The following is a 144,179-nucleotide window of genomic DNA, read 5'->3' on the forward strand; positions in this document are numbered from 1 at the left end:
ACGTATTCTGACTGGTACCAAAAAATATCAACACATCACACCTGTTCTTAAATCTTTGCACTGGTTACCTGTTAGAACAAGAATCAATTTCAAAATACTGCTCCTGGTTTATAAAGCACTACATGGTCTTGCACCTCAGTACATCACAGATATGCTCATCACGTACACCACAGCAAGAACACTTCGGTCAACAGGCAGAGGCAATTTACTCATCCCTCGCACCAGATCCAAAGAAGGGGAGGCAGCTTTTAGTGTATATGCCCCACAAAAATGGAACACCTTACCTGACACAGTTAGACATCCACATCAGTAGCCATCTTTAAAAACAGATTAAAAAACTATCTTTTTTCAACAGCATTCTGCTGAGCTGTGTGTGTCAAGTGTGGTTGTGTGGTTGTGTGAGTTTAGGTGTGTATGTGGTGAAAATGGCATACATATGATTGTTTACTTGCACCTATACCATTCAATTGATTCCAAACGAATTTTTATGTAAATGTTGGTATTGTAACTATGTATACATCTTGTAAAGCACATTGAGTCTGCCTTGTGCATGAAATGTGCTTTATGAATTAAATTGAATTGAATTGAATTGAATTGAATTGGTTGACTCGTCGCTCAATCTCATCTAACACAGTAAACACAACATGTGACTGGACTGGATCCAGCAAAGAGGAACTAACAGATTCAAGAGGAGACCACTGACTCCAGGAGCTGAGGGCTACAAAGTCACCTGACTCCAAGGTCCACGACTGTGAGGTCAAATCAGTCAAGGTTTAGTTTCCAGGTTTCACAACATTATTCAAGCAAATTGTGGGAGCTCAGGTTGGCCACCATGCTACCTGTGCACTGTTGTGTCAGCCTCTTTTTGTAATTACACCACTAAAACACTAGAAGGCAGTCAAAGAATGACGACAACATTAGTGCTGGAGTTGGAGGTGATAAATGCTGAACAACAGTCACTGTCACTGAAACCACAGACATTTTAAATATGTTTTAAAATAAAAATGCAAGAATGCACAAAAGACTTGACAGAATATTTGGGAATGTTGAACTTTGTGTGAAGATTTTGTGTCTATTTGTGTCAAATGACTATAATTGTGTCAATTTTTATTTATTGCTACTTTACATCCTATAGGGACAAGACAGTTGTTGTGGTCTGCGTTGTTGTAACATGTAGTTACATCTCTGGGGAGGTACACGTCAGGACAGGGTGTAGATCTGTTGTATAACTATAAATGTGGTTTAACTACTCGTCACGGTGCAGCCACTGTGAAAGGTCAACAGCATAGGTCACCAGTAATGACTCTATGTTGATTCTTTGCAGGTTATGAACCAAACTGAAGAGCTTGTGTTGCAGTGGAGAATCAAACTTTAATTCTATCACCATAGACTGTCATGAAACTGGAGGTTTGAAGAGTTTGATTTTGTTATAATCATTTTTCTACACACGTACTTCACATAATATCTTTATATTCCACAGTCGTATTCTCCATTCTACTCAGATATAGATTTTTATTCATATTTATCTGAACACTCTTTCGACTGTTTATACTATCTCAAAGATCTGAACTAAGGTTTCATTGCACTCTACAACTTATGATTACTCTCCTTCTTCTCACATGAAGCCAAACTATGATCCAGAGCCAGACTAAAGAATAACACACATTATACCCAAATGTTGAAGCAGGATTTGCAGATTCAGTCCAGATCTTTGTTATTTAGGTTCCTTTCATCAGGTGGCAGTGAGCTTGTAGTGTACAGTGGTACATCAGGAAGAGAACAATGCACTATAGCACCACCCACCTAAACAACTACTTTACCCAGCAGAGATGAGACGTCAATAATCAGTAGAACTGCAACAAGGATGAACTTAAATTCAGTCATGAAATACAATGTCATCATTTCCATCTTCTACATAGCTTTTAATATCATTCTGGTTTCAGGTAATGTTTTTATTTATACATCTGGTAAAATACATTTTTCATCCGTTACTATTTTATTCTGCTCTTGTCGACTATTCTTTGATGTCTTTTTGTTCCCAACAGGTTCCTCTCGCAGTGATAACGTCCACCAGACTCCAGCTCATATGTACAAAAATCCTGGAGAAGAAGCTAAAATCTACTGTTCACACAGTATAGATGGCTATGATAGAATCCTCTGGTACAAACAGTCAAAAGGACAAATTCAATTTTTGGGATATATGTACAAGACCAATGATAATCCAGAGAAAGGACTTGATGTGAAGATGGAAGGAAACGCAGATAAAAACCAGAACTGCACATTAACAATTAAAGACCTGGATGTGAACAGCAGTGCAGTGTACTTCTGTGCTGCTAGTTACCACAGTGCTACATCTCACTGCTCCTCAATACAAAAACCTCCATCTCTAACACAGCCTCCTGTTTTCCTTCCTCTCATTAGGTGGCAGTAGCACATCTCCAACCAGGATCAACGGTGACTCCGCCCATCTAATGAACTCATGATGCTTTGCTGATAGGAGGCTTGACTCAGAGAGGAGGTTGGAAATAATCAGTACAAGTGCAGAAGCACTGAAGGAAACAATCACAACAATATATTCAGTTTAACATTTACAGGACACAACATGTTGGTCTGGTTCTTAAGTGTCACTTTGAACACCATTCTGGTTTCAGGTAATGTCTTTTTAGCTTAGCAAATGCAGTTCCTGGGATACATGGTAGGAGGCATTGGAAACACAGAGAATGGAACGGGTGTGAAGATAGAAGGGAGGGCAAATAAAGACCAAGGCTCACAATTAAAAACTATGCAGAATGACAGGAGGTTTAAGAAGATTCAGAAGAACTGAATTGCCTCAACCTCAACCTCAGCTTCATATCGTTCAACTCTGCCAAAGTTAAAAATAAATAAATAAATGAAGAAACAAATACCTACAGACATATGCCATGAATGAACCAAAACCTAAATATATATTCTATAAGAAATTAAATGAATAAATAATTATGTATGAGCCATGAATGCTATTTATTTATTTTCAATTCAAACTACCTGGCTGGCTGTGAAAAGCAAGGCATGTGCAGTCGATCCGTGCACTCAGCAAACAACCAATAGGCAAAAAGTTTCTGAATGGTGAAGTTCGTGCAAAAATAAATAACTAACTAAATAAATAGCATTTATGGCTTATATTTAGGTATTTACTTATATTATCTGTGCGTATTTATTTATTTATTCTTTTACTTTTTCATTTTTAATTATGGCAGAGTTGGTCCTCCATAGTGATGACGAATCCAACCAACGCCAATGCTCACATTTCAACTTAGAGAGACACTCCCATCTGCAACTCCTCATGTCTGTGTAATAATCTGAGACTCAGTCAGTTTACGTCTAACATGGATATTATGGTTAGGAACCAAGACCTCCTCGTACTGTCAGTCTTCTTACTTTGGAGCTCAGGTAATGTCATATGAGATTAATCGCTTACATTAAATCATTTCAAATTTTTGTTGGAATAAATCTTGGGTACATGAAATAAATATGTAATGCAGATTAAATATTTCAAGATGTTTTATTGTTGTATGCGCAAGTTACATTAAACAACATATAAAACCTGCAAGGAACAATATATATACATAAAAAAAGGAGGAAGAGAAATCCTTTAAATCAAATGTTAAAAAGTGTTTAACTGTTTTTTATACAGGTCTAACTGATGAGAGTGATGTCACCCAGACCCCCATACTGTGGAAATATAAGGGTGATAATGCAACCATAGACTGCAGACACACCAAAGGTGCTACCTACTTCCAGATGTACTGGTACAGACAGCTGCCAGGAGAACTCATGAAACAAGTAGTATTCACTACAGCAAGCAGCCAACCTGACTTTGAAGCAGAATTCAAGGGTCACAAATTCTCAGTCACCAAACCCGACGCTCACAGTGGAACATTCACCGTGATGGATCTGGTCCCAGGAGATAAAGGCTTGTATTTCTGTGCAGTCAGTCAACACAGTGATACAGACGCATGTGAGAGCTGAACAAAAACCTCAGCTCTGCTCTTCTGTCTCATGTACTGTAGGGGGATGTCAAGCACCACAAATACTCAAAGAACGTCACACAAAGAGGTGACACTCCCACCCTGCAACTCTTTATATTTACTCTGCAAACACACTCTCACTTACATATGAGCCTCTGACGTCCACAACATGGACATTAACCAACACGGTCGCCTCAGCTTTGTTATATTTCTGCTCTGGATTAAAGGTGAAAGTGTAGTAATTGTTAAGTTTTCTATGAAAAAATCTGAATTATATTAACCTAACTGTTACACACACAGAGGTAACACTTTCTATGAAGGTTGTATTTATAATGCCCTATGAATGCACTCATAATATTTTATAAGGTGTCTATAAAGCATCATTACCATCTATACATATTCACAAGTCGTCATAACCAACTTCATGATGCATTATGACAACTGGTTATGAATGATTATAATTTTAATCTGAATAGTGCATTATAAATATGTCAATATCTGCCTAGTCACTTGTTAGTTTTATGATGCATCATAACTACTTTGCTTTGCTGAATGTGTATAGTGATGCATAATGAGTTTTGACTTCTACTATAGTCCTTTATATCTGTAGCTATAAGTATATGTAATAAAGTTATAATAATGTATACATCTCCCTACAGCACACACTTATAAACAGCTATGCCATATCATAAGTGCTATTTGTCAGCTCTAAGTAAAGTGACAAGAATATGACACTATGATTAACAGATATAAGTTACTATGAGTAATTAAAAGGTGCAATGAACTAAGGACTGAGTCTGGCATCTTTACCCCATATGGACAATATTATAAATGACTTTGTTAATATCATAGGTGGTATTTGTCACGTGACCCACCCACCTCCGTCCCCAGCTCCTCCCACTGTCGTAAAGCATTGACTGTATGTACTAGTCATAAAGCGGCTTTTCTGCCCTTTCTCTGCTGAGCCTGCTCTAGGACAGGTAGGATGTGTCTCTGTGCTGCTAGTGTTTTGTGAGCTAACCTCTGACCCTGAATCACCTCACCAACCCAAAGGCACTTTTAAGAGCCACATCTCTAGGACCACGCCGTGCCACTTTTGTGGCCTGTTTCACGTGTTTCATGTGTTTGTGTAATGTGCTCAGAGCATTGATAATCATTCTGATTATGTGTGTTGGTTTAAATGAAAATAAAGTGAACTAAATACATTCCTTTTGTCTTTACTGTCCAGGCTCTCATTTCATTGTGCCTCATATTTGTCTATAATCTTATATCTACAACACCTCATTTGCTCTACTTTACTTAAAGCTGACAAATAACACCTATGATATTAACATAGACATTTATAATATTGTGCATATGGGGTAAAGATGCCAGACTCGGTCCTTTGTTCATTGCACCTTTTAATTACTCATAGTAACTTATATCTGTTAATAATAGTGTCATATTCTTGTCACTTTACTTAGAGCTGACAGATAGCACTTATGATATGGCATAGCTGTTTATAAGTGTGTGCTGTAGGGAGATGTATACATTATTATAACTTTATTACATATACTTATAGCCACAGATATAAAGGACAATAGTAGAAGTCAAAACTCATTATGCATCACTATACACATTCAGCAAAGCAAAGTAGTTATGATGCATCATAAAACTAACAAGTGACTAGGCAGATATTGACATATTTATAATGCACTATTCAGATTAAAATTATAATCATTCATAACCAGTTGTCATAATGCATCATGACGTTGGTTATGACGACTTGTGAATATGTATAGATGGTATTAATGCTTTATAGACACCTTATAAAACATTATGAGTGCATTCATAGGGCATTATAAATACAACCTTCATAGAAAGTGTTACCCACACAGGTTTAACCCACGGCAGTGATGTGACACAGACCTCCATACTGTGGAAAAACCACAGTGACAGTGCAACAATAGACTGTAGCCACACCAAGGGCATCTCCTATTTCCATATTATACATATTATATATCTATTACTCTGTGCCTATTAGTGCACTTTCCAGGTTTATTATTTTTTAATAATTTGTTGTATTTATTTTATTACCTATGTACCTGTACTGTAAAGTACCTGTGCAAATTGCAAAACAAAACAAAAAAAAAAAAAAAAAAACGGCTCAAGCTCATGCATAATCAGTTCCAAACAAAGCACTTACAAGCTTTTTTTTTTTTAGAGCTAGACTAAAAAACAATACACATTATATCATTCTGTTGGAGCAGGATTTGTAGATTCAGTCCAGATCTTTGTTATTTAGGTTCCTTTCATCAGGTGGCAGTGAGCTTGTAGTGTACAGTGGTACATCAGGAAGAGAACAATGCACTATAGCACCACCCACCTAAACAACTACTTTACCCAGCAGAGATGAGACGTCAATAATGAGTAGAACTGCAACAAGGATCAACTTAAATTCAGTCATGAAATACAACGTCATCATTTCCATCTTCTACATAGCTTTTAATATCATTCTGGTTTCAGGTAATGTTTTTATTTATACATCTGGTAAAATACATGTTTTATTTTATTCTGCTCTTGTCGACTTTTCTTTGATGTCTTTTTGTTCCCAACAGGTTCCTCTCACAGTGATAACGTCCACCAGACTCCAGCTCATATGTACAAAAATCCTGGAGAAGAAGCTAAAATCTACTGTTCACACAGTATAGTCGACTACAACGTAATACTCTGGTACAAACAGTCAAAAGAACAAATGCAGTTCCTGGGATACATAGTAGCAACCACTGGAAACCCAGAGAGCGGAACGGGTGTGAAGATAGAAGGGGATGCAAATAAAGACAAAAATTGTACATTAAAAATTGAGAAAGTCGACCTGAACAGCAGTGCAGTGTACTTCTGTGCTGCTAGATACCACAGTGCTACATCTCACTGCTCCTCAATACAAAAACCTCCTCATCAGTTTTTTTTTTTTTCATCCACCTCAAAGCCTCCTGCACCTGTTTGTCTTCTCCAGTCTCTCATTATCTGGATCTTTATACTGAACCATTGTTGTACATGGGGTATTTCAAATGATATTATATCAAAAAGTCTCCAGGTCAGTCAGTGGTTGAGTCGTCTCTCAGTCTCATCTAACACAGTAGACACAACATGTGACTGGACTGGATCCAGCAAAGAGGAACTAACAGATTCAAGAGGAGACCACTGACTCCAGGAGCTGAGGGCTACAAAGTCACCAAACTCCAAGGTCCACGACTGTGAGGTCAAATCAGTCAAGGTTTAGTTTCCAGGTTTCACAACGTTATTCAAGCAAATTGTGGGAGCTCAGGTTGGCCACCATGCTACCAGTGCACTGTTGTGTCAGCCTCTTTTTGTAATTACACCACTAAAACACTAGAAGGCAGTCAAAGAATGACGACAACATTAGTGCTGGAGTTGGAGGTGATAAATGCTGAACAACAGTCACTGTCACTGAAACCACAGACATTTTAAATATGTTTTAAAATAAAAATGCAAGAATGCACAAAAGACTTGATAGAATATTTGGGAATGTTGAACTTTGTGTGATGATTTTGTGTTTATTTGTGTCACATGACTTTAATTGTGTCCATTTTTATTTATTGCTACTTTACACCCGATAGGGACAAGACAGTTGTTGTGGTCTGCGTTGTTGTAACATGTAGTTACATCTCTGGGGAGGTACACGTTAGGACAGGGTGTAGATCTGTTGTATAACTATAAATGTGGTTTAACTACTCGTCACGGTGCAGCCACTGTGAAAGGTCAACAGCATAGGTCACCAGTAATGACTCTATGTTGATTCTTTGCAGGTTATGAACCAAACTGAAGAGCTTGTATTGCAGTTGAGAATCAAACTTTAATTCTATCACCATAGACTGTCCTGAAACTGAAGGTTTGAAGAGTTTGATTTTGTTATAATCATTTTTCTACACACGTACTTCACATAATATCTTTATATTCCACAGTCGTATTCTCCATTCTACTCAGATATAGATTTTTATTCATATTTATCTGAACACTCTTTCGACTGTTTATACTATCTCACAGATCTGAACTAAGGTTTCATTGCACTCTACAACTTGTGATTATTCTCCTTCTTCTCACATGAAGCCAAACTATGATCCAGAGCCAGACTAAAGAATAACACACATTATACCCAAATGTTGAAGCAGGATTTGCAGATTCAGTCCAGATCTTTGTTATTCAGGTTCCTTTCATCAGGTGGCAGTGAGCTTGTAGTGTACAGTGGTACATCAGGAAGAGAACAATGCACTATAGCACCACCCACCTAAACAACTACTTTACCCAGCAGAGATGAGACGTCAATAATCAGTAGAACTGCAACAAGGATCAACTTAAATTCAGTCATGAAATACAACGTCATCATTTCCATCTTCTACATAGCTTTTAATATCATTCTGGTTTCAGGTAATGTTTTTATTTATACATCTGGTAAAATACATTTTTCATCCGTTACTATTTTATTCTGCTCTTGTCGACTATTCTTTGATGTCTTTTTGTTCCCAACAGGTTCCTCTCGCAGTGATAACGTCCACCAGACTCCAGCTCATATGTACAAAAATCCTGGAGAAGAAGCTAAAATCTACTGTTCACACAGTATAGACGGCTATGATAGAATCCTCTGGTACAAACAGTCAAAAGGACAAATTCAATTTTTGGGATATATGTACAAGACCAATGATAATCCAGAGAAAGGACTTGATGTGAAGATGGAAGGAAACGCAGATAAAAACCAGAACTGCACATTAACAATTAAAGACCTGGATGTGAACAGCAGTGCAGTGTACTTCTGTGCTGCTAGTTACCACAGTGCTACATCTCACTGCTCCTCAATACAAAAACCTCCATCTCTAACACAGCCTCCTGTTTTCCTTCCTCTCATTAGGTGGCAGTAGCACATCTCCAACCAGGCCTTAAGTCTCAACTAGTGGTGTGTGGAGCTAATGGAGAAGATGATTGACACGTTGAGAGGAGGAGGATCAACGGTGACTCCGCCCATCTAATGAACTCATGATGCTTTGCTGATAGGAGGCTTGACTCAGAGAGGAGGTTGGAAATAATCAGTACAAGTGCAGAAGCACTGAAGGAAACAATCAATCACAACAATATATTCAGTTTAACATTTACAGGACACAACATGTTGGTCTGGTTCTTAAGTGTCACTTTCAACACCATTCTGGTTTCAGGTAATGTCTTTTTAGCTTAGCAAATGCAGTTCCTGGGATACATGGTAGGAGGCATTGGAAACACAGAGAATGGAACGGGTGTGAAGATAGAAGGGAGGACAAATAAAGACCAAGGCTCACAATTAAAAACTATGCAGAATGACAGGAGGTTGAAGAAGATTTAGAAGAACTGAATTGCCTCAGCCTCAACCTCAGCTTCATATCGTTCAACTCTGCCAAAGTTAATATATAAATAAATGAAGAAACAAATACCCACAGACATACGCCATAAATAAATCCATTAATACCTGAATATATATTCTATAAGAAATTAAATGAATAAATAATTATGTATGAGCCATGAATGCTATTTATTTATTTTCAATCCAAACTACCTGGCTGGCTGTGAAAAGCAAGGCATGTGCAGTCGATCCGTGTACTCACCAAACAACCAATAGGCAAAAAGTTTCTGAATGGTGAAGTGTGTGTAAATAAATATATAGCATTTATGGCTTATGTTTAGGTAGTTATTTATTCATCACATTATCTGTGCGTATTTATTCATTTATTCTTTTACTTTTTCATTTTTAATTGTGGCAGAGTTGGTCCTCCATAGTGATGACGAATCCAACCAACGCCAACGCTCACATTTCAACTTAGAGAGACACTCCCACCTGCAACTCCTCATGTCTGTGTAATAATCTGAGACTCAGTCAGTTTACATCTAACATGGATATTATGGTTAGAAACCAAGACCTCCTCGTACTGTCAGTCTTCTTACTTTGGAGCTCAGGTAATGTCATATGAGATTAATCGCTTACATTAAATCATTTCAAATTTTTGTTGGAATAAATCTTGGGTATATGAAATAAATATGAAACGCAGACTAAGTAATTCAAGATGTTTTATTGTATTGTTGTATGCGCAAGTTACATTAAACAACATCTAAAACCTGCAAGGAACAAAATATATACATAAAAACAAGTAGCAGGAGAAATCCTTTAAATCAAATGTTAAAAAGTGTTTTACTGTTTTTTATACAGGTCTAACTGATGGGAGTGATGTCACCCAGACCCCCATACTGTGGAAATATAAGGGTGATAATGCAACCATAGACTGCAGACACACCAAAGGTGCTGGCTACTACCAGATGTACTGGTACAGACAGCTGCCAGGAGAACTCATGAAACAAGTAGTATTCACTACAGCAAGCAGCCAACCTGACTTTGAAGCAGAATTCAAGGGTCACAAATTCTCAGTCACCAAACCCGACGCTCACAGTGGAACATTCACCGTGATGGATCTGGTCCCAGGAGATAAAGGCTTGTATTTCTGTGCAGTCGGTGAACACAGTGATACAGACGCATGTGAGAGCTGAACAAAAACCTCAGCTCTGCTCTTCTGTCTCATGTACTGTAGGGGGATGTCAAGCACCACAAATACTCAAAGAACGTCACACAAAGAGGCGACACTCCCACCCTGCAACTCTTTATATTTACTCTGCAAACACACTCTCATTTACATATGAGCCTCTGACGTCCACAACATGGACATTAACCAACACGGTCGCCTCAGCTTTGTTATATTTCTGCTCTGGATTAAAGGTGAAATTGTAGTAATTGTTAAGTTTTCTATTTAAAAATCAGAAATCAGGTTTAACCCACGGCAGTGATGTGACACAGACCTCCATACTGTGGAAAAACCACGGTGACAGTGCAACAATAGACTGTAGCCACACCAAGGGCATCTCCTGTTTCCATATTATACATATTATATATCTATTACTCTGTGTGTATGAGTGCACTTTCCAGATTTATTATTTTTTAATAATTTGTTGTATTTATTTTATTATCTATGTACCTGTTCTGTAAAGTACTTGTCCAAATGACAAAAAAAAGAAGAAAAAACGTCACAGCTGATGCATAATCAGTTCCAAACAAAGCGTCTTCAAGCTTTTTTTTTTTTAGAGCTGGACTAAAAACCAATACACATTGTATTATTCTGTTGAAGCAGGATTTGTAGATTCAGTCCAGATCTTTGTTATTTAGGTTCCTTTCATCAGGTGGCAGTGAGCTTGTAGAGTACAGTGGTACATCAGGAAGAGAACAATGCACTATAGCACCACCCACCTAAACGACTACTTTACCCAGCAGAGATGAGACGTCAATAATCAGTAGAACTGCAACAAGGATCAACTTAAATTCAGTCATGAAATACAACGTCATCATTTCCATCTTCTACATAGCTTTTAATATCATTCTGGTTTCAGGTAATGTTTTCATTTATACATCTGGTAAAATACATTTTTCATCTGTTACTATTTTATTCTGCTCTTGTCGACTTTTCTTTGATGTCTTTTTGTTCCCAACAGGTTCCTCTCTCAGTGATAACGTCCACCAGACTCCAGCTCATATGAACAAAAATCCTGGAGAAGAAGCTAAAATCTACTGTTCACACAGTATAGACACCTACAACGTAATACTTTGGTACAAACAGTCAAAAGGACAAATTCAATTTCTGGGATATATGTACAAGAACAATGATAATCCAGAGAAAGGACTTGATGTGAAGATGGAAGGAAACGCAGATAAAAACCAGAACTGCACATTAACAATTAAAGACCTGGATGTGAACAGCAGTACAGTGTACTTCTGTGCTGCTAGTTACCACAGTGCTACATCTCACTGCTCCTCAATACAAAAACCTCCTCATCACAGCTCTTGGCCTCCTGCACCTGTTTGTCTTCTCCAGTCTATCAATATCTGGATCTTTATACTGAACCATTGTTGTCATGTCAGAAGAGGAGGACGCACAATGACACCACCCACATAAAGACTGGGGAGGGTTTAGTTCAGAAAGAAGCTTGGAAACATTACAACTGCTTCATTCTTCGTATTTTCTTCACAACAAACACAAAATGATCGTGTTATTCCTTTACATTACTTTTAACTCTGTTCTGGTTTCAGGTAAAGTCAACAACATTTTTTATTCAACCTTTTAAACTGGATCTGTTTGTAGATTTGTTATTTTTAGCTGCAGTTTTGAATCATTTTACATTCTTAATATTAATCTTTTAATTTCAGAAACCTTCATGTTGTACTGTTTCTGACTTTTTATTCATCATTTTCCAACAGGTTCCTCTCTCAGTGATAAAGTCCACCAGACTCCAGCTCATATGAACAAAAATCCTGGAGAAGAAGCTAAAATCTACTGTTCACACAGTATAGACACCTACAACGAAATACTTTGGTATAAACAGTCAAAAGGAGAAATGCAGCTGATGGGATATCTTTATTTTAAAAGTGTTACTCCAGAGAAAGGATTTAATGTGATGATAGAAGGGGATGCAAATAAAGACCAGAACTGCACATTATCAATTAAAGACCTGGATGTGAACAGCAGTGCAGTGTACTTCTGTGCTGCTAGTTACCACAGTGCTACATCTCACTGCTCCTCAATACAAAAACCTCCATCTCTAACACAGCCTCCTGTTTTCCTTCCTCTCATTAGGTGGCAGTAGCACATCTCCAACCAGGCCTTTAGTCTCAACTAGTGGTGTGTGGAGCTAATGGAGAAGATGATTGACACGTTGAGAGGGGGAGGATCAACGGTGACTCCGCCCATCTAATGAACTCATGATGCTTTGCTGATAGAAGGCTTGACTCAGAGAGGAGGTTGGAAATAATCAGTACAAGTGCAGAAGCACTGAAGGAAACAATCAATCACAACAATATATTCAGTTTAACATTTACAGGACACAACATGTTGGTCTGGTTCTTAAGTGTCACTTTCAACACCATTCTGGTTTCAGGTAATGTCTTTTTAAGCTTCAACACATATTTTAAAACAATTTGTGGATTTAAAATTAACACTGAAACTGTTTGACCCTGCTCATATTTTTCTTTTTAACAGGTTCCTCTCAAAGTGATAAAGTCCACCAAACTCCAGCTGACATGTACAAAACTACTGGAGAAGAAGCTAAAATCTACTGTTCACACAGTATAGACAACTGATAAAATACTCTGGTACAAACAGTCAAAAGGACAAATGCAGTTCCTGGGATACATATTCGCAACCACTGGAACCCCAGAGAGTGGAAAGGGTGTGAAGATAGAAGGGGATGCAAATAAAGACAAAAATTGTACATTAAAAACTGAGAAGGTTGACCTGAACAGCAGTGCAGTGTACTTCTGTGCTGCTAGATACCACAGTGCTACATCTCACTGCTCCTCAATACAAAAACCTCCTCATCACAGTTTTTTTTTCATCCACCTCAAAGCCTCCTGCACCTGTTTGTCTTCTCCAGTCTCTCATTATCTGGATCTTAATACTGAACCATTCTCGTCATTTTATCAATCAGAGTACTTTAATTACTTCATTAATCCTTGTTGCTCCCATAAAGTGACAGTTTCATGGTGACAGAGTCAAATACAAATAGAAAAAAAAAAGTCCTATGAAAAATAAGATGTAAGATGCATGAAGAAATATTACACAAGAATTCAGTCACTCTGACCAACATCCTCCTCTCTGACATTGTGTTCAAAGAGTCCAGCTCCACCCCTACAACATCACTGGACTTGTGAATCAGTTTGTTGAGTCCATAGACATATATACATAGACGCCGCATTGAACGGGTTGGTCCATTGCTGCGATACGTTAACGCGTCTGCCATATTGGATGTGGCAAATCTGCCCCGTAAACTAATAAAAGGCAATGGACTGAACTTCATAAAGCGCCTTTCTACAAAGTGCTTTAAGTTAATGCCTCTTATTCACCCATTCACACACACTAATATATTCAGGAAACAAATAGTTATGTAATTATTTAGATTTTATTCATTTTTTAATTATTATTAAAAAAATATATATTTAAAATGTCAACTAGTCCTGCATACATATCATTGTATTCAATGGTAGAGAATAGTGATCCACGTAAGACAAGCTTTTAGAAATAAGTATTAGTCCATTTTTACCCAAAATACCCTGTGCCATAGTATGTCAGGGACACGGTCTCATCCTCCCACATTTCCTGATGTGCTTGGAGACACACCACACCGCACCATCAAATGGCGGTAGATGGCCTGGAAGTGTCTGGCTGAAGGAGCGTTATTCCAGCCCCCTAAAACACATACAAACATCACATCTACATATACACTTACCCAGACAATATTCATACGTGTTACCAACAAGTGACAGCCAACGTTAACAGCCATTAGCTAGATTTGTGCAACCGTCCAAACAACAACCCATAAAATCACAAACTGGAATATTTAAACAAATCAAATACAACTACCAACAGTTCCACCCATTAAACTGCCTTTTCATTCTTATCTGTGAAAGGTAATGCCGTGAGATCTGGTTTGTACTGTAAACCAGTTGGTAAACTTCCACATGAAAATGAATGAGGAATCTTCTCCGATGGCTCCACTTTGCCACATCCAAGATGGCGGCGACGTTGACGTACAATTGAGCGCTCAATGTGGCGTCTACGTATATATGTCTATGGCTGAGTCGGTTAGAGACTCATTCCCAGACTGCCGCCCCAGAATGCAACAGTGTAAAGGAGCACACTGACCACCACAGACTCAAACAACATCCTCAACAATATCCAGGAGATGTTGAAGGACCTCAGTCTCCTCAGAAAATAGAGTGGACTCTGGTCCTTCCTGTAGAGAACCTCAGTGTTCTTACACCAGTCCAGTTTATTGTCAATGTGCACTCCATTCAAGAAGAGGAGGACGCACAATGACACCACCCACATAAAGACTGGGGAGGGTTTAGTTCAGAAAGAAGCTTGGAAACATTACAACTGCTTCATTCTTCGTATTTTCTTCACAACAAACACAAAATGATCGTATTATTCCTTTACATTACTTTTAACTCTGTTCTGGTTTCAGGTAAAGTCAACAACATTTTTTATTCAACCTTTTAAACTGGATCTGTTTGTAGATTTGTTATTTTTAGCTGCAGTTTTGAATCATTTTACATTCTTAATATTCATTTTTTAACTTCAGAAACCTTCATGTTGTACTGTTTCTGACTTTTTATTCATCATTTTCCAACAGGTTCCTCTCTCAGTGATAAAGTCCACCAGACTCCAGCTCATATGAACAAAAATCCTGGAGAAGAAGCTAAAATCTACTGTTCACACAGTATAGACACCTACAACGTAATACTTTGGTACAAACAGTCAAAAGGACAAATGCAGCTGATGGGATATCTTTATTTTAAAAGTGTTACTCCAGAGAAAGGATTTAATGTGATGATAGAAGGGATGCAAGTAAAGACCAGAACTGCACATTAACAATTAAAGACCTGGATGTGAACAGCAGTGCAGTGTACTTCTGTGCTGCTAGTTACCACAGTGCTACATCTCACTGCTCCTCAATACAAAAACCTCCTCATCACAGCTCTTGGCCTCCTGCACCTGTTTGTCTTCTCCAGTCTATCAATATCTGGATCTTTATACTCAACCATTGTTGTCATGTCAGAAGAGGAGGACGCACAATGACACCACCCACATAAAGACTGGGGAGGGTTTAGTTCAGAAAGAAGCTTGGAAACATTACAACTGCTTCATTCGTCGTATTTTCTTCACAACAATCAAACACAAAATGATCGTCTTATTCCTTTACATTACTTTTAACTCTGTTCTGGTTTCAGGTAAAGTCATCAACATTTTAATTCAACTTTTTTTTTAAACTGGATCTGTTTGCAGATTTGTTATTTCAGCTGCAGTGTTGAATCATTTTACAGTCTTAATATTCATCTTTTAACTTCAGAAACCTTCATGTTGTACTGTTTCTGTCTTTTTATTCATCATTTTCTAACAGGTTCCTCTCACAGTGATAACGTCCATCAGACTCCAGCTCATATGAACAAAAATCCTGGAGAAGAAGCTAAAATCTACTGTTCACACAGTATAGATGACTACAACAGAATCTTCTGGTACAAACAGTCAAAAGGACAAATGCAGTTCCTGGGATACATATTCGCAGGCACTGGAAACACAGAGAGTGGAACAGGTGTGAAGATAGACGGGAGTGCAGAGAAAGACCAAAATTGTACATTCAAAATTGAGAAAGTCGACCTGAACAGCAGTGCAGTGTACTTCTGTGCTGCTAGTTTCCACAGTGCTACATCTCACTGCTCCTCAATACAAAAACCTCCTCATCGCAGATTTTTTTTCATCCACCTCAAAGCCTCCTGCACCTGTTTGTCTTCTCCAGTCTCTCATTATCTGGATCTTTATACTGAACCATTGTTGTACATGGGGTATTTCAAATGATATTATAACAAAAAGTCTCCAGGTCTGTCATTGGTTGAGTCGTCTCTCAATCTCATCTAACACAGTAAACACAACATGTGACTGGACTGGATCCAGCAAAGAGGAACTAACAGATTCAAGAGGAGACCACTGACTCCAGGAGCTGAGGGCTACAAAGTCACCTGACTCCAAGGTCCACGACTGTGAGGTCAAATCAGTCAAGGTTTAGTTTCCGGGTTTCACAACATTATTCAAGCAAATTGTGGGAGCTCAGGTTGGCCACCATGCTACCAGTGCACTGTTGTGTCAGCCTTTTTTTGTAATTACACCACTAAAACACTAGAAGGCAGTCAAAGAGTGACGACAACATTAGTGCTGGAGTTGGAGGTGATAAATGCTGAACAACAGTCACTGTCACTGAAACCACAGACATTTTAAATATGTTTTAAAATAAAAATGCAAGAATGCACAAAAGACTTGACAGAATATTTGGGAATGTTGAACTTTGTGTGATGATTTTGTGTCTATTTGTGTCAAATGACTATAATTGTGTCCATTTTTATTTATTGCTACTTTACACCATAGGGACAAGACAGTTGTTGTGGTCTGCGTTGTTGTAACATGTAGTTACATCTCTGGGGAGGTACACGTCAGGACAGGGTGTAGATCTGTTGTATAACTATAAATGTGGTTTAACTACTCGTCGCGGTGCAGCCACTGTGAAAGGTCAACAGCATAGGTCACCAGTAATGACTCTATGTTGATTCTTTGCAGGTTATGAACCAAACTGAAGAGCTTGTGTTGCAGTTGAGAATCAAACTTTATTTCTATCACCATAGACTGTCCTGAAACTGAAGGTGTGAAGAGTTTGATTTTGTTATAATAATTTTTCTACACACGTACTTCACATAATATCTTTATATTCCACCATCGTATTCTCCATTCTACTCAGATATAGATTTTTATTCATATTTATCTGAACACTCTTTCGACTGTTTATACTATCTCACAGATCTGAACTAAGGTTTCATTGCACTCTACAACTTGTGATTATTCTCCTTCTTCTCACACGAAGCCAAACTATGATCCAGAGCCAGACTAAAGAATAACACAAATTATACCCAAATGTTGAAGCAGGATTTGTAGATTCAGTCCAGATCTTTGTTATTCAGGTTCCTTTCATCAGGTGGCAGTGAGCTTGTAGTGTACAGTGGTACATCAGGAAGAGAACAATGCACTATAGCACCACCCACCTAAACAACTACTTTACCCAGCAGAGATGAGACGTCAATAATCAGTAGAACTGCAACAAGGATCAACTTAAATTCAGTCATGAAATACAACGTCATCATTTCCATCTTCTACATAGCTTTTAATATCATTCTGGTTTCAGGTAATGTTTTTATTTATACATCTGGTAAAATACATTTTTCATCTGTTACTATTTTATTTTGCTCTTGTCGACTATTCTTTGATATCTTTTTGTTCCCAACAGGTTCCTCTCTTAGTGATAAAGTTCACCAGACTCCAGCTCATATGTACAAAAATCCTGGAGAAGAAGCTAAAATCTACTGTTCACACAGTATAGACAGCTACGACCAAATACTCTGGTACAAACAGTCAAAAGGACAAATTCAGTTGTTGGGATATATGTACGGTTCCAGTCCCAACCCTGAGAAAGGACTTGAGGTGAAGATAGAAGGAAGTGCATCCAAAAACAAGAACTGCACATTATCAATTAAAGACCTGGATGTGAACAGCAGTGCAGTGTACTTCTGTGCTGCTAGTTACCACAGTGCTACATCTCACTGCTCCTCAATACAAAAACCTCCTCATCACAGCTCTTGGCCTCCTGCACCTGTTTGTCTTCTCCAGTCTATCAATATCTGGATCTTTATACTCAACCATTGTTGTCATGTCAGAAGAGGAGGACGCACAATGACACCACCCACATAAAGACTGGGGAGGGTTTAGTTCAGAAAGAAGCTTGGAAACATTACAACTGCTTCATTCTTCATATTTTCTTCACAACAATCAAACACAAAATGATCGTATTATTCCTTTACATTACTTTTAACTCTGTTCTGGTTTCAGGTAAAGTCATCAACATTTTTAATTTAACTTTTTTAAACTGGATCTGTTTGTAGATTTGTTATTTCAGCTGCAGTTTTGAATAATTTTACATTCTTAATATTAATCTTTTAATTTCAGAAACCTTCATGTTGTACTGTTTCTGACTTTTTATTCATCATTTTCCAACAGGTTCCTCTCAAAGTGATAAAGTCCACCAGACTCCAGCTCATATGAACAAAAATCCTGGAGAAGAAGCTAAAATCTACTGTTCACACAGTATAGACACCTACAACATAATACTCTGGTACAAACAGTCAAAAGGACAAATGCAGTTCCTGGGATACATGTTTCTCGGCAAAGGAAACCCAGAGAATGAAACCGTTGTGAAGATAGACGGGGGTGCAGATAAAGACCAGAACTGCACATTAACAATTAAAGACCTGGATGTGAACAGCAGTGCAGTGTACTTCTGTGCTGCTAGTTACCACAGTGCTACATCTCACTGCTCCTCAATACAAAAACCTCCTCATCACACACTCACATGCACCTGCACTCTAACCAGTCTGAAGCTTTTTACTGACTACAATCAGGGATCAAAATGGGAGGTCCTAATGTTTGTTACCCCACACCTTCTCAGTTATAGGTAGCAGTGTCAGCATCTCATTGCAGGCTGTCATCATGACGGCTCAAATACGTATCGCATTTGTAGTTTGGTGTCAATTTTTTCAAGGTATAGAACATTTAACCATGTATGATAGTATGGTGAATATTTCAGAATGTATTTTCAAACTCAAATGCAAATGCAAATTACATGTAATTCTGCATATTTTCCTCACAGGTCTCTGCCAAGATGTGACTCAGAACCCTGAAATCCGCTGGAGTTATGTATCCCAGCAGGCAGAGATGAACTGCAGCCACACTAAAGATAAAGGCCATAACCAGATGTACTGGTACAGGCAGCGTCCGGGGGAGACCATGAGCCTTGTCGTCTACACAGTTTTTGGGGGGCAGCCAGACTACGGTAGCAAGAATCAGACCAAATACTCAGCCAGTAAAGCAACCATTGAGAACGGGGCTCTTACTATCAAAGACCTGCAGCCTGGAGACAGCGGCGTGTACTTCTGCGCTGTAAGCAAACACAGTGATTTGAGAAGTATGAGCAGCTGAACAAAAACTCCTGGCTTGAGAAGAAACCACTTCAGTGTGTTTCCACTAGGTGGTGCTGGAGCTTCAGAAATACTCCTCAGCTGCACACATAACAGGGGAGGTGGGTGTCAATAAAAAGTGGAATGTTAAGAGTCACTCATCGTTCATTCAGAGAAGACACCATCATGCTGACATTAATCCTGTTGCTCATCGGTAATCGCTTTCATCATCCAGAAATCCCCACTCCATCTATAGCTTCTGCACAGTTTACTCATGTTCTACTTCTTCTTCTAGGAGCCTGTTTAGGGGTGGAGATCTTACAAACTCCTCAGGAAGTTTTTAGAAAATCTGGAGAGAAGGTGCAGCTGGTGTGCAGCCATGGAAAGACAGAACACACTCTCATGTACTGGTACCAGAGGTGGCCCGGAGACACAGCCATGAAACTCATTGGATTTGGGTATTACAGCACCATAACCCACGAGACATCTTTGACACAACATTTCAAGGTGTCTGGAGATATGAGTGGAGAGACAGCGAAGAATGGCTCTCTGTTTATAGAGGACCTCAAGGCACCTGATCTCAGTGCAGTTTACTACTGTGCAGCTAGCTATGCACACTGACAGCAAACCCTATCTCCTTAATACAAAAACTCAGAGCCAACCAACATTCATCACATTTACATCAGAGCTAGAACTCGCCCCTCCCACCTCCTTATCTGATGTACCAGCCTGTACTGTTGACTTCACCTTTCTAAACTTCACTCAGCTCATTAGCAACTGACTCTCCATCACTCAGTGTCAGTCAGATCTCAAAAAGTCTAATCCCCCAAATTTGGCTCGTTTTCTATGGACTTTTGAGTTTATTTAGAAACCGACGAAATGGTTTATTTTCTCTTTTTCTGTTTCCTGTCAGGTAATAACACGTATTAATATTATTTGCTCCCGAGAACATAGAAATCGTTTGATGTTAAATCACATTTTTATTATTCTTTCTCCAGGTGTGTGTCTGGGTGTTGAGGTCCATCAGTCTCCCTCCGAGTTCATCGTAGAACCTGGCGATAACGTGCAGATTTACTGCACCCATGATAAAACAGACTACAGGCTGATGCTCTGGTACCAGCAGTCGCCTGGAGACACAGCTATGAAGCTCATTGGATATTTGAGCTACGACACTCCACAAAAAGAAGACCAGTTCACAGATAATTTCAACATCATTGGAAACTTGGGTGGAGATGCAAAGAAGAACGGCTCTCTAAGTATCAGAGCTGCAGGAGCTGATCTCAATGCAGTTTACTACTGTGCAGCTAGCTATGCACACTGATGGGAAACCCTGTCTCCTTAATACAAAAACTCAGAGCCAACCAACATTCATTACATTTACATCAGAGCTAGAACTCGCCCCTCCCACCTCCTTATCTGATGTCTCTACCAGCCTGTACTGTTGACTTCACCTCTGCAAACTTTACTCATTAGCAGCTGACTCTCCATCACTCAGTGTCAATCAGATGTCAAAAAATCTAATCCAACAAATCAGCTTGTTATTTATGGACTTTTGAGTTTATTTAGAAACAGATGAAATGATCTATTTTCTGTTTTTCCTTTTTTTCTGTTTCCTGTCAGGTAATAACACAAATTAATATGATTTGCTCCTGAGAACATAGAAATCGTTTGATTTTAAATCACATTTTTAATATTCTTTCTCCAGGTGTGTGTCTGGGTGTTGAGGTCCATCAGTCTCCCTCCGAGTTCATCGTAAAACCTGGTGATAACGTGCAGATTTACTGCACCCATGATAAAACAGACTACACACTGATGCTCTGGTACCAGCGGTCGCCTGGAGACACAGCTATGAAGCTCATTGGATATTTGAGCTACGACACTCCACAAAAAGAAGACCAGTTCACAGATAATTTCAACATCATTGGAGACTTGAGGGGAGATTCAAAGAAGAACGGCTCTCTAAGTATCAGAGCTGCAGGATCCCAGCAGAGTGCAGTTTACTACTGTGCAGCTAGCAAAGCACATTGACATAAAGTCCCTGTGGAACGTGACAAAAACTCACAACACACATTTTTATCATCTGTGGGTTTATTCAGACAGGCCCCCAGGCACCTGCTCCTGTGGCTTGATGTAGTCATAGCAGAATTCACAAATCTAACTTTGTTTTTTATCATGTTGTTTCAGTCCACTTCCACCCTACTTTATTATTATTATGATTAGTAGTAGTAGTAGTAGTAGTAATGTTATTGTTTAACCCCTGAGTGAATTAAACTGATGAATAAGGACAAAAATGTCTTCTGCATAAATCTCTGAAACCACTTTACAAAACTACCAAACATGGAAGTATTTACAGATTAGTAAAAGTCACTGATGGTTTTTTAGTGATTTTCTAAAAATACTGTCTTGATTACATTAAAATCTTCTACCCTTTTGTGATCTTAGCAGACTTAAATGTTCCATTGACTCCTATTTAACTACATTTCATAATCTCTCAGCCATGAAACAATACAATCATTCATTCTGCCACGTTAAGTTTTCTTGCCTGTCATTCTAAAGTGGTTTGAGAGGATGGGGTGAGGTCCTGTATATTTTGTGTGACGCGCTGATGCTGGTTCCTGTAAGCACGCTGAGTCCAGGTGAGTTTTGTTATGTTATGCCTGATCGGTGTATATGCTGCAGGGGATTAAAGCTGGGCTTTTCTTGTTATGTTGATGTTCTACTATAGTAAATTTTAGAGCGCTCATTCAAAACCTGTTGCATTTTCCTAATTTTCTCACAAAACGTTGCAAACCTTATATGGATACTACTTCATATGTCAGTATAGATATCAGAAGCCACTCCTCCTCCTATCTATACCACTTCAGTTTCCTCCTGAAACTATTCAGTTGGGTGGGAAACCACTAAGAGAACAGACCGTCATGACTTACTCCATTCCCAGTTCTGTACTTTTCTCGGATCTCTGTGCAATAATTAGACTTTTTGTTTGCTGTTTCCTCACAGGTAACACCTGCTTCACCGTGTGTTTATTTTATCACATTTTAAATCATTAATCTGCCCGACTCTGCTCTCAGCAGGTATCGCTCTGGGGATTCAGATCCATCAGTCGCCTTCTTCTCTCATCAGCGAGAAAGGCGCTGAAGTTCAGCTAATCTGTACCCACGACCAAAGTGACTACAGAGTGATGCTCTGGTACCAGCGATCACCCGGAGACACGGCTCTGAAACTCATCGGCTTCGGCTACACGCAGTTCAAAGACGACAGCGTGGAAGAGCCTTTCAGAAAACATTTCAAACTGGCTGGAGATCTGAGCGGAAACAGAAAAAATGGTTCACTTTTCATAAAAGACCTGAACGTCCTTGAACACACGGCAACGTATCTCTGTGCTGCTAGTAAGCCACAGTACGACAAACACCCATCTGCTCCTGACAAAAACCTCCTCCCCTCTCCACTCTGAACGTGCATCATCCCCCAGTGAGATCTGTGGTCTGACTGACTGGCTCCCATTACACCCAGAAATCCTTTACAGTCAGCAGCATGACACTCAGCATAAGCTGAGCATGCAATTGTGATCCTACTCTGGAAGAATCTGGAAAAAAAAAAGATCAAAAATAAAGTTTAAAAGTCATTTGTTGAGGTGGTTAGAATTTTATCTCCAAAGATAAGACTTTATTTATTCCTGCAGGAGACCAACCGAGGAAAATATTAAAAAAAAAAAAATAAATAAAATAAGGTACAACAAGAGAAACTATGTATATGTTAAAGGCACATAAGCTAGTATTAATCAAAGGTAAGAAAGAAATAAAACATCTGTTTAAACATGTTATTCTTTTAATACTTAATGTGCAAACTGTAACTTAAATAAATAAAATAAAATGAGGGGAGATAATTTTTTTTTTAGGTAATGATTTTATGAATAAATGTTTAGTGTGTTCTCTGCAGTCAGTGTGTTGAATTATCCTTATATCTCTTTTTTTGCAGTATTGAAAGTGGTACATTTATAAGTATTTTCCTTTCTGTCTTTTATTATCGTCTTCGTGTGTGACTGCGTAAAATGTGCATACACAGTCATGTAAGTGACATGATATGGAAATTAACACAACAACAACAATAATAATAATAATAAAGAAAAGTGTTTCATTTTTGATAACCTTTCTGCTGTGTTGGAGTATGACGTTGGGGACTGGTTGAAATACTTCCTTCATATTGTTAGAAATATGCTGAAAATATTTCTGTAAATCAACCAATAAATAAAAGTTTTAACACTTGGATTAAAAACTACAAATGAGTTCATTCTAAACAAAGCTCTGCTTTTTCTACATCACTTCCTGTCTCTCCTCCTGATTCACAAAGTACTGCAGCGACTCCAGTTGGTTCCCGACATTCACCATGAAGCCGTCTCATCTCATCATCTGTACCATCACTGTGTTCTGGATCAAAGGTATCGATAAACTCTTCCTCTTTTAAGATGAATAAACATTTCCTCAAGTCTTTGCTTATACTCACTTTTTATTTTCTACATCTCTTTACAGGTGTTTACCTCAATAAACAAGATCAAGTGTTTCAGTCTCCACGTGAACTCGTGACCAAACCGAACAGTGAAGTTAAACTCACATTGAAACATACCATCCAGTCCTATGACACCATTCTCTGGTACCAGCGCTCACCAGGAGACACTGCACTGAAGCTCATCGGCTACATGAATTATAAAACTCCTAAGGTTGAGCCGTCGTTTCAAGGCCACTTCAACGTGAGTGGAGACGGAGAGAAGGAGGCTTATCTTCACATCCTGAAGCCGAATCACTCTAAAGACACGGGAGAATATTTTGGAGCAGCTAGTATGCACAGTGTTGAAGACAGCGACTCTTCCTTACAAAAACCTTCAGAATGATCCAGCAGATAACAGCAACCAGACAGGAAACCACCAGCATCATGCAGCACAGTCTGAGAAGTCTGAAAATAATGAATACATTTGATACAATACACCAAAACAATATATATGCAAATACTAACATACACTAACCGAAAAGTAGAAATACCAATTATCCACTTGAACCCTCATCCTCATCCTTTTTTGATAGATTCTGATGATTTTTTTCCTTCCTAAGTAACTTTATGTTTGTTGTTTCGCTGTCTTTCGGAATCATATGTAATATGTATTTGGTATGACTAGTTGTGGAACTCTGTACAAGCCTGTAAAAGCTTCATTCCCGCCTTGCACAGATTTGTCACATAATTTGTGCTAAACCAATAAACTAAACTAAACTTTATAGGCTGGAGCCTTCGCTTGTTGTGCCCATCCTTCTTACAAAAACACAACTACGTTTCATAAGAAAGGAACAAAAACTGACATAACCAAACACACATGCTCACAATATTTTCAAAAGGTTCATGAATATTATTTTTAAATATATTTTTAAATCTGTGAAGTTTACTACACAATTTCATTTCTGTTTCTAAGTTGTTCCATAAATGTACACCTTTTACTTTTATAAATATCTGTTTTGCATTGGTTCTTGTTTTTGTTTTTGTCTTCTCGACATTCTCTATTGAAGTACATTATCGTTTACTTTGTGCATAAATTGCAGTTTTAAAGTCGACCAGATTGATCAATTTAAGGAGCTGTGAATTTATGAATGATAATTTTGTATGTGCGTGATAATCTGCTCTTTTAATTATTCTTATTTCTGTCTTTTGTCATGTAGAAACTGAATTGTATTGTATTGATTATATGTATGTAGGAGTTGCTTCAGGAATAAACTTTTATCTTCTTGGTTATATGCTGCTATAAGCGCTATGGGACAAAACATCAAAGAAATGATCTGATTGTTAACAGGTGTATAGTGGAAAGACATTCAAGCTTTACAGAAACATAAACATCCAGCCCCCAAATTAATGTGTTTCATTTTCATGCAAGAATAAATAAAGTACATTTGGAAAATGAAGAAGAAGTTCAGAACTAAATTACACATTTTAGAGGCTTGAGAGAGGAGGTGAAAGAGATAATAATTTTAAATTTACGTCTTTCATTCTCCACAGCAGCAGATAAACTCTACGTGTTTTACAGTCAGAAATGAAAGTGTCTGCTCTGTGTGAACAGCAGAGAGCAGTGATAACACACCGACAAGACGATAGTTGTGGAAGCTCCTCCCAGCTCAATATAAATGGGAACATTTCATACCAATGTGTTTCTATTAGCAGCCATAGAGCTCTACTGCTATACAAGAATTTTATACACTGGGTAAATGTGTGTTAAAATGTTTGTAATTTGGACTTTTTCTCTGGCTTTGCTTGCAGGTAAGAGCTGTAAGATGTATGTTCATTCTCATGAGCTTTCTGTCTACTCATTCAGTTTTTCTTTTTGTCATCTAGACACCGTTTTATCACTTGTGATCCAGCAATCACCCGAAAACCTTCTGATAGAGCCTAAACAGGAGGCCCGTCTTGACTGTTACCACGGAGATAACAACTACCCCTACATGCTTTGGTACCGGTACAAGTCCACAGCAAGAGACCAGCGCGCCATGGACCTGATAGGACTGTTTCACTACGAAAAGCCAAATCTTGAGAAGGACTTTGAAAATCTTGTCAACATAACTGGCCACTCAAAGGGCAAAGCTCAGCTCATAATCTACAACATAGAACCAACAGACACTGCAGAGTATTTCTGTGCAGCTAGTTAACACGGTGCTTCAACACCCCTGGCTCCTTTACAAAAAGCCGGGTGGCCCATCACATCAAACGTGCACCTGCACCAAACCAAAGCTGCCTGATAAAGAAGTTGTGACTATAAAGTCTGTAGTCACACAATCTCCCCTTCTAGGAAGAGCTAATGTTATCTGGGAGGTAGGAAACCAGGAAGTTAGGGAGAGCTGCTGTTGGCTGGGAAGGTAGGAAGCAAGGAAGAGCTACTATTAACTGGGAGGCAATGACCGTAGGAATAAATACTATTAGTTGACAAGGTAGGCAGCTAGGATGAGCTAACTGCTAATATAAATAGCTGGGAGGCTAAGAAGCTAGGAAGAGATACTATTAGTTGGGAAGGGAGAAAGTAGGAAAAGCTGTTAGCTGCAAGGGTAGGAAGCTAGGAGGTGCTACTATCAAGTGTGGGAGGATGGGGGGCTAGAAAGCTAGGAAGAGCTACTTCTAGCTATGAGGCTAGGGATCTAGGTTGATCTACTGTTAGATGTGAGAGTAGGAAGGTAGGAGGAGCTACTGTTAGTCGGGGGGAGCAAAATTTGCATGTGGGAAAGAATTAAGAAGCATGTAAGGATCCGAATACTGTAAGGAGTCATAAAAGGAAAATATTAGACTGTCGAATCACCGTCTCCTTTCAGTGCGTCTTTACTTTGGCCTGTTTACAGCAGCAGAGACACTAACGTCATTTCCTCCCTACAGATATCGAGTGTCGTCTGACTGTACATCCTTTCATTTAGTCTCAAATCAAAATGACTTCAGGCGTCATCACCTCGACTTTCTTTATTCTCTGGGCTGCAGGTAAAGTTAATATCCATCAACATATTCTGGCTTTTCAATCAAAATATGTCTGTTTAACATTTTCTTCATTTCATCCAGACTGATAAAACAATTTAACAAATACATTTATCATGTTTTCTCCTCTCTGTGTTCCAGGTGTTTCTGAGTCTGTACTGATCGACCAGTGGCCTCGCTACATCTCCGCCGCTGCCAACAGTGGTGTAGAAATGCACTGTTACCAGAACGAAACAGATCATCAAAACATGTACTGGTACAAACAACAGAAAGGAAAAGCTCTGGAGCTCGTTGTGTATCTGGTAGTTGGCAGTCCTACCTATGAAGAAGGATTCAAATCAGGATATAAGGCAGAGACAGAAGGACTGAAGAAGTCGTCCCTGACAATCTCTAGCGTTCAGAGGAAAGACGAGGCTGTTTATCTGTGTGCTGCTAGTTTACACGGTGCTGTGGCAGACCCCACCACTGTGACAAAAACATCCTTTATTGTTCTGACACCTGACTGACACATAATAATATTCAAAGGAAGAAACAAAACCACAGTGAGGAGAAGATATCGATGCTAGGAAGCACCATTTATTTATAGAGGCTAGAAATTTAGGAAGAGCTACTATTAACTACGAGATTTGGAAGCTAGGAAGAGCCACTATTAACTAAGAGGCTATGAAACTAAGAAGATTCATTAGCTGGGAAGTTAGGATGCTAGGTAAGGCTACTATTAACTGGGGGGCTATAAAGCTAGTGAGAGTTACTAGAAGTAGCTACTTTTAGCTGTAACTGAAAATATTATTAGCTGGGAGGCTAGGTCAATAAGAGTAGCTACCGCTATGTTGGAGACTAGGAAGCCTAATCTCATTATCTAAATAGCTTATCTACATAGCTGGGAGGCTAGGAAGCTAGGAAGAGCCACTATTAGCTAGGGTGAGCAGACGTCCTCTTTTTGAGACTTAAGAATGTGTCAAACTCAAAACTTTGAAACGATTTCAAACTTGTCCAAGATTTTGTTGTACTAGTGTCTGAAGATTGTTTACGTCGAATTTGCATTTCTCTGTAGGTTCCTCTTATTTACAAACTCAAATATGGTCACCTTATATTAGATCGGTACAAAATAAGCTAGGAAGAGCTACTATTAGCTGGGAGGTTAGAAATAGTGAAACAGCTGTGAGGGTAGGAAGGTAGGAGGTGCTACTGTTACCTGGGAGGAGTTGAATTTACATGTGGGAAAGAATTAAGCAGCATGTAAGGATCCGAATACTGTAAGGAGTCATAAAAAGAAAATATTAGACTGTCGAATCACCGTCTCCTTTCAGGACGTCTTTACTTTGGCCTGTTTACAGCAACAGAGACACTAACGTCATTTCCTCCCTACAGATATCGAGTGTCGTCTGACTGTACATCCTTTCATTTAGTCTCAATCAAAATGACTTCAGGCGTCATCACCTCGACTTTCTTTATTCTCTGGGTTGCAGGTAAAGTTAATATCCATCAACATATTCTGGCTTTTCAATCAAAATATGTCTGTTTAACATTTTCTTCATTTCATCCAGACTGATAAAACAAGTTAACAAATACATTTATCATGTTTTCTCCTCTCTGTGTTCCAGGTGTTTCTGAGTCTGTACTGATCGACCAGTGGCCTCGCTACATCTCCGCCGCTGCCAACAGTGGTGTAGAAATGTACTGTTACCAGAACGAAACAGATCATCAAAACATGTACTGGTACAAACAACAGAAAGGAAAAGCTCTGGAGCTCGTTGTGTATCTGGTAGTTGGCAGTCCTACCTATGAAGAAGGATTCAAATCAGGATATAAGGCAGAGACGGTACAAGTGAAGAAGTCGTCCCTGACAATCTCTAGCGTTCAGAGGAAAGACGAGGCTGTTTATCTGTGTGCTGCTAGTTTACACGGTGCTGTGGCAGATCCCACCACTGTGACAAAAACATCCTTTATTGTTCTGACACCTGACTGACACATAATAATATTCAAAGGAAGAAACAAAACCACACTGAGGAGGAGATATCGACGGATTAAACTATACACGTTGTTTAACTTCTGTTGAGAGAAGGAAATGATTTGAAAAGGTAATAAACGGCTTAAATGAAATAAATAAATTAAATAATAAATAAGTAGTAAATGAATGAATTTACCAAAACATGCTGCGTTTGTGATTTCCCAACAATCAAACATTTGCATATGACTGTCCTAAACAGATCAAACCAATAGGTGGAGACAAAACACAGTGCAGCGCAGCAACTCCCTCCCTCTACACCTTGAACTTCATTTTTCTTCCGACAACATTTTTGGCATCAGTGCTCGACAATGTCTTCACGAGTGCAGACCTGCGTTTTTCTCTTCGCCTTGTTCTCATGTAAGATCTTTATTTTCATACTGTACTTGCTCAACGATCATTTTTTAACACAAATCCTGCACTAATTGACTGCTGCTGTTTTTTTCTCCACAGGTCAGGTGGGCGCTGTGACATTTCAACAATCTCCTCCTCAGATAGTGAAGGAGAACAGCGAGGTCCACATTAACTGCAGCCACGATGACACTAACCTCGTTTTAATGCTCTGGTATCAGCAAACAAGGGGCAGCACGTCCATGACCCTCATTGGCTACGGGTACCAGGGCTCCCCGAACTACGAGGGCACATTTAAGGAGCAGTTTGAGATGACGAGAGAAAGCGCAGTAAAAGGAGCTCTGGTTATAGGCAGAGCGAACCCGTCACACTCAGCTGTGTATTTCTGCGCGGCGAGCACACAGTGGCGTGGTTTAATGCCACTCCCACACGAAAACCTCTCCTCATGCTCCTCTCAATGACATGAATACATTTACACTTTTCTTCTTTTTGCAGGTTCTCACTGGAGCAGCAGCACGGACCTGGAAGATGTCTCCAACTCTGATCGGATGTCTCCTCATCTTGTTTCCATGTATTGTTATTAAGTCCGATACAATAGATTCAAATTTATGATTACAAAATGTACTGAACTCCAAAAACTGATTTTTACATGTGTTTCTTACCCACAGATCAAGTTAAGAGTACGACCTTTCAACAGTCTCATCCAACGATAGTCAACCCCAAGGACAGGGTGGAATTTAGTTGCAGCCACGACAACAGTGATCTGAGCGTTATGCTCTGGTACCAGCAGAAAGGGGGCGGTCAGATCAACCTGATCGGATACAGCTACTTTCCCAGCGATCCAGTTTATGAGAATGAGTTCCAGGCTCGGTTTCAGATGACGAGGAACGACATCCAAACGGGAGGTCTGATTATTCAAAGCGCGTCTCAGTCAGACTCAGCTGTGTATTTCTGTGCTGGCAGTACACAGTGATGTGGTCTAATGAGACCCCGTCACCAAAAACCTCACGCACATCGGGTAAACTGCCTCAGTGTGAGAAAAACACTTTCAACATTCATCTCAGTTAAGACACAGGCAGAAGGGGTTAAATAGTTTTCTTAATCTGATGCACACGTGCTTTCAGGGTTCTTGGTCCATTAATCTGTTTTTGTTTTTTTGTTTTTTTTTTAATTGTGGGTCAAATGTTTTGTCATATTATTGTTATATATTATATATAATGATGGCAAACCCCATCTCCTTAATACAAAAACTCAGAGCCAACCAACATTCATCACATTTACATCAGAGCTAGAACTCGCCCCTCCCACCTCCTTATCTGATGTCTCTACCAGCCTGTACTGTTGACTTCACCTCTGCAAACTTTACTCATTAGCAGCTGATTCTCCATCACTCAGTGTCAGTCAGATCTCAAAAAATCTAATCCAACAAATCAGCTTTTTATTTATGGACTTTTGAGTTTATTTAGAAACAGACAAAATGATCTATTTTCTGTTTTTCCTTTTTTTCTGTTTCCTGTCAGGTAATAACACGAATTAATATGATTTGCTTCTTAGAACAAAGAAATCGTTTGATTTTAAATCACATTTTTATTATTCTTTCTCCAGGTGTGTGTCTGGGTGTTGAGGTCCATCAGTCTCCCTCCGAGTTCATCGTAAAACCTGGCGATAACGTGCAGATTTACTGCACCCATGATAAAACAGACTACACACTGATGCTCTGGTACCAGCGGTCGCCTGGAGACACAGCTATGAAGCTCATTGGATATTTGAATTACAACACTGCACAAAAGGAAGACCAGTTCACAGATAATTTCAACATCATTGGAGACTTGAGGGGAGATGCAAAGAAGAACGGCTCTCTAAGTATCAGAGCTGCAGGATCTGATCTCAGTGCAGTTTATTACTGTGCAGCTAGCTATGCACACTGATGGGAAACCCTATCTCCTTAATACAAAAACTCAGAGCCAACCAACATTCATTACATTTACATCAGAGCTAGAACTCGCCCCTCCCACCTCCTTATCTGATGTCTCTACCAGCCTGTACTGTTGACTTCACCGTTCCAAACTTTACTCATTAGCAGCTGATTCTCCATCACTCAGTGTCAGTCAGATCTCAAAATAATCCCCCAAATTCTATGGACTTTTGAGTTTATTTAGAAACAGACAAAATGGTTTATTTTCTCTTTTTCTGTTTCCTGTCAGGTAATAACACAAATTAATATGATTTGCTCCTGAGAACATAGAAATCGTTTGATTTTAAATCAAATTTTTATTATTCTTTCTCCAGGTGTGTGTCTGGGTGTTGAGGTCCATCAGTCTCCCTCCGAGTTCATCGTAAAACCTGGCGATAACGTGCAGATTTACTGCACCCATGATAAAACAGACTACAGGGTGATTCTCTGGTACCAGCGGTCGCCTGGAGACACAGCTATGAAGCTCATTGGATATTTGAGCTACGACACTCCACAAAAAGAAGACCAGTTCAAAGATAATTTCAACATCACTGGAAACTTGGGTGGAAATGCAAAGAAGAATGGCTCTCTAAGTATCAGAGCTGCAGGATCCCAGCAGAGTGCAGTTTACTACTGTGCAGCTAGCAAAGCACATTGACATAAAGTCCCTGTGGAACGTGACAAAAACTCACAACACACATTTTTATCATCTGTGGGTTTATTCAGACAGGCCCCCAGGCACCTGCTCCTGTGGCTTGATGTAGTCATAGCAGAATTCACAAATCTAACTTCGTTTTTTATCATGTTGTTTCAGTCCACTTCCACCCTACTTTAATATTATTATTATTACTATTATTAATGTTATTGTTTAACCCCTGAGTGACTCAGGAGGACAAAAATGTCTTCTGCATAAATCTCTGAAACCACTTTACAAAACTACCAAACATGGAAGTATTTACAGATTAGTAAAAGTCACAGATGGTTTTTTAGTGATTTTCTAAAAATACTGTCTTGATTACATTAAAATCTTCTACCCTTTTGTGATCTAAGCCGACTTAAATGTTCCATTGACTCCCATTTAACTACATTTCATAATCTCTCAGCCATGAAACAATACAATCATTCATTCTGCCACGTTAAGTTTTCTTGCCTGTCATTCTAAAGTGGTTTGAGAGGATGGGGTGAGGTCCTGTATATTTTGTGTGACGTGCTGATGCTGGTTCCTGTAAGCACGCTGAGTCCAGGTGAGTTTTGTTATGTTATGCCTGATCGGTGTATACGCTGCAGGGGATTAAAGCTGGGCTTTTCTTGTTATGTTGATGTTCTACTACAGTAAATTTTAGAGCACTCATTCAAAACCTGCTGCATTTTCCTCATTTTCTCACAAAACGTTGCAAACCTTCTATGGCTACTACTTCATATGTCAGTATAGATATCAGAAGCCACTCCTCCTCCTATCTATACCACTTCAGTTTCCTCCTGAAACCATTCAGTTGGGTGGGAAACCACTAAGAGAACAGACCGTCATGACTTACTCCATTCCCAGTTCTGTACTTTTCTCGGATCTCTTTGCAATAATTAGACTTTTTGTTTGCTGTTTCCTCACAGGTAACACCTGCTTCACTGTGTGTTTATTTTCACATTTTAAATCATTAATCTGCCCGACTCTGCTCTCAGCAGGTATCGCTCTGGGGGTTCAGATCCATCAGTCGCCTTCTTCTCTCATAAAGAAGGAAGGCGATGAAGTTCAGCTAATCTGTACCCACGACCAAAGTGACTACAGAGTGATGCTCTGGTACCAGCGATCACCCGGAGACACGGCTCTGAAGCTCATCGGCTTCGGCTACACGCAGTTCAAAGACGACAGCGTGGAGGAGCCTTTCAGAAAACATTTCAAACTGGCTGGAGATCTGAGCGGAAACAGAAAAAATGGTTCACTTTACATAAAAGACCTGAACGTCCTTGAACACACGGCAACGTATCTCTGTGCTGCTAGTGAGCCACAGTACGACAAACACCCATCTGCTCCTGACAAAAACCTCCTCCCCTCTCCACTCTGAAAGTGCATCATCCCCCAGTGAGCTCTGTGGTCTGACTGACTGGCTCCCAACTCATAACTCGTTTGTTCTTAATAAACCCTTTACAATCAGCAGCATGACACTCAGCGTAAGCCGAGCATGCAATTGTGATCCTACTCTGGAAGAATCTGGAAAAAAAAAAGATCAAAAATAAAGTTTAAAAGTCATTTGTTGAGGTGGTTAGAATTTTATTCTCCAAAGATAAGACTTTATTTATCAACCGAGGAAAATATTAAAAAATAATAATAATAATAATAATAATAATAAAATAAGGTACAACAAGAGAAACTATGTATATGTTAAAGGCACATAAGCTAGTATTAATCAAAGGTAAGAAAGAAATAAAACATCTGTTTAAACATGTTATTCTTTCAATACTTTATGTGCAAACTGTAACTTAAATAAATAAAATAAAATGAGGGGAGATAATTTTTTTTTTAGGTAATGATTTTATGAATAAATGTTTAGTGTGTTCTCTGCAGTCAGTGTGTTGAATTATCCTTATATCTCTTTTTTTGCAGTATTGAAAGTGGTACATTTATAAGTATTTTCCTTTCTGTCTTTTATTATCGTCTTCGTGTGTGACTGCGTAAAATGTGCATACACAGTCATGTAAGTGACATGATATGGAAATTAACAACAACAACAATAATAATAATAATAAAGAAAAGTGTTTCATTTTTGATAACCTTTCTGCTGTGTTGGAGTATGACGTTGGCACTGGTTGAAATACTTCCTTCATATTGTTAGAAATACGCTGAAAATATTTCTGTAAATCAACCAATCAATAAAAGTTTTAACACTTGGATTAAAAACTACAAATGAGTTCATTCTAAACAAAGCTCTGCTTTTTCTACCTCACTTCCTGTCTCTCCTCCTGATTCACAAAGTACTGCAGCGACTCCAGTTGGTTCGCGACATTCACCATGAAGCCGTCTCATCTCATCATCTGTACCATCACCGTGTCCTGGATCAAAGGTATCGATAAACTCTTCCTCTTTTAAGATGAATAAACATTCTTTACTTATACTCACTTTTTATTTTCTACATCTCTTTACAGGCGTTTACCTCAATAAACAAGATCAAGTGTTTCAGTCTCCACGTGAACTCGTGACCAAACCGAACAGCGAAGTTAAACTCACATTGAAACATACCATCCAGTCCTATGACACCATTTTCTGGTACCAGCGCTCACCAGGAGACACTGCACTGAAGCTCATCGGCTACGTGAATTATAAAAATCCTAAGGTTGAGCCGTCGTTTCAAGGCCACTTCAACGTGAGTGGAGACGGACAGAAGGAGGCTTATCTTCACATCCTGAAGCCGAATCACTCTAAAGACACGGGAGAATATTTTGGAGCAGCTAGTATGCACAGTGATGAAGACAGCGACTCTTCCTTACAAAAACCTTCAGAATGATCCAGCAGATAACAGCAACCAGACAGGAAACCACCAGCATCATGCAGCATAATCTGAGAAGTCTGAAAATAATGAATACATTTGATACAATACACCAAAACAATATATATGCAAATACTAACATACACTAACCGAAAAGTAGAAATACCAATTATCCACCTGAACCCTCATCCTCATCCTTTTTTGATAGATTCTGATGATTTTTTTCCTTCCTAAGTAACTTTATGTTTGTTGTTTCGCTGTCTTTCGGAATCATATGTAATATGTATTTGGTACGACTAGTTTTGGAACTCTGTACAAGCCTGTAAAAGCTTCATTCCCACCTTGCACAGATTTGTCACATAATTTGTGCTAAACCAATAAACTAAACTAAACTTTAAAGGCTGGAGCCTTCGCTTGTTGTGCCCATCCTTCTTACAAAAACACAGTTTTGTCAACTACGTTTCATAAGAAAGGAACAAAGATTGACATAACCAGACAAACATGCTCACAATATTTTCAAAAGGTTCATGAATATTATTTTTAAATATATTTTTAAATCTGTGAAGTTTATTACACAATTTCATTTCTGTTTCTAAGTTGTTACATAAATGTACACCTTTTACTTTTATAAATATCTGTTTTGCATTGGTTCTTCTTTTTGTTTTTGTCTTCTCGACATTCTCTATTGAAGTACATTATCGTTTACTTTGTGCATAAATTGCAGTTTTAAAGTCGACCAGATCGATCGATCTAAGGACCTGTGAATTTATGAATGATAATTTTGTATGTGCGTGATAATCTGCTCTTTTAATTATTCTTATTTCTGTCTTTTGTCATGTAGAAACTGAATTGTATTGTATTGATTATAAGTATGTAGGAGTTGCTTCAGGAATAAACTTTTATCTTCTTGGTCATATGCTGCTATAAGCGCTATGGGACAAAACATCAAAGAAATGATCTGATTGTTAACAGGTGTATAGTGGAAAGACATTCAAGCTTTACATAAACATAAACATCCAGCCCCCAAATTAATGTGTTTCATTTTCATGCAAGAATAAATAAAGTACATTTGGAAAATGAGGAAGAAGTTCAGAACTAAATTACATATTTTAGAGGCTTGAGAGAGGAGGTGAAAGAGATAATAATTTTAAATTTACAACGTCTTTCATTCTCCACAGCAGCAGATAAACTCTACGTGTTTTACAGTCAGAAATGAAAGTGTCTGCTCTGTGTGAACAGCAGAGAGCAGTGATAACACACCGACAAGACGATAGTTGTGTAAGCTCCTCCCAGATCAGTATAAATGGGAACATTTCATACCAATGTGTTTCTATTAGCAGCCATAGAGCTCTACTGCTATACAAGAATTTCATACACTGGGTAAATGTGTGTTAAAATGTTTGTAATTTGGTCGTTTTCTCTGGCTTTGCTTGCAGGTAAGAGCTGTAAGATGTATGTTCATTCTTATGAGCTTTCTGTCTACTCATTCAGTTTTTCTTTTTGTCATCTAGACACCGTTTTATCACTTGTGATCCAGCAATCACCCGAAAACCTTCTGATAGAGCCTAAACAGGAGGCCCGTCTTGACTGTTACCACGGAGATAACAACTACCCCTACATGCTTTGGTACCGGTACAAGTCCACAGCAAGAGACCAGCGCGCCATGGACCTGATAGGACTGCTTCACTACGAAAAGCAAAATCTTGAGAAGGACTTTGAAAATCTTGTCAACATAACTGGCCACTCAAAGGGCAAAGCTCAGCTCATAATCTACAACATAGAACCAACAGACACTGCAGAGTATTTCTGTGCAGCTAGTTAACACGGTGCTTCAACACCCCCGGCTCCTTTACAAAAAGCCGGTGGCCCATCACATCAAACGTGCACCTGCACCAAACCAAAGCTGCCTGATAAAGAAGTTGTGACTATAAAGTCTGTAGTCACACAATCTCCCCTTCTAGGAAGAGCTAATGTTATCTGGGAGGCTAGGAAACCAGGAAGTTAGGGAGAGCTGCTGTTGGCTGGGAAGGTAGGAAGCAAGGAAGAGCTACTATTAACTGGGAGGCAATGACCGTAGGAATAAATACTATTAGTTGACAAGGTAGGCAGCTAGGATGAGCTAACTGCTAATATAAATAGCTGGGAGGCTAAGAAGCTAGGAAGAGATACTATTAGTTGGGAAGGGAGAAAGCTAGGAAAAGCTGTTAGCTGCAAGGGTAGGAAGCTAGGAGGTGCTACTATCAAGTGTGGGAGGATGGGGGGCTAGAAAGCTAGGAAGAGCTACTTCTAGCTATGAGGCTAGGGATCTAGGTTGATCTACTGTTAGATGTGAGAGTAGGAAGGTAGGAGGAGCTACTGTTAGTCGGGGGGAGCAAAATTTGCATGTGGGAAAGAATTAAGAAGCATGTAAGGATCTGATACTGTAAGGAGTCATAAAAAGAAAATATTAGACTGTCGAATCACCGTCTCCTTTCAGTACGTCTTTACTTTGGCCTGTTTACAGCAGCAGAGACACTAACGTCATTTCCTCCCTACAGATATCGAGTGTCGTCTGACTGTACATCCTTTCATTTAGTCTCAAATCAAAATGACTTCAGGCGTCATCACCTCAACTTTCTTTATTCTCTGGGTTGCAGGTAAAGTTAATATCCATCAACACATTCTGGCTTTTCAATCAAATTATGTCTGTTTAACATTTTCTTCATTTCATCCAGACTGATAAAACAATTTAACAAATATATTTATCATGTTTTCTCCTCTCTGTGTTCCAGGTGTTTCTGAGTCTGTACTGATCGACCAGTGGCCTCGCTACATCTCCGTCGCTCCCAACACTGGTGTAGAAATGCACTGTTACCAGAACGAAACAGATCATCAATACATGTACTGGTACAAACAACAGAAAGGAAAAGCTCTGGAGCTCATTGTGTATCTGGTAGCTGGTGGTCCTACCTACGAAGAAGGATTCAAATCAGGATATAAGGCAGAGACGGTAGAAGTGAAGAAGTCGTCCCTGACAATCTCTAGCGTTCAGAGGAAAGACGAGGCTGTTTATCTGTGTGCTGCTAGTTTACACGGTGCTGTGGCAGATCCCACCACTGTGACAAAAACATCCTTTATTGTTCTGACACCTGACTGACACATAATAATATTCAAAGGAAGAAACAAAACCACACTGAGGAGGAGATATCGATGCTAGGAAGCACCATTTATTCATAGAGGCTAGAAAGGTAGGAAGAGCCACTATTAACTAAGAGGCTATGAAACTAAGAAGATCCATTAGCTGGGAAGTTAGGATGCTAGGTGAGACTACTATTAACTGGGGGGCTATAAAGCTAGTGAGAGTTACTAGAAATAGCTACTTTTAGCTGTAACTGAAAATATCATTAGCTGGGAGGCTAGGCCAATAAGAGTAGCTACCGCTATGTTGGAGACTAGGAAGCCTAATCTAATTATCTAAAGAGCTAATCTACATAACTGGGAGACTAGGAAGCCTAATCTACATAACTGGGAGGCTAGGAAGTTAGGAAGAGCGACTATTAGCTAGGGTGAGCAGACGTCCTCTTTTTGAGACTTAAGAATGTGTCAAACTCAAAACTTTGAAACGATTTTAAACTTGTCCAAGATTTTGTTGTACTAGTGTCTCAAGCTTGTTTACGTCGAATTTGCATTTCTCTGTAGGGTCCTTTTATTTACAAACTCAAATACGGTCACATTATATTAGATCGGTACAAAATAAGCTAGGATGAGCTACTATTAGCTGGGAGGGGAGGAAACCAAGAGAAGCCAATAGCTTGGAGGCAATGAAATGTGGATGAGCTACTATTAGCTTGAAGGTTAGAAATAGTGAAATAGATGTGAGGGTAGGAAGCTAGGAGGTGCTACTGTTACCTGGGAGGAGTTGAATTTACATGTGGGAAAGAATTAAGCAGCATGTAAGGATCCGAATACTGTAAGGAGTCATAAAAAGAAAATATTAGACTGTCGAATCCCCGTCTCCTTTCAGGACGTCTTTACTTTGGCCTGTTTACAGCAGCAGAGACACTAACGTCATTTCCTCCCTACAGATATCGAGTGTCGTCTGACTGTACATCCTTTCATTTAGTCTCAAATCAAAATGACTTCAGGCGTCATCACCTCGACTTTCTTTATTCTCTGGGTTGCAGGTAAAGTTAATATCCATCAACACATTCTGGCTTTTCAATCAAATTATATCTGTTTAACATTTTCTTCATTTCATCCAGACTGATAAAACAATTTAACAAATACATTTATCATGTTTTCTCCTCTCTGTGTTCCAGGTGTTTCTGAGTCTGTACTGATCGACCAGTGGCCTCGCTACATCTCCGCCGCTCCCAACACTGGTGTAGAAATGTACTGTTACCAGAACGAAACAGATCATCAATACATGTACTGGTACAAACAACAGAAAGGAAAAGCTCTGGAGCTCGTTGTGTCTCTGGTAGCTGGCGGTCCAACCTACGAAGACGGATTCAAATCAGGATATAAGGCAGAGACGGTACAAGTGAAGAAGTCGTCCCTGACAATCTCTAGCGTTCAGAGGAAAGACGAGGCTGTTTATCTGTGTGCTGCTAGTTTACACGGTGCTGTGGCAGATCCCACCACTGTGACAAAAACATCCTTTATTGTTCTGACACCTGACTCGCATGTAATGATATTCAAAGGAAGAAATAAAACCACAGTGAGGAGAAGATATCGATGCTAGGAAGCACCATTTATTTATAGAGGCTAGAAAGGTAGGAAGAGCTACAATTAACTACGAGATTTGGAAGCTAGGAAGATCCATTAGCTGGGAAGTTAGGATGCTAGGTGAGGCTACTATTAACTGGGGGGCTATAAAGCTAGTGAGAGTTACTAGAAGTAGCTACTTTTAGCTGTAACTGAAAATATCATTAGCTGGAAGGCTAGGCCAATAAGAGTAGCTACCGCTATGTTGGAGACTAGGAAGCCTAATCTAATTATCTAAATAGCTAATCTACATAACTGGGAGGCTAGGAAGCCTAATCTACATAACTGGGAGGCTAGGAAGTTAGGAAGAGCGACTATTAGCTAGGTTGAGCAGACGTCCTCTTTTTGAGACCTAAGAATGTGTCAACTTTAAAACTTTGAAAAAATTTCACCTTATATTAGATCGGTACAAAATAAGCTAGGATGAGCTATTAGCTTAGAGGTTAGAAAGAGTGAAGTAGCTGTGAGGGTAGGAAGGTAGGAGGAGCTACTGTTAGTCGGGAGGAGCAATATTTGCATGTGGGAAAGAATTAAGCTGTGTGTAAGGATCCAAATACTGTAAGGAGTCATAAAAAGAAAATATTAGACTGTCGAATCACCGTCTCCTTTCAGGACGTCTTTACTTTGGCCTGTTTACAGCAACAGAGACACTAACGTCATTTCCTCCCTACAGATATCGAGTGTCGTCTGACTGTACATCCTTTCATTTAGTCTCAAATCAAAATGACTTCAGGCGTCATCACCTCGACTTTCTTTATTCTCTGGGTTGCAGGTAAAGTTAATATCCATCAACACATTCTGGCTTTTCAATCAAAATATGTCTGTTTAACATTTTCTTCATTTCATCCAGACTGATAAAACAATTTAACAAATATATTTATCATGTTTTCTCCTCTCTGTGTTCCAGGTGTTTCTGAGTCTGTACTGATCGACCAGTGGCCTCGCTACATCTCCGTCGCTCCCAACACTGGTGTAGAAATGTACTGTTACCAGAACGAAACAAATCATCAATACATGTACTGGTACAAACAACAGAAAGGAAAAGCTCTGGAGCTTGTTGTGTCTCTGGCAGTTGGCAGTCCAACCTATGAAGAAGGATTCAAATCAGGATATAAGGCAGAGACGGTACAAGTGAAGAAGTCGTCCCTGACAATCTCTAGCGTTCAGAGGAAAGACGAGGCTGTTTATCTGTGTGCTGCTAGTTTACACGGTGCTGTGGCAGACCCCACCACTGTGACAAAAACATCCTTTATTGTTCTGACACCTGACTCGCATGTAATGATATTCAAAGGAAGAAATAAAACCACAGTGAGGAGAAGATATCGATGCTAGGAAGCACCATTTATTTATAGAGGCTAGAAAGGTAGGAAGAGCTACTATTAACTAAGAGGCTATGAAACTAAGAAGATCCATTAGCTGGGAAGTTAGGATGCTAGGTGAGGCTACTATTAACTGGGGGGCTATAAAGCTAGTGAGAGTTACTAGAAATAGCTACTTTTAGCTGTAACTGAAAATATCATTAGCTGGAAGGCTAGGCCAATAAGAGTAGCTACCGCTATGTTGGAGACTAGGAAGCCTAATCTAATTATCTAAATAGCTAATCTACATAACTGGGAGGCTAGGAAGCTAGGAAGAGCGACTATTAGCTAGGATGAGCAGACGTCCTCTTTTTGAGACTTAAGAATGTGTCAAACTCAAAACTTTGAAACGATTTCAAACTTGTCCAAGATTTTGTTGTATTAGTGTCTCAAGCTTGATTACGTCGAATTTGCATTTCTCTGTAGGGTCCTTTTATTTACAAACTCAAATATGGTCACCTTATATTAGATCGGTACAAAATAAGCTAGGAAGAGCTACTATTAGCTGGGAGGGGAGGAAACCAAGAGAAGCCAATAGCTTGGAGGCAATGAAATGTGGATGAGCTATTAGCTTGGAGGTTAGAAATAGTGAAGTAGCTGTGAGGGTAGGAAGGTAGGAGGAGCTACTGTTACCTGGGAGGAGTTGAATTTACATGTGGGAAAGAATTAAGAAGCATGTAAGGATCCGAATACTGTAAGGAGTCATAAAAAGAAAATATTAGACTGTAGAATCACCGTCTCCTTTCAGGACGTCTTTACTTTGGCCTGTTTACAGCAGCAGAGACACTAACGTCATTTCCTCCCTACAGATATCGAGTGTTGTCTGACTGTACATCCTTTCATTTAGTCTCAAATCAAAATGACTTCAGGCGTCATCACCTCGACTTTCTTTATTCTCTGGGTTGCAGGTAAAGTTAATATCCATCAACACATTCTGACTTTCCAATCAAATTATGTCTGTTTAATATTTTCTTCATTTCATCCAGACTGATAAAACAATTTAACAAATACATTTATCATGTTTTCTCCTCTCTGTGTTCCAGGTGTTTCTGAGTCTGTACTGATCGACCAGTGGCCTCGCTACATCTCCGCCGCTCCCAACACTGGTGTAGAAATGCACTGTTACCAGAACGAAACAGATCATCAATACATGTACTGGTACAAACAACAGAAAGGAAAAGCTCTGGAGCTCGTTGTGTATCTGGTAGCTGGTGGTCCTACCTACGAAGACAGATTCAAATCAGGATATAAGGCAGAGACGGTACAAGTGAAGAAGTCGTCCCTGACAATCTCTAGCGTTCAGAGGAAAGACGAGGCTGTTTATCTGTGTGCTGCTAGTTTACACAGTGCTGTGGCAGACCCCACCACTGTGACAAAAACATCCTTTATTGTTCTGACACCTGACTGACACATAATAATATTCAAAGGAAGAAACAAAACCACACTGAGGAGGAGATATCGACGGATTAAACTATACACGTTGTTTAACTTCTGTTGAGAGAAGGAAATTATTTGAAAAGGTAATGAACAGCTTAAATGAAATAAATAAATTAAATAATAAATAAAGTAGTAAATGAATGAATTTACCAAAACATGCTGCGTTTGTGATTTCCCAACAATCAAACATTTGCATATGACTGTCCTAAACAGATCAAACCAATAGGTGGAGACAAAACACAGTGCAGCGCAGCAACGCCCTCCCTCTACACCTTGAACTTCTTTTTTCTTCCGACAACATTTTTGGCATCAGTGCTCGACAATGTCTTCACGAGTGCAGACCTGTGTTTTTCTCTTCGCCTTGTTCTCATGTAAGATCTTTATTTTCATACTGTACTTGCTCAACGATCATTTTTTAACACAAATCCTGCACTAATTGACTGCTGCTGTTTTTTTCTCCACAGGTCAGGTGGGCGCTGTGACATTTCAACAATCTCCTCCTCAGATAGTGAAGGAGAACAGCGAGGTCCACATTAACTGCAGCCACGATGACACTAACCTCATTGTAATGCTCTGGTATCAGCAAACAAGGGGCAGCACGTCCATGACCCTCATTGGGTACGGGTACCAGGGCTCCCCGAACTACGAGGGCACATTTAAGGAGCAGTTTGAGATGACGAGAGAAAGCGCAATAAAAGGAGCTCTGGTTATAGGCAGAGCGAACCCGTCACACTCAGCTGTGTATTTCTGCGCAGCGAGCACACAGTGGCGTGGTTTAATGCCACTCCCACACGAAAACCTCTCCTCATGCTCCTCTCAATGACATGGATACATCTACACTTTTCTTCTTTTTGCAGGTTCTCACTGGAGCGGCAGCACAGACCTGGAAGATGTCTCCAACTCTGATCGGATGTCTCCTCATCTTGTTTCCATGTATTGTTATTAAGTCCAATACAACAGATTCAAATTTATGATTACAAAATGTACTGAACTCCATTAACTGACTTTAACATTAACTTTAAATGTGTTTCTTACCCACAGATCAAGTTAAGAGTACGACGTTTCAAAAGTCTCATCCAAAGATAGTCAACCCCAAGGACAAGGTGGAATTTAGTTGCAGCCATGACAACAGTGATCTGAGCGTTATGCTCTGGTACCGGCAGAAAGGGGGCGGTCAGATCAACCTGATCGGATACAGCTACTTTCCCAGCGATCCAGTTTATGAGAATGAGTTCCAGGCTCGGTTTCAGATGACGAGGAACAACATCCAAACGGGAGGTCTGATTATTCAAAGCGCGTCTCAGTCAGACTCAGCTGTGTATTTCTGTGCTGGCAGTACACAGTGATGTGGTCTAATGAGACCCCGTCACCAAAAACCTCACGCACATCGGGTAAACTGCCTCATTGTGAGAAAAACACTTTCAACATTCATCTCAGTTAAGACACAGGCAGAAGGGGTTAAATCGTTTTCTTAATCTGATGCGTACGTGCTTTCAGGGTTCTTGGTCCATTAATCTGTTTTGTTTTTTTTTGTTTTTAATTGTGGGTCAAATGTTTTGTCATATTATTGTTATATATTATTTATAATTTTGTTGTTTTAAAGTCTTCTCTGTCTGCCTTGGGACTACGGCTGAAAATGAGCATTTGTGCTAAGTCTGCCGCATTTACACTGATGACTGATGCATCAATGTTGATTAATGTGCATTGTCCCAATTCAGTGAACTGATAATAATCACATAGTGTGCCATCATTGTGCTCTTATTATGAGCTAAACAGTTTTTAATCATTTCATAATTTCAATTATTTAATTTACTTTTATGTTGTTATTAGTTAATTTATTTATTTATCCTTTAATATTCCGCTGGGTCGTAGCAGCAGTAGTTTTTTTGAACCAATCAGAGCTCTGTACACATGCTTGAGTAAATGCTGCATGTCATGTTATTAGAAAGCTAATTTTCTCCTGATTTCATTGATAAAAGTCATTATAGGATTCAATCAACCCAAAAACTTCGTATTTGTTTTTAACCGTGTGCCAACTTTGATTTCTCAGGAACAACACCACTTAGAGTGATTCTGACTTCTTGTCCTAAAGAGGAGTTTCCTCACAAAAAGGCTGGAATGATAAGAGGTCTTACACCTATTTTTCTTTTTACTACAGGATTCAAGAGTTATGTTTTTTTTTTTATGTGTACCTGAGCTACTGTGACCAAGTAATCTCCCTTGTGGATCGATAAAGTCTAAAGTGTCTTATTTCCTTTCATGCTAATCAAAAAATTAAGCAAACGCTCAAGTGCTGCACCTTCCAGCACTCGAAAACTGTTTTGGTTCCTATAGATAGTCTCCTGTTGTTCATATAACATGAGCCGGGTTTACATGGAGACTTTTTTCTCATTTCGATTGAAGGTTTCAGATCAACTGTTTACATGTGAGCCGTTCTATTCAGATCTGATGTTAACATGTACCACTACATTTAGCCATTTTACAGACGTGTGACAAACACAGATCTAGAAGATGAAGGTCTCTCTTCTAATCCCCATGAAGTTTGTTTCTAAGGTGCTTCCTGCTGGACTGAAGGGGAGGAGAAGGCAAACAGAAGCCTGAGATGTTTGCCCCCTTCAAAGACCAGAAACTTCTATGTGCTCTGTTTAGATGCCGTCATATTTAGGAAACGTCACAGACCGAACGGAGCCTGACTTAGTTCAGATTTTCATGACTTTGGATCAGTTTGAGAAAAGGAATATTCTACATCTGTTTGGGCCTGTTAATTTAGACTGAGCTGTTTATATGGAGCATATTTATTCTTATAAACCAAGTCTAATCGGAATATGGCTGCCTTCTGAGAGGGGAGGACCCGCCCCAAATGTTTTATATAAAACATTTTATTTTATATAAATGTGTCTACTGGCCACTAATCCTGCAAAGAAGAATATAATATAAAGTATTATAGTATAGTATATAGTATAGTATTAAACGTGTAATGGGGGTAATGGGAAGATAACAGAGGATAAGAAAGCAACATAAGAACAAAATGAACTGATTAAATAACAGAAATGCATTAAATCTTCACATTAAAGCTGCAGAAATCAGAATATTTGCTTCATATACGACTTAAACTTTAAAATATTGCTTCTGCTGATTGAGTCATTACTTTAGAGTTAATCATGAATCATGTCAAATGCAGTTTTATTTATTTTTCAATTGAATGTCAGAAGGATTCATTTGTAGTTGTATTAAATTTACATTAATATTAATATATTAAACATATTTGTGTCACAACAGCTTCTTCCTATAAATTCATTATCTTTTATTCTTATGATTAATTATCAGAGTTATAAGTCTACGTTTAAGGTAATCATCCTAATCACAGTGTAAATGCTGCTTTGAGTGTTTTCACTCTGACTAAAATACAATTTAAAAGGGAAATTATTAAAGTAGTGGAAGTTTACAACTAAGACAGAAACCTTCATATTTCATAGTCTTGTTTATAATTAGCACCTCATGTTTCTCTGAGGTCATCAGGTGATCATGTGACCTCATGTTTCTCTGAGGTCATCAGGTGATCATGTGACCTCATGTTTCCTTGACTTTGTGAACAGACTGCGTTCCCCATCATTCTCCTGAACGCAGCTCATCATGCTTGTCCTCTATCTGTCGCTCCTCCTACACACAGGTCGGTGCTGTGCTGTGTATTAACTGAATGAATGAGTGAGTTTCCATCATATACACGCTCTGGTTTTTCCATTTTTGCATTTTAAACCTTCATATCCCACAGGTCTCTGCATTGTAGTTCTTCAGACTGGAGATAAAATATCTCACGCTGGTGACCCCCTGACGCTGGAGTGCAGTCTGGGTGCAGGGTTCAGCATGAGCAGCCAAACCATGTACTGGTACCGTCAGAAACGCTCCGGAGCGCCGATAGAGTTTCTCATCAAAGAGTACGAGAAGACCGAGGGACACTTCCAGTCAACCATCAGAACGGGCGACAACTACTTCTCTCTTGAAGTTGCTAAGCTGACGGTGAATGACAGCAGCACCTACTACTGCGCTGCCAGTCACAGTGATACACACGGACCAGGCTGTCATACAAATATCAAGACAGATGGAAAGACAGGCGGGCAGGAAGGAGCTGTGGCTTCTTTCTTTCTTATATGACAGAGAACAAGCTGTTCCCAGACAGCAGGTAGTTAAGTAATAACAGTTTTAATGCTCTGATCTCACACCTTCTCCAGACGACCTTTAACCTCAGCTGAGCCAAATGCAGTCACATGTCTTCTCACCAATAGGAAACATTCATCCATTCACTTAACTCCGTCCGGATTTAACTTTAGCACCTAAAATTCTAGAAAATGAAACAGAACTCGTACAAATGCTGCATCTCAACATCAACTAGTGATGTGAAATATCGATACCTCCGATACCAGGTCTGTATGCTCTAAAACAGATTCTCAAATCAAAATATCGATACTTTAGATACTTCTTACTACTACTTAACAAACCTTGTGAAACACCTCAGGTTGAACCACAACACAGAACACGAGGCGTTTATGATGAGAAGGACAGAAGAGGAGAGAACAGGGTCAGAAATAAGATGCAAGTTTTCATCTTATAGTAGTTCTTAATAGTTAAACAATTTATTTTAACGGTTTTATCATTTTACTTACGTATGATTGTTTCTCAGTTTGGTTTTTCTGTTGTTGTATTATCTCGGCTATATAGTAAATGAGGCCACTACCTCAATATACTTCAGAGTTTAAGATAAATAAATAAATTACTCTGACGTCTTGTATTCTTTGTGACGCAATGATTTGAAATGCACTACTTATTTTTAAGATTAATTGATTCATTGATTCATTCATTCAATTTAGAATCACCAGTTAACCTAACAAGCACAGTGTGAGGAAGCTGATGTGAGAGAAACAAAACAGAACAAGTCCACTTGAGGTTTTGTCTTTGTGATTGAAAAGCTTCCCAAACTATGCCCACAATTAGGATAAAAATGCAGCGACTGTTATATCAATGTTTGCAGAAAGTCCTTTTTTACTACAGAAACCAGACGGAACTAATGGGAAACTGAGCTGAACAAAAGTAAAGTGCTGCGGTGGTTTACAGTTTATCAACCTCCTTTCAGCCAGAGGCCGTTTGAATGATGGTGAAAAGTCTTGAAGAAAACTGGTCCTAGGCATTAAAATAAGTACTGAAAAAGAAAACATGCATGATGAGAGCTCATTAAAGATCCCAGAGCTGCCTCTGCGCAGCTCCATGACGCTTCTGCGCCACAGAGCTGATGTGTTGAGATAAACGAGCAGGTGGTAACACGGTTAGTGTTCATACTCTCATACGACTTGATTAGCCTGTAACAGAGTCTCATCTGAGTCACTCTGGGCTCAGGTCCACATCTTCTCCTATCATTTAATTCTGTGTAGCCAGATTTGATTGAAACTATGTCAACTTCATGAGGTTAGCATACACTGACCTCTACAGGGTTCATGTGGGATTACACTTTGATTAAAAGTAAGGTCAATATAAGTGTTGCTATTGCCAAGCTTTATCTTTTTCCATTTCCTCACGCTGTCAACATCAGTCCGTCCTCAGTTACTGCGTTACTACTTTCATCTAATGATGAATGCTCCACCTCTCCATGGTCAAAGTCTTCATCAGAGGTCTCCTTCCACCACCTTCCAAATTACTCTACTTCCCTGCAGGGGCCCTATTCCACACAATGACCCTGCATGTTTGAGTTTCCTCAATAAATGCACTAACGTTATCTCTCCGTGTTGAAACCTAGTTTACTGACAATATCAATTAAAGGACAGAGACATAAATGACACATACAATGTCAATGCATGTCAATTACTAAAGCTGAGCCTTTAATTAGCTATTATTTAATAAACCAAAAAAAAAAAGTGTCTGTTCGTAGAAATATAGAATCAATAAACTGGACAGATAAACAAAATCAAAGCAGATATTTAAAGGATGTTTCAGGAGCAGGTTGAAACACGTTTTGGTTTGTCCACTTGGGGGCAGAACGAGCTGTGAACTTAAAGTGACATATAGCATCTACCCTGCATACACACAACATTAGCATGCATTTAGGCGCTGCCTTTAGAGTTTTATGAAGAGCGTGATGACTTTAAAGCTGGAGCCATAAAACTAAAACAGTGACGATAAAGAGGTAAAAATGTTTCTTGTGCCCCCATCACTATGACTGACTCCCTTCACTTTATACCAAGTCAGGTCTAAGTTGAATATTTAACCAGTGTAGCTTTAGCTTTCTCCAGACTTAAGATACATTTCAACTTTCAATGGTGAAATTCTTTAATAGTTAAATAAAATAAATTAGTTTGAAACATTTAAAGGATCAACTATGTGTCTGTTTCGGGTGTCAGTCTCCATCTGGTGCTCTGCAAATGTTTCGTCTCCTCCCTGACGTCTGATTGGATGAAGAGGTGTGTGACCAGCAGACGTGTCACATCCTCTTGAGTCTCTCCAGCCAAACACAAAACAAACCCCATCTTCCTCTTCCTCTCATCTTCTTTTCTTAGCTGCCACAGAAATAGCAGCAGTCAGGTCGGAGGCCGTTCCTCCATCACCCAGCCCGACCTGAACAGCTGCTCCCACAGACAGAGAGACAGAGATGGAGGCCGAGATACGGGGGAGCCGGGTGGGGGAGGGAAGGAGCGCGCAACGAAACAGGCACGAGGTTTTTGTGTGATGCTTTTTCATCGTGGGGACAGGGGGCCACGGTGATACAATCCAATAGAGCCGCCGTACAAAAACCTCCTCCCGTTCACTTCCATTGTGTAGAAGGCCGCATGCAGCTCGGGACGCTTTTTACAGCAGAAAATGAATGATGTGAAGGTGTGTAGGACGGTGGGACACTTTGACGGACAAAAGTGGATCAAGACAAAGGTTTTTATCTGGAAAAAAAGCTTTTAAAAAACTTCTACTTGACATGAGGAGCGTTTGGATTCTTCTTCAAGTCGCACTGACACAAACTAAAGTAGCTGAGACATGAAGTTCACCCTGTGAGTTTAAACGTTCTTCATTCTCTGGATTCATTCACCTCATCTGAACAGAACAATGATGGAGAGTTTTGGGACTTTTTGGTAGAGGAGGCTTTCAGCGTGACACTGGAAGTGAAGCTCACTTTGGAAAAGGAACAAAACTCACTGTTCTGGGTAAGTAGGAGCTCTCACAACTTCACTTCACTGTGTTAGACTGGAAACGATGGAAACGTTGGTAGAAAAGTGAGAGAAAAATCTTTAGTGGTGTGAAAATACAAGTATTGAGCTGAAGTCAGAGCACTGTGAACTACTACGATCCAGCTTACTTCGGCCAAGGAACCAGACTGACAGTTTTAGGTAAATATTACACTTTAATGCTGTGTTTGTATTAATGCTACACTGGTTTAAGTCTCAGTAGTGACAGTAAAGAGTTTCTAGAGATAATTGTGATAATTGTTCATGATCAGTATGTTTCCACTGTGACCAACAACTATCCTGCTTACTGTGGAAAAGGAACCAAACTGACTGTTCTAGGTAAATATTATTATATAATTACTACATTTTGACTTTGGTTAAAAGCTCACAAATCAGTTCGCTGCCTTAGACTTGAAGTGATGGAGATGTTGGTGTGAAAGTGAAGGGCAAACCTTCGGATCCTAATTAGCTGAAATATTGAGCTGAAGTCAAAGCACTGTGACCTACGGCGAGCCGGCTTACTTCGGCCCAGGAACCAAACTGACGGTTTTAGGTAAATATTTTACGTTAATGCAGCGTTTTCTTTCAGTAACAATATAAATTCAGTCAGAGAAGGAGTTTCATGCTCAGTATCTTTTCACTGTGAGCTTCACTGATCCTGCTTATTTTGGTCAAGGCACCAAACTGACAGTTTTAGGTAAGTTTTCTCTTTGATTGTGTTAATTTGGATCATTTAGAGCGTTACAGCAGTAGACTTTAACAGGTGTAATGTTGGTAACGCAGAAGTTTCATGCTTGGTATTTTTTCACTGTGACAATGTTAACGAAGCTTAATTTGGAAAAGGAACCAAACTGACTGTTTTGGGTAAGTGTATTTTAAGTATTAAAAAAAAAAGTGGAATGACGTTTGTAACTGCAGTAAAGCCTCAGGTATCAGAACATATCTTGGTGTTCAGTTTAAGTTCAGGTCGGTACTTTTTGACATGACGCTGAAGCACTGTGCCAATTATGAAGCTTATTTCGGTCAGGGGACAAAACTGACTGTTCTTGGTGAGTATGAGCTCAAAATGTATTCCGTTTAATTCACACGTTAAAAAATAAGTTAGGAGAAAGGTTCGGGGTGGAATTCGGTAACCGCTCTAGGTAAGATAAGAAAAAAGAAGCTGGAATAATTTCCAGGTGGTACAGATAAAGAGGCAGCAGGAAGAGGTTTTGTCACAGTTGAAAGTCTCTGTGCTCCTATAACGAAGCTTACTTCGGAGCTGGAACTAAACTCACCGTTTTAGGTAAGAAAACCTGCAATAATCTAATCTCGTTGTCTCTCAGCATCTCATTTGTATTATGAGATTAAAAGTGACACTTGGAAAAGAAAATAAATAATATATATTCCATGAGACAGCGAGGCATAAATAAAAACTCCATGAAAAGCTGGAACTAAACTCACCGTTTTAGGTAAGACAGTGAAAACTATTCAGTCCTTTATACATGAAATGATCCGCAGGAGGATTCAGTGGAAAGTTATTCATTTTATAACTGCTCTGTAATTTTAAACGGACACGAATCCACAGTTTAATATCTTAAAGAACAGATTTAATGTGCATGATGTACTAAAAAGAGAGCACACGGGCGGCATGCAGCAGTCAGGGCTGGAAGCTTGAGTAGATTTTTCTGCAGCCGTGTATCAGTGTGACCAGCTATGAACCTGCTTACTTTGGCAGCGGCACCAAACTGACTGTGTTAGGTAAGAAAAAAAAAATTACATGCAATAAATGTTTGATGTATGAGCAACAATTTGGCTAAATTTGCATAGTTATTGTTTATAATGTTTTTATGCAGAGATTACTGTAGAAGAAAACTCTGTAAAATCTGTTTCAATTGGTTGAATGTATCTATTAATGCCTTGTCTTGGGGCTGTGAATACTGTGCAGAAGGTAAAAAGCAGTAAATAAGTCGTGGATGAAGTAGCAGGTTGTCAAAGTATAGTGAGTTTTTTACATGCGAGTCTGCAGTGTGCTGACACTTATCCTGCTTATTTTGGAGAAGGAACGAGGCTAACGGTTCTTGGTAAGAGACGAAAGAAAAAAAAACTGTGTGTACAGCTGTAATGATCATGAAGCTTTAATGTTGTGTCTTAATCCTCACACTGAGATGTGTATTATCTAGTTTCATCATGGCTTTCTTGTGTGTTTTTGTCCTTGCAGAACCAGGCCGTAATATCACCCGTCCAGAAGTAAAAATACTCGGCCCGTCACCAAAGGAATGCAAAAATAAGACCCTGGTTTGTGTCGCCTCTGGCTTCTACCCGGACCACGTCACTGTGTCTTGGGAGATGAATGGGGACACCAGCAACCTAAGTGTGGCAACGGACAACAATGCTCAGAGGGACAAAGACAGAGGGACCTACAGAATCACCAGCAGACTGACGCTCAAAAACACAGACTGGGGAAACCCAGACAATATATTCAACTGCACTGTCAGCTTCTTCGATGGAAAAGCAACCAGCATTTATTATAAATCAATTGAGGGTGTTAAAGGTGCATCTTTTTAAAAATAAATAGTGGATCTATTATTATATAAAAAAAATAATAACTTCTTCATCTAATCTGTTTTATTCTTTTATCAGGTAAACAACAAGGGCCCATAACAAGAAGTAAATACACGATTTATACAATTCAAGTCTTAACTGCACCAAATAGCCAGCTCCATATATCACACTGAACGTCTCCTCTTTCTCCAGAGAGGTTCCTGAGGGTCTCTCAGTCCGGCAAACTCTGCTACGGGGTCCTCATCTTCAAGAGCTTCGTCTACGGAGCCTTCGTCGCGTTCTTCGTGTGGAAGCTCCAGGTTTGTGATGAGATCTCGTACATTTACCCAACATAAGCAGGTGTAAGTGTGTTTACACGGCGCTAAGTCTCTTTTCTCTTGTGTTGCAGAAATCTGCAGGAAAACAGGACTGAGAGCTGAGCTGAGGTCTTAGAACGAATCTTCAGGGAGATGGAGGATTCTGTAAATAATGTGTTTTGCAGCAGCTTTGCATTCAATCATATATAAATGAGCCAACAAAATCCTGCTAAGGTCAGAGGAGCAGTTCAGTTCTAGGTATAATATTAAACTTTCTAATGAAATGTAGTTTCATTTTTCTTGCATCTGTTTTTTTCTTTTAACCATTTCCAGTTACTGTTACGCTTAATTTTCTTCTCAATAAACGTTAGTCAGAGGATCAGTGTCTCATCGTGTCTTCCTACACCCAACATCACTTCTTCCAGAGCCTATTTTTAGAAGCTCATTTATCTGCCTCTTTTCTGAGAAGTCAGTTTCTTTTCTCTCCCACTTTGTGTTGAAATATCTCAGCAAGGGGAAACTTCCCATGCTGCTTCATTTAAGTTGTAACATTTTCCAGTAAACACACTTGAAGGTGACATATCCTTTCTCGATTAACTAAAACTGATAAACTATATGGATGAACTGGATCCTCACGCTAATAAAGGGTGCTAATCAGCACTGGGTCACGTTTTCTCACTTTAGCACAAATAAGAAAATCTGCATTTGTTCGTATTTATTGTGTGTATGAAACAATAGCAGCAGGAAAGTAAATGTGAGAGCGAGAATCTATCAGAGTGTGACAGGAAATGAGCGTTGTCATCTGTGAACAGAAGAAGGTCAAAGCTGTCGTTGCTGAGGAAGATGAAGCCGCTCGGAGGCAGAGGATGTGGTCGCAGAGCAGCCTGCAGAATCGCTCTCTGCGCAGAGAAAAACGACCGAGGTGAAACCTTCCGCTTCACCGCAACCTCCGGCTCAGAGAGTCGCACCTGCACGTCTGCACAGCTCTGAGCAAACAGCTGGAGACGCTTCCTGCTCTGTGTCAACTGAAGCTGAACAATGTTTTATATAAACGCAAATATACCAGCTGTTCACTGGGATCTGGTGAATGTTTTTACGTTGCAGGTAACGTCAAAGCAAAGATCTGGACATTTTATTAATTAAAAATATATTCTCGTATAACAGCCCTGCATTAAATCCCACTTAAGGACTCTTATAACGTTTAGTTTGTGATGAAACAGTGTCAGAAAAGTGGCGAAGTGTTTCTGTTATTTAGCCGAGCCCCCTGACTTAAGTGTCAAAATAATAGGAACATGTGTAGATGCTGAATATCATAACCTCCATGAAGCTTAAGATTTAGTGCAGACAACAATATATAAAATGTTTGTGTCTAATCCGTCCCGCTTGTATTTTTATCCTACTGAAACATAGGATGAAGACTTTTTTTTTTTTACCATTTGTTTCCTTGAAAAACATGTTTGCTGTGACTCTGGTCAGATAAACAGGAAGCAACAGAAATGTGACATCTGCTTTGTTCTAATATTTCTAAGTTGTTCCATGTTTCTATTGATTAAGTCAGAAAGGCAGCGAATAAATTGCTCTATTGCTTAGAAACATACACAAACTTCATTTTAAGATGTAAACTATGTGAGAAACAGTCAAGTGTTAAAGTGTTATTTAACACAATGAGATTATGTTTTTAACTTTAAGGATAAAATCTGCTGACGTCTTCTTAATGGGGTTTGGTATCGGACTTTAACTGCTGAGCCACATAAGAGGATAAAATAATAAATCTGCTGCACCGATCCCCCTTTTTCACCACCGATATCGATACCAATATCTGAGGTTTAGTATCAGCCGATATTGATCCGATACCGATACAGAAAAACAGCGTGAAATTATGGTAACAAACACTAAGTTTCATTGTGTGGAAAAGACTGGGATCATCCTTTTGTGCAAGGCAACATCAGATTTGACCTATTTAAAAAAAAAAAAATAAATAATAAAAAAAATAAAAAGATATAAATGTACTGAATTACTAATTTATTTAATAATTGTGGACCAGTAAAACAATCTTAACCACCAAAATATAACAAGTGTAACTGGTTCAGTCAGTGCAATTAGGGACGAAAAATCCAATGTAAAACAAAATAAATATTAAATAATAAATAAAGGAACTGAAATTGAGAAAAAAAAAACAACAGCTTCACTAGCTTGGTTGGTAGACTTTCTAAATAAACAGCAATCAGCTCTTAATATAGTTTAGTGCAAATGGGAATTAAACATCCATTACCGATACTGATCAGCCCGATCTAGAATTTTTCTTCGATATCGGTACCGATACCAATATCAGATCGGTGCATCCCTAATTACAATTGCACACTCTAGTTTATCTAGTCATAGATGGGCCTATATATCGATCAGGCATAACATTATGACTGCTTTCCTAATATTATGTAGGTCTCTCTTGTGCCTCCTCAACAGTTGTGATCCATCAGAGAATGGTGGGGGCCTCCTGAGGGTCCTGTGGTGTCTGGTAACAGGATGTTGTTTGGGTCCTATGGGTTGAGGGGAGGGGCCTCTGTGGATCATCCCACAGAAACACGCCTTGTGCCGTTCTTTATGTTTCATGGAGTTGAACCTAAAGCATTTCTGTGTGTGTGTCTAGAAGTGTAGTTGCTATGAGGTGGGGGTGTCCGGTCTGGTCTAGGTGGGTGCTACATGTCTAAGTAACATCCACACACGAACGCCAGGTCCAGAAAATTGAGTTGTCACAAAATAGTTAATGTCATTTCCTTCCCCCACTAGTGGTTTTAATCTTTTTGCTGACTGATAATTATTATTAGATGAGTAGAGAAACTTTCTGGTGATAGTGTTGGAATTAAACAAACGTTTTAAATGTCTGTAACCACATAAAGCAGAAGTGTTTTTCCTTTAACAGCATTTAAATGATTTAACTTTACCCAAACACATCATGTTTGTAACAATAGATTCAAATACAAATAGACCAACATGCTCAGTTTAAAGAAGCTCAGTGAGACCTCTGATGGTGCAAACTGGATGTCGTGTCATGTGTGTGAGTGACACACATGCATCCAAGGCAACACAAATATTAACTACACAGACAGAATTAGCAACAAGTACAATTATGTACAAGTTAAATATGAATTATTTATAAAAAGAGATAATGATGGAGCTGATAGGGAACCAGAGTTTATGTCAGAATACCTCTAAGATTATAATGTAAATCAGCCCCTTATACTCACACATAGATACTTAAAGTCCTTGAGAGGAAGTGAAGCATTTACACTCCAGTTTCAGTAGTATTCAGGTATAAATTTACCTTGACTTTAGCCTGTGTCAAGGAGTCAACTACTTTTATTGAGACTGAAACTACAGCAGGAGCACAAACTGTTCTCACGACCCGTATGTTGTATAAATGAGAGTCTGCTGGTACTTTATCAGTGTATGGGTGAGTTGAAGCACATATGTTAATTTGAACTGAGGAGAAAAAGTAAAGAGACGCACTAAAAAGAGTCATAACTGTTGGACCCCTCCCCATTTCCTTTCCTCTTTGGTTTAGGAGAGCTTTACGTTTTATGTTGTGCGTGATGACGCAACTTAAACTCACCTCTGATGTTCATCCAGCTGTGCTGAGTGGAAGCTGCACATCTGGCCAACTGTCAGACTGCCATCTGCTGGATGAACCTGCAACACAGCAACACAGCACCTGAGCATGGAGTCCAAAGTCTTTTGTAACAAGGCAACATTTATATCTGAATCTCCTGCGGTTTGAATCGAACGTTAAGCTAAAATGCAGGTCGTTGCTGAGGATAAGTGATCTTTAAGCAGTTATATTGTTACATCCAAGTTACTGCATCTTCTAGTTAATGCGGCTGTCTCTGTTCATTAGTGCTCATACAGTAGCACTGAGATAAAAGGACACAAATAAGAAGCTGATAGCCGAGTCATTTCATCCATCACAAACTGTTAATGCTCTTTATATGTGGCTCATTTAATACACTGCGGATTAAGTTATGTCTACACATCTGATTCATTCACAGGTATCAGTCAAATCCTGATGAATGTGTTGGATTATTTTAAGATTAGATGAAAAAGAGAAATAATCCTTTATTTATTCCACAGTGGGGACATATGCAGGGTTGCAGGGGCAGACAGGCAAAAGGAGGGTGCACACAACAGATAAAAAAATAAAAAAATAAATTAATACAAAAATAGAAAATTATTTGAGCAGTTTCTCTGAAAGAATAAAGATTTGTCACATATGAGAACGTAGTAGAGATGTAGTGGTGTGTTTCTTTATGCAGATCAGCTGTTTTGACACAATACTGACCCACTCAGAGTGTATTTGAATTGAAATTGGTTTGTTTAAAGTCAGATATCATAATTTCAAACAGACTAAGGTCAAAGTTCAGGTTCAGGAACGACAGAAGCAAAATAAAAAGAATCAGAATGAAACTTCACAGCCTTTTAACCTTTAACTATTCATTTATAAATCATTCTTTTTTATACATTTTCCAGCTGCAGCTTGATACATGACTAAAACCCGGTAGCAGTTGACGTGAACGTGCTGTGATGGACTGTAGGGGTTGCAGAGACACTCCCACCTGCAGCTCTTCTTACATGAAATATAAAACCTGAGACTGTGGCACTTTCACCACGACGTGGATGTCATCATCACTATGCATGGCCTCCTCATACTGTCAGCTGCTTGGCTGTGGTCAGCAGGTAATTAAAAACAACTTTAACTGTGGACATTTACAAATATAACTGTGTCACTATGTCTTTTTGCATTATTCTACACACTCACAGGTCTAACTGATGGAAGTGGTGTCCAGCAGACCGACATACTGTGGGGGAAGATGGGTGAAAATGCAACAATGCACTGCAACCACACAAAGGCAGCTGACTACATTTATATGTACTGGTACAGACAGCTGCCTGGAGAAAATATGAAGCTGATCGTGTTCACAAGTACAGCCAAAGCAGATCATGACTTTGGAAATTTCAGCAAAGAGAAATTCTCAGCCACCAAGACTGTAGTTGATAGTGGGACGTTCACAGTGAAGAATCTGCAGCCAGGAGATAAAGGCTTGTATTTCTGTGCTGTGAGTAAACACAGTGATACAGACGCATTTAATAGCTGAACAAAAACCTCCTCTGCTCTGTTCCTGTTTGTATTTATCAGCTCAGCTGTAGAGGGACCTCAAGTACAACCACAATAATGTGACACTCCCACATCTTCATCTCTCTGTAATATCAGACCTCCCCTCACACATTCTGACAGTGACTCTGGTCTATAAGTTCAGATTATTCACAACAACATGATGATCACAACTGCTCTGATCCAACTCTCTGCAGCTCTGCTCTGTATTGGAGGTACTGAACACGGAGAAGCAAGATGTCTTAGCTTCATATTAATGATTTCATTTTGTTTTCAAAGGTCCTGCAACATGATGTGGTGATTTTTATTTAGTTTTTTTTCCTCCCTAACAGGTCTAACTGATGGAGGTGACGTCACTCAGACTCCTCTGCTGTGGAAGAACCAGAGTGACTCTGCCACCATGAACTGCAGTCACGCTAAGGGTGTCTCGTACTCCCAGATGTACTGGTACAGACAGCGACCTGGAGAGTTCATGAAACTAATCGTCCTGACAACCTTAACTCCACCACATAAGTATGAAAGTGGATTCAACCAGGAGAAATTTCTCCTGGTTGAACAACACACTGAAGAACAACACTCAGACTGGATCTCTGATGGTGAAGGAGCTTCTGGCTGAAGACAGTGGAGTGTATTTCTGTGCTGTGAGTGTACACAGTGATACAGGTGATAGAGACAGCTGAACAAAAACCCAACTATTGGACTCAAGTCAGTGTCTTTAATGACCTGTAGGGGGAACTCTACACCTGTTGAGCACAGACACTGAAAGAGAGTCTGGCCAAGTCAAATCACAGGCGCCATGTTTGCTACAACGGAGGTTAGATTCTACAGTGTAACCCTATGGGATGGATGTGTTATGCTAAAATAAATGTCTTATTTTTACCATTAACGGGCCTATAAATGTTATTGCCAACCTCCGTCAATATGTAAAAGGCCCTCACTTAAATATCCCAGCGTCTACTTCCTTCAAATATCTTAAATGAGCCTGAAAATGCTTTGTAGCTCCAATCACCTCATCAGTCATGGAGCCGTGTTTACTTTCTCCTCAGTCTCATCCATCACCGTTAAAAGGTTGAAATTACTCAGAAAAATAATAAATACTCAGAAATAGTGAAAATTAAACTAGTCTTGCTGTTATTTACTGTTATCATTAGTATTATCATGATAACATTAGCACACTAGCCATAATAACTTAGTAGTAACCATGGTAAAATTATGTGTAAATTAAATTTGTCTATCTACATGGACATAAATGACATGCACACATGGGTTTCACAGCATATATGATGGTAGCTGCTATGTTTCCAAGCCTTTAGTCTAGATAACTAGCTAGCATAAGGCTAGCAAAAGGCTTGGTTAACTTCATTCATTTGTAAAGCAGTGTTAAGCGATTTTGAGATCGACATCCAGTTCTTCCTGTTAATCTTCTGCTCTCATAACTTTCTCCATTTTTGTTCACTGGGGAAACGATCGAGTTTCCATTTCGTTTTCCTGATCCTGTGCTGGAGCCGTTGGCTGAGCCCTGTGGTATATTTTAACTTTTATCCAATTTTATTCTCTGTGTGTATCTGTATCCAACATGGCGCCCATGAAACATGTGACCAGCTCAGAACCATCAGCACAGCTGGATAGCTCAGACAGTCCATTCCCTAGTTGGCCAGGCTCTCTAATATACGGCTCTGGTGGAGCATGGCATTTTTATTTATTGTTCACGTTCAGTGTTTGTGGTAGTGATGGCTTTGCTTTGTAATTCTTTTAACCGCACAAAGAATTAAAGAAAATACATGAACCACTTTTATATCAACCCAGATTATATTCCTTAACTTGTGTGATGTTGTACTATGATGAAAGTGGAAAACATGCATAAGTAACCGTCCTGAAAGTTAAACATAAAAAAATCACAGCCTCCTCAACTCGTCCTGTACCTTATTTTTTTTTTTGTTTGCTTGCTTGTTTTTGTCATTAACGTCAGCCTACAGGAAGAGAGAACGTCACACTCTGCACTGACACACCTTCTTGCATCTCTTCAGGGCTCTGTAGCCAAATCTGACAGATAAGTGAGACTCTCTGCTTTAGGACATGGTTGGTATCAGACACAGTCTCCTCAGCTTGTTGCTGTTTGTGTTCTGGATAAAAGGTAAAGTACTGGAAGATCAGATGATATAATTCAACAATCAGGAGCTGCTCAAATGTTCATCTGTGGTAACTTTCACAGGTCTAACTGATGGAAGTGGTGTCCAGCAGACCGACATACTGTGGGGGAAGATGGGTGAAAATGCAACAATGCACTGCAACCACACAAAGGGAACTGACTACTTTTATATGTACTGGTTCAGACAGCTGCCTGGAGAAAATATGAAGCTGGTGGTATCCACAATGGTCGGCAAAGCAGATCATGACTTTGGAAATTTCACCAAAGAGAAATTCTCAGCCACCAAGACTGTAGCTGATAGTGGGACGTTCACAGTGAAGAATCTGCAGCCAGGAGATAAAGGCTTGTATTTCTGTGCTGTGAGTAAACACAGTGATACAGACGCATTTAATAGCTGAACAAAAACCTCCTCTGCTCTGTTCCCGTTTGTATTTATCAGCTCAGCTGTAGAGGGACCTCAAGTACAACCACAGTAATGTGACACTCCCACATCTTCATCTCTCTGTAATATCAGACCTCCCCTCACACATTCTGACAGTGACTCTGGTCTATAAGTTCAGATTATTCACAACAACATGATGATCACAACTGCTCTGATCCAACTCTCTGCAGCTCTGCTCTGTATTGGAGGTACTGAACACGGAGAAGCAACATATATTCATATTAATGATTTCATTTTGTTTTCAAAGGTCCTGTAACATGATGTGGTGATTTTTATTTTATTGTTTTCCTCCCTAACAGGTCTAACTGATGGAGGTGATGTCACTCAGACTCCTCTGCTGTGGAAGAACTAGAGTGACTCTGCCACCATGAACTGCAGTCACACTAAGGATGCTACTTACTACCAGATGTACTGGTACAGACAGCGACCTGGAGAGTTCATGAAACTAATCGTCCTGACAACCTTAACTCCACCACATAAGTATGAAAGTGGATTCAACCAGGAGAAATTTCCACTGGTGAAGAACAATGCTCAGACTGGATCTCTGACGGTGAAGGAACTGCTGGCTGAAGACAGTGGAGTGTATTTCTGTGCTGTGAGTCAACACAGTGATACAGATGAAGCAGACAGCTGAACAAAAACCCCAAATCCATCTTTTGGCAGATTTATTTCTTGTGCTGTAGGGGGGACGTCAAGAGCCGCACACACTCTCAGATTCTAACGTGATTAGACAACGTCACGCTCTGCAGAGACACTCCCACCTGCAACTCTTCTCATCACACACACAGACTCTGGTTTGAAATCAGTTTGCTCTGAACACCATAATGATCACAGCTGCTCTGGTCCAACTGTCTGCAGCTCTGCTCTGTAGTGGAGGTACTGTACAATCACAAGATACTTATTCGAATTATGGAGGTTTTGGGGACTATTATGTTTACATGATGGAAAGAACTCACTGGTGGTCATGTATAATGTAAAAAATGTATCCCTGCAGGCCTAATTTATGCGAGTGACATCACCCAGACTCCTGAGCTGTAGGGGAAACAGGGTTCGTCTGCCACCGTGAACTGCAGTCACACTAAAGGTGAAACATATCGGCAGATGTACTGGTACAGACAGCGGCCTGGAGAGTTGATGAAGCAAATCGTTCTCTCGACCGCATACAGCGCTCCAAGTTATGAAAGTGGATTCAACCAGGAGAAATTTCCAGTGATGAAGAACAATGCTCAGACTGGATCTCTGACGGTGAAGGAGCTGCTGGCTGAAGACAGTGGAGTGTATTTCTGTGCTGTGAGTGAACACAGTGATACAGGTGATAGAGACAGCTGAACAAAAACCCAACTATTGGACTCAAGTCAGTGTCTTTAATGACCTGTAGGGGGAGCTATAGAAATGTGGAGGACAGAGCCGTATGTTAGAGAGAGTCTGGCCAAATTAAATCATAGGCGCCATGTTTGCTACATCAGAGGGAAGATTCTACAGTGTAACCCTATGGAGCAGATGTGTTGTGGTGAAATAAATGTCTAATTTTCACCATTAACAGTCCATTACCTTTTATTTATTGTTCTTGTTCAGTGTTTGTGGTCGTGATGGCTTTGCTTTGTAATTTTTTTTACCATTGGTGGCACGATGAATTAAAGAAAACACATAAACCACTTTTATCTCAACCCATATTATTTTGCTTAACCTGTGTGATGTTGTACTATAATGAAAGTGGTAAACATGCATAAGTAACCATCTTGAAAGTTAAACATGAAAAAAAGACTATGAACCTCTATCAACTCCTTGCACACATCCAAAGACAATAACTGGCCCTGCATTAATCACGGCCTCCTAAACTCGTCCTCGTTTTTTCTTTTGTTATTTTCTTAACGTCAGCCTACAGGAAGAGAGAACGTCACACTCTGCACTGACACACCTTCCTGCATCTCTTCAGGGCTCTGTAGCCAAATCTGACATAAGTGAGAGTCTCTGCTTTAGGACATGGTTGGTATCAGACACAGTCTCCTCAGCTTGTTGCTGTTTGTGTTCTGGATAAAAGGTAAAGTACTGGAAGATCAGATGATATAATTCAACAATCAGGAGCTGCTCAAATGTTCATCTGTGGTAACTTTCACAGGTCTAACTGATGGAAGTGGTGTCCAGCAGACCGACATACTGTGGGGGAAGATGGGTGAAAATGCAACAATACACTGCAGCCACACAAAGGCAGCTGACTATTTTGAGATGTACTGGTACAGACAGCTGCCTGGAGAAAATATGAAGCTGATCGTGTTCACAAGTACAGCCAAAGCAGATCATGACTTTGGAAATTTCAGCAAAGAGAAATTCTCAGCTATCAAGACTGTAGCTGATAGTGGGACGTTCACAGTGAAGAATCTGCAGCCAGGAGATAAAGGCTTGTATTTCTGTGCTGTGAGTAAACACAGTGATACAGACGCATTTAATAGCTCAACAAAAACCTCCTCTGCTCTGTTCCCGTTTGTATTTATCAGCTCAGCTGTAGAGGGACCTCAAGTACAACCACAGTAATGTGACACTCCCACATCTTCATCTCTCTGTAATATCAGACCTCCCCTCACACATTCTGACAGTGACTCTGGTCTATAAGTTCAGATTATTCACAACAACACGATGATCACAACTGCTCTGATCCAACTCTCTGCAGCTCTGCTCTGTATTGGAGGTACTGAACACGGAGAAGCAAGATGTCTTTGCTTCATACTAATGATTTCATTTTGTTTTCGAAGGTCCTGTAACAGGATGTGGTGATTTTTATTTTATTGTTTTCCTCCCTAACAGGTCTAACTGATGGAGGTGATGTCACTCAGACTCCTCTGCTGTGGAAGAACTAGAGTGACTCTGCCACTATGAACTGCAGTCACACTAAGGATGGTACTTACTCCCAGATGTACTGGTACAGACAGCGACCTGGAGAGTTCATGAAACTAATCGTCCTGACAACCTTAACTCCACCACATAAGTATGAAAGTGGATTCAACCAGGAGAAATTTCCACTGGTGAAGAACAATGCTCAGACTGGATCTCTGACAGTGAAGGAGCTGCTGGCTGAAGACAGTGGAGTGTATTTCTGTGCTGTGAGTAAACACAGTGATACAGGTGATAGAGACAGCTGAACAAAAACCCAACTATTGGACTCAAGTCAGTGTCTTTAATGACCTGTAGGGGGAGCTATAGAAATGTGGAGGACAGAGCCGTATGTTAGAGAGAGTCTGGCCAAATTAAATCATAGGCGCCATGTTTGCTACATCAGAGGTTAGATTCTACAGTGTAACCCTATGGAGCAGATGTGTTGTGGTGAAATAAATGTCTAATTTTCACCATTAACAGTCCATTCCCTTTTATTTATTGTTCATGTTCAGTGTTTGTGGTAGTGATGGCTTTGCTTTGTAATTTTTTTTTACCGTTGGTGGCACGATGAATTAAAGAAAACACATAAACAACTTTTATCTCAACCCATATTATTTTGCTTAACCTGTGTGATGTTGTACTATAATGAAAGTGGTAAATACGCATAAGTAACCATCTTGAAAGTTAAACATGAAAAAAAGACTATGAACCTCTATCAACTCCTTGCACACATCCAAAGACAATAACTGGCCCTGCATTAATCATGGCCTCCTAAACTCGTCCTCGTTTTTTCTTTTGTTATTTTCTTAACGTCAGCTAACAGGAAGAGAGAACGTCACACTCTGCACTGACACACCTTCCTGCATCTCTTCAGGGCTCTGTAGCCAAATCTGACAGATAAGTGAGACTCTCTGCTTTAGGACATGGTTGGTATCAGACACAGTCTCCTCAGCTTGTTGCTGTTTGTGTTCTGGATAAAAGGTAAAGTACTGGAAGATCACATGATATAATTCAACAATCAGGAGCTGCTCAAATGTTCATCTGTGGTAACTTTCACAGGTCTAACTGATGGAAGTGGTGTCCAGCAGACCGACATACTGTTGGGGAAGACGGGTGAAAGTGCAACAATGCACTGCAACCACACAAAGGGACTTGACTATTTCCAGATGTACTGGTACAGACAGCTGCCTGGAGAAAATATGAAGCTGATCATGTCCACAAAATCACTAAAACCAGATCACGCCTTTGGGAATTTCAGTACAGAGAAATTCTTAGCCACCAAGAATGTCACTGATAGTGGGACGTTCACAGTGAAGAATCTGCAGCCAGGAGATAAAGGCTTGTATTTCTGTGCTGTGAGTAAACACAGTGATACAGATGCAGCAGACACCTGAACAAAAACCTCCTCTGCTCTGTTCCCCTCTGTATTTATCTGCTCTACTGTAGAAAGACCCCAAGTACAAATACACAATACCTCTCAGTAACTGCTAGGAATGATGGGAGGAACTCTTGTCAGGTCACTTCCTGACAAGAGACAAACATACTGACAAGTTATTGTAGGAATTGCTGTGCTTATTATAAGCCTCCGAAGTATGAAGCTGCAGGTATTTAATGAACAGAAGTAATAATCTCACTTAGGGAATACAAACTGGATACTGCACTAGTCGATAATTGTACTACCTGCAGCTAAACTAATCAGCCACAACATTATGACCACTGACAGAAGAAGTAAAAAACATTTAAACCACCTTGTGACAATTCAGTGTTCTGCTGGGAAACGTTTGGACCTGGCATGCGTTGGATGTTACTTAGAAATGTACCAGCCACCTAGACCAGACCACTTCTTGATGGCAGTAGCCATCCACAACAGGATGCATGCTGACACACACACACACACACACACACACACCACACACACACACACACACACACACACACACACACACACACACACACACACACACACACACACATCACACACACACACACACAAAATGGTTTAGAAACAACTCAAAAGGTACTTTAGGCAGAAGTGAGACCTACACAATATTAGGAAGGTGGTCAGTCGGACTGCAGATTCCTTTGGTTAGCATCATTCAAAACTGAACACTTAACACACTATACGCACTGCGCTTCCATGATCACTGCTCCTCCTTGTGGTTAGATAAATCATTAAAGTTCGTAGTGGTATAAATTACTAACTTTTACTTTAAGACCTGTTGTGTTATTTTGTTTGCATAATATTGCATCTCTCCAAATGCAACCTTATTCAAAAAAAGGTGACATAAAAGCACACAAATAAAAAATAATTACACCAAGAAAATGTTACACATGCCTTCAGGAAAAGAGAACGTCACACTCTGCACTGACACACCTTCCTGCATCTCTTCAGGGCTCTGTAGCCAAATCTGACATAAGTGAGAGTCTCTGCTTTAGGACATGGTTGGTATCAGACACAGTCTCCTCAGCTTGTTGCTGTTTGTGTTCTGGATAAAAGGTAAAGTACTGGAAGATCACATGATATAATTCAACAATCAGGAGCTGCTCAAATGTTCATCTGTGGTAACTTTCACAGGTCTAACTGATGGAAGTGGTGTCCAGCAGACCGACATACTGTGGGGGAAGATGGGTGAAAATGCAACAATGCACTGCAACCACACAAAGGGACTTGACTATTACTATATGTACTGGTTCAGACAGCTGCCTGGAGAAAATATGAAGCTGGTGGTATCCACAATGGTCGGCAAGGGAGATCATGACTTTGGAAATTTCAGCAAAGAGAAATTCTCAGCCACCAAGACTGTAGTTGATAGTGGGACGTTCACAGTGAAGAATCTGCAGCCAGGAGATAAAGGCTTGTATTTCTGTGCTGTGAGTAAACACAGTGATACAGACGCATTTAATAGCTGAACAAAAACCTCCTCTGCTCTGTTCCTGTTTGTATTTATCAGCTCAGCTGTAGAGGGACCTCAAGTACAACCACAGTAATGTGACACTCCCACATCTTCATCTCTCTGTAATATCAGACCTCCCCTCACACATTCTGACAGTGACTCTGGTCTATAAGTTCAGATTATTCACAACAACATGATGATCACAACTGCTCTGATCCAACTCTCTGCAGCTCTGCTCTGTATTGGAGGTACTGAACACGGAGAAGCAACATATATTCATATTAATGACTGCATTTTGTTTTCAAAGGTCCTGTAACATGATGTGGTGATTTTTATTTTGTTTTTTTCCTCCCTAACAGGTCTAACTGATGGAGGTGACGCCACTCAGACTCCTCTGCTGTGGAAGAACCAGAGTGACTCTGCCACCATGAACTGCAGTCACACTAAGGATGCTACTTACTACCAGATGTACTGGTACAGACAGCGACCTGGAGAGCTGATGAAGCAAATCGTCCTCACAACTCCAACTCCACCACATAAGTATGAAAGTGGATTCAACCAGGAGAAATTTCCACTGGTGAAGAACAACACTCAGACTGGATCTCTGACGGTGACGCAGCTGCTGGCTGAAGACAGTGGAGTGTATTTCTGTGCTGTGAGTGAACACAGTGATACAGGTGATAGAGACAGCTGAACAAAAACCCAACTATTAGACTGAAGTCAGTGTCTTTGGCCTGTAGGGGGAGCTATAGAACGGTGGACCACGTTTTTTCTTGCCTGAATCTTGAATAATATGACTTTAAAAAAAAAAAAAAAAGATTAAGATCATATGTGTGTTGATGGCAGCAGACACACACACACACTAAAGAAGCTTAGGATCAACCAAAGCATGCTCTAAAAGCATGAACAGCACAAGGTGTTGACTTTGCCCTTCAAATTCACTAAATCCCAAACTGATCTAGTATGTGTGGGATGATCCACAGAGACCCCTCCCCTCCACCCATAGGTCCCAAAGTCCCCCACTAACTTACATTGTGTTGCCAGACACCACAAGACACCGTCAGAAGGCCCAAGTCAAGTTCTTGAGGCACAAGAGAGACCTACACAACATTCGGAAGGTGTCATAATGTTATGGCTGATTAGCGTATTTAGGTTTATTACAAACACACCAAATCAATGATAACATTGGAAAACCCATTTTATAAGACTACACGACTTCCCCAGAGGTGTGACACATCATGGGTTGTGTACCCCAGCCTAGTTGTGGGTTCAGTCTTTTTATTACAGGCCTGTGTGGATTGTTATGAAATAAAAGAGTGATTTGAAAGCCCATGCTGTCTCTTTTAGGTTAGTCTGTTTCATCCGGTGTCCACCTTCCAGCCCTGCTCCTCCAGGCATATATAAGGACATTAGAAAAGATTTTAGTTTTCATTAAAAAAAAAAAAAGAGAGAGAGAGAGAAAAAAAAAGGTCATTATAAAAGATTTAATAATACAAGAAACTATAAAATAAAATATTTTGGTTTTTATTCAGTCTGCAGTGGTATGATGATGCTTTTCCCACATATTAATGTAAATGATATCATCTTTAATTAACAGACGAAGAACAAGATGACTGATCACATGATCGGTTTCTGTCTCCTCCCCTGTAGGTCACCTCTGTAACATTCTCAGTCTCAGTCAGTTCAGAAATAAGGAGGAAGATAAGGACATCATGATCAACAGTGTCACTCTCCTGCTCCTCTGCTTCTCCTGTAGGTTTGAAAACTTAAACCGCTCTCTTAAATTTAATACATTGAAAAACTTTCTACATGTTTTTTTTTTACTTCTCTTAAACACAGGTCGTTCACTGAGCATCAAAGTGCATCAGGATCCGCCGTCAGTATTAGAAAGTCTTCAAAGACCAGTCACAATCAGCTGCAACCATTCAGATGCGTCATATAATAGACACCTGTGGTACCAGAAGTCGACTGGAGACTCTGCCCTTAAACTCATCGGATATATTTTATATAAAAAGGAAGCCCTTGAGGATCAATTCAAAGACAATTTCAATGTGAGCGGAGATGGCTCGGTGAAATCTCAGCTTCACGTGCTGAAACTCAACGCGGGAGACAGTGGTGTTTATTTCTGTGCAGCTAGTAGGCACAGTGACTCGGTTACCCTCCTCACCCTTACAAAAACCCTCTCTGATAATCCACCGCATGCATTAAGAAGAAGGTTCACACCTGCCTCCGACTATGGCAGGAAATCACCAGCGATATGAGCATTAAAAGCATCAACCCACACAGCAGGAAAACCCTCCTCCTCCTCCTCCTCCTCCTCCTCCTGCTCCTCCTCCTCCTTTATATCCAGGCTGCTCTGTTGTGTTGTTGTATTTTGTCATCATGATCAGACTCTTCATACACTTGGCAGCGCTGTCGTTCTGTTTAACAGGTGATTCGATCACAAGAAATCCTCTTTAAATTTCTCTCAAGTCAATTCTCTTAAAGCTCTTCTTCATGTTTTTCATGCAGAACCCTCAAAGAACAGCGCTCATCAGACCCCCTCCGCTCTGATTGAGCATCCCGGAGCAGCGGTCCTGATAAACTGCAGTCATTCCAACTCCAACTTCGATATGATCCAGTGGTACAAACAGTCTCCAGGGAAACATGACATGGCTCTAATCGGCTACGCACGGTTCTCTTCTCAAGTCGTTGAAGAGGCGTTCAAAAACGTCTACAACGTGACGGGCCACGGGAGCAGTCTGTCGTCTCTTTACATTCCCAAGCTGAGGAGGTCGGAGGACAGTGCCGTGTATTTCTGTGCTGCCAGCGAGGCACAGTGCTACACAAAGCCCTCCGAGCTCAACAAAAACCTTCTTCCCCTTCATTCACCAGCTGATGATAACAAAAACATAAACCACAGGACAGCTGGCTCACCAGGAGACGGATCCATCGTTCTAATAACCGTTAGGGCTCAGCGTTACACCACAGAAAGTTCCTTCTCAACTCACAGACTCTGAATGCAGCACAAGAATGAAAGTTTCCTGCACGTGTCTGGGTTGACACCAAAGGTCGTGTTGATGAATTCAGGTTACGAATATGAAGATGTTTTAATCTGTGCATCAAGTTTAGATCTTAATGCATCTAATAGGGCATCATCAAAACGCAACAACATTTGAGGGTAGGGACAACACTGTCGTTGTCTTTTCCTTCCAGGCCATCGCAGCCTCACTTTGTAATGCTACACTGGTTCATGTATTTTCCTCTATGAAGCTTGACCTCAACATCCATCGTTGCAGTAGTGATCAAAAACGCTTTGTCTTTAAAGTGGATAAATGTTTAATTGGTCTGGTCTGAACTAAATCAACCAGATAAAAGTGTTTTGTTTTTTGTCATATGAATTCCAAGTATTAAGAAAAATGTAAAAAGCCCAGGTAAAAAAAACAAATAAATCGATAACAAAAACTTAAGTTCATAATATTGTGTTGTTTTACGTTGGCTCTTTTACCGTTTGTTATTTGCTGACAGTGTGTCTTTGCGTTCTTACACTGACCCAGTGGTGTGTACTCGTGGCCGACAGGATGGTTTTCACATTCAGAGGAGGAGGAGTCACAGTGACTCCACTCACCTCAACGCATGAAAACAAAAGCCAGAAACAAGTCCGACTTCAAATAACGTCACAAAACCCAAAATGATCTGGCTCGTAGTCTTCTGCATGACTTTGAACGTCCTGCTGGTTTCAGGTAATGAACATGAGATTTGAAGAAAGGTATCAGGTGTTGAAAGTAACGACAGAATAAGACTCATCCTTGTTGTGATACATTCATATCTAATGTTGTCTTCTACACAGGATCCTCTCTGAGTGACCAGGTTTACCAGAAGCCATCTGACATCCACAGAAATGTAAGAGAAAATGCCATTATCAGCTGTTCACACAGCATTCAAAACCATGATCAGATCCTCTGGTACAAACAGTTAAAGAACAACCAGATGCAGCTCCTGGGATACATGGTAGGAGGCACTGGGTTTCCAGAGGATGGACTGAATGTGGAGATAAAAGGGGATGCAAATAAAGGCAAGAACTGCACATTAACAATTAAAGACCTGGATGTGAACAGCAGTGCAGTGTACTTCTGTGCTGCTAGTAACCACAGTGCTGCATCTCACTGCTCCTCAATACAAAAACCTCCTCATCACTGATGCTCACAGCTCACAGCTCCTTGCACCTGTATCATTTCCTTTAATAACACTGAAGCGTGTCTCTAATTAGACCTTCATTCTGAGCCAGGGGCTTGAAGTGGAGGTTTACATGAAGATGATGACAAGAGGGAAGAAATGACGACACCCATCTACAGAGCACACGTTCACGTAGCTGATAGGAGGGTAAAGAGGAGGCTGGAAATAATCAGAGGAGGTGCTGATACTCTGAGAATCTCTTCAGTAGTAACAGTGAACTTATTACAGAAACAGACAGGATGAAACTCATTTTACTAACCACTGCTCTCAACATTGTCCTGGTCTCAGGTAATCCACAAAAAGTTTCAAAAGATTTCTGCTATTTGCAACCAATAATATTAATATCTGATAACATTGCTGACTTTTCCCCATTTTCATTTATTGTTTTCTTTTGTCGTCTTTTCAACAGTTTCCTCTCTCAGCGACCAAGTCCAGCAGACTCCAGCTATTATTTACAGCAAACCAGATGAGACAGCCAAGATCTACTGTTCTCACAGTAGTTCTAGCTACGATCTTATTCTCTGGTATAAGCAATTACACAACAGACAGCTACAATTCTTGGGATATGTGGATACTATTAATGGATATCCTGAAACTGATTTTAATGGGGAGATAGAAGGAAGTGCATCCAAAAACAAGAACTGCACATTAACAATTAAAGACCTGGATGTGAACAGCAGTGCAGTGTACTTCTGTGCTGCTAGTTACCACAGTGCTACATATCACTGCTCCTCAATACAAAAACCTCCTCATCACAGCTCTTGGCCTCCTGCACCTGTTTGTCTTCTCCAGTCTATCAATATCTGGATCTTTATATTGAACCATTGTTGTCATGTCAGAACAGGAGGACGCACAATGACACCACCCACATAAAGACTGGGGAGGGTTTAGTTCAGAAAGAAGCTTGGAAACATTACAACTGCTTCATTCATTGCAGCAACACAATTACTATTGTATTAAATACAAAATGATCGTATTATTCCTTTATATTAGTTTTAACTCTGTCCTGGTTTCAGGTAAAGTCATCAACATTTTATTTTACATTCTTAATATTATTTTTTTTTCCATTTCAGCTGCTGTCATTTTGTGTTAACTGTGATTTTTTTATCTTTAATTTTCCAACAGGTTCCTCTTTCAGTGATAAAGTCCACCAGACTCCAGCTGACATGTATAAAAATCCTGGAGAAGAAGCTAAAATCTACTGTTCACACAGTATAATCAGCTATGATAGAATCCTCTGGTACAAACAGTCAAAAGGACAAATGCAGTTCCTGGGATACATGTTTCTAGGCAAAGGAAACTCAGAGAATGAAACCGTTGTGAAGATAGACGGGGGTGCAGATAAAGACCAGAACTGCACATTAACAATTAAAGACCTGGATGTGAACAGCAGTGCAGTGTACTTCTGTGCTGCTAGTTTCCACAGTGCTACATCTCACTGCTCCTCAATACAAAAACTTCCTCATCACACACTCGCATGCACCTGCACTCTAACCAGTCTGAAGCTTTTTACTGACTACAATCAGGGATCAAAATGGGAGGTCCTTATGTTTGCCAGCCCACACCTTCTCAGTTATAGGTAGCAGTGTCAGCATCTCATTGCAGGCTGTCATCATGACGGCTCAAATACTCATCGTATTTGTAGTTCGGTGTCAATTTTTTCAAGGTAAAGAACATTTAACCATGTATGATAGTATGGTATAGTATTTGGGTGGGATCTGAAGTGTTTAAGCTGGACAACTTCAGTCAGGTGGGAAAGATGTGATATAAAGTATTTGAGACGAGTAGCAGTGACGCCAACTGAGACAAGACACAAGTATTTTTGATAGTAATGGCAAGTTGGACATGGGACGGGGTAATTGCAGCAGTTTTGAGAGACGATGGAAGATGGGTAGACATCAGGGAGGAATGTTTAATGTTGGTTGGTAGAGAGGACAAATAAGTGAGGCAAGCATACTGCATCACTGTAATTATCCTAAATCTTACCATGGTTCAAACTAATTTGTGTAGAAAGACTTGGGGATTATAACAGGTTTTGTGTTTTCCAGCTTCCTTTCACTAGATGGCAGTACATCTTTAGTGATCCACTAACATGTGGTGGAAGCAGACTGGTTTTAAAGTTCAGAAAAGCAGGAAGCATAAACACATAACCCATCTTAAAAAGGTCGTGTTTCCCTGAGGGGAGGGTTTCCTCGGTTGAGGAGGTAGAAGTGCAGCATCTCATCATGGACTGTTATGAAAACTCAACTAGACTGATCTTAAACTCAGTCAGAAAACACAACATCATGATCATCTTCTTCTGCATAGCCTCCAATGTTATACTGGTCTCAGGTAATGAAGTCTTAGTTCTTTTAAAAGGTGTATTTTATTGTTATTTTGCAGAAAGTCACGTATCTTAATTAATTAATTCTGGGATTAGAGAAATGTAAAATGCGTCCATGAGCATCCAGACATTCAAGAAAACTACCTTCATGTGATTGATAATTTCCATCCACATAATTTCCACAGGTTATCACATTAGACTAATGTCACAGGCATATGCTCAAAGTTACAGATTATTTTCTCATCTTCAATTAACGTGATTTTTACATATATATTTCTTCAACAGGTTCGTCTCACAGTGACCAAGTCCACCAAACTCCTGCTGACATTTACAAAGAATCCACAGAAAAAGAAGCTAAGATCCACTGTTCTCACAGTATTGATAGCTATTACCAGATCCTGTGGTACAAGCAGACAAAAGGACAAATGCAGTTCTTGGGATACATGAATTATAACAACGGTTTTCCAGAGGAAGGGTTCAATGTGGAAATAAAAGGGGATGCAAATAAAGACAAGAACTGCACATTAACAATTAAAGGACTCAGTCTGAACAGCAGTGCAGTGTACTTCTGTGCTGCTAGTTACCACAGTGCTACATCTCACTGCTCCTCAATACAAAAACCTCCTCATCACTGACGTTCATCTCCTCCAGCTCACAGCTCCTTGCACCTGTATCATTTCCTTTGACAATGTGGAAGCACGTCTCTAATTAGACCTTCATTCTGAGTCAGGGGCTTGAAGTGGAGGTTTACATGAAGATGATGATGAGAAGGAAGAAATGACGCCACCCATCTACAGAGCACACGTTCACGTAGCTGATAGGAGGGTAAAGAGGAGGCTGGAAATAATCAGAGGAGCTGCTGATACTCTGAGAATATCTTCAGTAGTAACAGTGAACTTATTACACAGCACAACAGACAGGATGAAACTCATCTTATTAACCACTGCTCTCAACATTATCCTGGTCTCAGGTAATCCATCCTGAAGTTTTAAAAGATTTCAACTGTTCCCAATATTATCAGAAAAAAAAATATTATTAGTTGCAGACTTTTCCTCATTTTCATTTCTTATTTTTTGTCGTCTTTTCAACAGGCTCCTCTCTCAGTGTCCAAGTCCACCAGACTCCAGCTAATATTTACAGCGAACCAGAACAGACAGCCAAGATCTACTGCTCTCACAGTATTTCTAGCTACGATCGTATTCTCTGGTATAAGCAATTAGAAAACAGACAGCTACAATTCTTGGGATATGTGTATTTTAACAATGGATATCCTGAAACTGATTTTAATGTGGAAATGGAAGGAGGTGCATCCAAAGACCAGAACTGCACATTAACAATTAAAGACCTGGATGTGAACAGCAGTGCAGTGTACTTCTGTGCTGCTAGTTACCACAGTGCAACAAACCACTGCTCCTCAATACAAAAACCTCATCACACAGTTTTCCTCTCTGCATTACAGCTCACAGTGTTTTGCACCTGGAATAAACCAACGCTGGTCTTCCATTTCTCAGAGATCAGATGTTATAATGGAAGGTTTCTCATGTGTAGCAATGCAACATTTAACCTGTAAGAAAGAGAGTTCTGATATTCAACATCACGTTAACATAATCCGTGATGACTTAAACAGTTTCATATATGTGACAGTGTAGAATACCATCGAAATAAAACAACACTAACGGACTAGTAATCTCTTTAAACACATATCTGCATATTAATATCCAAAGTCTGTAGCACGGGACAAGATTTTACTGCAAGAAGATTTCTGGTTTCATTTTAACTCAAAGTTGATTTGACCAATCACAAGCAAGCACTAGATGGCAGTATATCTTTACAGACCAAGTGGTGTGTAGTGGAAGCTGATTGGTTTTAAAGTTTAGAAAAAGATGAAACCCCGAAGACACAAACCATCTAAAAAAGACTGTTTCCCTGAGGGGAGGGTTTCCTCAGAGGAGGAGGTAGAAATGCAGCATATTATCACAGACTGTGATGAAAACTCAACTAGGCTGATCTTAAATTCAGTCAGAAAACACAACATCATGATCATCTTCTTCTGTATAGCCTCCAATGTTATACTGGTCTCAGGTAATAAAACCTTAGATGTTTGTTTAAATAATCCATTTAGTTTCACACTATTAGCTCTAAAATATTAATTCTGGCATGAAAGAAATTGAATATGATGGGGAGTATATTAAAAAAAAAGGACATTATAAAAGATTTAATAATACAAGAAACTATAAAATAAAATCTTTTGGTTTTTATTCAGTCTGCAGTGGTATGATAATGCTTTTCCCACATATTAATGTAAATGATATCATCTTAAATTAACAGACGAAGAACAAGATGACTGATCATATGATCGGTTTCTGTCTCCTCCCCTGTAGGTCACCTCTGTAACATTCTCAGTCTCAGTCAGTTCAGAAATAAGGAGGAATATAAGGACATCATGATCAACAGCGTCACTCTCCTGCTCCTCTGCTTCTCCTGTAGGTTTGAAAACTTAAACCACTCTCTTAAATTTAATATATTGAAAATTTTTCTTCATGTTTTTTTACTTCTCTCAAACGCAGGTCGTTCACTGAGCATCAAAGTGCATCAGGATCCGCCGTCAGTATTAGAAAGTCTTCAAAGACCAGTCACAATCAGCTGCAACCATTCAGATGCATCATATTATACACACCTGTGGTACCAGAAGTCGACTGGAGACTCTGCCCTTAAACTCATCGGATATATTTCATATAAAAAGGAAGCCCTTGAGGATCAATTCAAAGACAATTTCAATGTGAGCGGAGATGGCTCGGTGAAATCTCAGCTTCACGTGCTGAAACTCAACGCGGGAGACAGTGGTGTTTATTTCTGTGCAGCTAGTAGGCACAGTGACTCGGTTACCCTCCTCACCCTTACAAAAACCCTCTCTGATAACCCACCACATGCATTAAGAAGCAAGTTGGACATGGGACAGCGCTGTCGTTCTGTTTAACAGGTGATTAGATCACAAGAAATCCTCTTTAAATTTCTCTGAAGTCAATTCTCTTCAAGCTCTTTTTCTTCTTTTTCATGCAGAACCCTCAAAGAACAGCGCTCATCAGACCCCCTCCGCTCTGATTGAGCATCCCGGAGCAGCGGTCCTGATAAACTGCAGTCATTCCAACTCCAACTTCGATATGATCCAGTGGTACAAACAGTCTCCAGGGAAACATGATATGGCTCTAATCGGCTACGCACGGTTTTCTTCTCAAGTCGTTGAGGAGGCGTTCAAAAACATCTACAACGTGACGGGCCACGGGAGCAGTCTGTCGTCTCTTTACATTCCCAAGCTGAGGGGGTCGGAGGACAGTGCCGTGTATTTCTGTGCTGCCAGCACGGCACAGTGCTGCACAAAGCCCTCCGAGCTCAACAAAAACCTTCTTCCCCTTCATTCACCAGCTGATGATAACAAAAACATAAACCACAGGACAGCTGGCTCAGCAGGAGACGGATCCATCGTTCTAATAACCGTTAGGGCTCAGCGTTACACCACAGAAAGTTCCTTCTCAACTCACAGACTCTGAATGCGGCACAAGAATGAAAGTTTCCTGCACGTGTCTGGGTTGACACCAAAGGTCGTGTTGATGAATTCAGGTTACGAATATGAAGATGTTTTAATCTGTGCATCAAGTTTAGATCTTAATGCATCTAATAGGGCATCATCAAAACGCAACAACATTTGAGGGTAGGGACAACACTGTCATTGTCTTTTCTGAAATGTTGGGTTTTGACCTTCGAGGCCATCGCAGCCTCACTTTGTAATGCTACACTGGTTTAAATGTATTTTCCTCTATGAAGCTTGATCTCAACTTTCCATCGTTGCAGTACTGATCAAAAACGCTTTGTCTTCAAGTGGATAAATGTTTAATTGGTCTGGTCTGAACTAAATTAACCAGATGAAAGTTTTTTTTGTTTTGTTTTTTGTCATATGAATTCCAAGTATTAAGAAAAATGTAAAAAGCCCAGGTAAAAAAAAATAAATCAATAGCAAAAACTGAAGTTCATAATATTGTGTTGTTTTACGTTGGCTCTTATACTGTTTGTTATTTGCTGACAGTGTGTCTTTGCGTTCTTACACTGACCCAGTGGTGTGTACTCGTAGCCGACAGGATGGTTTTCACAGTCAGAGGAGGAGGAGTCACAGTGACTCCACTCACCTCAACGCATGAAAACAAAAGCCAGAAACAAGTCCGACTTCAAATAACGTCACAAAACTCAAAATGATCTGGCTCGTAGTCTTCTGCATAACTTTGAACGTCCTGCTGGTTTCAGGTAATGAACATGAGATTTAAAGAAAGGTATCAGGTGTTGAAAGTAACGACAGAACAGAAGGCTCATCCTTGTTGTGATACATTCATATCTAATGTTGTCTTCTACACAGGATCCTCTCTGAGTGACCAGGTTTACCAGAAGCCATCTGACATCCACAGAAATCTAAGAGAAAATGCCATTATGAGCTGTTCACACAGCATTCAAAACCATGATCAGATCCTCTGGTACAAACAGTTAAAGAACAACCAGATGCAGCTCCTGGGATACATGGTAGGAGGCACTGGGTTTCCAGAGGATGGACTGAATGTGGAGATAAAAGGGGATGCAAATAAAGGCAAGAACTGCACATTAACAATTAAAGACCTGGATGTGAACAGCAGTGCAGTGTACTTCTGTGCTGCTAGATACCACAGTGCTACATCTCACTGCTCCTCAATACAAAAACCTCCTCATCACTGACGTTCATCTCCTACAGCTCACAGCTCCTCGCACCTGTATCACTTCCTTTAATTAGACCTTCATTCTGAGCCAGGGGCTTGTAGTAGAGGTTTACATGAAGATGATGACAAGAGGGAAGAAATGACGCCACCCATCTACAGAGCACACGTTCACGTAGCTGATAGGAGGGTAAAGAGGAGGCTGGAAATAATCAGAGGAGCTGCTGATACTCTGAGAATATCTTCAGTAGTAACAGTGAACTTATCATAGAAACAGACAGGATGAAACTCATTTTACTAACCACTGCTCTCAACATTGTCCTGGTCTCAGGTAATCCACAAAAAGTTTCAAAAGATTTCTGCTATTTGCAACTAATAATATTTTATCTGATAACATTGCTGACTTTTCCTCATTTTCATTTATTGTTTTCTTTTGTCGTCTTTTCAACAGGCTCCTCTCTCAGCGACCAAGTCCACCAGACTCCAGCTAATATTCACAGCGAACCAGATGAGACAGCCAAGATCTACTGTTCTCACAGTAGTTCTACCTATGACCGTATTCTCTGGTATAAGCAATTACACAACAGACAGCTACAATTCTTGGGATATGTGGATACTATTAATGGATATCCTGAAGCTGATTTTAATGGGAAGATAGAAGGAAGTGCATCCAAAAACAAGAACTGCACATTAACAATTAAAGACCTGGATGTGAACAGCAGTGCAGTGTACTTCTGTGCTGCTAGATACCACAGTGCTACATCTCACTGCTCCTCAATACAAAAACCTCCTCATCACAGCTCTTGGCCTCCTGCACCTGTTTGTCTTCTCCAGTCTATCAATATCTGGATCTTTATACTGAACCATTGTTGTCATGTCAGAAGAGGAGGACGCACAATGACACCACCCACATAAAGACTGGGGAGGGTTTAGTTCAGAAAGAAGCTTGGAAACATTACAACTGCTTCATTCGTTGCAGCAACACAATTACTATTGTATTAAATACAAAATGATCGTATTATTCCTTTATATTAGTTTTAACTCTGTCCTGGTTTCAGGTAAAGTCATCAACATTTTATTTTATTTTACATTCTTAATATTAATTTTTTTTCCATTTCAGCTGCTGTCATTTTGTGTTATCTGTGATTTTTTTATCTTTAATTTTCCAACAGGTTCCTCTTTCAGTGATAAAGTCCACCAGACTCCAGCTGACATGTATAAAAATACTGGAGAAGAAGCTAAAATCTACTGTTCACACAGTATAATCAGCTATGATAGAATCCTCTGGTACAAACAGTCAAAAGGACAAATGTAGTTCCTGGGATACATGTTTCTAGGCAAAGGAAACTCAGAGAATGAAACCGTTGTGAAGATAGACGGGGGTGCAGATAAAGACCAGAACTGCATATTAATAATCGAAAAACTCGACCTGAGCAGCAGTGCAGTGTACTTCTGTGCTGCTAGTTACCACAGTGCTACAAACCACTGCTCCTCAATACAAAAACCTCCTCATCACACACTCGCATGCACCTGCACTCTAACCAGTCTGAAGCTTTTTACTGACTACAATCAGGGATCAAAATGGGAGGTCCTTATGTTTGCCAGCCCACACCTTCTCAGTTATAGGTAGCAGTGTCAGCATCTCATTGCAGGCTGTCATCATGACGGCTCAAATACTCATCGTATTTGTAGTTTGGTGTCAATTTTTTCAAGGTAAAGAACATTTAACCATGTATGATAGTATGGTATAGTATTTGGGTGGGATCTGAAGTGTTTAAGCTGGACAACTTCAGTCAGGTGGGAAAGATGTGATATAAAGTATTTGAGACGAGTAGCAGTGATGCCAACTGAGACAAGACACAAGTATTTTTGATAGAAACAGCAAGTTAGACATGGGACGGGGTAATTGCAGCAGTTTTGAGAGACGATGGAAGATGGGTAGACATCAGGGAGGAATGTTTAATGTTGGTTGGTAGAGAGGACAAATAAGTGAGGCAAGCATACTGCATCACTGCAATTATCCTAAATCTTACCATGGTTCAAACTAATTTGTGTAGAAAGACTTGGGGATTATAACAGGTTTTGTGTTTTCCAGCTTCCTTTCACTAGATGGCACTACATCTTTAGTGATCCACTAACATGTGGTGGAAGCAGATTGGTTTTAAAGTTCAGAAAAGGAGGAAGCATAAAGACACAACCCATCTTAAAAAGGTCGTGTTTCCCTGAGGGGAGGGTTTCCTCGGTTGAGGAGGTAGAAATGCAGCATCTCATCATGGACTGTGATGAAAACTCAACGAGACTGATCTTAAACTCAGTCAGAAAACACAACATCATGATCATCTTCTTCTGCATAGCCTCCAATGTTATACTGGTCTCAGGTAATGAAGTCTTAGTTCTTTTAAATAGTGTATTTTATTGTTATTTTGCAGAAAAGTCACGCATCTTAATTAATTAATTCTGGGATTAGAGAAATGTAAAATGCGTCCATGAGCATCCAGAGATTCAAGAAAACTACCTTCATGTGATTGATAATTTCCATCCACATAATTTCCACAGGTTATCACATTAGACTAATGTCACAGGCATATGCTCAAAGTTACAGATTATTTTCTCATCTTCAATTAACGTGATTTTTACATATATATTTCTTCAACAGGTTCGTCTCACAGTGACCAAGTCCACCAAACTCCTGCTGATATTTACAAAGAATCCACAGAAAAAGAAGCTAAGATCTACTGTTCTCACAGTATTGATAGCTATTACCAGATCCTGTGGTACAAGCAGACAGAAGGACAAATGCAGTTCTTGGGATACATGAATTATAACAACGGTTTTCCAGAGGAAGGGTTCAATGTGGAAATAAAAGGGGATGCAAATAAAGACAAGAACTGCACATTAACAATTAAAGGACTCAGTCTGAACAGCAGTGCAGTGTACTTCTGTGCTGCTAGTAACCACAGTGCTACATCTCACTGCTCCTCAATACAAAAACCTCCTCATCACTGATGTTCACAGCTCCTTGCACCTGTATCACTTCCTTTGACAATGTGGAAGCACGTCTCTAATTAGACCTTCATTCTGAGTCAGGGGCTTGAAGTGGAGGTTTACATGAAGATGATGATGAGAAGGAAGAAATGACGCCCCCATCTACAGAGCACACGTTCACGTAGCTGATAGGAGGGTAAAGAGGAGGCTGGAAATAATCAGAGGAGCTGCTGATACTCTGAGAATATCTTCAGTAGTAACAGTGAACTTATTACACAGCACAACAGACAGGATGAAACTCATCTTATTAACCACTGCTCTCAACATTATCCTGGTCTCAGGTAATCCATCCTGAAGTTTTAAAAGATTTCAACTGTTACCAATATTATCAGAAAAAAAAATATTATTAGTTGCAGACTTTTCCTCATTTTCATTTCTTATTTTTTGTCGTCTTTTCAACAGTTTCCTCTCTCAGTGTCCAAGTCCACCAGACTCCAGCCAATATTTACAGCAAACCAGAACAGACAGCCAAGATCTACTGTTCTCACAGTAGTTCTAGCTACGATCGTATTCTCTGGTATAAGCAATTAGAAAACAGACAACTACAATTCTTGGGATATGTGTATTTTAACAATGGATATCCTGAAACTGATTTTAATGTGGAAATAGATGGAGGTGCATCTAAAGACCAGAACTGCACATTAACAATTAAAGACCTGGATGTGAACAGCAGTGCAGTGTACTTCTGTGCTGCTAGTTACCACAGTGCTACAAACCACTGCTCCTCAATACAAAAACCTCATCACACAGTTTTCATCTGTGCATTACAGCTCACAGCCTCCTGCACCTGGAATAAACCAACGCTGGTCTTCCATTTCTCAGAGATCAGATGTTGTAATGGAAGGTTTCTCATGTGTAGCAATGCAACATTTAACCTGTAAGAAAGAGTAGTCTCTGATATTCAACATCACGTTAACATAATCCGTGATGACTTACACAGTTTCATATATGTGACAGTGTAGGATACCATCGAAACAAAACAACACTAACGGACTAGTAATCTCTTTAAACACATATCTGCATATTAATATCCAGAATCTGTAGCACGGGACAAGATTTTACTGCAAGAAGATTTCTGGTTTCATTTGTACTCAAAGTTGATTTGACCAATCACAAGCAAGCACTAGGTGGCACTATATCTTTACAGACCAAGTGGTGTGTAGTGGAAGCTGATTGGTTTTAAAGTTTAGAAAAGGATGGAGCACAAAGACACAAACCATCTAAAAAAAGACTGTTTCCCTGAGGGGAGGGTTTCCTCAGAGGAGGAGGTAGAAATGCAGCATATTATCATGGACTGTGATGAAACCTCAACTAGACTGATCTTAAATTCAGTCAGAAAACACAACATCATGATCATCTTCTTCTGCATAGCCTTCAATGTTATACTGGTCTCAGGTAATAAAACCTTAGATGTTTGTTTAAATAATCCATTTAGTTTCACACTATTAGCTCTAAAATATTAATTCTGGCATGAAAGAAATTGAAAATGATGGGGAGTATACTCTCACTGTATCTAATCATTTGCTCTCATTCTCAGTGTGATTGTTTGGATTTTATTTTTTAACAGGTTCCTCTTTCATTGACCAAGTCCACCAGACTCCTGCCGACATTTACAAAGAACCCAGACAAGAAGCTAAAATCTACTGCTCTCACAGTATTAATAACTATGATCGAATTCTGTGGTACAAGCAGAAAAAAGAAGAAATGCAGTTGTTAGGATATATGAATTTTCTGAGTCCTACTCTAGAGAAAGGATTTAATGTGAAGATAGAAGGGAGTGGATCTAAAGACCGGAACTGCACATTAACAATTAAAGGGCTCGTGCTGAACAGCAGTGCAGTGTACTTCTGTGCTGCTAGTTACCACAGTGCTACATCTCACTGCTCCTCAATACAAAAACCTCCTCATCACTGACGTTCACAGCTCACAGCTCCTTGCACCTGTATCACTTCCTTTGACAATGTGGAAGCACGTCTCTAATTAGACCTTCATTCTGAGTCAGGTGCTTATAGTAGAGGAAGATGATGAAAGGGAAGAAATGACGCCACCCATCTACAGAGCACACGTTCACATAGCTGATAGGAGGGTAAAGAGGAGGCTGGAAATAATCAGAGGAGCTGCTGATACTCTGAGAATATCTTCAGTAGTAACAGTGAACTTATTACACAGCACAACAGACAGGATGAAACTCATCTTATTAACCACTGCTCTCAATATTGTCCTGGTCTCAGGTAATCCATCCTGAAGTTTCAAAAGATTTTAACTGTTGCTAATGTTATCAGAAAAAAATATTATTAGTTGCAGACTTTTCCTCATTTTCATTTCTTATTTTTTGTCGTCTTTTCAACAGTTTCCTCTCTCAGTGTCCAAGTCCACCAGACTCCAGCCAATATTTACAGCAAACCAGAAGAGACAGCCAAGATCTACTGTTCTCACAGTAGTTCTAGCCATGATAATATTCTCTGGTATAAGCAATTAGAAAACAGACAGCTACAATTCTTGGGATATATGTCTTATAACGATGGATATCCTGAAGCTGATTTTAATGTGGAAATGGAAGGAAGTGCATCTAAAGACCAGAACTGCACATTGACAATTAAAGGGCTCATGCTGAACAGCAGTGCAGTGTACTTCTGTGCTGCTAGTAACCACAGTGCTACATCTCACTGCTCCTCAATACAAAAACCTCCTCATCACAGCTCTTGGCCTCCTGCACCTGTTTGTCTTCTCCAGTCTATCAATATCTGGATCTTTATACTGAACCATTGTTGTCATGTCACAAGAGGAGGACGCACAATGACACCACCCACATAAAGACTGGGGAGGGTTTAGTTCAGAAAGAAGCTTGGAAACATTACAACTGCTTCATTCGTTGCAGCAACACAATAACTATTGTATTAAACACAAAATGATCGTATTATTCCTTTACATTAGTTTTAACTCTGTCCTGGTTTCAGGTAAAGTCATCAACATTTTATTTTATTTTACATTCTTAATATTAATTTTTTTCCATTTCAGCTGTTGTCATTTTGTGTTATCTGTGATTTTTTTATCTTTAATTTTCCAACAGGTTCCTCTCCCAGTGATAAAGTTCGTCAGACTCCAGCTGACATGTATAAAAATCCTGGAGAAGAAGCTAAAATCAACTGTTCACACAGTATAGACGACTATGATAGAATCTTTTGGTACAAACAGTCAAAAGGACAAATGCAGTTCCTGGGATACATGTTTCTAGGCAAAGGAAACTCAGAGAATGAAACCGTTGTGAAGATAGACGGGGGTGCAGATAAAGACCAGAACTGCATATTAATAATTGAAAAAGTCGACCTGAGCAGCAGTGCAGTGTACTTCTGTGCTGCTAGTTACCACAGTGCTACAAACCACTGCTCCTCAATACAAAAACCTCCTCATCACACACTCACATGCACCTGCACTCTAACCAGTCTGAAGCTTTTTACTGACTACAATCAGGGATCAAAATGGGAGGTCCTTATGTTTGTCACCCCACACCTTCTCAGTTATAGGTAGCAGTGTCAGCATCTCATTGCAGGCTGTCATCATGACGGCTCAAATACTCATCGCATTTGTAGTTTGGTGTCAATTTTTTCAAGGTAAAGAACATTTAACCATGTATGACAGTATGGCCAATATTTCAGAATGTATTTTCAAACTCAAATGCCAATTACATGTAATTCTGCATATTCTCCTCACAGGTCTCTGCCAAGATGTGATTCAGAACCCTGAAATCCGCTGGAGTTATGTGTTCCAGCAGGCAGAGATGAACTGCAGCCACACTAAAGATAAAGGCCATAACCAGGCCAACCATCATCGAAATAATAACCAATAAATCAATTCATCTCGCAATAAATAAAAACAAACTCCACAATTTTGCCGGCTTCAATATAGCGACATGCATATGCGTGTTTGTTTTCCTTGTCTCTTTCTACCAAAGAGGCTGAACAGGGTTCACTTTGTGCATCGGTCTCAGCACCTGGGCACGCTGAATCCATAGGAATGAATAGAGCGAACTCTCCTGTCAGTCATCCATTCCCTTTGTCTCAGTGGAGGGTGGGCTTTGAGGGCGTGGCCCCATTTTGTAGGAATAAAAGAAATGATTTCAAAGCGAATGTCACAGCCCCAGTGTGGGAATATTTCAAATTTAAACTGAATGAGAAAGGTGAGCCCATTAATACGGACGAGCCAGTTTGTTGTATTAGTTTGGAAAAACTGGAGATGCAGATGAGCCTTCGTCCCGACAGTCGACACTCACCGAGGTGTTTGGTCGACAAAGTAAGATAAATATAAGCGAAAAATGGTGCCTGCTCACAGAGAGTTCGCTACGTTACAAAAGAAATGCAGCCTTTTCCCATGAGTCCATTTTATTTTTATTGGTTTTTGTTTACTTGATTTATTTGGGTTGGATCTGAAGTGTTTAAGCTGGACAACTTCAGTCAGGTGGGAAAGATGTGATATAAAGTATTTGAGACGAGCAGCAGTGATGCCAACTGAGACAAGACACAAGTATTTTTGATAGAAACAGCAAGTTGGACATGGGACGGGGTAATTGCAGCAGTTTTGAGAGACGATGGAAGATGGGTAGACATCAGGGAGGAATGTTTAATGTTGGTTGGTAGAGAGGACAAATAAGTGAGGCAAGCATACTGCATCACTGCAATTATCCTAAATCTTACCATGGTTCAAACTAATTTGTGTAGAAAGACTTGGGGATTATAACAGGTTTTGTGTTTTCCAGCTTCCTTTCACTAGATGGCAGTACATCTTTAGTGATTCACTAACATGTGGTGGAAGCTGATTGGTTTTAAAGTTCAGAAAAGGAGGAAGCATAAAGACACAACCCATCTTAAAAAGGTCGTGTTTCCCTGAGGGGAGGGTTTCCTCGGTTGAGGAGGTATGAATGCAGCATCTCATCATGGACTGTGATGAAAACTCAACGAGACTGATCTTAAATTCAGTCAGAAAACACAACATCATGATCATCTTCTTCTGCATAGCCTCGAATGTTATACTGGTCTCAGGTAATGAAGTCTTAGTTCTTTTAAATAGTGTATTTTATTGTTATTTTGCAGAAAAGTCACGTATCTTAATTAATTAATTCTGGGATTAGAGAAATGTAAAATGCGTCCATGAGCATCCAGAGATTCAAGAAAACTACCTTCATGTGATAGATAATTTCCATCCACATAATTTCCACAGGTTATCACATTAGACTAATGTCACAGGCATATGCTCAAAGTTACAGATTATTTTCTCATCTTCAATTAACGTGATTTTTACATATATATTTCTTCAACAGGTTCGTCTCACAGTGACCAAGTCCACCAAACTCCTGCTGATATTTACAAAGAATCCACAGAAAAAGAAGCTAAGATCCACTGTTCTCACAGTATTGATAGCTATTACCAGATCCTGTGGTACAAGCAGACAGAAGGACAAATGCAGTTCTTGGGATACATGAATTATAACAACGGTTTTCCAGAGGAAGGGTTCAATGTGGAAATAAAAGGGGATGCAAATAAAGACAAGAACTGCACATTAACAATTAAAGGACTCGTGCTGAACAGCAGTGCAGTGTACTTCTGTGCTGCTAGTTACCACAGTGCTACATCTCACTGCTCCTCAATACAAAAACCTCCTCATCACTGACGTTCATCTCCTCCAGCTCACAGCTCCTTGCACCTGTATCACTTCCTTTGACAATGTGGAAGCACGTCTCTAATTAGACCTTCATTCTGAGCCAGGGGCTTGAAGTGGAGGTTTACATGAAGATGATGATGAGAAGGAAGAAATGACGCCACCCATCTACAGAGCACACGTTCACGTAGCTGATAGGAGGGTAAAGAGGAGGCTGGAAATAATCAGAGGAGCTGCTGATACTCTGAGAATATCTTCAGTAGTAACAGTGAACTTATTACACAGCACAACAGACAGGATGAAACTCATCTTATTAACCACTGCTCTCAATATTGTCCTGGTCTCAGGTAATCCATCCTGAAGTTTTAAAAGATTTTAACTGTTCCCAATATTATCAGAAAAAAAAAAATATTAGTTGCAGACTTTTCCTCATTTTAATTTCTTATTTTTTGTCGTCTTTTCAACAGTTTCCTCTCTCAGTGTCCAAGTCCACCAGACTCCAGCCAATATTTACAGCAAACCACAACAGACAGCCAAGATCTACTGCTCTCACAGTAGTTCTAGCTACGATCGTATTCTCTGGTATAAGCAATTAGAAAACAGACAGCTACAATTATTGGGATATATGTCTTATAACGATGGATATCCTGAAGCTGATTTTAATGGGGAGATAGAAGGAGGTGCATCTAAAGACCAGAACTGCACATTGACAATTAAAGGGCTCATGCTGAACAGCAGTGCAGTGTACTTCTGTGCTGCTAGTTACCACAGTGCTACAAACCACTGCTCCTCAATACAAAAACCTCCTCATCACACTGTTTTCATCTGTGCATTACAGCTCACAGTGTTTTGCACCTGGAATAAACCAACGCTGGTCTTCCATTTCTCAGAGATCAGATGTTATAATGGAAGGTTTCTCATGTGCAGCAATGCAACATTTAACCTGTAAGAAAGAGAGTTCTGATATTCAACATCACGTTAACATAATCCGCGATGACTTAAACAGTTTCATATATGTGACAGTGTAGGATACCATCGAACAAAACAACACTAACGGACTAGTAATCTCTTTAAACACATATCTGCATATTAATATCCAGAATCTGTAGCACGGGACAAGATTTTACTGCAAGAAGATTTCTGGTTTCATTTGTACTCAAAGTTGATTTGACCAATCACAAGCAAGCACTAGGTGGCAGTATATCTTTACAGACCAAGTGGTGTGTAGTGGAAGCTGATTGGTTTTAAAGTTTAGAAAAGGATGGAGCACAAAGACACAAACCATCTAAAAAAAGACTGTTTCCCTGAGGGGAGGGTTTCCTCAGAGGAGGAGGTAGAAATGCAGCATATTATCATGGACTGTGATGAAAACTCAACTAGACTGATCTTAAATTCAGTCAGAAAACACAACATCATGATCATCTTCTTCTGTATAGCCTTCAATGTTATACTGGTCTCAGGTAATAAAACCTTAGATGTTTGTTTAAATAATCCATTTGGTTTCACACTATTAGCTCTAAAATATTAATTCTGGCATGAAAGAAATTGAAAATGATGGGGAGTATACTCTCACTGTATCTAATTATTTGCTCTCATTCTCAGTGTGATTGTTTGGATTTTATTTTTTAACAGGTTCCTCTTTCATTGACCAAGTCCACCAGACTCCTGCCGACATTTACAAAGAACCCAGACAAGAAGCTAAAATCTACTGTTCTCACAGTATTAATAACTATGATCAAATTCTGTGGTACAAGCAGACAAAAGAAGAAATGCAGTTGTTAGGATTTATGTATTATCTGAGTTCGAGTGTAGAGAAAGGATTTAATGTGGAGATAGAAGGAAGTGGATCTACAGACCAGAACTGCACATTATCAATTAAAGACCTGGATGTGAACAGCAGTGCAGTGTACTTCTGTGCTGCTAGTTACCACAGTGCTACATCTCACTGCTCCTCAATACAAAAACCTCCTCATCACAGCTCTTGGCCTCCTGCACCTGTTTGTCTTCTCCAGTCTATCAATATCTGGATCTTTATACTGAACCATTGTTGTCATGTCAGAAGAGGAGGACGCACAATGACACCACCCACATAAAGACTGGGGAGGGTTTAGTTCAGAAAGAAGCTTGGAAACATTACAACATCTTCATTCGTTGCAGCAACACAATTACTATTGTATTAAACACAAAATGATCGTATTATTCCTTTACATTAGTTTTAACTCTGTCCTGGTTTCAGGTAAAGTCATCAACATTTTATTTTACATTCTTAATATTCATTTTTTTTTTCATTTCAGCTGCTGTCATTTTGTGTTATCTGTGACTTTTTTATCTTTAATTTTCCAACAGGTTCCTCTCTCAGTGATAACGTCCGTCAGACTCCAGCTGACATGTATAAAAATCCTGGAGAAGAAGCTAAAATCAACTGTTCACACAGTATAATCAGCTATGATAGAATCCTCTGGTACAAACAGTCAAAGAACAAACAGATGACGTTCCTGGGATACATGAATATAATTTATGAAAACCCTGAGCCTGGAGTGAATGTGACGATGACCGGGAGTGCAAATAAAGGCCAGACCTGCACATTAACAACTGAACAACTCCAACTGAACAGCAGTGCTGTGTACTTCTGTGCTGCTAGTTACCACAGTGCAACATGTCTCTGCTCCTCAATACAAAAACTTCCAATCACTGTTCCTCATCTCTTACAGCTCACACACACTGGCACCTGCATTACTTTTCTTCACATTAGGTGGCAGCACATCTTCACTCAGACTTTTACTGACCCAGTGGTGAGTAGTGGTAGCTACATTGATGACTAGAATAAGAAGCTGAACATATGTTAAAACTCCACCCACCTGGTGGTTTGTTGATAAGAGGCTTTAGTGAAAGAGGAAGTTGGAAATGATCAGTAAAGCTGCAGATGCTCTGAGAATCTCTTCCATAGTAACTTATTACACAGCACAACAAACATGAACATCATTGTACTAACCGTTGCTTTCAACACTGTGCTGATGTCAGGTAAACATTCATCAACACTTTATTTGATTACATTTGTGAATTTGTCTCATTCTCATTAAATACCAATACTGTTTTCTTTTGTCGTCTTTTCCGCAGGTTTGTCTCTCAGTGTCCAAGTCCAGCAGACTCCAGCTATTATTTACAGCAATCCAGAAGGGCCAGCCAAGATCTACTGTTCTCACAGTAGTTCTAGCCATGATAATATTCTCTGGTATAAGCAATTAGAAAACAGACAACTACAATTCTTGGGATATATGTCTTTTGAGAAAGGATATCCTGAAACTGATTTTAATGTGGAAATGGAAGGAGGTGCATCCAAAGACCAGAACTGCACATTAACAATTAAAGACCTGGATGTGAACAGCAGTGCAGTGTACTTCTGTGCTGCTAGTTACCACAGTGCTACATCTCACTGCTCCTCAATACAAAAACCTCCTCATCACAGCTCTTGGCCTCCTGCACCTGTTTGTCTTCTCCAGTCTATCAATATCTGGATCTTTATACTGAACCATTGTTGTCATGTCAGAAGAGGAGGACGCACAATGACACCACCCACATAAAGACTGGGGAGGGTTTAGTTCAGAAAGAAGCTTGGAAACATTACAACTGCTTCATTCGTTGCAGCAACACAACTACTATTGTATTAAACACAAAATGATCGTATTATTCCTTTACATTAGTTTTAACTCTGTCCTGGTTTCAGGTAAAGTCATCAACATTTTATTTTATTTTACATCCTTAATATTATTATTTTTTCATTTCAGCTGCTGTCATTTTGTGTTATCTGTGACTTTTTTATCTTTAATTTTCCAACAGGTTCCTCTTTCAGTGACAAAGTCCAACAGACTCCAACTGAAATGTACTACAACCCCGGAGAAAAAGTCAAAATCAACTGCTCACACAGTATAGACAACTATAATAATATCCTCTGGTACAAACAATCAAAGAACAAACAGATGACGTTCCTGGGATACATGAATATAATTTATGAAAACCCTGAGCCTGGAGTGAATGTGACGATGACCGGGAGTGCAAATAAAGGCCAGACCTGCACATTAACAACTGAACAACTCCAACTGAACAGCAGTGCAGTGTACTTCTGTGCTGCTAGTTACCACAGTGCTACATGTCTCTGCTCCTCAATACAAAAACTTGTGGTAGCTACCACGATGACTAGAATAAGAAGCTGAACATATGTTAAAACTCCACCCACCTGGTGGTTTGTTGATAGGAGGCTTTAGTGAAAGAGGAGGATGGAAATGATCAGTAAAGCTGCAGATGCTCTGAGAATCTCTTCCATATTAACTTACTACACAGCACAATAAACAGTATGAACATCATTGTACTAACCGTTGCTTTCAACACTGTGCTGGTATCAGGTAAACATTTATCAACACTTCATTTAATTACATTTGTGAATTTGCCTCTTTCTCATTAAATACCAGTTGTTTTCTTTTGCTGTCTTTTTAACAGGTTCCTCTCTCAGTAACCAAGTCCACCAGACTCCTGCTGATATTTACAGCAAACCAGAAGAAACAGCCAAGATCCACTGTTCTCACAGTATTGAAAACTATGACCAAATCCTTTGGTACAAGCAGACAAAAGGACAAATGCAGTTTTTGGGATACATGAGTTATGACAGTGGTTTTCCAGAGAAAGGGTTCAATGTGGAGATGGAAGGGGATGCAAATAAAGACCAGAACTGCACATTAACAACTAAAAGGCTCATGTGGAGCAGTGCAGTGTACTTCTGTGCTGCTAGTAACCACAGTGAAACACATGAGCCCTTCTCAATACAAAAACCTCCTGTGGTGGAAGAGATGCAATGTAAACTTTTTGAGACAGGTGCCAGTGGTTCCAACGGAGGCAAGTCATTCAAGGAGGATGTTGTGTGAGATGCCGTCAAAGGTTGCACTTTAAAGTCTAAACTTAGCTGCCATGAGGACGTTGTTAGTGAATTTCATGTAAGACGTTTTTGTGCTGGGGAATGGGCAAAAATCACACTGAAACTGTTCAAACATATTGGAAGTACTTCAATAGTCATAGATCTGAGTTGCATCAATTGTTTCTGAGTATTTTTGATAGAAATTGCAATTTTGAGATGGGACAGACGTTATTTAGGTTATAGAGGTCACACCAGGGGTTTTTAAGTATGGGGGTAATTGCAGCAGTTCTGAGAGATGATCAAACATGGCCAGACACTGTATAATGTTGGTTAATACAGAACAAAGAAGGGAGGCAGGCATATTGCACCACTGTAATTAACCTAAAACTTACATTGGTTCAAACAATTGTGGAGAAATATTTTAGGATTTTAACAGGTTTTGTGTTTTCCAGCTTCCTTTCACTAGATGGCAGTATATCTATACTGACCCACTGGCATGTAGAGGAAGCAGATTGGTTTTAAAGTTCAGAAAAAAAAAGACACACCCATCTTAAAAAGGTTGTGCTTCTCTGAGTGGAGGGCTTCCTCAAATGAGGAGGTAGAAATGCAGCATATTATCAGAGACTGATGAAAACTCAACTAGAATGACCTCAAGTTCAGTCAGAAAACACAACATCATGATCATCTTCTCCTGCATAGCCTTCAATATCATACTTGTCTCAGGTAATAAAGTCTTAGTTATTCTTTTAAAACATGCACTTACTGTCATTTTGCAGAGAGTCATGTATCTTAATTAAAATACAGAAATTGAAAATGTGTCCATGAGCACTCAGATAATCAAAAATAGTACTTTCATGTGGTCAAAGAATTAATTATTTTCACCTAGAAAATTTACATAGGTTATCATCTTAGACAAACACAGAGCAAACTGTGTGACAATAGTCACCCTCATTCTCACTTAATGTGACTTTTTTAAATTTTTTTACAGGTTCGTCTCTCAATGATCAAGTCCACCAGACTCCTGCTGACATTTACAAAGAACCCAGAGAAGAAGCTAAAATCTCCTGTTCTCACAGTATTGCTAACTATTTTCAAATATTGTGGTACAAGCAGACAGAAGAAGAAATGCAGATGTTAGGAAATATGTATTATGAGAATCCAACTGTGGAGAATGTAGGACTTCATGTGGAAATTGCAGGAGGTGCATCTAAAGACCAGAACTGCACATTAACAATTAAAGGGCTCAGTCTGAACAGCAGTGCAGTGTACTTCTGTGCTGCTAGTAACCACAGTGCTACATATCACTGCTCCTCAATACAAAAACTTCCTCATTACACAGTTTTTATCTCTGTATTACAGCTCACAGCCTCCTGCACCTGGAATAAACCAGCGTTGGTCTTCCATCTCACAGAAGTCAGATGTTATAATGGAAGGTTCCTCATGTGTAGCAATGCAAACTTTAACCATTTAGAAAGAGTAGCCTCTGATATTCAACATCACTTCAACATAATCCATGTGATGACTCACTATGTCACATATATGTAACCGTTTTATATATCATCAAAATGAAAGAATACTCACAAACCTGCATATTCATATGTAGAAGCAACCATACGTTTAATTGACCAATCACAAGTGTTAGCTGCATGCAGGTAAACAGTGCATGAAGAGAAAGATTTAGAACATCAAGCTAACTAACATGTGAGATTTTAACATGATGGCTCCGCTACACACTTCATCTCACAGCTTCAATCAGAATACTGTCTTTTGGATGTTCTTCACATCAGATTAGAACTGATCCAAAGGTGGAAACCAGTGGTCAGGGAAGCCGTCAAGCTTTCAGATGGGTGTTTCAACTTTCAGGATCTACTCAACCCTACCACGAGGCACTCTAAGAACAAGGCAGAAACTGAGGACTCAGACAAAGTCTCGTCCATATCTTTGGCAGAGGTCACTGATGTAGTTAAGAAGCAGGACACAGAGGCCATTGTTACAAGCCCTGTATGACTAAAATGAGAGCTGTGTGTGTATCATCAACATAAAGTCCAGCTTCCTTTCACTAGATGGCAGTATATCTTTACTGACCCAGGTGTGTGTGGTGGAAGCTGATTGGATTTTAAGTTTAGAAAAAGAGGAAGACACAACCCATCTTAAAATGATTGCGTCCCCAAGGGGAGGGTTTCCTTAGGGTTTCCTTAGATGAGGAAGTAGAAATGCAGCATATTATCATAGACTGTGATGAAAACTCAACTAGACTGATCTTAAAGTCAGTCAGAAAAGACAACATCATGATTGTCTTCTTCTGTATAGCCTTCAGAGTTATACTGGTCTCAGGTAACCATTTTATTTAATGTTTTTAATTCATGTACTTATTGTCATTTTGCAGATAATCATGCAATTTAAATAAATTCTGGAATTATGTAAATTTAAATGTGTCCATGAGCAGCCAGACAATGAAGTTAGTTATTTTCATGTGATCAGAGAATTAATTATTTCTACTCAGATCATTTACATACATTATCACTCTATCAGAAAACTAGAGAATATGTTGTGTGACAGTAATTTGCTCTCATTCTCGCTTAATGTGCATTTTTCAACAGGTTCGTCTCTCAGTGATGATGTCCACCAGACTCCTGCTGACATTTACAAAGACTCCACAGAAGGAGAAGCTAAAATCTACTGTTCTCACAGTATTGATAACTATAACCAAATCCTGTGGTACAAGCAGACAGAGGGACAAATGCAGTTGTTGGGATACATCTATAATGAGAATCCAACCCTAGAGACTAGATTTAATGTGGAGATAGAAGGGAGTGGAAAAAAAGACAAGAACTGCACATTAACAATTAAAAGGCTCATGCTGAACAGCAGTGCAGTGTACTTCTGTGCTGCTCGCTACCACAGTGCTACATATCACAACTCCTCAATACAAAAACCTCCTCATCACTGACGTTCACAGCTCACAGCTCCTTGCACCTGTATCATTTCCTTTGATAATGTGGAAGCACGTCTCTAATTAGACCTTCATTCTGAGTCAGGGGCTTAAAGTAGAGGAAGATGACGAAAGGGAAGAGATGACGCCACCATCTACAGAGCACACGTTCACGTAGCTGATAGGAGGGTAAAGAGGAGGCTGGAAATAATCAGAGGAGCTGCTGATACTCTGAGAATCTCTTCAGTAGTAACAGTGAACTTATTACACAGCACAACAGACAGGATGAAACTCATTTTACTAACCACTGTTCTCAACATTGTCCTGGTCTCAGGTAATCCACCAGAACGTTATGAACTGCTTGCAACTAATAATATTATATCTGATGACATTGCTGACTTTGCCTCAGTCTCAATTATTTTTTTGTCATTTCCTCAACAGGTTCCTCTCTCAGTGACCAAGTCCACCAGACTCCAACTAATATTTACATCGAACCAGAAGAGACAGCCAAGATCTACTGTTCTCACAGTATTCAGAGCTATTACCAAATCCTGTGGTACAAGCAGACAAAAGGACAAATGCAGTTTTTGGGATACATGAGTTATGACAATGGTTTTCCAGAGAAAGGGTTCAATGTGGAGATGGAAGGGAATGCAAATAAAGACCAGAACTGCACATTAACAATTAAAGACCTGGATGTGAACAGCAGTACAGTGTACTTCTGTGCTGCTAGTTACCACAGTGCTACATCTCACTGCTCCTCAATACAAAAACCTCCTCATCACAGCTCTTGGCCTCCTGCACCTGTTTGTCTTCTCCAGTCTATCAATATCTGGATCTTTATACTGAACCATTGTTGTCATGTCACAAGAGGAGGACGCACAATGACACCACCCACGTAAAGACTGGGGAGGGTTTAGTTCAGAAAGAAGCTTGGAAACATTACAACTGCTTCATTCGTTGCAGCAACACAATTACTATTGTATTAAACACAAAATGATCGTATTATTCCTTTACATTAGTTTTACCCCGGCTTGGTTTCAGGTAAAGTCATCAACATTTTATTTTATTTTACATCCTTAATATTATTATTTTTTCATTTCAGCTGTTGTCATTTTGTGTTATCTGTGATTTTTTTATCTTTAATTTTCCAACAGGTTCCTCTTTCAGTGATAACGTCCATCAGACTCCAGCTGACATGTATAAAAGTCCTGGAGGAGAAGCTAAAATCAACTGTTCACACAGTATAAACAGCTACAATAGAATCCTCTGGTACAAACAGTCAAAAGGACAAATGCAGTTCCTGGGATACATGTTTCTAGGCAAAGGAAACTCAGAGAATGAAACCGTTGTGAAGATAGACGGGGGTGCAGATAAAGACCAGAACTGCACATTAACAATTAAAGACCTGGATGTGAACAGCAGTGCAGTGTACTTCTGTACTGCTAGTTACCACAGTGCAACAAACCACTGCTCCTCAATACAAAAACCTCCTCATCACACACTCACATGCACCTGCACTCTAACCAGTCTGAAGCTTTTTACTGACTACAATCAGGGATCAAAATGGGAGGTCCTTATGTTTGTCACCCCACACCTTCTCAGTTATAGGTAGCAGTGTCAGCATCTCATTGCAGGCTGTCACCATGACGGCTCAAATACTCAAGAACTGCACATTAACAATTAAAGGACTCATAATGAACAGCAGTGCAGTGTACTTCTGTGTAAACTACTTAAGAGAGGTACCGGTGATGCCAACGGGGACAAGCCCCAAGTGTTTTTGATAGAAATGGAAAAGTTGAGATGGGTTGGGGTAACTGTAGCAGTTTTGAGAGATGATGCAACATGGCCAGACATCAGGGGGGAATGTTTAATGTTGGTTACTAGAGGACAAAGAAGGGAGGCAGGAATAAAGTATCACTGTAATCATCCTAAAATTTACTATAGTTTAAATAAATTAGTGTAGAAATATTTTAGGATTTTAACAGGTTTTGTGTTTTCCAGCTTCCTTTCACTAGATGGCACTACATCTTCACTGGCCCAGTGCTGTGTAGTGGAAGTTCATTGGTTTTAAAGTTCAGAAAAAGGAGGAAGCACAAACACACAACCCATCTTAAAAAGGTTGTGTTTCCCTGAGGGGAGGGTTTCCTCAGAGGAGGAGGTAGAAATGCAGCATATTATCACAGACTGATGAAAACTCAACCAGACTGATCTTAAATTCAGTCAGAAAACTCAACATCATGATCATCTTCTTCTGCATAGCCTTCAATGTTATACTGGTCTCAGGTAATAAAGCCTCACGTGTTCATTTAAATAATGCATTCATTGTTATTTTACAGTCATGTAGCTTGGTTTATTTGCATACTATTTGATCTAAAATATTACTTCTACCTCTAAAGAAATTTAAAAGGCGTCTATAAGCAGACAGAGATTCAAGAAAAGAACTTTCATATTGTCAAAGAATTGATTATTTCAATCCAGATCATTTACTTACGTTATCATCTCATGGTTTTTGTTTATATCTTTTTCAACAGGTTCCTCTCTCAGTAACAAAGTCCAACAGACTCCAACTAAAATGTACTACAACCCCGGAGAAAAAGTCAAAATCAACTGCTCACACAGTATAGACAACTATAATAATATCCTCTGGTACAAACAATCAAAGAACAAACAGATGATTTTCCTGGGATACATGAATATAATTTATGAAAACCCTGAGCCTGGAGTGAATGTGACGATGACCAGGAGTGCAAATAAAGGCCAGACCTGCACATTAACAACTGAACAACTCCAACTGAACAGCAGTGCTGTGTACTTCTGTGCTGCTAGTCACCACAGTGCTACATGTCTCTGCTCCTCAATACAAAAACTTGTGGTAGCTACCACGATGACTAGAATAAGAAACTGAACATATGTTAAAACTCCTCCCATCTGGTGGTTTGTTGATAAGAGGCTTTAGTGAAAGAGGAAGTTGGAAATGATCAGTATAGCTGCAGATGCTCTGAGAATCTCTTCCATATTAACTTACTACACAGCACAATAAACAGTATGAACATCATTGTACTAACCGTTGCTTTCAACACTGTGCTGGTGTCAGGTAAACATTTATCAACACTTCATTTAATTACATTTGTGAATTTGCCTCTTTCTCATTAAATACCAGTTGTTTTCTTTTGCTGTCTTTTTAACAGGTTCCTCTCCCAGTGACCAAGTCCACCAGACTCCAGCTGATATTTACAGCAAACCAGAAGAAACAGCCAAGATCTACTGTTCTCACAGTATTGAAAACTATGACCAAATCATGTGGTACAAGCAGACAAAAGGACAAATGCAGTTTTTGGGATACATGAGTTATGACAGTGGTTTTCCAGAGAAAGGGTTCAATGTGGAGATGGAAGGGGATGCAAATAAAGACCAGAACTGCACATTAACAATTAAAAGGCTCATGTGGAGCAGTGCAGTGTACTTCTGTGCTGCTAGTAACCACAGTGAAACACATGAGCCCTTCTCAATACAAAAACCTCCTGTGGTGGAAGAGATGCAATGTAAACTTTTTGAGACAGGTGCCAGTGGTTCCAACGGTGGCAAGTCATTCAAGGAGGATGTTGTGTGAGATGCCGTCAAAGGTTGCACTTTAAAGTCTACACTTAGCTGCCATGAGGACGTTGTTAGTGAATTTCATGTAAGACGTTTTTGTGCTGGGGAATGGGCGAAAATCACACTGAAACTGTTCAAACATATTGGAAGTACTTCAATAGTCATAGACCTGAGTTGCATCAATTGTTTCTGAGTATTTTTGATAGAAATTGCAATTTTGAGATGGGACAGAAGTTATTTAGGTTATAGAGGTTACACCAGGGGTTTTTAAGTATGGGGGTAATTACAGCAGTTCTGAGAGATGATCAAACATGGCCAGACACTGTATAATGTTGGTTAATAGAGAACAAAGAAGGGAGGCAGGCATATTGCACCACTGTAATTAACCTAAAACTTACATTGGTTCAAACAATTGTGGAGAAATATTTTAGGATTTTAACAGGTTTTGTGTTTTCCAGCTTCCTTTCACTAGATGGCAGTATATCTATACTGACCCACTGGCATGTAGAGGAAGCAGATTGGTTTTAAAGTTCAGAAAAAAACACAAAGACACACCCATCTTAAAAAGGTTGTGCTTCTCTGAGGGGAGGGTTCTCAAATGAGGAGGTAGAAATGCAGCATATTATCAGAGACTGTGATGAAAACTCAACTAGAATGACCTCAAGTTCAGTCAGAAAACACAACATCATGATCATCTTCTCCTGCATAGCCTTCAATATCATACTTGTCTCAGGTAATAAAGTCTTAGTTATTCTTTTAAAACATGCACTTACTGTCATTTTGCAGAGAGTCATGTATCTTAATTAAAATACAGAAATTGAAAATGTGTCCATGAGCACTCAGATAATCAAAAATAGTACTTTCATGTGGTCAAAGAATTAATTATTTTCACCTAGAAAATTTACATAGGTTATCATCTTAGACAAACACAGAGCAAACTGTGTGACAATAGTCACCCTCATTCTCACTTAATGTGACTTTTTTAAATTTTTTTACAGGTTCATCTTTCAATGATCAAGTCCACCAGACTCCTGCTGACATTTACAAGGAACCCAGAGAAGAAGCTAAAATCTCCTGTTCTCACAGTATTGCTAACTATTTTCAAATATTGTGGTACAAGCAGACAGAAGAAGAAATGCAGATGTTAGGAAATATGTATTATGAGAATCCAACTGTGGAGAATGTAGGATTTCATGTGGAAATTGCAGGAGGTGCATCTAAAGACCAGAACTGCACATTAACAATTAAAGGGCTCGTGCTGAACAGCAGTGCAGTGTACTTCTGTGCTGCTAGTAACCACAGTGCTACATATCACTGCTCCTCTGTACAAAAACTTCCTCATTACACAGTTTTTATCTCTGTATTACAGCTCACAGCCTCCTGCACCTGGAATAAACCAGCGTTGGTCTTCCATCTCACAGAAGTCAGATGTTATAATGGAAGGTTCCTCATGTGTAGCAATGCAAACTTTAACCATTTAGAAAGAGTAGTCTCTGATATTCAACATCACTTCAACATAATCCATGTGATGACTCACTATGTCACATATATGTAACCTTTTTATACATCATCAAAATGAAAGAATACTCACAAACCTGCATATTCATATATAGAAGCAACCATACGTTTAATTGACCAATCACAAGTGTTAGCTGCATGCAGGTAAACAGTGCATGAAGAGAAAAAGATTTAGAACATCAAGCTAACTAACATGTGAGATTTTAACATGATGGCTCCGCTACACACTTCATCTCACAGCTTCAATCAGAACACTGTCTTTTGGATGTTCTTCACATCAGATTAGAATTGATGTAAAGGTGGACACCAGTGGTCAGGGAAGCCGTCAAGCTTTCAGATGGGTGTTTCAACTTTCAGGATCTACTCAACCCTACCACGAGGCACTCTAAGAACAAGGCAGAAACTGAGGACTCAGACAAAGTCTCGTCCATATCTTTGGCAGAGGTCACTGATGTAGTTAAGAAGCAGGACACAGAGGCCATTGTTACAAGCCCTGTATGACTAAAATGAGAGCTGTGTGTGTATCATCAACATAAAGTCCAGCACATTTCCAGTGGGTGTTGGACTCCACCAAGGCTGTCCCTTGTCCCTGGTTCAGGGTATTATTCATGGACAGGATCTCAAGGCACAGCTGGGGTGAGAACAGTGTCCAGTATGGGAACGTCAGAATCACGTTCCTAAATTTTGCAGATGACGTGGTTCTGTTGGCTCCGTTTGACCCTGACGTCCAGTTTGCACTGGGACAGTTTGCAGCCGAGTGTGAAGTGGTTGAGATGAGGGTCAGCACCTCCAAGTCGCCTTAGGATTCTCTGGGACGGACTGGAATGTGCTGCTGGGATGAGGGACATTTGTAGTTCCATAATTGACCTGTTGCCACCACAACCCGACCTCAGATAAGTAGATGAAAATTAATGAATGAATAAATATAAATTACACTGTAATCATTCTAAAATTTACCGTGGTTAAAAAGAAAATAAAAATAGTGAAGAAAGATTTTCGGATTTTAATAAGTTTTGTGTTTTCCAGCTTCCTTTCACTAGATGGCAGTATATCTATACTGACCCACTGGCATGTAGAGGAAGCAGATTGGATTTTAAGTTTAGAAAAAGAGGAAGACACAACTCATCTTAAAATGATTGTGTCCCCAAGGGGAGGGTTTCCTTAGGGTTTCCTTAGATGAGGAAGTAGAAATGCAGCATATTATCATAGACTGTGATGAAAACTCAACTAGACTGATCTTAAAGTCAGTCAGAAAAGACAACATCATGATTGTCTTCTTCTGTATAGCCTTCAGAGTTATACTGGTCTCAGGTAACCATTTTATTTAATGTTTTTTAATTCATGTACTTACTGTCATTTTGCAGATGATCATGCAATTTAAATACATTCTGGGATTATGTAAATTTAAATGTGTCCATGAGCAGCCAGACAATGAAGTTAGTTATTTTCATGTGATCAGAGAATTAATTATTTCTACTCAGATCATTTACATACATTATCACTCTACTGTCACACAACATACTCTCTAGTTTTCTGATAATTTGCTCTCATTCTCGCTTAATGTGCATTTTTCAACAGGTTCTTCTCTCAGTGATGATGTCCACCAGACTCCTGCTGACATTTACAAAGACTCCACAGAAGGAGAAGCTAAAATCTACTGCTCTCACAGTATTAATAGCTATAACCTAATCCTGTGGTACAAGCAGACAGAGGGACAAATGCAGTTGTTGGGATACATTTATAATGACAATCCAACCCTAGAGACTAGATTTAATGTGGAGATAGAAGGGAGTGGAAAAAAAGACAAGAACTGCACATTAACAATTAAAGGACTCATGCTGAACAGCAGTGCAGTGTACTTCTGTGCTGCTAGATACCACAGTGCTACATATCACTGCTCCTCAATACAAAAACCTCCTCATCACTGATGTTCATCTCCTACAGCTCACAGCTCCTCGCACCTGTATCATTTCCTTTGATAACATGGAAGCACGTCTCTAATTAGACCTTCATTCTGAGTCAGGTGCTTATAGTAGAGGAAGATGATGAAAGGGAAGAAATGACGCCACCCATCTACAGAGCACACGTTCACGTAGCTGATAGGAGGGTAAAGAGGAGCCACTGATACTCTCTTCAGTAGTAACAGTGAACTTATTACACAGCACAACAGACAGCATGAAACTCGTTTTACTAACCACTGTTCTCAACATTGTCCTGGTCTCAGGTAATCCACCAGAACGTTATGAACTGTTTGCAACTAATAATATTTTATCTGATGACATTGCTGACTTTGCCTCAGTCTCAATTATTTTTTTGTCATTTCCTCAACAGGTTCCTCTCTCAGTGACCAAGTCCACCAGACTCCTGCTGATATTTACAGCAAACCAGAAGAAACAGCCAAGATCCACTGTTCTCACAGTATTGAAAACTATGACCAAATCCTTTGGTACAAGCAGACAAAAGGACAAATGCAGTTTTTGGGATACATGAGTTATGACAATGGTTTTCCAGAGAAAGGGTTCAATGTAGAGATGGAAGGGGATGCAAATAAAGACCAGAACTGCACATTAACAATTAAAAGGCTCATGTGGAGCAGTGCAGTGTACTTCTGTGCTGCTAGTAACCACAGTGAAACACATGAGCCCTTCTCAATACAAAAACCTCCTGTGGTGGAAGAGATGCAATGTAAACTTTTTGAGACAGGTGCCAGTGGTTCCAACGGAGGCAAGTCATTCAAGGAGGATGTTGTGTGAGATGCCGTCAAAGGTTGCAGTTTAAAGTCTAGACTTAGCTGCCATGAGGACGTTGTTAGTGAATTTCATGTAAGACGTTTTTGTGCTGGGGAATGGGCGAAAATCACACTGAAACTGTTTAAACATATTGGAAGTACTTCAATAGTCATAGATCTGAGTTGCATCAATTGTTTCTGAGTATTTTTGATAGAAATTGCAATTTTGAGATGGGACAGAAGTTATTTAGGTTATAGAGGTCACACCAGGGGTTTTTAAGTATGGGGGTAATTACAGCAGTTCTGAGAGATGATCAAACATGGCCAGACATCGGGGAGAACTGTATAATGTTGGTTAATAGAGAACAAAGAAGGGAGGCAGGCATATTGCACCACTGTAATTAACCTAAAACTTACATTGGTTGTAAGAAATTGTGGAGAAATATTTTAGGATTTTAACAGGTTTTGTGTTTTCCAGCTTCCTTTCACTAGATGGCAGTATATCTATACTGACCCACTGGCATGTAGAGGAAGCAGATTGGTTTTAAAGTTCAGAAAAAAAAAGTTGAGAAAGGGTTTAAACACAAAGACACATCCATCTTAAAAAGGTTGTGCTTCTCTGAGGGGAGGGTTTCCTCAAATGAGGAGGTAGAAATGCAGCATATTATCAGAGACTGATGAAAACTCAACTAGAATGACCTCAAATTCAGTCAGAAAACACAACATCATGATCATCTTCTCCTGCATAGCCTTCAATATCATACTTGTCTCAGGTAATAAAGTCTTAGTTATTCTTTTAAAACATGCACTTACTGTCATTTTGCAGAGCGTCATGTATCTTAATTAAAATACAGAAATTGAAAATGTGTCCATGAGCACTCAGATAATCAAAAATAGTACTTTCATGTGGTCAAAGAATTAATTATTTTCACCTAGAAAATTTGCGTAGGTTATCATATTAGAGAAACAAAGAGCAAACTGTGTGACAATAGTCATCCTCATTCACACTTAATGTGACCTTTTTTTTATTTTTTTACAGGTTCGTCTTTCAATGATCAAGTCCACCAGACTCCTGCTGACATTTACAAAGAACCCAGAGAAGAAGCTAAAATCTACTGCTCTCACAGTATTGATAGCTATAACCAAATCCTGTGGTACAAGCAGACAGAGGGACAACTAGAGTTGTTGGGATACATCTATTATGAGAATCCAACCCCAGAGACTAGATTTAATGTGGAGATAGAAGGGAGTGGAAAAAAAGACCAGAACTGCACATTAACAATTAAAGGACTCAGTCTGAACAGCAGTGCAGTGTACTTCTGTGCTGCTAGATACCACAGTGCTACATATCACTGCTCCTCAATACAAAAACCTCCTCATCACTGATGTTCATCTCCTACAGCTCACAGCTCCTTGCACCTGTATCACTTCCTTTGATAATGTGGAAGCACGTCTCTAATTAGACCTTCATTCTGAGTCAGGTGCTTAAAGTAGAGGAAGATGACGAAAGGGAAGAAATGACGCCACCATCTACAGAGCACACGTTCACGTAGCTGATAGGAGGGTAAAGAGGAGCCACTGATACTCTCTTCAGTAGTAACAGTGAACTTATTACACAGCACAACAGACAGCATGAAACTCATTTTACTAACCACTGCTCTCAACATTGTCCTGGTCTCAGGTAATCCACCAGAACGTTATGAACTGTTTGCAACTAATAATATTATATCTGATGACATTGCTGACTTTGTCCAGTCTCAATTATTTTTTGTCATTTCCTCAACAGGTTCCTCTCTCAGTGACCAAGTTCACCAGACTCCAACTAATATTTACATCGAACCAGAAAAGACAGCCAAGATCTACTGTTCTCACAGTATTCAGAGCTATTACCAAATCCTGTGGTACAAGCAGACAAAAGGACACATGCAGTTATTAGGTTATATGAATGATGACAAGGCTACTCCAGAGAAGGGATTTGATGTGGAGATGGAGGGGGATGCAAATAAAGACAAGAACTGCACATTGACAATTAAAGGGCTCAAGCTGAACAGCAGTGCAGTGTACTTCTGTGCTGCTAGTAACCACAGTGCTACATATCACTGCTCCTCAATACAAAAACCTCATCACACAGTTTTCATTTCTGCATCACAGCTCACAGCCTCCTGCACCTGGAAGAAACAAATGCAGGTCTTCCATCTCACAGAGATCAGATGTTACAATGGAAGGTTCCTCGTGTGTAGCAATGCAACATTTAACCTGTGCACATTTAACCTCGGTAGGTACAAAGAAGTTTTCTTTGACCAGGTTAGGGGGAGTTAAAGGCAGGGGATGTGCAGAGAGAAGAAGGGATGAGAATGGAAGGAATAAGAGGCATCAAGGAGATGAGATGAAGGAAGATTTAGAGACTGATGGTAGTCCACTGATGTTCGGATGAAGGAACCTAGGAAGTGAGACTGAGGGTGGGAGCATATCTCTGGATGCTTTGGCTGTGTCCCCAAAAGGCGTATAATGAGCCAAGTATACTCCTCTGATGTTAGGTTGGTTATAAGAGATAAGATAGTGCTTTATTGATCCCCATTGGGGAAATTCAAATGTTACAGCAGCAGAACGGTGACCAGAAAGAAATTAAAGAATTAAAGAAATTAAATACAACAACATTAAACAGGACAACAAGCAAAAGGATAATGTAACAGTGTAAGTATGCTACATATGGGATCAGAGAGGTCAGAGCTGTGTGCTGTTCACACTGCTGTTGTACGGGATGGATGTAGCTATAGTTGGCTTGAGATGTTGTCTGAGTATTTCAGCGAGGTGGACGGGTATACCTTAGCTGGAAGCGGTTTGCAATGAATGAATGAAATATTACAAAGGGTGGTGTGCCGTGATGGATCACAGGTGGATGGAGAGGAACCTGCTCGAAGGGTTTAGATGCAACAATTTGGGAGATTAACTGTGATCAAAGATTAACTTTGATCATCATGCTGACGTGCAAATGGGAAGTGGAAGGACAAGGAACTCCGGTGATCAGTTTAATCAAGAAACTGATGCCACTGACGTAGATTTTTGAACAAAATGGGCGTAAATGATGAAGCTCCTAAAGGCAACGGCAAAGGCAATGAAAGAAGGGCAGTTGGAGAGACAAGTAAGGCCATGAAGCGGTTCCAACAGGTGTAATATAAAGAAAGTAGAGGAGATAAAGCAGATAATTAACATGATGGCTATGCTACACACTTCATCCTACAGCTTCAATCTGAAAATTGTTGGCTGCTCTTTAAAAAACTTGATCTAGTCAAAACAAATCAATGCAGAAAGATTTTAGGATTTTAACAGGTTTTGTGTTTTCCAGCTTACTTTCACTAGATGGCAGTATATCTATACTGACTCAGGTGTGTAGTGGAAGCTGATTGGATGGAAGTTTATAAAAAGAGGAAGACACAACCCATCTTAAAAAAAAGGTTGTGTTTCCCTGAGGGGAGGGTTTCCTCAGATGAGGAGGTAGAAATGCAGCATATTATCACAGATTGATGAAAACTCAACCAGACGGATCTTGAATTCAGTCAGAAAACACAACATCATGATCATCACCTTCTGCATAGCCTCCAATGTTATACTGGTCTCTGGTAATAAAGTCTTAGTTGTTGTTGTTTTAAACAGTGTATTTACTTTTATTTTGTCAACATCTGTGTAGCTCAATTAAATTCTATGATTGAAAAAATTGAATTGAACATGTGTGCTTGAGCAAACAGAGATTCAAGACAAGTGCTTTCATGTAATTATTTCCACCCAGATCATTTGACTGACTACTGTCAGTTATTCTCACTTAATGTGATTGTTTTCACAGTTTGTTCATATCTTTTTCAACAGGTTCCTCTCTCAGTAACAAAGTCCAGCAGACTCCAGCTGAAGTGTATTACAACGCTGGAGAAAAAGTCAAAATCAACGGTTCACACAGTTCAGATAACTATGATAAAATCTACTGGTACAAACAATCACAGAACAGACAGATGACGTTCCTGGGATACATGAATATTATTTTTGCAGCCCCTGAGCCTGGAGTGGATGTGATGAAGGAAGGGAATGCAAATAATGCCAGACCTGCACATTTACAACTGAAGAACTCCAACTGAACAGCAGTGCTGTGTACCTCTGTGCTGCTAGTGCAACATGTCTCTGCTCCTCAATACAAAAACCTCCCAGTCGCTGTTCCTGATCTCTTTCACTTAAACACATTTGCACCTGCATTACTTCCTTCACATTAGGTGGCAGCACATCTTCACTCAGACTGTTATACTGACCAAGTGGTGTGTAGTGCAAGCTGATTGGTTTCAAAGCTTAGAAAAGGAGGAAGCACAAAGACACAACCCTCCCTCCTCAGATGAGGAGGTAGAAATGCAGCATATTATCATAGACTGTGATGAAAACTCAACAAGATCTAAGACCTTAAATTCAGTCAGAAAACACAACATCATGATCATCTTCTTCTGTATAGCCTTCAATGTCATACTGGTATCAGGTAATAAAGCATTGTGTTCTTTTAAATAGTGTGTTTAGTATTGTTTTGCAGACCAACAAGTTAAAACATGCTCAGAAACATTCGGGAACATCATTGTGGATGTGTTGTGAAACTTTTTTCTGTTTTTCTTAACAGGTTCTTCTCAAGTACAGCAGACTCCAGCTGAAATATACTACAAACCTAGAGCTGGAGGAAAAGTCAGAATCAGCTGTGTACACAGTGTTGAAAGCTACACTCAAATCCTGTGGTACAAACAGTCCAAGGACAATGACATGCAGTTCTTGGGATACATGAATGTAAATGACGGATATCCAGAGGCTGGAGTCGGTGTGACGATGGAAGGGAGCGCAATGAAAGACCAGACCTGCACTCTAATAATTGAACAAGTGAACAGTGCAGTGTACTTCTGTGCTGCTAGTCACCACAGTGAAACACATGAACCCTTCGCAATACAAAAACCTCCCAACAACAGATTCACAGCTACTTGCACCTGTATTATCTCTTACAGCCAACGTTGGTCTTCTGTGCCATCTAAATCAGATATTATAATGGGAGCTTCCTCATGTGTAGAAATGCAGCTTATCTTCAGACCTCCACTTAGCCTGCAGTATTTATTTTTCATTTCATCAGAAATTTAATAATAAATCAAATTATAATCCCATATTTAAGTGTTGCCATAGACTGTTCTTCCATAAAGGGATATTCAGAATGCATGAATCATTTCATTTAAAACCCAACATCCCTTGAATTTCAATTACAGCCAAATCATGAATCAATAGATGTTTTAAATTATCAGTAACAATTTGCGAATATATGAATGAAAGAAGAACACCTTAAAGCATAAACCAACAGAGCAGCAGACCAACTCGGGAACATCACGATGGGCTATGCAACTACATTTGTCCATAAGCAACTGATACAACTGAGTGAACATTATCAACCCCAAATCCTGGAAAAGAATTATATCAAGAGGTACTGAATGCTGTTTTAAGCGAGGGTGGTTAAAAGAGGGAAAAACACAATGGCACCACCTGCATTATGAAGGACTCTCTTGGTTTCCTGATGGATGGGTTTACCCACAAGTCCAGGAGCACACCACATACTTCCACATGCACAATTCCACTTCATTCTATTTTTACATATTTATATTATTTTGTGTCCTGTCCATAAGTTTAGATTTTCCTCTGATTTCAGTTAAGAAAAACATTATAGCATTTGTGATTTAGGTTTTGCTGTGGTTTTTCAATATGCATGGCATAGTCTCTTTATTTCAAACTCCAGTTCACACTTTTGTAAAACCTGGAGAAGCAGCTAAAATCCACACTGTTCAAAACTGAAATACAGGCAACTACAACTGCTGGGATATTTAACAGTTAAACACACTTCTGTGTTGCTAGTCAACAAAATACTACATAGAACTCCTCCTCCCATCTGTGATTTCCCGCTCTATTACCCACAGCCCTTTGCATCTGCACCAACTCATTTCAGATTTAAGGGGAGGTTTCTTCTGTGAAGCATCATCACATTAACTTTCCACAAACATTCAGTCAATCTCGGGTGGAAACCTCTCATGTTAACAGGATCACCATGGCAACTCAAGTTCTCACCAGGCTCTTTGTCGCTTCTTTTTGGATTCAAGGTACACTGATGCATATCTTATTTAGTTTTCTAATAAAATTTGTAGATTTAAAGACGACTTTATCCATGCAATAGAAATAGAAAATATTTTCTTCTTCAGTTGTAGTATGAAACTTGTATTTTTACTATTTCTTAAAAATGCTTGCACATTTCGGTTATTAAATCATGAAATTAACCTAAATAGTTTTTTCTCCACTCAGTTCACTGCCAGGATGTAACCCAGTACCCTACAATCAGCTGGAGTTCTATGTCCAAATCTGCAGAGATGAACTGCAGCCACAACAAAGATATAACTCATAACCAGATGTACTGGTACAGGCAGCGTCCAGGGGAGACCATGAGCCTCATCGTCTACACAGTTGTGGGTGGGAAGCCAGACTACGGTGGCGGCAATCAGACCAAATACTCAGCCATCAAAGACAAGAGTGAGAGCGGGTCTCTTACTGTGAAAGACCTGCAGCCTGGAGACAGCGGCGTGTACTTCTGTGCCGTCAGCAAACACAGTGATGTGACAAGTACGAGCAGCTGAACAAAAACTCCTTGCCAGTAGATTGATATTACAAAGGGTTCATCTTATGTCTTTCCAGTAGGTGGCACTAGGACTCAAGAAACACTGCATACATATATGCATTGGATAGAAGAGCAGCGACAGTCAACGCCAAACAGAATCACTCAGCGCTCACTGAGACAGCACATCAACATGCCAACTTTATTCTTCTTATCTTGGCTCATTGGTAATCACTTTAACCATTCACCAATACCGCTTAAATTCTAGTTTCTGCATTGATTATTAATTTGATCTTGTTCCAGGTGTGTGTCTGGGCCTCGAGGTCCGTCAGTCTCCGTCTGAACTCATCAAAAACCCTGGTGGCAAAGTTCAGATTTTCTGCACCCACAACAAAACAGACTACAGGCAGATGCTCTGGTACCAGCGTTTACCCGGAGACACGGCCATGAAGCTCATCGGGTTTGTGTACTTCAAAGATCCCACAATGGAAAACCCATATAATGAGGACTTTAATATCACCGGAGATATGAGTAGGAACACAGCAAAGAACGGTTCTCCAGTTGTTAATCTTAGAGGACAAGAGCAGAGTGCAATTTATTACTGTGCAGCCAGAGAAGCACGATGACAAAAAACCCCTGAGAACTTTACAAAAACTGCACAATCTTTAATCATACGTGGTTTCGAATAAGAAATGGAATAAACTGCTCTGACACACCTGCTTTTGTGGTTGTGTTTTAGTTTGGTGCTTTTATTGTCAATGAAATGCATGAGAAGAAACGCATCCTTTGGGGTGAGATAAAGAGAATATTCATAACCTTGTGAAGCCACTCCTTCATCTACATCACCTGTGCCTCCTCCAAGACTCAGACTCAGATTAGTGAGAAATTTCAACCTTAAATATTCAAATTTAGACTCAGTGTTTCAAATCTTTGCACAATGCTTAGGTTTCTTTTTTGTTTTTTCTTCACAAGTACTGTTTACTCTGTGAAATATCACAGGCTATTAACTTTCCAATGTAAAATCATTAATGAGTCCTACTCTGCTCACAGCAGGTATCTCTCTGGGGATTCAGATCCATCAGTCGCCTTCTTCTCTCATCAGGAAGAAAGGCGATGAAGTTCAGCTAATCTGCACCCACAAACAAACAGACTACAGAATGATGCTCTGGTACCAGCAGTCACCCGGAGACACGGCTCTGAAACTCATCGGATACGTGGATTACAGTACTGTAGTCCACGAGGAATCATACGCAGAGCATTTTAATGTCACTGGAGATTTAAGGGGAAACACAGTCAAGAACGACTCTCTGTTCATAGTGGATCTGAAGGGGTCCAAGCACAGTGCGGTGTCTACTGCAGCACGCTATTCACAATGAGGCAGATCTCCTTTTAACTTAACAAAAACTGAACATTCTCCTTTATCAGCTGTGGGTTTCAGCAAATTCAGCTGCTCTCAGTCATGTGACATCTGCGTCATTTCCTAGTCCCTCTGCAGAACCTTAGTCCCCATCATTGCAATCTCCCTTCTTCTCCTGCAAAGAGCCAAAATGATTCTGCTTCTGATTTGTTGTCTAGGTGAGATCAGCTTTATTCTGGATCTTTCTGTTTGGTTTTATTGTTCAAACAAAGCTGAGTTGCTGTCTGTTTTTGTAGGTTTTTCTCTTGGGGTTCAGGTCCACCAGTCTCCATCTGGTCTCATCAGCAGACCAGGTGAAGTCGCTGAGCTTTGGTGCACTCATGGACAAAGTGACTACAGAGTGATGCTCTGGTACCAGCGCTCTCCCGGAGATACGGCTCTGAAACTCATCGGATACGGCTACGGACAGTTCAACAACGACAGCGTGGAGGAGCCTTTTAAAAGTCATTTCAAATTAACCGGAGATCTGAGCGGGGACAAAATAAAAAAGGGTTTACTTTCTATATATGATCTGAAAGCACTCGAACACACCGCAACATACTTTTGTGCTGCCAGGGAGGCACACTATGTCAAACCTTCAGGTGCTTTTTACAAAAACCTTTCTCTACATCGCCTCTCCTTATCTCACCTCCAATGTAGGTTAAAGGCAGGTAACTCTCCACCACAGAAGGATATTTTGTGGTTTTTCTCATTTGCCAGCATAAGACAGAACAACTAGGTTCCAACATCCTCAAACAAGTACCTTGCTAATTAGCGACATTGTAGCTCGTTGCTATTGATAAAATTTGTTAAATTTGTGAGTCATATCAAAATTTAATAAGGATAGATAAATAAGTTTTAACCTTTGCTACCACTAGATGGCAGACTAAATCGCCCACTAATGAGGACAATGGGTTTAAATGAAGCAGAACAAGCTGCAATAAAACCTAAAACCTTCTGTCCCCATATGAAGACGCAGGGTGTCAGGAGGTTAAATATACAATAAAATCTCGAAACCTACTAAACTGTTAGGAAAGCATACGTTTTAACAACTATAATCAGTCTGTAACCAGTCATTCATCCTCTCTCAAACACCTGCAGCACACATTCTCTCTACATCACTTCCTGTCCCTCCCTCTGGCTAACAAAACCCAGTGCACACTCCAGTTTGTTCTTCACATTCAACATGAAGCCATCTCATCTCATCACGTCCATCATCTCCATGCTCTGGATTAAAGGTATCAATCGTTAATGAGGCTATTTTCCTATTAAATTTGTCAATGAAATTGAATCCAGGCACATATGGGTTAATCCACATTGAACACACATCTCTTTACAGGTGTTTACCTCAACAAACAAGAACAAGTGTTTCAATCTCCACCTGAACTGTTGTCGAAACCAAACAGTGACGTCAGGCTCACATTGACACATGAAATCCAAAACTATGACACCATTCTCTGGTACCAGCGCTCACCAGGAGACACTGCACTGAAGCTCATCGGCTACATGTATTATAAAAATCGTAACATTGAGCCGCTGTTTCAAGAGCACTTCAATTTGAGTGGAGACGGAGAGAACACAGCTCATCTTCACATCCTGAAGCTGAAACACCCCAATGACACTGGAGAATATTTTGGAGCAGCAAGTATGCACAGTAATGAAGGCGTCGACTCACACCTTACAAAAACCTTCAAAGTGATCCGACAGATAACAGCAACCAGACAGGAAACCACTAGTTTTTGTAGCAATGACACGACTGCATGAGACGAGAATAAAGGTTGTTTCTGTCATACAAATAAAGTCATGGGGACTCATTACTTAATCAGCATGTCAACATGTATATTGAGTTATATCACAATAACTGGTGATGGTCTATGAGCCTTCTACATATGTACCTTAACTACACAGAGCTTCCTACACAAGGTCAGTGTGGTTGTTTTCTGTACCCTTTGTGTGGAATATGTTGCAGAATGACTGGAAACTAACCAAGTTCATTTCATTTAAAGCTCTTTTAAATCCAAACTGAGCATGGAAAAAAACAAAATACGTGATATACTGTAATACTGTCAGAATTTGTGATATACATTTTTGGTCATACTACCCAGACCTAATTAAAGCCTCAAATGACTAAATATGGGGTTTTGTCAAAATCATGTGTTGGTAGAACAAACCAACAGCTCTAAAATGAAAACACAGTTGAATCAACAGCTCTCTCAGTTATTTGGAACATATATCATGACAATCACGCTCACGGACGCCGAGAGGACGGTTATATTAGAGTGCATTCGTTTTCACTAGTGTACCTAATGAACTGGAAAAACATGTGATTATTTTTTTTCAAGTCACTCGGTTTCTACACAAATTATTTGACCTAATATAAGAAATAAATACTTTTATCATTTTTCTATCAGAAAAACAGAAAATACAAATTCACACCTGGTGACAAATGATTAATAGAATAGTTAACAATTAAGCAATAAGCTTTACTGATAAGCGCAGCCGATTTGAGTTCTAGTTTACACCAAGTTATATAAAACAAGTGGAGAGGTACAGTCTTCTTGCATTTTAGGTCATGATAACCCACTGCTATAATTTGCATTATTTTTCAAGACTGCATGTGGCTTTCCTGTCATAGATGCTGCACGAAAAGTAGGAAAAACGGGACAAAAATAAGAGATGTCTCCTGTATTAGTATTAGCCATATTTGTGTTTCAGACAAGTGAGAGGTGGGAGAAGCTTGGGCCTCTGAGAAAGTAAAGGGAACACCTAATTACAGAGTCTGCTGAAGATTAGCATTAAAAATGTAAGAGAGAGAACAGCAGGGTCAGTGTGGAACAGATTCAACCGATAGGTGGAGGCAAAGCACCAAGTGAGGTATTAAAGCTTTATCAGGAGGATGTGGTGGTGAATTAAACCAACAAAACTCCCGTTCACTGTTACGCTCAGGGCACATTTCAGCTGATATTGTGATAGACAGATAATGAGAAAACTGAGATCCAGGTTAACTGCAGGGACGACTACTGATGTGCATGGACACGCACAGAGATCAGTGTGAAGAAAAGAAAGGACAACAACAGGAACACTTCTATTCATGAAGTCTTCCACAGTCTCCTGATAACTTCTGCAGTCTGAAGCCCCTCCCTGACTAAAAAAAACAAAAAAAACAAAGGCTTTCTGTATTGAAATGTGTGCATTTGAAGCAGGGTCTCCTTCTCCTACAACAGCACCAACCTGAAGGATGTCTCCAGCAGTGATTGGATTTCTTCTCATCTTTCTTTCAGGTGAATAAAGCAGTTTCCACAGCAACCATATTATTTTCCCCCTCATTGTACCTAAACTGCTTTTAATTTCCACCTTTTTTCCTCCACAGATAAAGCAAGGAGTGTTATATTTGAGCCGTCTCATCCTAAAATAATCAATGAATCAGCCAAGGTTGAAATCCAGTGCAGCCATGATGATAACTCCCTCTATGTAATGCTCTGGTACCAGCAAAAAGACAGAGGCGCATTAAGCTTGATTGGATACAGCTACACCGGCAATGACCCCAACTATGAGACGGAGTTTGAGAAACGGTTCACCATTACAAGGAAAGACAATAAAGCAGGAGCTCTGATAATTCAGAGCGTGACTTTAACAGACTCAGCTGTGTATTTCTGTGCTGGCAGTACACAGTGATGTGGTTTCATGTCAGCCCACTACTAAAAACCCTGTTCCCTTTTATTAAGCCTCCTCCTCGCTGGCAAGAGGCTTTATGTTTGTGAATGTTTAACTACGATTTTTATCTCAGAAAGAACTTTGGTTCCAACATTTATTTGGACTCAAGGATGAATTTAATAGAATTTGCTAGAATTTATAAACTTTTTTTGGTAAACTTGGGCACATTTGTCTGCCAAAAATCACTTGACACAAAAATATACCAATCAGTCACAACATGACCACTGACAGGAGAACTAATTAACCATCTTATGACAATACAATGTTCTTCTGGGAAACTTTTTCTTTTTTTTTTTCTTATATAAAAATATACTTAAAATGCTCTGTTGTTTAAGATTATTAGCTTGACTAAACAGGACCAATCTTGTTTCTCCTTTCTTTTTTAAATATATATATAATTATCAATCGTTTTGATAAATTAGGATTCTACTTTTTTTTTATTATAATGTTCGGCCTTTGGGTGGACAGCAAATGAAGACTTTCATTGTAAAAGGAAAACATGTTGAAACATGTAGAAACGTGTTTCTACACTGTGCACATGACAGTGAACTCTTTTAATCTTGAGTCTAAACAGACACGGATGTAAACTTGACTAGTTTGAGCAGGTATAAAACTGTTAAGCAATAATTATTTTTTCTATTGTCTGTTTTTCCCCAAAAGTAAACGATTGTTTTGACATTAACAGCAGAGTTGTTTGAACAGGACGTTTGGACTGTCTTATCCATTTCAGATAATTCACACTTTACAAGAAATCACATTCCAAAGTTGATGTCAAAATAAAAGAAGAAAAAAAAAAAAAAAGACCTGTCTCTCTACTGCCACGACACTGACTCAATAATAAAACGACTCTTCAGCAATACGAAATCTTCAACCAGGATTCTGAGAACAGCATCCAGCCACTTTAGTAAAGGCCCAAACCAAGAAAAGAAACCAACATCCACAAATAACATAAACAACAGTACAAGCATTTCATTCTTATAATGTTTAAGTGACGCTGTGATATTTGGAGTTTGCCACAATAATAAGAAAACAAAGTAAGTTGGAAACGTCCTTGACATCAGATTTTAGGTTTACAAGCCAATTATCTCACTGACGTCAAACACAAGAGCTGTTAGCTACATGCTAACCATTAGCTTAGCCATGAACACAAACACCACTAGACAAAGTTAGCTCAAACAACAACGTCAAATTCTTACCTTATCTGGGTAAATGCGTGATTCCTGCCACGTCCGTCTTACTGGGCGAGTTCTTCAAACCAAATGGAGGTTTACAAATATTCCCAAATTCAGCCATAAAGGTCGTATTTCTTGCCGACGGACCGTTGGACCGTTGGCAACGGTTTGTGCTACTCCACGAGCAACTGGCAGCACAGCGTCGTTTATAATCCCTACTCCCATTGTAGCAAAATTAAAAACGTTTCTTAATCCTTAACGAACAAAATTAAATCGGGATTTCTTCTCAAAATCCCTCCTTTCAAACCAGAGTTGAAAAAGTAATGTCCATTTAAAAGGCTGCCTAATTTAGTAATGGCCAATCACGTCCCGGCATGGACCAACCGTTGGGAGATTTTCAGCCAATCACCTTAGAGAATTATTGAACTTGATCACGTGGGTCATTAAAAGCGAAACACTATGGAAAAGACGCCACTTGTTTGTATGGAGGCAGAATCAAGACAACATTAAAAGGAAAAGCAAAGAATGTAAAAAAAAAAAAAAAAAAAAAAAAGATATTTAAATTAGGATCAACGAGATATAAAATTACCTATTCAAAAACCTGTCCGTACAATTTTATTCAGATAGAAGTAATACATACAAATATTGGAATGCATACATTTTTTCTCATTTACACCATATTTAGGTACATAAGTTGTAATACAGTATGGCGTCCTGCTGTAAATATTATGTTAAGTTAGTCAAATACATCCTTATACTGCAGTCAGAATACATTACCTTTATTTGACTGGCTCCAAGTGACTACAGGTAAAAAGATAATCTATGAAAAAAAATAAATAAATAAGTGTGTTGGAGGTTGTATACACAAGAAATGTAAATCTCAAACATTTAAATTAAATAAATAAAAATTAAATAAAAGCTTGTCAGCTCACAGATTTAGGCTGCACCATTTTAATCATCCAGCAGTACGAAAGAAATTTGAAACAAGAAGAATTTGTACAATTTGATCAGCTGGTATAATTAGATGCATGCAAAAGTTGGAGATGAGGAGAAGGAGGAGGAGACATGGGCTGTGCAGAAGGGGAGGTGTATATATAATGTATATATAATATATGTATGATAAGTTTCTCAGACTAGAGCAACATGAGGATCTCTGAATCTACAGGAACAACTATAGTTTGTTATTGGCGTTGATTTATTTTCCAGAATGTTTTCAGTTTCATGTATGTTACTATTTTTACTGTTCATGCTGCTTACTAGTGAGTTGAACAATTTTTAACATATTTTGTTTTTACCTTTTAATGTGCGCTTTTCATGTATTCAAACTCACATCAGTCGACTTTCTTCACAGTCAACGTGGAGAGCATTACTTTTGAACAATCCTCGGATCAGGTTGTGAAGGAAGGGACTGAGAAGCTCAGGATTGACTGCAGTTACGATGACAGCGCCATGCAAGTGATGCTGTGGTACCAACAGAGCAGAGTATCCATGAGCCTCATCGGGTACACGGTCCCTCAGTCAAAGCCATCCTATGAGAACCAGTTTTCAGACAGATTTGAAATAATAAGAAACGACTCATTGAAAGGATCCCTGATCATCAACAGAGTGAATCAGTCAGACTCAGCCGTGTATTTCTGCGCCGCCAGCACACAGTGATGTGGTCTAACACAACTGCTACACATAAAACCTGCTATGGCAAACTAATGACAGCTGCTGCTCACACTTTCACTTTTATTTCATTTGAAATAAATCATGCTGTTAATTAATATCTGCTCAGAGTGTGAAAAATGTTTTGCTCTTTTATTTATTGGATGTAATCTGATGGTGTAATTTCTTCCAAGAAACACTAAAAATGCAAAAGCTATGAAGAGCATACGATAAGAGGTCGTATGCACAATTAATGCAAAATTATTGAACTAACTTAGACTGCCAGAATCATTTTTTTCAAGAGTACAGAAAAAAAGCACAACAAAGGAAACAGGGGTAGACAGAAAAGACACTTCTGATGCAAGTGGCAACCTTCAGGTCTGAGTGATGAAGCCCATGCAGAAGTGTAAAAACCTGCTCCAAAAGGGAACAAATTCCCATAGACCCCTATGTTAAAAAGCCCAACTTTACAGCATTATTAAACATGTTAACAGCCTCCGACACAATCCCTTACGTCCATATTTGAAATATCCACATGTGGGTGGATTAAAGCTCATCCAACATGGCGACTATGGGCTCCGCCCACTTTAGGCTTTATTTTTGAGGTCCAGAATCCAATGGTTGCGTCACAATGGGTTTGTCCATAGTATATACAGTCAATGTAGTAACGAGCCTCATGCAAAAGGAGGTGAGGCAGAGGAGGAGGAGGAGGAGGAGGAGGAGACATGGGCTGTGCAGAAGGGGAGGTGTATATATAATATATGTATGATAAGTTTCTCAGACTAGAGCAACATGAGGATCTCTGAAACTACAGGAACAATTATAGTTTGTTATTGGTGTTGATTCATTTTCCAGAATGTCTCCAGCTTCATGCATGTTGGTATTTTTACTGTTCATGCTGCTTACTAGTGAGTTTTAACATATTTTGTTTTTACTTTTTAATGTGTGTTTTCATGTATTCAAACTCATATCAGTCGACTTTCTTCACAGTCAACGTGGAGAGCATTACTTTTGAACAGTCCTCTGATCAGGTTGTGAAGGAAGGGACTGAGAAGCTCAGGATTGACTGCAGCCACGACGACAGCGCCATGCAAGCGATGCTGTGGTACCAACAGAGCAGAGTATCCATGAGCCTCATCGGGTACACGTTCCTTCAGACAAAGCCATCCTATGAGAATCAGTTTTCAGACAGATTTGAAATAATAAGTAACAACCGACAGAACGGATCCCTGATCATCAACAGAGTGAATAAGTCAGACTCAGCCATGTATTTCTGTGCTGCCAGCACACAGTGATGTGGTCTAACACAGCTGCTACACATAAAACCTGCAACCTGCTATGGCAAACTAATGACAGCTGCTGTTCATATTTTCACTAATAATTAAAGATATCATGCTGTCTATTAATTTGACCAAGGTGTAAAGAACATTTTGGTCTTTAATTATTTATTGGATGTAATCTGAAAGTGTAATTTCTTCCAAGAAACACTAAAATTTAGGCAAAAATAATTTTAATCTGACTTCACATCAAAAGTTTAAATATGAGCATATAATAAGAGGTAGTATACACAAGTAACGCAAAATTATTAAACTAACTTAGACTGCCAGAATCATTTTTTCAAAAGTACAGAAACAAAAGCACAACAAAGGAAACAGGGGTAGACAGAAAAGACACTTCTGATGCAAGTGGCAACCTTCAGGTCTGAGCGATGAAGCCCATGCAGAAGTGTAAAAACCTGCTCCAAAAGGGAACAAATCCCCATAGAGGCCCATGTTAAAAAGCCCAACTTTACAACAATATTAAACATGTTAACAGCCTCTGACACAATCCCCCACGTTCATGTTTGAAATATCCACGTGTGGGTGGATTAAAGCTCATCCAACATGGCCACTACGGGCTCAACCCACTTCAGGCTTCATTTTTGAGGTCCAGAATCCAATGGGTGACGTCACAATGGGTTTGTCTATAATACATACAGTCAATGTAGTAACGAGCCTCATGCAAAAGGAGGTGAGGCAGAGGGGGAGGAGGAGGAGACATGAGCTGTGCAGAAGGGGAGGTGTATATATAATGTATGTATGATAAGTTTCTCAGACTAGAGCAACATGAGGATCTCTGAAACTACAGGAACAATTAGAGTTTGTTATTGGTGTTGATTTATTTTCCAGAATGTCTCCAGGTTCATGCATGTTGGTATTTTTACTGTTCATGCTGCTAACTAGTGAGTTTTAACATATTTTGTTTTTACTTTTTAATGTGTGCTTTTCATGTATTCAAACTCATATCAGTCGACTTTCTTCACAGTCAACGTGGAGAGCATTACTTTTGAACAGTCCTCTGATCAGGTTGTGAAGGAAGGGACTGAGAAGCTCAGGATTGACTGCAGCCACGACGACAGCGCCATGCAAGTGATGCTGTGGTACCAACAGAGCAGAGTATCCATGAGCCTCATCGGGTACACGTTCCTTCAGACAGAGCCATCCTATGAGAACCAGTTTTCAGACAGATTTGAAATAATAAGTAACAACAGACAGAACGGATCCCTGATCATCAACAGAGTGAATCAATCAGACTCAGCCGTGTATTTCTGTGCTGCCAGCACACAGTGATGTGGTCTAACACAACTGCTACACATAAAACCTGCTATGGCAAACTAATGACAGCTGCTGCTCACACTTTCACTTTTATTTCATTTGAAATAATCACGCTGTAATTAATATTGCTCAGAGTGTGAAAAAGTTTTGCTCTTTTATTTATTGGATGTAATCTGATGGTGTAATTTCTTCCAAAAAAACACTAAAATTAGGTAAAATCATTAAATCTGACTTCAATCAAAATTTAAATATGAGCATATAATAAGAGGTAGTATACACAAGTAACGCAAAATTATTAAACTAACTTAGACTGCCAGAATCATTTTTTCAAAAGTACAGAAACAAAAGCACAACAAAGGAAACAGGGGTAGGCAGAAAAGACACTTCTGATGCAAGTGGCAACCTTCAGGTCTGAGTGATGAAGCCCATGCAGAAGTGCAAAAACCTGCTCCAAAAGGGAACAAATCCCCATAGAGGCCCATGTTAAAAAGCCCAACTTTACAGCATTATTAAACATGTTAACAGCCTCTGACACAATCCCCCACGTCCACATTTGAAATATCCACGTGTGGGTGGATTAAAGCTCATCCAACATGGCGACTACGGGCTCCGCCCACTTTAGGCTTCATTTTTGAGGTCCAGAATCCAATGGGTGACGTCTCAATGGGTTTGTCTATAATACATACAGTCAATGTAGTAACGAGCCTCATGCAAAAGGAGGTGAGGCAGAGGGGGAGGAGGAGGAGACATGAGCTGTGCAAAAGGGGAGGTGTATATATAATGTATATATAATGTATGTATGATAAGTTTCTCAGACTAGAGCAACATGAGGATCTCTGAAACTACAGGAACAATTATAGTTTGTTATTGGTGTTGATTTATTTTCCAGAATGTCTCCAGGTTCATGCATGTTGGTATTTTTACTGCTCATGCTGCTTACTAGTGAGTTTTAACATATTTTGTTTTTACTTTTTAATGTGTGTTTTCATGTATTCAAACTCATATCAGTCGACTTTCTTCACAGTCAACGTGGAGAGCATTACTTTTGAACAGTCCTCTGATCAGGTTGTGAAGGAAGGGACTGAGAAGCTCAGGATTGACTGCAGCCACGACGACAGCGCCATGCAAGTGATGCTGTGGTACCAACAGAGCAGAGTATCCATGAGCCTCATCGGGTACACGTTCCTTCAGACAAAGCCATCCTATGAGAACCAGTTTTCAGACAGATTTGAAATAATAAGTAACAACAGACAGAACGGATCCCTGATCATCAACAGAGTGAATCAGTCAGACTCAGCCGTGTATTTCTGCGCCGCCAGCACACAGTGATGTGGTCTAACACAGCTGCTACACATAAAACCTGCTATGGCAAACTAATGACAGCTGCTGCTCACACTTTCACTTTTATTTCATTTGAAATAAATCACGCTGTTAATTAATATCTGCTCAGAGTGTGGAAAATGTTTTGCTCTTTTATTTATTGGATGTAATCTGATGGTGTAATTTCTTCCAATAAACACTAAAATTGAGGTTAAAATCATTTAAATCTGACTTCAAATCAAAACTTTAAATGCAAAAGCTATGAAGAGCATAAATTAAGAGGTAGTATGCACAATTAATGCAAAATAATATTAAACTAATTTAGACTGCCAGAATATTTTTTTCAAAAGTACAGAAACAAAAGCACAACAAAGGAAACAGAGGAAGGCAGAAAACCAGGTCTGAGTGGTGAAACTGAAATGCAAAAAAACTGCAGTTCATCTCATGGCCACTAGAGGCTGGCTCCAAAAAGGGAGCAAATCCACACAAACCCCCCAGGTTAAAGAGTTTACAACCTGGTACAAAAAACGATTTTGGTCTCAATAGTTTGTTTCAGTATTCATGACAACTGTACGGATGGTGGATTTTTTTTCTAACACATTAGTTTATTTTTTATTAAGGTTTAAATTTCAGCATAATTAAGGACATTCTTGCTTTTAGTGACAGGCAATTAGCCAGGGCTAATCTCAACGTCCGATACAACCGCCCATGTCCATATTTGGAGTGTCCACGTGTGGGTGGAGTAAAGCTCATCCAACGTGGCAACCACAGGCTTCATTTTTGAAATTCAGAATCCAATGGATGATGTCACGATGGGTTTGTCCAAAGTATATACAGTCAATGTTTTGATGTAATAAGTCTCATGCAAAAAAGGAGGTGGGGCCGAGGAGGTGCGTGGTATATAAAGGGGAAGGTTTATATATCATTTCATATGTATGCTACGTTTGTAAGACTAGAGCCACATGGAGATGCTCTCTAAAAACTGCAGAAACAATTGTAATTTGTTACTGGTCTTGTTTAGGTTTAGTTTCCAGAATGTCTCCAGCTACATTCACGTTAGGACTTTCGCTGCTGCTCTTAACAAGTAAGCTTAACTCAGGGCTTTTTCATGTATTCAAACTTGACCTCACACTAATTTACTTTCTTCACAGTCAACGTGGAGAGTGTTACCATTGAACAGTCCTCGGATCAGGTTGTGAAGGAAGGGACTGAGAAGCTCAGGATTGACTGCAGCCACGACGACAGCAACCTGCCAGCGATGCTGTGGTACCAACAGAGCAGAGTATCCATGAGCCTCATCGGGTACACGGTCCTTCAGTCAAAGCCATCCTACGAGAACCAGTTTTCAGACAGATTTGAAATAATAAGAAACGACTCACTGAAAGGATCCCTGATCATCAACAGAGTGAATCAGTCAGACTCAGCCGTGTATTTCTGCGCCGCCAGCACACAGTGATGTGGTCTAACACAGCTGCTACACATAAAACCTGCTATGGCAAACTAATGACAGCACCCATCGAATCATGCTGTTAATTAAGATTTGATCAGGGTGTAAGGAATGTTTTGGCCTTTAATTATTTATTGGATGTAATCTAAGTGCAAGTATATATTCTTTACAGCATGAACATAATCAGATACAACAAATTAAAGCTATAAAATAAAATATAAATATATAATAATATGGTTGTGTGGATGCATTGTTGTCAAGTATAGCTGTAATTACACTTTTACATTACAATGAAATATTAAAAAAAAAAAAGTAAATATCAGCTATTCCTGTTCCTTCATTTTCTTTTATATCTTCCACTTTCCATCCTCACTCTTGTCCAATTATCTATTCATTAACACACAGGACCAGCACTCAGCTACTACCTAGCCTAGCCTAGCCAGCAGCAGTAGGTAATAGAGATGATGGGGCATGCGACTACACTTCAACCAACATCTCTCTCTTCTGCTAGGATCAGAAATAAAACACTAACAGACACCAGCTAATTAGCCTAGCCACGAAAGTAAAACACTAGAAAACACCAGCTAACTAGCCTAGCCACGAAAGTAAAACACCAGAAAACACCAGCTAATTAGCCTAGCCACGAAGGTAAAACACTAGCAAACACCAGCTAATTAGCCTAGCCAACAGCAGCAGGTAAGAAATGGTGGGACATGCGACTACACTTCAACCAACATCTCTCCCCTCTGCTTGAATCAGAAATAAAACACTAACAGACACCAGCTAATTAGCCTAGCCACGGTAGTAAAGCATATCTATATGTCAGTTAAGTACACTAACCACCTCACTGTCCACGTTTACTGTTTTACAAATTATATTATATTCCATTTTTTAAGCCCACACTATATATACTGAATGTCAGAGTGCTGTTATATCCTTGTATATTCCTTCTTTTTTTAAATAGTTTTTGTGTATATATTTCTTTTCTAATTCTGTGCTACTGTGACAAGGTAATTTCCCATACGTGGGATAAATAAATGTTGTTTTATGTCTTATATGTGCTGATCTATATATGTCTAATCAGACTTTTCATCCCACTACATTAAAACTGCACTTGAAAACAACATATTTGCTTTCAAGACTATTTTGAAAGTATTATTTGCTGATGTGCTATCGATGCTACCTCCCCTTAAAATTGTGGTCACGTGACCTTTCACGTTTCCTTTGTGCTCAACAGAGAGATGTTTGCTTCAGTTGCATCATTAAGCCTCAAAGAAGCCTCATCACCAACATGCTTGTCATTTATCTGTCACTTTTTATACACTCAGGTTTATACTATCCCTTCAGATGTAAATATATATCCACATATGAGTGAATTTACATTTTATTGAAGTAAATCTCTGTTGTTGTGCTGCAGGTCTCGGTGTTTTAGTCCTCCAGCCTATAGACCAGATGTCTCCGCCAGGAACAGATGTAAGGCTGGAGTGCAGAATGGGTCCAGGGATCAGCATGAGCAGCTACAACATGCTGTGGTACAAACAGAGTCAGCACGGAGCCCCAGTGGAGTTCCTCCTGACGGAATTTGACGATGCCGTGGGGCGCCTCCAGGCATCCGTCGAAGCACAGAAGAATTACTTCTCTCTTAAAATTACTGAGCTGACTGTGAATGACAGCAGCACCTACTACTGCGCTGCCAGACACAGTGATGCACACGGACCAGACTGTCATACAAATATCAAGACAGATGGCAGGAAAGAAGGAAGGAAAGAAAGAGCTGTGGCTTGTTTCGGTTTGGTATTAAATTGTCAGCTCAGCAACCTGTCATTAATCTACAATAAAACTACCAGGCAAGGACAACTATTTCACATTTAAGGCCAGATCATGAGTAATTTATTATCTTCATGCACAGAGAAACCTTTGTTGTCACATTTTCTTAAGAATTGGAATCAGGCCATCATATGTGTACGGAAGAGTATTAGCGCCACCCATGAGAAGAAAAATAAAAGGATGCAGATTTTTTTTTTCATCATGCACTTTGAAAAAAAAAGTTGAGATTTCAAAAAATAAATAAATAAATAAAAGTCTAGGGAATGTAGCATTTATTATCAAAGAAGATAAAGGAAAAAGGCAGATCATTCACCTCCAAACTGGAACAGATAAACACATGGCTCAGTGTGACTCTGACTGCCTCTTGATCAGCAAAGTGAACCAAGAAACTGATGCAGAACGATGCAACTAGCAGTAACTAGCAGAGAAGAGACAAGGAACTAGTGCGGATCAATAGAAATATCAATACTCCTGATATGAGGTCTTTATCCTTTAAAAATCGACTCTCAAATCAAAATATTGAGCTTTAAATACTTCAAAGTAATGTACAAATGGCTGCAGTTCCTACTCCATGCCACTAGGAGGCGGCACAGAGAAACTCCTTCACACTTTGCATGAAAAGCTGATGATGGCCAGATCTTGCATCAGAAGTTCAGACTGCAGCAAGTGAGAAATGTAGCTCATGTCATTGTTCACTCACTGGGACAATGAAGCTGCTCTTAGTTGCAGTTTTTATTTTAATTGGTGAGAATATTTACTTTCATATCCAGGTATTACACAGCTGTAAGATGGCATTGTTGATCTTTCCTCTTGTTTTCCAGATTTCTCCACTGGTGTAAACATCGACCAGCCTCAGTCTGTGTTCATCGGTGCAGGAGAATCTTCTGTGACTTTGCAGTGTAAACATGATGATAGTACACATTACTACATGTTCTGGTACCGACAAATAAGCGGTGGGAAATTAGAGCTGGTAGCATACTCTCCAGGTCAAGGCTCAGCTAAAACTGAACCTCCTTTCACTGACTCCAAGTACACCATGACCCGGCCCGCGGTGCTCGAGTCCTCTCTGCAGATTCAAGGCGCTGAGGCTGCAGACTCGGCTGTGTATTACTGCGCTTCTAGTATAGCACAGTGGTTCAGAAAGCCTCAGCAGCTAAACAACAACCTGAGGAGGGAAGCAGGAGGAGAATGGGAGGAGCAGGAGGCAACGAGGAAGGTCAAAGTGTCCAACCCTGACAGGAAATGTGAATTATTTTCAAACTGACACCAAGTCTGACACAGAAATGTAAAGAAACCTTGTTATAAACTAAACATTTTATAAATTCATCAAAGCCAAAGAAGCGCCTCTCCTCACTTCACTGATGTTTCTGCAGCACCGCAGAGCTGATGTGGACAGATAATCGAGCAGCAGGTGTCGGGAAACAGAAACAAGATTATTCGTGTTTTTTCAGTTTTATTTTTCTCCTTAACCTCTGTGTTTTAATAATTTGCTATAAATCTGAGTTCAGTTTGATAAAATGAGATTTAAATTTGGGAGGTTGTCACACACTGGCCTCTACTGGGCACCTGTGGGATTACAATAAAATAAAAATAAAATAAAAATAAAAAGCACCTGATTTCAAAAAGTTGAAATTATATCAAATAATTTGCTTTTCCACAAATTAATTAAGTGATCTCTCTGTTAGTTAGTTTGCTACAATTACATATATTAATTACCTACAAAAAAGGCTTATTTTTAATGAGAATGCTGGTTTTAATGCACATATGGTAAAATTAATAAGCTTCAGTGTAAAATTTAACAGATTCATTGAAAAAAAAATAATTCTGCATGTTTCTTCTGTTACTTTTATGTTTACTTTATCAGAATATTCTAACGTTAGACTTTGTGGCATTAAACTAATAACCAGGATCTATAAAGTTGTGAGGTACTTGTAGTTAATTTAGGGGTTTTTCCTTTAAAATCATTTTGTACCACTGATGTTTTCGTTTTAAGCTGCAAATTGTACGTCAAAAATTAGGTCCACTAGCAAAAATTAATCAATTGTAATAAGGATATTCTAAACTTCACGAAGGTTATACTGTTCAGTAATTGTTAAAAATAATAATAATAAAACTGATTCAACTGTGTTTTTGAGTGTCTTAAATAATGCATTCATTTTGCACCTAATAAAAAGGAAAGTGAGTCTATACTTATACATATAATGATAAACTGTTCTACTAAACATAATGTGTTGACTGTGTTGGTTGCATGTGTCATATTGATGTAATAATAAATAAATGGAGGTGTTCTTAATTAAGATAAAGCCACTCACATGTTTTTAGAGCTGCACCATTAAAATGATGCCACATACTGAAGCATCATTACTTAGACCTACAATATAATATGATCAGATTCTGCATGGAGACAACAACTGGAGGCTTTTACTTTTGTCAATTTAAAGTAAAACATTTAATGCAGAAACACTTTTCCTGTTTAGTTAAACCGTTTAATTACTAATTTACTTCCAGAAAAAGGCTAAAACTGATGAATTTTACTTTTTAACATTTCAGTTCTGACAAAATGTTTCCATATTCAACGATCTGAGCTCAGAATAAAGATAAAAATGTGAATTAAAATGCAGTTTTTGTTTTATGGTGTTTTGCCTGTTTTGACATTTTTTTGTGAATATGTAATAAAACCTTATTCATTTTGACATATCATTTTTTTTTGTGAAATGGACAATACAGATATGAACAAAGTATGAACCAAGTGTGTGTGTGCATTACATTTTTACAAGCAAATTATGATTATGAATACTGTGATTACAACTGCAAAAATAACAGTAATATAAAGCTTCAATTAATCATTATTTTAAAAAGAAATTTAAAAAACAACAAAACAAGCAAACACATGCAGAACAGTTAACAATTATGGTGGATAATGCATTGATTAAACTTTATTTAAAATGATATAAAGTGTATTAGAAGTTGTTGAAGTGATGAGTTCATCAATACTTTATAATAGCTTATAATAAAATGTAATTGTTTCTGGTGAACTAACTCATCTTATCAGTTAAATAATATTTAACACAAATGTATGAATTATTTCTGCGTTTTTTTTTACTTACTTCAAGTAAGTTCAAATATACAATAAGACACCTGTTGTGAATTTAAAGAGAAGTGTCACTCACATCTGTCATTGGATGTTGCTCCCTGACGTCTGATTGGATGAAGAGGTGTGTGACCAGCAGAGGTGTCACATCCTCTTGAGTCTCTCCAGCCAAACACAAAACAAACCCCATCTTCCTCTTCCTCTCATCTTCTTTTCTTAGCTGCCACAGAAATAGCAGCAGTCAGGTTGGAGGCCGTTCCTCCGTCACCCAGCCCGAGCTGAACAGCTGCTCCCACAGACAGAGACCGAGATGGAGGCCGAGATACGGGGGAGCCGGGTGGGGGAGGGAAGGAGCGCGCAACGAAACAGGCACGAGGTTTTTGTGTGATGCTTTTTCACCGTGGGGACAGGGGGCCACGGTGATACAATCCAATAGAGCCGCCGTACAAAAACCTCCTCCCATTCACTTCCATTGTGTAGAAGGCCGCATGCAGCTCGGGACGCTTTTTACAGCAGAAAATGAATGATGTGAAGGTGTGTAGGACGGTGGGACACTTTGACGGACAAAAGCAGATCAAGACAAAGGTTTTTATCTGGAAAAAAAGCTTTTAAAAAACTTCTACTTGACACGAGGAGCGTTTGGATTCTTCTTCAAGTCACACTGACACAAACTAAAGTAGCTGAGACATGATGAAGTTCACCCTGTGAGTCTAAACCCTCTTCATTCTCTGGATTCATTCACCTCATCTGAACAGAACAATGATGGAGAGTTTTGGGACTTTTTGGTAGAGGAGACTTTCAGCGTGACACTGGAAGTGAAGCTCACTTTGGAAAAGGAACAAAACTCACTGTTCTGGGTAAGTAGGAGCTCTCACAACTTCACTTCACTGTGTTAGACTGGAAACGATGGAAACGTTGGTAGAAAAGTGAGAGAAAAATCTTTAGTGGCGTGAAAATACAAGTATTGGGCTCAAGTCAGAGCACTGTGAACTACTACGATCCAGCTTACTTCGGCCAAGGAACCAAACTGACAGTTTTAGGTAAATACTTCACTTTAATGCTGTGTTTGTATTAATGCTACACTGGTTTAAGTCTCAGTAGTGACAGTAAAGAGTTTCTAGAGATAATTGTGGAGGAGAAAAGGTTTCATGATCAGTATGTTTCCACTGTGACCAACAACTATCCTGCTTACTTTGGAAAAGGAACCAAACTGACTGTTCTAGGTAAATATATCCATTTAATGCTACTTTTTTTTGATAAATGCCGCTTTATTTAAAGCCTTGGTAAAGATAGGAGGGTCAGAAAATCCAGAAGTAATTCTGGAGGAGAAAAGGTTTCATGATCAGTATGTTTCCACTGTGACCTACACTGATCCAGCTTACTTCGGCCAAGGAACCAAACTGACTGTTCTAGGTAAATATATCACTTAAATATTACTTTTTGATAAATCCCACTTTATTTAAAGCTTTGGTAAAGATATGAGAGCCAAGAAAAAAAAATCAAAAGTAATTCTGGAGGAGAAAAGGTTTCATGATCAGTATGTTTCCACTGTGACCAACAATAATCCTGCTTACTTCGGCCAAGGAACCAAACTGACTGTTCTAGGTAAATATATCACTTAAATATAACTTTTTGATAAATGCCGCTTTATTTAAAGCTTTGGTAAAGATATGAGGGTCAGGAAAAAAAAAATCAAAAGTAATTCTGGAGGAGAAAAGGTTTCATGATCAGTATGTTTCCACTGTGACCAACACGGAGCCAGCTTACTTCGGAAAAGGAACCAAACTGACTGTTCTAGGTAAATATTTTATGTCAATGTTACTTTTTGCATTTGTTAAAACCTCAGTATTAACAGAAGTATCAGCAAAAACCTTCCCAAAAGTAACTGTGGTAGAGAAAAGGGTTTCATGATCAGTATGTTTCCACTGTGACCACCTCTGATCCAGCTTACTTCGGAAAAGGAACCAAACTGACAGTTTTAGGTAAATATCATTGTATAATTACTACATTTTGACTTTGCTTAAAGGCTCATAATTAGATTCACTGCCTTAAACGTGATATTATAGTGATGTTGGTGTTAAAGTGAAGGGCAAACCTTCGAGCTGAAATATTGAACTGAACTCAAAGCACTGTGAACCAAGCCGATCCAGCTTACTTTGGCGCAGGAACCAAACTCACAGTTTTAGGTAAATATCATTGTATAATTACTACATTTTGACTTTGCTTAAAGGCTCGTAATTAGATTTACTGCCCTTAAACGTGACATTATGGTGATGTTGGTGTTAAAGTGAAGGGCAAACCTCTGAGCAGAAATATTGAACTGAACTCAAAGCACTGTGAACCAAGCCAATCCAGCTTACTTCGGCGCAGGAACCAAACTGACGGTTTTAGGTAAATATTTTACTTTAATTCTGCTTGTTTTGATTCGTATTGCGTTCCTTACAACCTCAGTTTTAACAGAAACCTTTCCAAGAGTAATTCTGGTAGAGAAAAGGTTTCATGCTCAGTCTTTTTCCACTGTGACCAACACTCAACCTGCTTACTTCGGCGCAGGAACCAAACTGACTGTTTTAGGTAAATATCATTATATAATTACTACATCTTGACTTTGCTTAAAGGCTCATAATTAGATTCACTGCCTTAAACGTGACATTATAGTGATGTTGGTGTTAAAGTGAAGGGCAAACCTTCGAGGTGAAATATTGAACTGAACTCAAAGCACTGTGACCCAAGGCACTCCTGCTTACTTCGGCGCAGGAACCAAACTGACAGTTTTAGGTAAATATTTTACTTTAATTCCGCTTCTTTTGATTCATATTGCGTTCCTTACAACCTCAGTATTAACAGAAACCTTTCCGAAAGTAATTCTGGTAGAGAAAAGGTTTCATGCTCAGTCTCTTTTCACTGTGACCGACTCTCGGCCTGCTTACTTCGGAAAAGGAACCAAACTGACAGTTTTAGGTAAATATTTCTTATAATTACTTTATTTTGATGGATGCTGATGTGGTTGGGCCTTGGTGTCGACAGAAGTATCGTCAAAAACTCCCCAAAAGTTCATTCTGGTTTCATGCTCGGTATCTTTCCACTGTGACAATGCTAACGAAGCTTACTTTGGAAAAGGAACCAAACTGACAGTTTTGGGTAAGTTGAGATTTATTCAAGCCTAAAAGGTAGAATTTGATTTTTTAATTGTAGTGATGCATAAAGTATCAGAGCGTATTTGGGGTTATTTTGTAGTTAAAGTTCAGGTCGGTACTTTTTGACATGAAGCTGAAGCGCTGTGCCAATTATGAAGCTTATTTCGGTCAGGGGACAAAACTGACTGTTCTTGGTGAGTATGAGCTCAAAATTTAATTTCTTTGATTCACGTGTAAGAAAAAATATATATAGTAGTTAAAGTCTGTGTTAAAAGAAAGAAAAAATGGCACAAATTGGGTAATTGGGCATAAAGCGAATTAACTCGGAGCGGTTTGAAGCTTCTTGGTCTGTTTTGAGCACTGACTAAATTCACTGTGACTCTGGATATGAAGCTTTCTTCGGTGGAGGAACTAAATTAACTGTTCTAGGTAAGAAAACTAAACCAATGAAAGTGTGTTGTGTGTAGAAAGTAGCCTTCAGGTCTAGTTTTTGACATGAAGCCGAAGCGCTGTGACAATGCTGAAGCTTATTTCGGGCAGGGAACCAAACTGACTGTTCTTGGTGAGTAAAACGGAGAAAATCTTTCTTAAAGATGTTAAAGTAGATCTGATGTTTGTTTGTTGGGGAAAGGCTTGTTGATTTTCTGTATAAAATCTATAGATTCGAGTGCAGTTAATGTTGGTTTTAAGCAAAGTAAAAGGAGCTTATTTAGTTTTGGGCACTAGTTGAGTTCACTGTGACTCTGGTGGTGGTGAAGCTTTCTTCGGTGGAGGGACGAAGTTAACGGTTTTAGGTAAGAAACTAGAGAAATTTTTAAAAATACACTTTAATAGGAGAGTTTTAAAGAAACATGTAGCCTTCCAAAATAAAGCAGGGGCGTTAGAGAAGCTGGTTGGTTAAAATGTGAAGAAGCGAACTCTAAAAGAAGTAAAACAAGAAGTAAAATCCTGACTGTAGTGCAGCAAAAGTTTGATTTGAGATCTACTAAACTTAACCTCCTGCATTTAAACTTCTCCAAGGTATTTGGGATTAAAAAAATATATGTCCTCATATGTGGACACAGGATTATTTCACTATATGTTACAAAGAAGTAAAAAACAAAAAAGACAGAACTGCAAACAATGAAATCCTAACGTCCTCAAACGAGTACTTGCTAATTAGGTATGAGGACAACAGGTGTAAATGAAGTAGAATAAACTACCATAAACCTAAAACTTCTGGTCTGAGGAGGTTAAACAAGTGAGAGCAGCATCTTGAGATGTTTAATGTACAGACTGAGTTCAGTGTGACTCTGGTGCAAATGAAGCTTACTTCGGTGGAGGAACTAAATTAACTGTTCTAGGTAAGAAAACAAAATGAATGAAAGTGTGTTGTGTGTAGAAAGTGGCCTTCAGGTCTAGTTTAAGTTGAGCTGTGTGTTTTTGACGTGAAGCTGAAACGCTGTGACGATAGAGAAGCTTATTTCGGGCAGGGAACCAAACTGACTGTTCTTGGTGAGTAAAACAGAAAATCTTTCCTAAAGATGTTAAAGTAGATCTGATGTTTATTTGTGGGGGAAAGGCTTGTTGATTTTCTGCATAAAATCAATAGATTTGAGTGCAGTTAATGTTGGTTTTAAGTAAAGTAAAAGGAGCTTATTTAGTTTTGGGCACTGGTTGAGTTCACTGTGACTCTGGTGTTGGTGAAGCTTTCTTCGGTGGAGGGACGAAGTTAACGGTTTTAGGTAAGAAACTAGATAAATTTTTAAAAATACACTTTAAAAGGAGAGTTTGTAAAGAAACATGTAGCCTTTCAAAATAAAGCAGGGGCGTTAGAGAAGCTTATTTCGGGGCTGGTTGGTTAAACGTGAGGAAGTGAACTCTAAAAGAAGTAAAACAAGAAGTAAAATCCTGACTGTAGTGCAGCTAAAGTTTGATTTGAGATCTACTAAACTTAACCTCCTGCATTCAAATTTCTCCATGGTATTTGGGATTAAAAAATATATGTCCTCACATATGGACACAGGATTATTTCACTATATGTTACAATAAAGTAAAAAAATAAATAAAAAATAGACAGAATTGTAAACAATGAAATCCCAACGTCCTCAAACGAGTACTTGCTAATTAGGTATGAGGACAACAGGTGTAAATGAAGCAGAATAAACTACCATAAACCTAAAACTTAATGTCCCCATATGAGGACCTGGTGTCTGAGGAGGTTAAACAAGTGAGAGCAGCATCTTGAGATGTTTTATGTACAGACTGAGTTCAGTGTGACACTGGTGGAAATGAAGCTTACTTCGGTGGAGGAACTAAATTAACTGTTCTAGGTAAGAAAACAAAACTCATGAAAGTGTGTTCTGTGTAGAAAGTAGCCTTCAGGTCTAGTTTAAGTTGAGCTGTGTGTTTTTGACGTGAAGCTGAAACGCTGTGACGAGAGAGAAGCTTATTTCGGGCAGGGAACTAAACTGACTGTTCTTGGTGAGTAAAACAGAGAAAATCTTTCCTAAAAGTTAAAGAATTAAGTGAGAAGTGCTTGTTGAATTTTTTGTGTTTGGAGTGAAATGTGTTAAGTAAAGTGAGTTTGTTTCTTATATATTGATCTACTGTGATTGAGTGTAGTGTCAATCTGTGTTTTAGACGAAGTTAAGAGGTAAGCATTAGTGAACACGATTAAGCTTATTAGATTAGAACATGAATCTAGTGAACGGAAGTTAAAACTTTCTAGGTAGAAAGTCTAAGGTTAAGAGCTAAGATTAATTTGAGAGAAAGTGCCTTTAGGCTGATAATTTGATTGATCACAACTACCCTGCATTTAAACTTCTCCAAGGTATTTGAGATTAAAAAATATATGTCCTCACATGTGGACACACGATTATTTCAATATATGTTACAATGAAGTAAAAAACAAAAAAGACAGAATTGTAAACAATGAAATCCCAACGTCCTCAAACGAGTACTTGCTAATTAGGTATGAGGACAACAGGTGTAAAGAACAAACAACCATAAACCTAAAACTTAATGTCCCCATATGAGGACCTGGGGTCTGAGGAGGTTAAAGAAGTGAGAGCAGCATCTTGAGATGTTTTATGTACAGACTGAGTTCAGTGTGACTCTGGTGGATATGAAGCTTTCTTCGGTGGAGGAACTAAATTAACTGTTCTAGGTAAGAAAACAAAACTCATGAAAGTGTGTTCTGTGTAGAAAGTAGCCTTCAGGTCTAGTTTAAGTTGAGCTGTGTGTTTTTGACGTGAAGCTGAAACGCTGTGACACTGGAGAACCTTATTTCGGGCAGGGAACTAAACTGACTGTTCTTGGTGAGTAAAACTTCCATCTGATTAAAAGTTAAACGGAAAATAATAAGAAAGCTGCTGTTGAGGGAAACGTGTTTGTGTTTGGATGTTTGAAATTCATAAAGTAGCAAGTGTTTGTTTGGGTTTAACCCTTTAAGTGGCATTGCAACTGCCTGGTGGATTTATTTTGTAGTAGTAGTACAATCGTGTGAACATTTTAAAAATGATGTGTCAAAATGCTCAGTTTGCAGTGAACGCGATTGACGTAGATTAAAATTTAACGATATTTAATCGCGATTAATCGTATTTCTTAGTGTTGAAGTCAAAGGGTTAAGAGCTAGTAAATTTGAAGAAGTTGCCTCTCAGGCTGTTTTGAGCATTGATCAAGTTCACTGTGACTCTGGTGGAGCTGGAGAAGCTTACTTCGGTGGAGGAACTAAATTAACTGTTCTAGGTAAGAAACATTAATTGTGGATTTTATTAGAAAAGAAAGCAGAACAAAACCAAAAAAAAGCATCTACCTGTGGTCATTCTGTAATAAACTGAGTATCTTGAGGTTCTTCTTAGTTTCAGCTCAGGGCTTTTTGTTGTGGAGTTCAGACACTGTGTCAGTACGAAGCTTATTTCGGCCAGGGAACTAAACTGACTGTTCTAGGTGAGTAAAACTTTCTTCTGGTGAAATTCAACTTAAAATAACAAGTTGAACAAAATTCAGTTCAGACTGCAGCAGTTGTTGGTTTGGGTTTGAGAGCAGGTGAATCTAAGGAGTTGAGTTAAGGAGCATCTCAGGCTGTTTTGAGCATTGATCAAATTCACTGTGACTCTGGTACTTCAGAAGCTTACTTCGGTGGAGGAACAAAACTAACTGTTCTAGGTAAGAAATACGATAAACTCAGTATCTTGAGGCTCCTCATAGTTTCAGCTCAGGACTTTTTGTTGTGGAGCGCAGACACTGTGTCAGAACGAAGCTTATTTCGGCCAGGGAACTAAACTGACTGTTCTAGGTGAGTCTCTTCTCATGTATCTTACCTGTGACAGTAAAACTACCTTAAGAAGGCTGGAAAAATGGTTTTATTTTTTACTTGATTAAACTTTTAAAAAACAGACGATACTGCAGCAAATGTTGGTTTAAGAGTAAAAGAAAAGGAACATTTGATACGAGAAGCTAAACCTTAAAGATGCCAGAAAGTAAACAAGCAAATAAAAGCAGCTTCTAGAGCAGTTTTGATCACTGGTTGAGTTCACTGTGACTCTGGAAGTGGTGCTGAAGCTTACTTCGGTGGAGGAACAAAATTAACTGTTTTAGGTAAGAAACAGAAAAACTGAATCTTAACCGCAGTGTTTTTCCTTAAAGGCCTTAAATCTCATATAAATTAAGCCCAGTGTTTTGTTTTGTTTTTATTAGAAATAATCTTGGGGAACCAAACTGATCTTAGAAACTTAAAGCAGAGATTGACAGGCTGCTGTTTTTAGAAATTTGTGTTGTTTGTGAAAACAGTGGGGTTTAAAAGAAAGGTCTATCTCAAAGCTACAACATACAGAAGAAAAGTAAAAAGCAGCTCTTTCGAGCACTGATCTGTTCACTGTGGCTACGGTAATTCAGAGGCTCACTTCGGTGGAGGAACAAAATTAACCGTTCTAGGTAAGAAAACTGTTTAAAATAAAATAAATGTGGAACAGGTGTCATTTTGTAAAGATACAAAAATGAGAATCAAAGCCTGACTCCTAATGTTCACATATTTCCAGATGCATAAACAGACGCATTTACAATTTCAGAGAATTTTCTACGGTTGAGGTTTTGGTCGTTACTTGTCATGTGATAAATTATTTCTAAGTGGTGCAGATAAAGAGAGGCAGCAGGAAGAGGTTTTTGTTACAGATGAAAGTCTCTGTGCTCCAACACTGAAGCTTACTTTGGAGCTGGAACTAAACTCACGGTTTTAGGTAAGAAAACCTGCAAAAAAGAACCCAAGAAACAAGCTCAAGGGTGACGATCCACAGCTCGTTTGACATGTGTGATCGAGCAAAAGTGGAAAGTGCTAAATATTTGCTTCCATGTGTTGGTAGTAAACCAGGTATTCTGTTTTTAAAAGGCGTAAAAGAAGCTTTAGTTCATAGTTTGTTGCAGTAAATTATCTATGTTCTCCAGAAAAAAAGCAACAAAATATTTAGTTTAACACTCAGATTATTTCTCTGTTAGTTCTTGTCAGCTCTGTGAAATGTTGCAAAGTCAAAGTCGCTGCTTTAGGTTAAGAAAAGAAAAGAAAAAGTGATCAAACTAATCTAATATTCCACATATCAGCCATATACCAAGCAAGCAAGTAGGTTTGATATGCACTTAAAGTAAAGTTGCACTTTTTAAATGGCCTCAAATTCATTTAATTTGGTATGAAACAATCTTGTTATGCATGTATTTATACGTTAGAAAGCAAAAAGGTGTTCAGTTTATCTAAAGAAGAGCACACAGGCGGCATGCAGCAGTTAGACCTGAAAGCTTGAGTAGATTTTTCTGCAGCCGTGTATCAGTGTGAACAACTACGACCCTGCTTACTTCGGCAGCGGCACCAAACTGACTGTGTTAGGTAAGAAATTCCCCCTTTTCTTCTTTCTAAAAATCATTTGAAAAGGAAAAAGAAAAAGAAAAAGGCTTTTGTAAAGGTCAGAATCTAAACCTGCTTTACAAAGAGGCTGATAGGTTCAGGCTTTATTGATTTAAACTCGTCTTAATCTTTAGGGATATGTGATAATTGCCAAACAGATGGTAAAATGAAGCTTTCTTTGCGTCGAAAAAGTGAAGTGTTTACACGTTGAAGAGAGTTAGTTTAAAGCTGAGAGGTTGTTGCAAAGTCAGTTTTTGTGCTTGTGAGGCAGCAGTGTGCTCTGGCACTTATCCTGCTTACTTTGGAGAAGGAACAAGGCTAACTGTTCTCGGTAAGATTGCTGCGACAACCTCGTAAAACATTGAAAAATTAAGCTAAATATGAGTGGTGGAGTGGTGTAATATGTAAGGATCTTGCCGTGTGAAGTGTTAACCTCCTCAGACCTGAGCTGTTGTTTGCTATGTATTTTTATTTTCTCCATTTCTCTTTATTTGTGATCAGTAGAACCTAAGAACTATAAAAACTAAACATCATCTTTGGACAGGAAGTAGTTTTTGGAGAGAAAAAAAATGCGTGGACACTGGGATTATTTCACTCAGTGTGTAACAAAATATGTTAATTCTCTTGTCTGAACATTCAATCGAGGACTTGTTACTATTGATAGAATTTGCATGTTGAACTAAACTAGAAAACTCAATAAGGATTAAAAAAAAAAGAGTTTAAACTGTTAAATTTGATGAAGTTTTGAACCTTGTCCACTTTTGTTACGGCTGCAGAATGAATTTTACTCCAACTAGTGTCTAGTTTAAAATAAGCAGAATAATTACAGGAGGTTCACGTTGTGTCTTAATCCTGACCTTCATACTGAAATGTGTATTATCTAGTTTCATCATGTTTTTTTGTCTTTTGTCCTTGCAGATCCAAAATTTAAGGTCACCGCACCACGAGTAAAAATACTGAAGCCGTCATCAAAGGAGTGCAAAAACTCAAAAGATGAGTTCAGGAAGAAGACCCTCGTTTGTGTGGCTGATGAATTCTACCCAGACCACGTCACTGTGTCCTGGCAGATCAATGGGGTCAATGCCAAATACGGCGTGGCGACGGACAACAACGCTGAGAGGGATGGCGAGAACTACAGAATCACCAGCAGGCTGAAGGTCCACGCTGATGAATGGCAAAACCCGGAGAATGTATTTGCGTGCTTTGTCAACTTCTATGATGGAACAGATTACACCCTTTATAATGATACAGTTAAGGGTGAAGGTGCGTCAATTTAAAAAAATTAGTGGATCTTTATGTCTGAAAAACGAATTCTTCATCTAATCTGTTTCATTCTATTCCATCAGGAGTAACAGGCAACGAAAAAACAAGAGGTAAATACACGATTTACACAGTTCAAGTCCTCACATATGGAACATTTTAAAGAACTCTAAACGTCTCCTCTTTCTCCAGGGAACTTTCTGGCCACCTCTCAGAACGGCAAACTCTGCTACGTGGTCTTCATCGCCAAGAGCTGCATCTACGGAGCCTTTGTCACGTTCCTCGTGTGGAAGATTCAGGTTTGTGGAAAACACTTCTGATAAACTCAACGTTTTTTTTTTTTTTTAAAATCACTCATGATATTTCTGTCTGTTGCAGGACGGGAAGAAGAACCGCTGAGAGCTAAGCTGAGTCACTGTGCTTTCTGTAAATAAGATTAGGGAAAAAATACTTCTATAAATGTGCATCTTTTAGTTTGTTTGCATATATTCATCATTCAGATACATAGTTCTGTGCTTCTTAAAGTTTTTTAAATGCTTGTTAGCTTCGTTTTCCACTCGATGCACGTGGGTTAGGTGGTGACGAGCTGATGCTAGTTTGTCCTGAAGACGATTTAACGGCTCGGTCTTCACATCAGATGAGAATAAGAATGTCATCTCACGCCGAGCGTCACTTTTTCCAGAGGTATTTTTAGCTGCTCGCCTGCCTGCGTCTTTTCTGAGAAGTCAGTTATTTTTCTCCCACATAATCTGTGAAACATCTCAAATCAGAAAAAAACAAAACAAAAAAAAACTTCACAAGCTGGTTCGTTTGGCTCAGAACCGGTGACTTTAGACTTTAATGACTCAGGAAGGGAAATTATTTAGTCACAGTAGCTTAGTTTAACATAAAGAAAACCGCAAGTAAAAAGAAAGATGAAATAAGATTAGATTAAAATACAAAAATAAGTTTTATCTAGTAAAATAAAATTGAAAACAATGTAATTTAAATATGCACTTGGCAGCTTAGCCTCATTCATATTTTTATTATTATTATTATTATGTTTTTGCTTATTTTGACTATGAAAATGTCCTGCAAATGAGTGATTTTGCCCATTTTTTTGTAACTTTAAATATCTGGCAGATATTCACAATTTATTGCATGTTATAAGAAACAGTTTAAATACGAAGAAAAATGGAATTGGATTTTATTTTTTAAAATACTGCACATATGCATGAATGGATTTTGCGTGTTCAATCTGAAGTAGTATAAAAGTATAAAACTATTTGGCATTTAAATGTGTCTTTGTCTCGTAACTGATTTTTTTTTTTCTTTAAATAAATCGTTTAAACTTCTTTCAGTCACATGTGGTTTTTCCTGTTATATATTATTCACAAGCACGAGAAGAATGTTACAACAGCCCTCCAGATTCTTCCTTTAGTTAAAACGCTGCTGGCAGAAAAGTCTGAATCCAGCGCTGCACAACAGGAAGCAGAAGAAGGTCAAAGCTGTCGTTGTGGTGGAAGATGAAGCCGCTGGGAGGCAGAGGATGTGGTCGCAGAGCAGCCTGCAGAATCGCTCTCTGCGCTCAGAAAAACGGCCGAGGTGAAACCTTCCGCTTCACCGCAACCTCCGGCTCAGAGTCGCACCTGCACGTCTGCACAGCTCTGAGCAAACAGCTGGAGGGTTTCTGTGTCAACGGAAGCTGCACGATGAATACTGGCGCACGGCAGATGTTTACTGCTGTGCATGTGGTGCAGAAATGTGCATTTGAATTTGGATTTTGCAGCAATTAAAACAGTTGGTCTAAAGCTCTAATTTATATCGTGTGAGGATGTAAAGAAGATCTGGGCGGTGCGATCAAAAACGGTATTTTTCAAAATTCTGACGGTATTACGGTTATTTTTCATGCATAATCGCGTGTTTACAACCTTTTCTACTGGTTGAGAGAAGAATTAATGCGGTGGATTGACTAAGGATGGACTATTTTACTGTGATGATGAGTAAATATTGCAGAATAATCTCACTAGTTTGCATGGCCTGGTGTTAGCGGTGTTAGCGCTGCCTGCTAATGTGGAAAATCTGGGGACATTTACAGCTCGGAAATTAAAAATAATAATTAACGGTTTCATTTATTCTGACATACTTATTCATATTTAAACATATTTAAACTGCTATGTCTGTAATGTCAATAGCAGTGCAACCGGCTACCGTAATAGTTGTAGTCTGCGCGCACTTTTTTTTTCTCATTCATAAAAAGCTAAAACTGGGGACACTTTCGGGGGATAGGTCCAACATCCAAAACGGGGACTGTCCCCGGAAATGTGGGAAGTCTGGTCACCCTAAAAAACAACGTCAGACCTTTTCATCTTCAAAGCGAGGTAGTGGAACCATTAGAAGTGCTACATTGAAAATGGTCCGGTCTGAAACAGTGTCTCTTCATATCAAAACGAAAAAAAAAATACCGGTATTCATATGACCCGGTATACCGCCCACCCCTACACTACAGGTTTCTGTGCAAACACACTCATCATACTGCCAGTAAACCACACTTTCTGTCTCACTTTGAAAAACATATTTACGTATATGGTAGTTTAGTTTTTATTTTTCCTGATCGTTTGCGGTATACAATTACACGAGTTTGAATAATTTGTTTCTTATACAAAAATAATTTAAGGAAATGGAGAGGAAATATCTCTAATGTAAAAAATGTCCATCAACATTCATCATAGGTATAAACTGGAGCCAAAACTTATTTTGTCTACCATTTCGAACCAAATATAATTACCTGAACCCTGTTGCTTTGTTCCTCATTCTTTGTCAAAAATAGGAAAAAACAACAGAACAAAGTCATTGTTTTCCGTCATTGGTTCACATAACAAAAAACAGAACATAAGTTCTCCAGAGGCCTGATAAAAAACAACTCATTCACTTCTTCTGTATCTGTTTGTACGATGGAAACAAGTCACACAAACAGGAAAAGACGTCTGTGAAGCAGCAACAGAAATTATGAGCATGGCAATAATATCTCCTACCTGGAAAAAAAACAAGCAGCTATTTTCACTGTTTTCTGCAGAACTCATGAATCATGTCGTTGTTTAAAACTCTGCCTTGAAATGAGCTGCGCTAGATTTTAATTAGTGGACACGGTTTTACAATAAAAATAGTTTTACATGATGAATGTGTGAGGATATGACAATAGCAAGAGACGCGTAAATGCTTTATCCAGAATCATGCTTCCATGAAAAATACATTTAAGACATGGAAAGTTGTGAAACAAGGACCTAGACACTTTTACTGCGCTGCAGCTTTATATTAAATATATAATTTAAATTGATTTATGCAGCAATACCAAAATAAAGTATCAAAAATTCAAACAAACAGGAAGCAACATCTGTGAAGCCACAACAGAAAAGTGGTGCATCTGCAAGCGAGATAACAACTACCCCCCGAAATAAAATGCTTTTCCCAGTTTATTAGATGTTAATTTCATTCCTCTATCTGCACATCTCATAAAGATCAAAGTGAGTGTTTAAAGTTTAAAATACACACAAAAAGAGTACTACTATGATCAATATGTAACGTTTTAATAAAGATAATAGTGGTATCCACCCTGAGTTACAAAGACTGCTACTTACTATAAATATGATATTTTCAAATGGGACTTTTGCATTGAAATTTTCCTCCAAGCTGCAGCCACACACCGAAACAAATCCAGGACGAAACATCAGGGCCTGTTTTAATTTCTTTTGGTAAAAGTGGTTCGTTCTGACAATAACACAAGAACTTAAGTTCATATTTATAAAGAGAAAGGCCTCCTTAAAAAGGACGATTTAACATCGCTGACTTTTTATTTTTGGTATGGCCGTTTAATATAAACAATATAAATATAATAATAACCATATATATCATTTTAATGTCCGTGTGCATGTGGTGTTTGCTTCAGTTCATCCAGATGTTGAATATAACCTGTTTTTATATCCTGGATCTCAAAAATAAATTATTTTAGGACAACTGAGATCTGCTGTGACATGTTGTTTATGAACAGAGATTAAATTAAAAAAAGTGAAACCACATAAGAAACATTACACAATATAAGAGTCAAGTTTGTCCAAAGATTTTAAAGTCTATAGTTTCACCTTAAAAGTCAAACTACACAATTATATTAAAATATTAAATGGTACCAAAAGATGTCGTTAATGGTTGTATTCAACATATTTTATCATTTTAAAATCTTCTTATATCTCTTTAGACTGGATTTCTGTAACATCCTTTTCCCCACTGAGAATCAATAGTTAAAACTGAGCTCATTTCACCATAATCCTCTAAATATGTGAAATAACTGCGACATCAGCCTTAATGAAGCTACCAGGAAAACGTCTGGACCATCTTAAATGTATAACTCATCTAAAAGAGATCAAAAGAGAGAAAAAGTTTTAAAACGCAGCTGAACGACATATTTAATTTGCCGCCTTGAACGACCCCTCGTGGCGGAAACTAGAGGCGCAAGTGTTAAAAAAACCTTCAAGCCAGCGCAGTTTTTTTTTTTTTTTATCAAAATAGTACTTTTATTATCAAATTATTACATAAAAATAAACAATATGACGTTGAAATGAAGGACGTATCAGTGAATCACCAACAAACAAACAAAAAAATATCCTCTGAATAAAAACCTGAACAGTAAAAAATCATCGTGATTCTCTAGAAAACAGAGAACACAGGTCCAGTGGGTGAATAACTTATTTCCTCAGATACTTTATAACTACGTCTACAGTAATCTGTCCCTTTTCTTAATGCACTGATAAATTTCTGCACAGCATGGTCAGTGTTTTGAGTCCTTTTGGCAAAAACGCAGCAGTTAAAATGCAGTCCAAAGCTTCTCCTCCTCCTCCTCCTCCCACAGTTAGCAGTAATTACATCCTGTTTGGCCTCAGCCCATACCGACGGTACCTGTCGTTCTTCATTGAGTGCCTGGTGCAGCTGGCGCAGCAGAAACTGGAGTAGTAGGAGTTGGAGCAGAGCCGGGCGTAAACGATCAGCTCACAGTTGGCGAGCTCGGGCTGGTCCACGCACTCTGGAGGCACGTCAACGCCTGCAAGACGGGAGAGATGCAACTCTGATCAAAACACACGTTCATAAGCAGATAACGTGACATGAACAGGACCAGCCTAGGGAGTCCTTTTGTTCACCTGCACGGCACGTTTACATGAGTAACAGTTTCCAGGTGGAGCCTAATTTCTTTGCTAAATATATTTTTTTAAGGGCTCAGGGGGAAACCACTGCACTAATAGCCTTTATTATCACTCCAGCACCAAACAAGCAACCAGCGCTGTGAGGCGTTCACTGAGTTAAACTAAACAATCTCAAGATGCTTTGCAGAATCCAGAGCCTGAAACCTGAGGAGCAAGAACTAATGTGACAAAAAAAAATAACAGAGAGGAGGAGAAGCAAGCGCATGAATACATACAAGCATCTGGATAAAGCAAACTCGGATAGACATGTTATAAGTGAGTAGGCTCGGACAATGTTGTCAGCCACAACATTAAAACCAGTGAGAGGAGGAGGAGGGAATAACACTGACCATCTTGTGACTATTGACCCACAGAGGCTCCTCCCCTCAACCCATGCGGTGCGTTCCATTTCTACTCGGAAGTCGGAATTTCCCATTTCCAAGTCTCCGAGAATTATGAACTGGAACGTCTCCCAAAGTCGTATTTTCTGCTCAGAAAGTCGTAGAATCCTCACTACCCCCGAGTAGAGCTACCAAGATGGCCGCCCCCGTGTGTAAACAATAATCAAGTAAACAGTAATATTCTGTTTATTAGCTCTTCTGGTTAGTTTTTGTTGCATTAAATCGGTCATACAGACAGTATTTTTCCACATACTTACGTTGAAATGCTGTTAAAGTGTAATTTAAGTTTTTCATGTCACGCTAACGATGGCTAAAACCAAAACAGTGCCAAACACCATCGTGGCAAACTGGGATTAATAGTGTATTTTTTTCTACATTTAAATTAAACAATTAAAACTTTTGAATATTTTTATAAACTTCTGCCTCGTGTGGTCTTGTAGATTTCATCACTGCACATAATTCTAGTAAAAAACACATGACATTTAGGTAGAATGTATAAGCAATGAAAAGCAATGAACACTGTTGCAGCTCCGTAAAGACGAAGCAGAGGAGAGAGGAGCAGATCCATCCACTCTCATTAATCATCCCTCACGGCTGAACTCTTTCTATTCTCACCTTGTTGCGTGTCTTTAATGATTCTCACTTCAGCCGTGGCGCTCACGGAGTAGATGCCGGTGTAGGCGTTGCAGGTGTAGGTGCCCTCGTCCGAAGGCTTCACGTGATTTAGGACCAGGCTGCCGTCGGACGACAAGAGGATGTCGCGGCCGTTGGGACGCACCGGGACGCCATTCCTGTGGTTAAATCAAGACCAGAGGATTTATCCGGAGTGGTTTGATAGAAACTGAAATCAAATATAGTTTGTTTTGGATCCTGATCCGTCAGGTTTCTGGTTGCAGGACACAAAGGGGAGGAGTCGGGAAGAAAATATAATAATCTTTAATAAAGGCAAAGTATCCACAAACAGGTAAAAGGCCCAAATCTAAGAAACGAAAAGGAGGAACAAGACGTGGAGGTTAACGAGACACAGGTGAGACTAATGAAGGCGGAGCTCACACCAGAGAAACCAATCCATCAATTAAAGAAAGAGAGGAAACAGATATAACACAAGAAACACAAGGAAAAACCAAACATTCAAAATTAAAAACCATGAGACTAATGCACCTTCATAAGCCTCTGAAAACTTCTGCTAATTTCTTATTTAACTGGAAGAAATAAAACTAATTCTACTTCATAGAAGTCACATTTCTAGCTGCCATAGTGGTTCAGTTCTTTTTCCACACAGGGCAACACTTGTTAGGAAGAAGCTACTGTAGTAAATGCTCATAATTGGAATTTGGGACCCATGAAGTTGATTTATTGAGTGAATTTATTTACTTCAACTTCGAGTCAACTGGTGTCCTTTAAATAGTAGCACTTGTGACTCCTTTTAATTGTTAAATAATTGCAGTTTCAGGCCTCTTGTGATCACTTTTGGACCTCGGACCTCATGTTTACCTGGACCAGCCGATATTGACGTTGTCTCCTGACACGACGCAGGGCAGCAGAGCCGTGCTGCCTTCAGACACCTGGATGTTATTGGGAGCAGTGGTGATCTTCAGGTCTGCTGGAAAATGGAACCAAATAAACTGTTAAATGAGAGATAACACAGGATGCATGATTCTGTTCAACATCATCAAGGCTTCATGTCGTCTCTGCTCTTTACTGACTCCTGCTGGTGATTATGT

General features: G+C 39.3%; 2 protein-coding genes, 3 long non-coding RNA genes and 17 gene segments (V, D, J or C); 21 read left to right on the forward strand and 1 right to left on the reverse strand.

Annotated features, from left to right (window-relative positions):
* Nucleotides 1-2,692: 2,692 nt before the first annotated feature.
* Nucleotides 2,693-4,008, forward strand: LOC125023831. The segment is given in 2 exon segments: nt 2,693-2,729; nt 3,674-4,008. Coding segments are annotated over 2 exon segments (372 nt in total).
* A 4,250-nt stretch (nt 4,009-8,258) lies between these two features.
* On the forward strand, nt 8,259-9,210 carry LOC125023355. The segment is given in 2 exon segments: nt 8,259-8,435; nt 8,538-9,210. Coding segments are annotated over 2 exon segments (447 nt in total).
* Nucleotides 9,211-9,922: 712 nt separating this feature from the next.
* On the forward strand, nt 9,923-10,871 carry LOC125023833. The segment is given in 2 exon segments: nt 9,923-9,986; nt 10,237-10,871. Coding segments are annotated over 2 exon segments (399 nt in total).
* A 9,617-nt stretch (nt 10,872-20,488) lies between these two features.
* Nucleotides 20,489-21,082, forward strand: LOC125023361. The segment is given in 2 exon segments: nt 20,489-20,590; nt 20,676-21,082. Coding segments are annotated over 2 exon segments (357 nt in total).
* Nucleotides 21,083-22,576: 1,494 nt separating this feature from the next.
* Nucleotides 22,577-23,321, forward strand: LOC125023353. The segment is given in 2 exon segments: nt 22,577-22,677; nt 22,752-23,321. Coding segments are annotated over 2 exon segments (462 nt in total).
* A 5,263-nt stretch (nt 23,322-28,584) lies between these two features.
* Nucleotides 28,585-29,597, forward strand: LOC125023367. The gene is made up of 3 exons (XR_007114585.1): nt 28,585-28,634; nt 28,770-29,246; nt 29,376-29,597. It is a non-coding gene; the product is annotated as an uncharacterized LOC125023367 (long non-coding RNA).
* Nucleotides 29,598-29,982: 385 nt separating this feature from the next.
* On the forward strand, nt 29,983-31,066 carry LOC125023356. The segment is given in 2 exon segments: nt 29,983-30,095; nt 30,193-31,066. Coding segments are annotated over 2 exon segments (414 nt in total).
* A 386-nt stretch (nt 31,067-31,452) lies between these two features.
* LOC125023360 lies at nt 31,453-32,210 on the forward strand. The segment is given in 2 exon segments: nt 31,453-31,728; nt 31,814-32,210. Coding segments are annotated over 2 exon segments (357 nt in total).
* Nucleotides 32,211-32,917: 707 nt separating this feature from the next.
* Nucleotides 32,918-33,543, forward strand: LOC125023354. The segment is given in 2 exon segments: nt 32,918-33,086; nt 33,159-33,543. Coding segments are annotated over 2 exon segments (462 nt in total).
* A 2,760-nt stretch (nt 33,544-36,303) lies between these two features.
* Nucleotides 36,304-37,202, forward strand: LOC125023359. The segment is given in 2 exon segments: nt 36,304-36,393; nt 36,469-37,202. Coding segments are annotated over 2 exon segments (363 nt in total).
* A 230-nt stretch (nt 37,203-37,432) lies between these two features.
* LOC125023363 (M1-specific T cell receptor beta chain-like) lies at nt 37,433-52,916 on the forward strand. Its single transcript, XM_047610574.1, has 8 exons — nt 37,433-37,593; nt 37,729-38,031; nt 38,679-38,682; nt 51,391-51,437; nt 51,898-52,230; nt 52,320-52,346; nt 52,434-52,540; nt 52,630-52,916. Exons 1-8 carry the CDS (start codon nt 37,545-37,547, stop codon nt 52,651-52,653), a joined length of 894 nt encoding a protein of 297 aa, XP_047466530.1. The 5' UTR covers nt 37,433-37,544; the 3' UTR covers nt 52,654-52,916.
* On the forward strand, nt 41,898-42,543 carry LOC125023357. The segment is given in 2 exon segments: nt 41,898-41,969; nt 42,105-42,543. Coding segments are annotated over 2 exon segments (414 nt in total).
* A 4,909-nt stretch (nt 52,917-57,825) lies between the features above and the next one.
* On the forward strand, nt 57,826-58,434 carry LOC125023362. The segment is given in 2 exon segments: nt 57,826-57,916; nt 58,034-58,434. Coding segments are annotated over 2 exon segments (339 nt in total).
* A 1,826-nt stretch (nt 58,435-60,260) lies between these two features.
* Nucleotides 60,261-61,914, forward strand: LOC125023364. The gene is made up of 3 exons (XR_007114582.1): nt 60,261-60,480; nt 60,592-61,168; nt 61,287-61,914. It is a non-coding gene; the product is annotated as an uncharacterized LOC125023364 (long non-coding RNA).
* Nucleotides 61,915-62,238: 324 nt separating this feature from the next.
* On the forward strand, nt 62,239-62,881 carry LOC125023352. The segment is given in 2 exon segments: nt 62,239-62,333; nt 62,412-62,881. Coding segments are annotated over 2 exon segments (471 nt in total).
* Nucleotides 62,882-63,826: 945 nt separating this feature from the next.
* On the forward strand, nt 63,827-66,073 carry LOC125023836. The segment is given in 2 exon segments: nt 63,827-64,144; nt 65,739-66,073. Coding segments are annotated over 2 exon segments (393 nt in total).
* Nucleotides 66,074-68,370: 2,297 nt separating this feature from the next.
* On the forward strand, nt 68,371-69,228 carry LOC125023349. The segment is given in 2 exon segments: nt 68,371-68,488; nt 68,569-69,228. Coding segments are annotated over 2 exon segments (537 nt in total).
* Nucleotides 69,229-89,685: 20,457 nt separating this feature from the next.
* LOC125023348 lies at nt 89,686-137,300 on the forward strand. The segment is given in 8 exon segments: nt 89,686-89,749; nt 95,021-95,311; nt 104,143-104,153; nt 133,597-133,639; nt 136,503-136,847; nt 136,931-136,957; nt 137,037-137,143; nt 137,223-137,300. Coding segments are annotated over 8 exon segments (894 nt in total).
* On the forward strand, nt 102,354-102,873 carry LOC125023365. The gene is made up of 2 exons (XR_007114583.1): nt 102,354-102,479; nt 102,746-102,873. It is a non-coding gene; the product is annotated as an uncharacterized LOC125023365 (long non-coding RNA).
* LOC125023358 lies at nt 107,752-108,389 on the forward strand. The segment is given in 2 exon segments: nt 107,752-107,858; nt 108,058-108,389. Coding segments are annotated over 2 exon segments (381 nt in total).
* On the forward strand, nt 124,148-124,958 carry LOC125023351. The segment is given in 2 exon segments: nt 124,148-124,225; nt 124,303-124,958. Coding segments are annotated over 2 exon segments (480 nt in total).
* A 4,061-nt stretch (nt 137,301-141,361) lies between the features above and the next one.
* Nucleotides 141,362-144,179, reverse strand: part of paplna (papilin a, proteoglycan-like sulfated glycoprotein) — a 24,047-nt gene continuing 21,229 nt past the window's right edge. The window contains exons 25-27 of one of the 2 annotated variants that reach the window (XM_047611508.1): nt 143,950-144,055; nt 143,071-143,246; nt 141,362-141,915 (exon numbers count right to left, since the gene is read on the reverse strand). In XM_047611508.1, the coding sequence (XP_047467464.1) occupies nt 141,737-141,915; nt 143,071-143,246; nt 143,950-144,055 (461 nt within the window). In that variant the 3' untranslated portion in view covers nt 141,362-141,736. Of the gene's footprint in view, nt 141,916-143,070; nt 143,247-143,949; nt 144,059-144,179 lie in introns of both variants that reach the window. The other variant, XM_047611507.1, reaches the window with a different exon arrangement.

Source organism: Mugil cephalus, chromosome 17 (genome assembly GCF_022458985.1).
Source record: "Mugil cephalus isolate CIBA_MC_2020 chromosome 17, CIBA_Mcephalus_1.1, whole genome shotgun sequence".
NCBI lineage: Eukaryota > Metazoa > Chordata > Actinopteri > Mugiliformes > Mugilidae > Mugil > Mugil cephalus.

Bases quoted from the DNA above. Each gene is read 5' to 3' on its own strand.
- LOC125023363 (XM_047610574.1), top strand. From the start codon at position 37,545: ATGACTTCAGGCGTCATCACCTCAACTTTCTTTATTCTCTGGGTTGCA. The intron at 37,594-37,728 runs GTAAAGTTAATA...TCTGTGTTCCAG, and splicing joins CTTTATTCTCTGGGTTGCAG to GTGTTTCTGAGTCTGTACTG. The intron at 51,438-51,897 runs GTAAGAAAAAAA...TTGTCCTTGCAG, and splicing joins CACCAAACTGACTGTGTTAG to AACCAGGCCGTAATATCACC.